This window comes from Pseudophryne corroboree, chromosome 2 (assembly GCF_028390025.1).
Source record: "Pseudophryne corroboree isolate aPseCor3 chromosome 2, aPseCor3.hap2, whole genome shotgun sequence".
Classification (NCBI taxonomy): domain Eukaryota; kingdom Metazoa; phylum Chordata; class Amphibia; order Anura; family Myobatrachidae; genus Pseudophryne; species Pseudophryne corroboree.
The window spans coordinates 500,947,675-501,091,853 of record NC_086445.1 but is presented as its reverse complement, the minus strand read 5'-3'; the positions used below and the strand labels follow the sequence as shown (position 1 = coordinate 501,091,853).

General features: G+C 43.0%; 1 protein-coding gene across 1 annotated transcript; it reads right to left on the bottom strand.

Annotated features, from left to right (window-relative positions):
- Positions 1-43,736: 43,736 nt before the first annotated feature.
- Positions 43,737-100,283, bottom strand: CA4 (carbonic anhydrase 4). The gene is made up of 8 exons (XM_063957168.1): positions 100,208-100,283; positions 83,547-83,591; positions 68,618-68,782; positions 66,160-66,308; positions 59,357-59,464; positions 57,779-57,845; positions 53,654-53,817; positions 43,737-45,301 (listed from the first exon to the last, which is right to left on the bottom strand). The coding sequence occupies exons 1-8, from the start codon at positions 100,269-100,271 to the stop codon at positions 45,122-45,124; spliced, it is 942 nt and encodes a 313-aa protein (XP_063813238.1). The 5' UTR covers positions 100,272-100,283; the 3' UTR covers positions 43,737-45,121.
- Positions 100,284-144,179: the final 43,896 nt, after the last annotated feature.

Below are 144,179 nucleotides of genomic sequence, written 5' to 3'. Positions count from 1 at the left end.
TGACTCCAGTGTCGACGAGGTTGAGACATATACACAATCCACTAGGAACATCCGTTACATGATCTCGGCAATGAAAAATGTGTTACGCATTTTCTGACATGTACCCAAGTACCACATAAAAGGGGTTTTATTTTTGGGGAGAAAAAGCAGCCAGTGTTTTGTTCCCCCATCAGATGAATGAATGAAGTGTGTAAAGAAGCGTGGTTTCCCCCGATAAGAAACTGGTAATTTCTAAAAAGTTACTGATGGCGTACCCTTTCCCGCCAGAGGATAGGTCACGTTGGGAGATATCCCTTAGGGTGGATAAGGCGCTCACACGTTTGTCAAAAAGTGGCACTGCCGTCTTAGGATACGGCCACCTTGAAGGAACCTGCTGATAAAAAGCAGGAGGCGATTCTGAAGTCTGTATTTACACACTCAGGTTATATACTGAAACCTGCAATTGCCTAAGCATAAATAGTGCTGCTGCAGCGTGGTCTGATACCCTGTCAGATAATATTAATACGCTAAGACAGGGATAATATTTTGCTAACATTGAGCATATTTAAGACGTTGTCTTATATATAAAGGATGCACAGAGGGATATTTGCCGGCTGGCATCCAGAATTAATGCAATGTCCATTCTGCCAGGAGGGTATTAGAAACCCGGCAGTGGACAGGTGATGCTGCCTGTAAAAGGCACATGGAGATTCTGCCTTATAAGGGTGAGGAATTGTTTGGGGATGGTCTCTGGGACCTCGTATCCACAGCAACAGCTGGAAATAAAAATTTTTTACCTCAGGTTTCCTCACAGCCTAAGAAAGCACCGTATTTTCAGGTACAGTCCTTTCGGCTTCAGAAAAGCAAGCGGGTCAAAGGCGCTTCCTTTCTGCACAGAGACCAGGGAAGAAGGAAAAAAGCTGCACCAGCAGCCAGTTCCCAGGATCAAAAATCTTCCCCCGCTTCCTCTGAGTCCACCGCATGACGCTGGGGCTCCACAGGTGGAGACAGGTGCGGTAGGGGCGCGTCTCGGGAACTTCAGGGACCAGTGGGCTTGCCCACAGGTGGATCTCTAGGTTCTGCAAATAGTATCACAGGGATACAGGCTGGAGTTCGAGGCGACTCCCCCTCGCCGTTACCTCACATCAGCCTTGCCTGCTGCCCTCGGAGAAAGGTAGTACTGGCGGCAATTCACAAGCTGTACTTCCAGCAGGTGAAATCAAGGTACCCCTCCTTCAACAAGGCCGGGGTTACTATTCCAAAATGTTGTGGTACCGAAACCAGACGGTTCGGTGAGACCCATTCTAAAATTGAAAGCCTTGAACACTTATATACGAAGGTTCAAGTTCAAAATGGAATCGCTCAGGGCGATTATTGCAAGCCTGGAGAATTTCATGGTATCACTGGACATCAAGGATGATTACCTACATGTCCCTATTTACCCTCTTCACCAGGAGTACCTCAATATTGTGGTACAGGATTGTCATTACCAATTCCAGACGTTGCCGTTGGTCTGTCCCCGGCACCGAGGTATTTACCAAGGTAATGGCCGAAATAATTATCCCGTACTTGGACGATCTCCTTATAAAGGCGAGGTCCAGGGAGCAGTTGTTCGTCGGAGTAGCACTATCTCGGGAAGTGCTACAACAGCACGGCTGGTTTCTGAATATTCCAAAGTCGCAGCTGGTTCTTACGACGCGTCTACTGTTCCTGGGTATGGTTCTGGACACAGAACAGGATAAAAAGGTTTTCTCCCGAAGGAGAAGTCCAAGGAGTTGCTGTCTCTAGACAGAGACCTCCTAATACGTATACAGGTGTCGGTGCATCAATGCACGCGAGCCCTGGGAAAGATGGTAGCTTCTTACAAAGAAATTCCATTCGCCAAGTCCCATGCAAGGATTTTCCAGTGGGATCTGTTGGACAAGTGGTCCGGGTCGTATCTTCAGATGCATCGGCGGATAACCCTTTATCCAAGGGTCAGGGTGTCGCTGTTGTGGTGGCTGCAGAGTGCTCATCTTCTAGGGGGCCGCAGATTCGGCATACAGAACTGGGTCCTGGTGACCACGGATGCCAGCCTTCGAGGCTGGGGGGCAGTCACACAGGGAAGGAACTTCCAAGGCTATGGAAAAGTCAGGAGACTTCCCTACACATAAATATTCTGGAACTGAGGGCCATTTACAATGCCCTAAGTCAGGCTAGACCCCTGCTTCAACACCGGCCGGTGCTGATCCAGTCAGACAACATCACGGCGGTCGCTCATGTAAACCGACAGGGCGGCACAAGAATCAGGATGGCGATGGCAGAAGCCACAAGGATTCTCCGATGGGCGGAAAATCATGTGTTAGCACTGTCAGCAGTGTTCATTCCCGGAGTGGACAACTGAGAAGCAGACTTTCTCAGAAGACACGACCTCCACCCGGGAGAGTGGGGACTTCATCCAGAAGTCTTCCAAATGATTGTACACCGTTGGGAAAGGCCACAGGTGGACATGATGGCGTCCCGCCTCAACTAAAAGTTACAAAGATATTGCGCCAGGTCAAGGACCCTCAGGCGATAGCTGTGGACGCTCTGGTAACACCGTGGGTGTACCAGTCGGTGTATGTGTTCCCTTCTCTGCCTCTCTTACCCAGGGTAATGAGAATAATAAGAAGGAGAGGAGTAAGAACTATACTCATTGTTCCGGGTTGGCCAAGAAGAGCTTGGTAACCAGAACTCCAAGAAATGATCTCAGAGGACCCATGGCCTCTGCCGCTCAGACAGGACCTGCTGCAGCAGGGGGCCTGTCTGTTCCAAGACGTACCGCGGCTGCGTTGACGGCATGGCGGTTGAACGCCGGATCCTGAAGGAAAAGGGAATTCCGGAGGAAGTTATCCCTATGCTATTTAAAGCTAGGAAAGAAGTGAACGCAAACCATTATCACCGCATATGGCGAAAATATGTTGCGTACTGTGAGGCCAGGAAGGCCCCAAAGGAGAAATTTCAGCTAGGTCGATTTCTGCACTTCCTACAGTCAGAGGTGACTGGGCCTAAAATTGGGTTCCATTAAGGTCCAGATTTCGGCTCGATCGATTTTCTTCCAAAATTGAACTGGCTCCACTGCCTGAAGTTCAGACTTTTGTTAAGGGAGTGCTGCATAGTCAGCCCCCGTTTGTGCCTCCAGTGGCACCGTGGGATCTCAACGTGGTGTTGGATTTCCTGAAGTCGCATTGGGTTGAGCCACTTAAATCCGTGGAGCTATAATACCTCACGTGGAAAGTGGTCATTCTGTGGGCCTTGGCGTCGGCCAGGCGTGTATCAGAATTGGCGGCTTTGTCATACAAAAGCCCTTATCTGTATTTTATATGGATAAGGCGGAATTGAGGACTCGTTCCCAATTCCTTCCTAAGGTGGTATCAGTTTTGCATGTGAACCAACCTATTGTGGTGCCTGCAGCTACTTGGGACTTGGAGGATTCCAAGTTACTGGATGTAGTCAGGGCCCTGAAAAGTATATGTTTCCAGGACAGCTGGAGTCAGGAAAACTGACTCGCTATTTCTCCTGTATTGCTCCTGCTTCTAAGCAGACGGTTGCTCGCTGGATCTGTAGCACGATTCAACTTGCACATTCTGCGGCTGGACTGCCGCACCCTAAATCTGTAAAAGCCCATTCCACGAGGAAAGGGGCTCTTCTTGGGCGGCTGCCCGAGGGGTCTCGGCTTTACAATTTTGCCGAGCTGTTACTTGGTCGGGTTCAAACACTTTTGCAAGAGTCTACAAGTTTGATACCCTGGCTGAGGAGGACCTAGAGTTTGCTCATTCGGTGCTGCAGAGTCATCCGCACTCTCCCGCCCGTTTGGGAGCTTTGGTATAATCCCCATGGTCCTTACGGAGTCCCAGCATCCACTTAGGACGTCAGAGAAAATAAGATTTTACTCACCGGTAAATCTATTTCTCGTAGTCCGTAGTGGATGCTGGGCACCCATCCCAAGTGCGGATTGTCTGCAATACTTGTATATAGTTATTGCCTAACTAAAGGGTTATTGTTGAGCCATCTGTTGAGAGGCTCAGTTATATTTCATACTGTTAACTGGGTATAGTATCACGAGTTATACGGTGTGATTGGTGTGGCTGGTATGAGTCTTACCCGGGATTCAAAATCCTTCCTTATTGTGTCAGCTCTTCCGGGTACAGTATCCTAACTGAGGTCTGGAGGAGGGTCTTAGTGGGAGGAGCCAGTGCACACCAGGTAGTCCTAAAGCTTTCTTTAGTTGTGCCCAGTCTCCTGCGGAGCCGCTAATCCCCATGGTCCTTACGGAGTCCCAGCATCCACTACGGACTACGAGAAATAGATTTACCGGTGAGTAAAATCTTATTTTACGTAATATTCAGGATTCTGCAGGGTTACTGGTGGATTCCATGAAAGACCTGTGTTCCATGGCTGCGAGGATCTCCTCCATGTCTGTCTCGGTTCTCAGGGGTCTCTGGCTGCGCAACTGGTCTGCGGACATGGAATCCAGGAAGTGTGTGGAGGGCCTACTGACAATACCTATTCTATACCTTGTATAAAACACTCTAAAAGGTTAAAGAACACAGTACGCAATTGGCGTATGGAATACCGTATGAGTACGCACGTAGCGTAACGAACGCTTAGCCGTGGACGAGACGCACGAGCGTCACGTTCGCTCACGGCTTAGAGCGTAAAGGCAAGCACGCTATAGGCTGCCGACTAACGTAATGATACGCTATCAGCGTAGCGGTCGCTCGAGACCACGAGGAGATCACAAGCGGCGCTGACGCTCACAGAGTTAAACCTTTAAATCAATACCATAAACAATGTACTTATACTGTAAACCCTTGTGCAGTGATAAGGTGTAAATGCAACACAGTGTAACCTTGTTAGTTAGAAAGCTGTATGAGCGATTCTTACGCTCTGAGAACCCCCTAGCAATATAATAAACACTCAAATACCGGTCTAAGGGTCTAACGCCTTTTAAGGAAATGAATGAACGTTCAATCGCAAAAAGAATAATACAATACAAGTTATACACTACCAAGATAACATAAAATACCTAACCGAATCACTACACATAAAATACAATAAAGATACAATTACATTTAAAGGAGGGGAAGGAGAGAGAGAATGGCTTATAACATTAAATAAGAGACAATATGGTTGCAGAGAACTTACGCACCAGGGGAAACAATCGCAAGCGCCTTTCTGGATATCCAGCTCCCGATTATCAGCAATGAGAACCGTTGAAGAGAGTAGAGAGCTGGCCCAGATCGGCTTGTCTTTATATACACTTACACACAGTACAGTCAATGGTCCCTACATTCTTATTGTTCATTGGACACAGGAATTCGTCTCTGCATTATAACAAAAGGTCATAGGTTGGTTCATACAGGTGGGCTGTGACTATTTCTAACTGCTCAGGTGGGAGGGAAACTGGGTTTCCCGCCGCATGGGTAATAAAGTGCAAATATAGTAAATGTCCATAAACTTCTTATGTCCATAACTATACGCACGAGCGAGTAATCCGCTTCAAACCAACACCGGAATATTGATAATTATATTCTCTTCCGATGGATACTAAACACCACTGTGTAACCCCTGTCTGACCCTTCGTATCAAACAAAGAGGAATCTCTTTGTCCCCGAACATGCTATATTAACTAAACTTTCAGATTCTATCAAAGGGACCATAATCTACAAAATACATTATATGACTAAAATATGTTACGATTGAGTCGCCCGCTAGACGCACATAAACTCTACCGTAAATGCGCATACCGTGCGCCTGCGGGTGCACGCAACTGAGAGTATGCGCACGCACGGGAGGGCTCATGCACACGCAGCAGGCACTCACATGAGGTGCATATATGGCAGTGTGTAGCGTGATATTTTTCTGACTTTGACAGTCCACCCTTTGGCAGTCACCAATAACTGCCACTCCCTAAAACAGTTCAAAAGAGAAAAATATATGTCATGTATAATACATTTCTATGATTGGGTAGGGGAGAAGAGGAGAAGGTGGGAAAACGGTATGACCTAGTGAGATAGCAGAAGCATGTGTGTATGAATCCATGTTTGGGGGGTCATGTATCATCGTGCCGTACGTGTTTTAAATCAAGCTTCGAGGTATTGCGAAGTATACATTTGAATTCCTTCTTACCCCGTATTAAGGGTCTGTGGATGGGCTGTCAAACTCTACCGAGCTCTTTTCGGCTTTTGGTTGCGACAAAATGGGGGAGCACATTTTAGTTGATGATACATGAACAGGGGGATATGTGAGTGCTGATATCTGTGCCTATATTCCCTATCGACTATGTGTGTCATTACCTGAAGGTTGTAGAGATGAAGATAAGAAGCAATTATGGTAAATGCAGTGATAAACTATGTGAGTTTAATATACATTTGCCGATTGAGGTCTTGTCTTGTGTCTTGTCTCGATGTACATGTTGACTGTAGTCTCCTTAGGCTTTTGCCAACAATGCAAGCAAAAAGCTTTCTCAATGTCCATAGACTTACAAAAAATGTTGGGCTAGCGTAAATTAAAGGTACTAGGGATATGGGGGGTCTATGGCATAGTCCATCAGTTGTCTGTGTAAAAGGTTGTCAAATTCTTCTTCCAAGCGGATGTCTTTGTACCTTGGAGGAAAACAAAGGAGAAACGGGTGAAAGAAACGGACCGTGGAATCACATTTTCATCACAACATTGTCTCTATCGTTGGGTCATAAACCAAATCAGTCGTTGTTATTACAGTATCTTCACTTCTTAAACTCATCACTCGAGCACTACGTTTACACTTTGTTAAAACCCGAACGCATCTAAATATCAGACCGATCAATATGATGATACCCAGAATACACAAAAGAAATTTCCCTACATCCATGATAATTCCTTGAGTCCATTCTCCTAAACCAGAGAACCAATTTCGTGGGTTCAACCATGACACCCAACTGGTCAGCTCATTACCCACAGCGGCAAGGGTGAGATTGTGTTTCCTTCGGAACTCCCATTTTAATTGCAAAATGTCATCCATCTTTTTGTCTATGACCTCGGCCGGGTCCTCGGTGCTGTTTGTAATATATGTGCAGCACTTTATTCCATACTGAGTCGCTAGGGTAACACAATACCCGCCTGTCACAGCTGTGAGATAATTGAGAATCATCCTATGCTGAACCAGTTCTGTTTTATAAGCTTGGAGCTCCCTTCCAGTATACCTGAATGTGTCATCATACATTTCAGTGATATTGTCTAATAAATTTGCAAGCGCTGATATATATTTATAATTTATCACTCCTCTGGCGGTACGAGTGATATCTAACGCGATTAGGAATTGAATCCCGGTGGATTCATGGATCAGGTCAGAGGCCGGATGCTCTGTTCTTTCTATCAGGTGCCGTTTAACGATGTGCTCGTAATGAGTGTGAGTATAAGGAGCTTGGGCACTGCGGTGAATATCCTTCATTTTAGTGTGGGATACGGTCATTACTTCAGGCAGTACTTTTCCAATATAACATAACCCTTCTGAGTTTGGGGCAAGCCACTTATACGCCTTCCTCCCGCATATGAAATATGCATCATCGGGGAGAACATATGGGACGGAGTAGGACATTACCATATTACACACTTTCCATATGAAATCTCCTAACCCTAATTCTCCCATCTGTTTAGTACACGTATCAGTTTGTACGATATGTGCACAGTATCCTGGTGATACCTCTCCAACTCTCATGGTCCTACTTCCTAGGGTATACCTATATCGGAAATATTTTCCGCTACCGGCTATGTGGCGTATAAGTTCTGTATCTGTAGGCATTCTATCAGCTCTGTATGAAAAGGTCATGGTTTGGTTATTCCATGACACCTCCCAATTTCCCGGCTTTCGGGGATTGGAAATGTTAAAACATACTAGGGATCTATCCACATGATATTGGTGGAGCTTCAAACTAGGAGGACTGGAGATATTAAACCTCCTGTCCACCGGCCTCCCACCACTTAGCTCAAGTACCTCCCCTATAGTTAAAGGGAAGGGCACTAATCCTGATTTGCTATGGCCTTGAGGTACTTGAGAGCATACCCAACAATCTGTCTGATTTAACACTTTACCCACTAAGGAGTGATAGTCACTCAATGGATGCCGGTCCATGTGGATATTAAAACTGGATTTGCATTTCTTGATACACCCATCCTCAACTACACTGTCACAGAGTCTACAGATACAGTTCTCTTCAGCTAACAATCCTTCACAATTTCTTCTATTGTCAATGCTACCAGATCGTTTTCTGATACTCTCCTTTACTCGGTGATTATGTTGTTCTTGGAAATCTACGCCTCCATCTCTGTCATCAGAACCCATTCCAGAACCTCTCTCGACCTCCATGGTACTCTCGCCGGAACAGACTGCTCTGGTCAACATCATGGTCAACAGGAAAATCCGGATCACAGTCTCTTGGGGCAAGTCCATCTTATAGGAGGAAATGGAGAAGAATGAGAAGGGGGAAAGAAACAATTGAGGGAGATGGGATGGGAAGTGGAGAAAAACAATAAAAGGGAACAGGGAATCGACAACTGCCTCCGATCTTATTATTCTCAATGCTCAGGTGCCGTCTCAGTCCTCTTGAAACAGACACTCCAGTGATACAACTTCCTCTACCGTCTGTTCCTTATCACGGGACCTCTCTGGATCAGCAACCTTCTTACAATGGGACGAATGAACCCAAGTCTCTCTCTCTGCAACCTTCAATGCTGTCGTGCTAATCAATAAGACTTGGTATGGTCCTTCCCATCTGTCAATAAGGCAACCTGAGCGTAGAAAATTCCGTATCATTACATAATCCCCAGGTTCAATGTCATGACAATTACTATCTGGCAGATCAGGAATCACTAACTTCAAATTATCATTCTGATTCTTTAGCTGTTTACTCATTTTAACCAAATACTTTACAGCCACTTCATTGTTACACTTCAAATCATCCTGAGGGTTAATCATGACATGCGGTTGTCGACCAAACAGAATTTCAAAAGGGGACAGATTAAGAGGGGACCTGGGAGTGGTTCTGATGCTGTATAATACAAGGGGCAAAGCTTCTGGCCATGTCAATCCTGTTTCCGCCATAACTTTGCTCAATTTATTTTTAATAGTGCTGTTCACTCTTTCTACTTTCGCACTCGCCTGGGGGCGGTACGGAGTGTGCAGCTTACTATCAATTCCCATCAACTTACACATTCCTTGAAAGACATCACCTGTAAAATGGGTACCCCTATCACTTTCAATTATTCTAGGGATACCATATCTACACACAAATTCCTGTACAATTTTCTTAGCAGTAAACATTGCGGTATTTGTGGCCGCAGGAAATGCTTCGACCCAATTTGAAAACATATCTATACAAACTAGTACATACTTCAAATTTCGACAAGGGGGTAATTGTATGAAATCAATCTGAATTACCTGAAAAGGACCGCCTGTGGGTGGGATATGAGATGGTTCTGTTGGTATTGCCTTTCCGATATTCTTCCTCAAGCAGGTGAGGCATGATATTGCTCTCTTTCCCGCATGGGAAGAAAATCCTGGGGCGCACCAATATGCTCTTACCAACTTGCACATCCCTTCCTTGCCTAGATGAGTCAGCCCATGTGCTGCTTCAGCCAAACTTGGAAGGTATGCTCTGGGTGCCACTGGTTTACCCTGTCCATCTGTCCAGAGTCCTGAGGACTCCTGGCCATATCCCTTTGCCCTCCAAACTGCCTTTTCCTGTGTGGAACACAAATTTAGCATTTCACACAATTTCTGTGTGTTGACGGTATTAAATACCATCAGTTGTGTGGTGTCTGTCTGTCTGGGGGTACATGCTGCTAACTTAGCAGCCTCGTCTGCTCGGCTGTTACCAAGTGATATTGGGTCTTGGCTATATGTATGTGCTTTACACTTGATAACAGCCACTCTGTCGGGTTCCTGTATCGCTGTTAGAAGCCTTTTGATGTGAGCTGCATGCGCTACCGGTGTACCAGCTGCCGTCATGAAATTTCTGAGGCGCCATAGGGCTCCGAAATCATGGATTACCCCGAAAGCGTATCTAGAATCGGTGTAGATATTGGCTGACTTGCCCTTAGCCAATTCACATGCTCTGGTCAGGGCAACCAGTTCAGCAACTTGGGCTGAGTGAGGTGGGCCTAGCGGTTCTGCTTCTATGGTGCCTTGGTCATCTACGACTGCGTATCCAGTACACAAGTCTCCCGAGTCCGTCTGTCTGTGACAACTACCATAAGTGTAGAAAGTAAGATCTACATCTTCCAGTGGGTTGTCACTGATGTCAGGCCTTGCCGTGAAATTTTGGGTCAAATACTCCATACAATCATGCATGTCATCTCCTATATTAAATCCTCCTTCCCCATCACTCTCATCCTCCACCCTTTGTGCCTGTCCAGGCACACCTGGGAGATATGTTGCAGGATTTAATGCACTGCATCTCTTTATGGTGATGTTTACGGGGGCCATTAATGCCAATTCCCATCTTGTAAACCGCGCTGATGAGACGTGCTTGGTTTGGGCAGAATTCAGCAAGGCTGACACTGCATGCGGTGTATGGATTGTGAGGTTGTGTCCTAGCACTACATCTTCGCTTTTTGTAACTAGCAATGCTATCGCTGCAACACTTCGCAAGCATGTGGGGAGGGATCGCGCTACCGTATCTAGCTGAGCGCTGTAGTATGCTACCGGCCTGCTGGCATCACCGTGCTTTTGGGTTAGGACGCCTGCCGCGCAACCAGCACTTTCTGTTCCGTACAGCTCAAAGGGTTTCCCATAGTCCGGCATACCTAATGCTGGTGCCTGCATTAGGCACTGTTTAAGTCTCTCAAATGCCATCTCGGATTCGTCTGTATGCGAAATCCGATCAGGTTTGTTTGATGAGACCATCTCCTGCAAAGGTAATGCTAGAATCGAAAAACCTGGGATCCAGTTACGGCAATACCCACACATTCCTAGAAATGTTCTGATCTGTTGCTGGGTTTGTGGCAGAGTCATGTCTCGAATTGCTTGAATTCTATCAGCGGTCAGGTGTCTCAGTCCTTGTGTCAGACAATGTCCCAGATATTTTACTTTAGTCTGGCATAATTGCAACTTGTCTTTGGAAACCTTGTGTCCTGTGTCTGAAAGATGAAACAGGAGCTGTTTCGTATCTTTCAGGGACGCTTGCAGTGAATCTGAACATAGTAGTAAATCATCCACATATTGGATCAATACTGATCCACTCTCTGGTTGGAAAGACTGTAAACAATCATGCAAAGCCTGTGAAAATATACTTGGGCTGTCTATGAAACCTTGTGGTAATCGAGTCCATGTGTATTGGACTCCTCTGTATGTGAATGCAAACAAATATTGGCTGTCAGGGTGTAGAGGTACCGAGAAGAAGGCGGAGCAGAGGTCAATAACAGTGAAAAATTTCGCAGTGGGAGGGATTTGCATAAGGATGACAGCTGGATTTGGCACTACGGGGAACTGACTCTCAACTATTTTATTAATCCCCCTTAGATCCTGCACTAGCCTGTAACCCCTCCCCCCACTCTTTTTCACAGGGAAGATGGGACTATTGGCAGTGCTGGATGTTCTTACCAGAATGCCCTGTTGTAGCAAGCGCTCTATTACGGGGTACACTCCTAACTCCACCTCTGGCTTCAGAGGGTATTGTGGGATTTTTGGAGCTATCCTCCCATCTTTTACTTGCACAACTACTGGAGCTACGTTTGCCATTAATCCAGTGTCTTGTCCATCTTTAGTCCAAAGTGACTCTGGTATTTGGGATGTCATTTCTTCTACCTGGGATGAACTCCTATTTATCATAACGGTCTGTGACATTAATTTTGATGGAGTCTAGCATGTCTCGTACTTCCTGAGCGTGATTCTCAGTTATGTCTAAGAATACACCTTCAGGAGTACAATAAATGACACACCCCATTTTACACAGTAAATCTCTTCCCAGGAGATTAGTCGGTGCCGATGCAGCCAGCAAAAAGGAATGCTTGGTATGCAAAGGCCCTATTGTAATCTCTGCTGGTTTGCTAACAGGGTAGTGTTGTACTACTCCCGTTACTCCCATGGCTGGAATTGTTTTACCAGTGGTTCTCATGCCCACTGTCGAATTTATCACTGATTTGGCCGCCCCCGTATCTACAAGGAAATTTAATGATTTACCAGCTACATCAATTGTGATCTCGGGTTCACCTCCAAGACTTGCAATCAATTTCACTGGCTGCAGATTACAGGTGTGGCCACACCCCTATTGGGTATGGTGACCTCCCTGAATCGCGCTGGCAGCAATTACTTGTGGTGGGGGTAGATGGGAACTATCAGAGATTTGCCAGTCTCTTCTTGGGGGATACCTTTTTGTTTCCCCTGCATGTGGCTCATAGCTCCGCCCCTTCAGTCCTTGATCCCAGTGTCTCGTATCAGTTCGTTGTCTATAGGGTTGATATGAATTTTGTATTTGTCTTGCTTTACAATCACGTGACATGTGTCCCTCTCTATGACAACTAAAACATTTTATACCTGTTGACTTACCCACAGGGGTCACAGTTCTGGGCGGAGTTGGCCGGGTAGTGAGGGCTTGTATGCTTACAGCCATTAACTTATCACTCTGTGACTCCCTGTGTCTGATGATATTTCGATCATGCCCAGCAGCAGCCTCTCCCAATGCATCCACCGACATACCTCTCCAATCAGGCCTAGTGGTTTGTATTCTATTCCTTAAAATCTCTTTTAGACCGTCCATTAATACTGAAACAGCTACTTCCCTGTGGTGTACATTTGTTTGTCATCTATACCAGTGTACCTAGCCATATCCTGCAGAGCCCGGTGAAAATACTCTGGTGTGGATTCACCTTCTTTTTGTTTTATGGTAAAGATTTTATTCCACTTTACAACTGCAGGAAAATATACCCCTAACTGTAAGTTGATCCTCTTTACATTATCCTGATTATACTCGTCTGTTAGTGGTACTTCCTCATCTAACTTGCAATCAGCGATAAACTTTAACGGATCAACACTGGGGGGTAAACATGCCCTCAAAACTGTCCTCCAATCTTTGTTATTTGGCTCTGCAGAATTTCCTAGTTCCCTAATATACTTTTGACATGCAACTAAGTCTTTCCTAGGATCAGGGAATTCAGACATCATTGACCTTAATTCCGTTCGGGAAAAGGGACAGTGCATGGCGATGTTCCTGACAGGAGTTGCTCCTGAAGTGTCAGTTTTCCCATTTGGCACTGCTATTACCCTAACAGGATTAAGTCCAATAACATCATTCTGAGTAGATTCTACAACATGTGGTGAAATGGTTTCAGCATAGTGTATGGTGCCGTACTTACCAGTCGATACGACCTCACCTGTCCCTCCGCTAGGGACCTTTGATGCTAATCTTACGGGTTGAGTCGTGCCTACTGCTGTTTCTGATATGGTGGCTGCTAGGGAGAGTGCTGATATTGTTGTGGGCTCATCCTCTTGGTCACAATCCTGGGGAAAGTTCAAAACAGGGTACAACTTGCACGGATTGGTGTTAGCATTAATTACTTTGGTTACATTATCCTTAACTTCTACACATTTAACATGACCCTGAGTGCCATTCTCTGCAACCAATTTCTCTCCAGGTATGTATGGTGGTGGGGCAGCAGTGGCTATCAGTTTCCTGATAGGGTTAGATCCAGTGGCTTGCGCCAACCCCCTTTGTATTTCACCTTCCTGTTGCCACAATGTTAAATAATCATAATGTCTAATACGCCTTTTTGAAGACTTAATCAGACAAACTCTTCTCCTTAAATTCTGTAACACTTCTGGGTTAAAACTACCTACCCGGGGAAACTTTTCCCCGTCATGCACAGTCATCCTCTCCCATTCATTGCACAACATTTCTGTGTGATGACCATATTTCTCACACATGATATACCTTGCCGACCCGATTGGTCGGTTTACCAAATCAACCTGAACCTGGGTTGATCGCCCCTTACCTGAACAAGTGGCCCCCATCTCTGCAGGCGTTGCTTTCACTACCTCTGACTTCCAATCAGAGTCTCCGGCAACCCTCACAGAAAACCAAAATGTTCGGGTTAAGGCTGCGGTGGGGGTTTTGCTCCGAAGTCCGCCCACTTAACTCCCGTCCACGCTGGCCAATACGGCGACCAAAGTTCCCAGAGGTTCCGTACCCAGCCTAGGGCACCTAAGTACGTCTACTTGCTCGGGCGTGTGGGAGTGTCTTACCCTCCCCAGCAAGTATCAGTCGCTGGAATGTCCCTGAGTGATCAGGCTACTTCCCTTAAAATAAAAAAAATTACACAAATCACGTTAACAATGTGCAAGTAGCGTTCTTTTGAATTTAAGACATGCTAATGCACACAATCACATGCGGTACAATCGTATCTGCACACAAGCGACTAATCTTATGTGCGGAACGATCAGTGGAATCGAAAATTTCTGCTGCGAATTCCTTCAGCGATGAGCTTCTTTGGCCTATATGGGTCTAGCACCAACCCTCTTCGGTTGTGCTTCTCTACTTCTAGTCTGCTGTACCTGAACCTCTTGTTCTGTGACCTCCTGGTCTGTGACCTCCTGGTCTGTTATGTACAGCAGACTCTACTGCTCATTAATGTGTCGAGTCTAACAAGGGACGCCTCCCAAGCCACCCCACGATATCACTCTCGCTGGTGTATCTCTTTCTACTGGCCTATGGTTCCCACCTCCGTAATGAGAGAAATCTTATATATACACACACTCTTACCACATGTACACTTTAATTTTTTTTTTTTTTTCTGCGCAGAAATCCTTTCATTCAGTAATAGTCTAACCCAGAAGAATTGCAACAGAGAAAGTCTTTTTCTTTTAACTTTTAAACTTTTGGATTCGAGATAAATTTGTGTTATTTTTCGCGTTATTTCCTTATCGCTTACTAAACAATACTATCGTGCGGTTTGTATCATGTGGGCGTATCCGTACGCTCCGTTGCGTAATACACGCTCCGTGCGTCGACCCTTGCTGCGTACGCCCTGCCCTTGTAAGGACACGTGTACACAGACCAAGTACGTCTACAGTTACACACACTACACGTTTATCAATGTGAATGATCTTTAACAGTAATCCTTCACTGACCACCACTCAAATCTCCCTTGTATTCTAGGCGAGATTGTGTGCGTGCCTTTTACAATTATTCCCTTAAATATTACTTTTAACTATTAATAACAACAAATGTCTCAACACGTTTATCACTAGTATGTGGCAATCAGGAGAATGAGGCACGAAAACAATACTAAACAAGAAATACAGATGTATATGCTTATTGCTTACGTTCGCAAAACAGAAACTAAACAGGTTTTAAAAGACAATAACGTACTGTTCCTACCTTTTTTGTTCCGGATTCCTTCAGCACTCTTTACTAAGCGAAGCAGACGCTTATCTGGTCAGCATCACGAGGAATATTACCTCCCGCCTTTTGCTGACCGATAATGTCTGCTGGAATTACCTAGTGCAGATATGTGAAGAGCGGGCGAGTCCCCAATTGACAATACCTATTCTATACCTTGTATAAAACACTCTAAAAAGGTTAAAGAACACAGAACGCAATTGGCGTATGGAATACCGTATGAGTACGCACGTAGCGTAACGAACGCTTAGCCGTGGACGAGACGCACGAGCGTCACGTTCGCTCACGGCTTAGAGCGTAAAGGCAAGCACGCTATAGGCTGCCGACTAACGTAATGATACGCTATCAGCGTAGCGGACGCTCGAGACCACGAGGAGATCACAAGCGGCGCTGACGCTCACAGAGTTAAACCTTTAAATCAATACCATAAACAATGTACTTATACTGTAAACCCTTGTGCAGTGATAAGGTGTAAATGCAACACAGTGTAACCTTGTTAGTTAGAAAGCTGTATGAGCGATTCTTACGCTCTGAGAACCCCCTAGCAATATAATAAACACTCAAATACCGGTCTAAGGGTCTAACGCCTTTTAAGGAAATGAATGAACGTTCAATCGCAAAAAGAATAATACAATACAAGTTATACACTACCAAGATAACATAAAATACCTAACCGAATCACTACACATAAAATACAATAAAGATACAATTACATTTAAAGGAGGGGAAGGAGAGAGAGAATGGCTTATAACATTAAATAAGAGACAATATGGTTGCAGAGAACTTACGCACCAGGGGAAACAATCGCAAGCGCCTTTCTGGATATCCAGCTCCCGATTATCAGCAATGAGAACCGTTGAAGAGAGTAGAGAGCTGGCCCAGATCGGCTTGTCTTTATATACACTTACACACAGTACAGTACAGTACAATGGTCCCTACATTCTTATTGTTCATTGGACACAGGAATTCATCTCTGCATTATAACAAAAGGTCATAGGTTGGTTCATACAGGTGGGCTGTGACTATTTCAAACTGCTCAGGTGGGAGGGAAACTGGGTTTCCCGCCGCATGGGTAATAAAGTGCAAATATAGTAAATGTCCATAAACTTCTTATGTCCATAACTATACGCACGAGCGAGTAATCCGCTTCAAACCAACACCGGAATATTGCTAATTATATTCTCTTCCGATGGATACTAAACACCACTGTGTAACCCCTGTCTGACCCTTCGTATCAAACAAAGAGGAATCTCTTTGTCCCCGAACATGCTATATTAACTAAACTTTCAGATTCTATCAAAGGGACCATAATCTACAAAATACATTATATGACTAAAATATGTTACGATTGAGTCGCCCGCTAGACGCACATAAACTCTACCGTAAATGCGCATACCGTGCGCCTGCGGGTGCACGCAACTGAGAGTATGCGCACGCACGGGAGGGCTCATGCACACGCAGCAGGCACTCGCATGAGGTGCATATATGGCAGTGTGTAGCGTGATATTTTTCTGACTTTGACACTACCATACAAAGGTCAGGCTATCTTTGGGGAGGCGCTGGATGCGTGGATTGCCACGGCTACCGCGGGTAAGTCTCCTTTTCTCCCCTCAGCTGCACCGGCTACGAAGAAGCCTTTTTCATCTTCCACGTCACAGTCCTTTCGGCCCACAAGGCCTAGAAAGAATAAGCCTTCGAACACCTTCTTCAAAGGTGGTCGTGCCAAGGGAAAGAATCCTGCTCCCGCAGGTTCCCAGACCCAGAAGTCCGCTTCTGATACCCCAAAGTCCCCCTGACGGTGGACAGCTAGGCCTGGAGGAAGGTCAGGTGGGGGCAAGACTCCGGCAGTTCAGCCACGTCTGGGTGTCGTCGGGTCTGGACCCCTGGGTTTTGGATATAGTGTCCAGAGGGTACAGACTGGAGTTTCAAGATCCCCCGCCTCACCGTTTCTTCAAGTCAGGCTTGCCAGCCCTGCTGGCGGACAGGACAATTCTTCTGGAGACCATCAAGAAATTGGTGATGTCAGAGGTCATTGTTCCAGTCCCACCTCAACAGTGGAACAAGGGTTATTATTCAAACCTTTTTGTGGTACCAAAACCGGATGGTTCGGTACGGCCTATTCTAAACTTAAAGTCTTTGAACCATTACCTCAGGGAGTTCAAATTCAAGATGGAATCTCTGAAAGCTGTCATCTCAGGACTGACAGAGGGTGAGTTCCTGGTGTCTCTGGACATCAAGGATGCTTACCTCCACATTCCCATTTGGGCACCGCATCAAGCATATCTCAGATTTGCACTGATGGACGATCACTATCAGTTCCAGGTGCTGCCGTTTGGCCTCTCTACGGCACCGAGGATCTTCACCAAGGTAATGGCGGAGATGATGGTTCTCCTCCGCAAACAGGGGGTGAACATAATTCCATATCTGGATGATCTCCTGATCAAGGCATCGTCCAGGGAGAGGTTGTTGCGGTCCATTGCGCTCATGACACAGCTGCTCAGGAAGCACGGTTGGATCCTGAACCTTCCAAAGTCTCATCTGGAGCCGACAAGGCGGCTGTCTTTCCTGGGAATGATCCTCGACACGGAAGTGCAGAGGGTATTTCTCCCGGTGGAAAAAGCGTTGGTGATTCAAACAATGGCCCGGGATGTCCTAAGACCTACCCGGGTATCGGTTATCAATGCATACGCCTTCTGGGGAAGATGGTTGCCGCCTACGAGGCTCTGTAGTATGGCAGGTTTCATGCTCGACCTTTTCAACTGGACCTCTTGGACCAGTGGTCGGGCTCTCACCTACACACGCACAAGAGGATTCGCCTGTCTCCGAAAGCCAGGATTTCACTCCTCTGGTGGCTGCAACTTCCACACCTTCTGGAAGGGCGAAGGTTAGGCATTCAAGACTGGATCCTTTTAACCACAGATGCAAGTCTAAGAGGTTGGGGAGCAGTCGCTCTGGGAGAAACCTTCCAGGGACGATGGTCGGATCAGGAGTCACTCCTCCCAATAAACATCCTGGAACTCAGGGCTGTGTACAATGCCCTTCTGCAGGCAGCACACCTTCTACAGCATCAGGCTGTTCAGGTGCAGTCAGACAATGTGACCACAGTCGCCTACATAAATCGTCAAGGAGGAACGAAGAGCAGGGCTGCCATGGCAGAGGTATCAAAAATCCTCAGCTGGGCAGAAAGGCACGCGGTGGCGATGTTGGCAGTCTTCATTCCGGGCGTAGACAACTGGGAAGCAGACTTCCTCAGCAGACACGATCTCTATCTAGGGGAGTTGGGCCTCCATCAAGAGGTGTTCGAGGAGGTAACCGGTTGGTGGGGGGTTCCCCACATAGACATGATGGCCTCACGCCTCAACAAGAAGCTACAGAGGTACTGTTCCAGGTCAAGAGACCCACAGGCAGTGGCGGTGGACGCACTGGTAACACCGTGGGTGTTCAAGTCAGTGTATGTGTTCCCTCCACTTCCTCTGATACCAAAGGTTCTTCAGCTCATGAGAAGAACAAAGGTTCTGGCAATCCTCATTGCTCCGGACTGGCTAAGGAGGACTTGGTTGGCTGCATCTTCTGCTGGAAGATCCACGGCCTTTACCTCTTCTGGAGGATCTGCTTCTGCAGGAGCCGTTCGCTTATCAAGATTTACGGTGGCTATGTTTGACGGCATGGCGGTTGAACGCCAGATCTTAGCTCGGAATGGTATTATAAGTGAGGTCATTCCTACCCTGATACAGGCCAGGAAGGGGGTAACGTCTAAACATTACCATTGCATTTGGAAGAAATATGTTTCTTGGTGTGAGGCCAAGAAGTTTCTGGCGGTGGAGTTTCAACTTGGATGTTTTCTCCTTTTCTTGCAAGCAGGGGTGGATATGGGACTGAGATTGGACTCCATCAAGGTCCAGATCTCTGCTTTTTCCATCTTCTTCCAAAAACAATTGGCTGTTCTTCCTGAGGTTCAGACCTTTTGAAAGGGGTTCTGCACATCCAGCCTCCCTTTGTAGTGCCTACTGCTCCATGGGATCTTGATGTGGTGTTGCAGTTCCTGCAATCTGCTTGGTTTGAGCCTCTGTAGGAGGCTGATCTCAAGTTTCTCACGTGGAAGCCAGTCACCTTGTTGGCCTTGGCTTCTGCACGACACATGTCGGAATTGGGGGCTTTATCTTTTGTAAAAGCCCCTATCTGAGCTTCCATGACACAGGGCGGAACTTAGGACTCGTCCACAGTTCCTGCCTAAGGTTGTGTCAGCTTTCCACATCAACCAACCTATTGTGGTGCCAGTGGCTACTGACTCCTCAAGTACTTTAAAGGCCTTGGATGTATTGAGGACTTTGAAGATTTACGTGAAGAGGACGGCTCGTCATAGGAAAAGTGACTCTCTGTTAGTCCTCTATGATCCAAAGAAAATTGGATGTCCTGCTTCTAAGCAGCCGATTTCCCGCTGGATCAGGTTCACTATCCAGCATGCTTATTCCATGGCAGGATTGCCGTGTCTGAAATCTGTAAAGGCCCACTCTACTCGTAAAGTGGGCTCTTCCTGGGCAGCTGCCCGGGGTGTCTCGGCGGCACAACTCTGCTGAGCAGCTACGTGGTCTGGGTCGAACACGTTTGCCAAGTTTTACAAGTTCGATACTTTGGCCTCTGATGACCTCAAGTTTGGTCAAGCAGTGTTGCAGGAGCCTCCGCGCTCTCCCTCCCATACTGGGAGCTTTGGTACATCCCCATGGTACTAATATGGACCCCAGCATCCTCTAGGACGTAAGAGAAAATAGGATTTTGGTTACCTACCGGTAAATCCTTTTCTCGTAGTCCGTAGAGGATGCTGGGCGCCCGCCCAGCGCTTCGTTTTCCTGCGTTGTTTTTTATGGTTCAGTGTTACCTGGTTCCTAGGTAAGTTCTGCGTTATTTACTGTTTCAGCTGTTGCCGAGTTGTTCCGGCATGTTGGCCGGATTCGCATGTTTGTGTGATTTGGTATGAATCTCGCCACTATCTGTGTAATGCCTTCTCTCGAAGTATGTTGTCTCCTCGGGCACAATTTCTAGACTGAGTCTGGTAGGAGGGGCATAGAGGGAGGAGCTAGCCCACACTATTAAACTCTTAAAGTGCCAATGGCTCCTGGTGGACCCGTCTATACCCCATGGTACTAATATGGACCCCAGCATCCTCTACAGTCTACGAGAAAAGGATTTACTGGTAGGTAACCGAAATCCTATTTTCCAACAGAAAAGCCTGCCCCAAAACTCACATCAATATGATGTCACTAATGGGCTGCAGTTACCTCCATGGTCCTCCTCCACCTGTGCCCCGTCCGTCCTGATACTCACACATGCTGTGACTGTCGGATGGTCCCAGTGGCTTCTTTTCCGGCACTGCATATGTGATGCCATGCTGTCACTGCCACTAAAGTTAAGAGCCACGAAGAAGTGCAGGGTCTGTGCATACTGAAGACAAGGTGAGAGGGGGCAGGAGGGACACAAAGAAGGGGTTCTGCTGCAGGGACACATAGAAAGGAGCTGCTGGAGGGACACGGGTGGTGAGCTGCTGGAGAGATGTGTATAAGGAGCACTACTGTAAGCACTATATGTATAAGGGGCACTTCAGTGGGCATTATGTATATAAGGGATATGTCTGTGGGCATTATGTGTAGAATGGGCACTTCTGTGGGCATTATGTGTAGAAGGGGCACTACTGTGGGCATTATGTGTAGAAGGGGCACTTATGTGGGCATTATTTGTAAAAACCACTACTGTGAACTAAAAGAAGATCTGTTTGCAATAATATGATGTGCATTTTGCTGGCGCCCAAAACTGCACTTTTCGCGATTGCGCCCAGCACTTTGGTCGGGTTTAGCTGCTTTACACGGCTATACCTAAGCTTTATGGGTGTGATCAGCGTGAAAAAAAACAATTGAATTGCACCCCGCAATCTCCCATGACTTTAGTCGGGAGATGGGGTGCGCAAAACAATTGAATACCACCCTAAGAATGAGTCACCTGATTCTGCAGTTTATTGACATAATACTTCAGCCCTACTGTGCTTCTACCTGACTATTATTTGATGAAAATACCTGCAGAAGAAAATTGGCCAGGGGCCAGAACTATCTAAATGGGTCCTGTCTAGTGGATATACGTTTAATTTGCCAGCTGTCTGGATCCCGGCGTTCAGGAGACCGATGCCAGAATCCCTACAGCTGGCAATGCCTGCAGCCAGAATACCAGCGAAACAGGGCTATTCCCACTCGTGGGTGTCCATGACACCCATGGAGTGGGAATAGTATCTGTGGTGAGCGCAGAAAGCCAACAAGCCCGCAAGTGGACTCTTGTGCTCTGCCACCGATAAATCCTACTGAACCCGTCTAGTGTACAGCCAGTGGAATTGTGACTAAAAAGTGCAATCAGTTAAAATACGGACATTCACAGATATGGCTAGAGAGCTAGAGGGCTGGGCCCACCTCATGCTCTCGTATGTGGGGAGAGCGAACCTTATTAATATGGTGACGTTCCCAAGATGGTAGTATATCTTGCAGGCTCTGCCTCTTCTTTTGTCCGAGAAGGACCTTGGTTCATTAAATGCTCTCTTTAGAAAATGTATTTTGAAAAGTAAGAGACTGCGAATAGGGCTGATAAAACTTCAGCAACTGGTCTCCAACGGGGGTATCAATTTCCCTAATATTTTACATTATAATCATGCGGCAGTATCGCGATACTTGCGTGACTGGTTAATTGGGAAGGACCTTTATGCTAACACTTCTCTGGAAGAACAGTTTTTAACGAACTGTAACTTGACGGGTTTGTTACACCTACATGACAACGAAGTAGATGACACTATACGCACTTACCCCTTGTTATGGACTACAAAACGTCTTTGGCACATACTCCGCCATAGACAAAACTTAAATTCTTATAGCACACTTTTCTCACTATTTTTACGCAACCCCGAGTTTCAGGGCGGGTTGGCGGCAGCACCTTATGATAGATTACAACTAGAGGGACTGTATAATGTGGGGGCGCTTTTGGATAGGGATGCTAGAGAACCATTATCGTATACACTAGCATCGGAAAGATTCCCAAGCTTCCAGAGATACCCATTTGCTTATATACAGGCTAAACATTATGCTATGTCAGTGGTTGGGAAATTATCTGACAATGACTGGAATAATACTTTGGATGTGCTGCTAGTATCAGATTTAACGATAAAGGGAGTGATCTCACACCATTATGCTTTTTTGAGGCAGGGTATTGACCATGACCATACTCTGTCGGGTATGTGCTCTTGGGTGCGCACCATCCCCTCCCTGACTTGTACGGGTTTGCTGAAGACACTCTGCTGGTCGAGAAAGACGATCCCGGCGATTCAGTATCAAGAAATGTTTTTGAACATCTTTCATAGGGCTTACTTTTTGCACCACAGACAACATTTGGCAGGGTTGATAACATCCGCATCTTGTCCTAGATGTCATGCTGATATAGCAGATATGTATCATTATTTTTGGAAATGCCCCATGCTGAGAATCTTCTGGCTCAAAGTCAGACGATATGCTCTTGATAATTTGGTGAACTATATACCCTTTACGGATAAATGGGCAATATTTGGTATGTTGCCGGATGTGCAACGTATTGAGAGAGGCTGTAAACGCCTGTTACTCATTATAAGTGCGACCACCCTCAAGGCAATTTTGCAGACATGGATTGAGGCAACTCCCCCCACCCTGAAATTATTTAAGGAAAAACTGCACCATGTGTTTAACATGGAGTCGATACTATATTGGAGAAGGAGAAGCGTACGGCAGGGTTCTTCGGAACCTGGGAAAGCTATATTGATGTTTTACCAATTGATTTACACACCAGAATCCATGACTCCTTGCGACTCACGCAATGGTATGCTATTCGTGAAATATCTGGAGACCCACCCGTTAATGTGGTACCCTGATTGCTCTATTTGAGCCCATTACCTTATTGAAGTGAAGGGGGGGGGGGGGGTTGGGGGGCACGGGAGGGGGCCGAATGGGAAGAATCTTTGAGTACATAGTCTGTTGGGAAAGGACATTGAAATTTATTTTTGTATACAAGATATGCCTGTTGCATATCGGAATATTGTGCTGATTTACTGTATTGATATGTACGTTTGGATAAATATTTGGCTAATATTAAGTGAGATGCTTTGCGTGGAACTTATTAGAAATAATTCTAATGTTGTCAAAGAAACCATATGTATTACGGAATTCTGAGTGTTTCAATAAAAGATTATTTAAAAAAAAAAATACGGACATTCATCGACAATGGATAACCCCTACACTCCCCAATTTCCATGCGTACAAGAAAACATGAATTACATGAGCATTGTAGTGTAACATAATAAGTGTAACATTATGTTGATTTGGAATAAACTAACTATTCAGTGATAATTATAAACTAGATTACATAACATTAAATTGTGAACCCAATTTGTTGCAATTGATACATTTTACAGCAGAACTTGAGCTCTTACATGGCCGTTCTTTATGCACAGTTACCATTTATTATGCACCAGTCCTGTGATTCCTCAATGTGCATGGGTGTGATTAGTTTTTCTGCCAGTGTTTGGATGTGCAGAGAAAGATAAATGTGTTTGCACTGTCCAAATAAGCAGTGCAATGATGTTCTGTGCTAAATGTTGACTATTTCTAATGTTGCAGACCGATACTAAAACAAAATGATATGGTAATAATCATATTTTGAGAGCGCAAGTATATTTTTTAAAACAATTTTAATACATAAAATTACGTCGTTAAATAAGTATATAGTGCAATCACACCTACTGAGGAACCCGCTAAGAGATAATTGCGGAGAAACGCTTCAAGGGAACCCTACAGAGCGTACCTGCTGTCATCCCTGCCATCCACAAATCACCCCTGCTGAACCACTTCATGCATCGGGACCGTGTCCTCCCTCTGGCTGTTGAATCATCCCGCCAGTGCGGCTTGGACTCCGCCTAGCAGCGCAGAACTGACGATCCGTGTTGCACACTGGGGTTACTCCAGGTATTTATATACAACCAAGGCAGATCACTGCAGCACTAATATTGCCAGCTGGCGTTAGACAGCATTGGGAGCTGTGAGTAACAGCGCCATTTTTCACCTGCAAAAGTGATTAAAAGCTCACATCCAAATGGAGTCCTATTAAATTTGGATCAGGACATTGATCTTATATCATTCCAAAATCTACTGGCGGTCGAACAGAATGGATTATATCCCATCAGCAGTGGGCAATGCTATGATTATAAAAGCATATAATACTATAAGGGCACTTAAACAACCTATATGAATTATGGATGTTTGTGTAATAAATTAATTTTAATTGTGATATTTAAAGTGACAGTGATTGCTCTATATACTTATGTAACTACATAATTTTATGAATTAAAACTGTTTTACAGAATATACTTCCGCTGTCAAAATATGATTATTACCAAATAATCTATTTATTATATATTTTTTTGGCTGGTAATTATCCAGATTACCGTTTGGGAGCTGCAAGCACAATTGATTGATCAGCAATACTAGGGAATATTATAATAATTTGTGTACGTAAGAAATTTGATATAATTGTTTGCGCCTGATATAAGGTATAAGTTGTCTATGAAAATATTCATTATATCTATTTACTAAAAAAAATTAGCATAACTGAAGAACACACAGCCATTTCCACTTCACAAAAAACTTCAACATTTGAACATTTGTAAGAAAGTGGCATTGAGGCCACATTTAGCTTTGATCAATGTTATCACCCCAGATCCTTTCAACTCCCCTGCGCCTCCTCTTCCACTTCCTGGACTACCTCCCTTTTCTCCTCCTCCTCCCAATGCAAAACACACAGAAAAACTTCCCACCATTCTTACTACACTGCCAACCACACCCAGCTCACACACAAGTAATACAGACAGGACTTACAGTAAATTAAAAAGAAAACAGCAACCAGTAATAATAATAACAACAACAACAACAGTAAAGAAATAAGCAACAAGATAGCACTAAAGCACTAGACCTCTTTCAGGAAGTTGTTAATTAACAATTACATTGATACAGGTGCATATTGGGAACTTAAAGTGGCCCTGGAAGTTAAATTGGCCCTGGAAAATTTCTGAAATTGGCAGCACCAAAATAGGTGAATTTGGCACATAAGTAGACAAGGTTAGAACACAATTATTCCTAGCAAAGTATATTCAACATTCAATGGGGTCGATTCTATTCGGCAACTAATGAATAGCGCCGGGAATTAGCTCCCGACGCTATTCAATTCAGCAACTAATTACCTGCAATTGTCGGGAATTCTTCTCTCATCCCCGGGGGATGAGAAGAGAAACCCGACAAAAGTGCTGCCTCGCGGCCGGCGCGAGGCTGATTCTGTCGGGAATCAGCCTTGCGCCGGGGAGTTAAGTCGGAGAATGCCCGTTCTCCCGACAATTCAACCTGTTTTGTCGGCGAGAACGGGCCATCGCCGACGTAACTAGTTGCTGAATTGAATAGCATCGGGAGCTAATTCCCGGCGCTATTCATTAGTTGCCGAATAGAATCGACCCCAATGGTAGGTGAAGCCACAACACTGACAGGCATTCTAGGGACCTTACAGCAACATAGTGGCTTGCTTTTTAATCGCCTAGATTGTACAATTATTCCTATTAGCATAGGCACTAGAACAGGAAAAAGGGAGAATAAGGGGGAGGCTTACCCCCTAAAAACATTTGGGAGGCACCAGTCAATGTACTGGGTCATGGGGTGCAGTGCGGCCACCATCTAGGGTTACCACGGTTAGATATAAAGAGAGAAAAAGAAAGAAAGAAAGAAAGAAAGAAAGAAAGAAAGAAAGAAAGAAAGAAAGAAAGAAAGAAAGAAAGAAAGATAGATATAGGCAGGTGGTATGAGTCCAGCTGACCCTTAAGGGGAGACAGTCAGTAATTTAAGGGCATAAAAACAAAATTATATCTTGGCCACCCCAACCTAAAAATGTTGTTGCACCCCTGCCTATTAGTACAGTAATGCCAGTGATGCAAACAAAAAGTACAGTCAGTGAGCAGGTGAGATATCCCGATAAATCAAAGTAAAAGACCTAAGGGTGGAGTACTTATCTAATTTCATTAGAAAATAAGCAATGGCAGAATAAATGTTTATACCTGTGGTAGGATATAAAAACATAGATTGATTTACAAAAACAATCATTGGAATTCAGAAACATTTGTCAAAATGAATCTGTGTCTAGAGCATGATAGCTGATAAATGCTGCGAGTCTTGACTCCCTATCTCTTTTTGTGTTGGATGTATAAATGAGGAATGTTTATACAGCTCATACATATAATTTCTGGCACACAAAAAGTTTCCACTTATCACATTGGATTCATCTACCAGTCAGTAACCAGAGCCCCCCTTCCCCACAAAGATACAGATGCATATAACATATTTTGCATATAGTATCTGCATATAATCTCTGTATGGTTGAGTATCACTCATCTGTTTCATCACAGAGGTTAAAGTCCTCCACATTCCATAATGACTGGTTTTTTTTTAATATGAGATTAGACACAGTATTTTAACACTAAACACTATTACAAATGATCACTTCCATGCAAAGTACTGTATAATCAGCTTGTGTGACTTCAAACATTGTTTGTTAACGACAACAAAATGAATCCTAGTTTTCATCATGTCACCCTCACCCAAGAAATGGAACAATAAAGATTTATAAATTTGGAGAATGTGATTTCAGGTAAACAAAGTAAGCTGTAAATCTGACCTAAAAATTATTATGTGGGAATGGTTTGCATGCAGTTGTGAAATGGATTGCGAAAATAAATTGCACCATGTTTACTTTTACATATAATTACATTAAAGTGAAGCCTGTTGAGTTAATTATGTCAAAGGTTTTCATGTAGAAATAACAGATATCTTGGCCCCCTTCATAGCCTATAGTGGTTTCCATATCGATGACTAACCCAGTTTTTGTCAAGTAGTAGAAATATTAATATAATATATAATATAGTTTACCAATGTATGTATGTATGTATGTATGTATGTATATACTGTATATTGTATATGCACGGTATTCCATACAGATTATTATATACCCTCCAACATTTTACACATAAAAATCGGTACAAATCAGCAAAGAGGCATGGCCATGGGTAAATGGGGCGTGGCCACGCCCCTTTTCCTATACTTTCAATGGAAGTTTGGAGAGCCAAAAATCGGTACAGACCATAAAAAAAAGGTTCTGTACCTGTTAAAAAGGTACAGCTGGAGGGTATGTTATTATGACCACCAGCTAATAGCCAGAGTAACCGCCGTGTGCAGCATAATATATAATATAGTTTACCAATGTATGTATGTATTTATATATATTGTATAAGCACGGTAACCGTTGTGCGCAGCATGGTCGGCAACTAGATGGGCCGTACTTTCGCTTTAGATACTCGTCTGGTAGCCCCCAGGTTCATTGTGATGGTGAGCTGCTCCAATGTAGTGTGCCGTTCGGCCCTCACCCCCGCCTTTGTCGCCGATGTTCACCTCTGACATCAATAACACATGGTGCTCCACAGTTTCCACATTGCATACTCGCAATGTTGCCATTTGTCCAGTCACGATACACCTTCACCACAGCAACTCGCAAACAGTTCACAAACTGTGCTGTTTCAGAAATATTGCCACCCTTGGCACGAAAGTCAATAATACTCTCTTTTTGCAACTTTTATAAATTGCCCCTTTTACTCATGACAGTATCGAGTTATATGTGTGCAGATGGCCTATCGCACACCACGTATACCCATCAAGCTAGCGCACGACACGTAACCTACAGATGTAGCCACACTCATCTATGCTGTAACGTGTACGCATTGCAGTACAGATGCATAAACGTGCGCAGGGGGGTGCCTGGTGCGCACAGGCACCCCCTAATGTCCGGCAATCCAATCTCACATGCCTGATGTGATGTGATGACATCATGCTGTTTGCACGCCCACCCGTCACACGCCTGCCTCTCTCCTTCTATGCCAACGCCAGCCACTGATGAGGAGCAGCATGCAGCCACTGATGAGGAGCAGCATGCAGCCAGCGTTCCTCTTAGGAAGACAAATTCAATATTGGCAGGAGATCAGCAGCAGCATTGACACGTAACGCGTTTTTCCATCAGCAGCAGTAACTAGTCTGCGACTGTCAGTGTCAGTGAGTGACTGCAGCTTGCATGGGAAAGAGAGGGGGCAGCCAGACCAGGCTGAGGAGGAGCAGTGTAATTGCAGTGAGTGCCATCAGGGGTGTTTGTTTGGTGCACACTACAACATCTGGCAATGCATCTGCATTATTAGGATTGGTACAAGGGTGGATATTTTATATTACGTTGACCGTCAATAGATGGTGCTAGACACACCCAAAAGGCGGTGCTAGACACACCCCTCCAACAGTGCACCCCTTAATAAAATGTGCTGCGCATGCCTATGTGCAGATGGCATGGCTATTGTACCCGTAAATGAAGGTGCATGCGTATGCACGCGCCCATTTATTCCTATGGGCGAACACCAGCTGCAACCAGTCACAGCATGGGGTTCTCATTGCCTTGCCGCGATGTGTATGCCCGTGCATACGCATCGTGGCAAAGATAAGAGTGGCTACATCTGTACATCATGGGCTACACGCTGCCTCTGTCAAATGTTGGAGGTGGTCATATTAATGTGACTCGACCGTGTATAATATATGGCACAGGATGCATTTATGCTTCATATACACCTTATACATATGGGATACGGTCGTTAGGTCGACAGTCGTTAGGCCGACCACTGAATGTCGACATGTGTTAGGTCGACATGGTCAATAGGTCGACAGGTCAAAAGGTCAACATGGGTTTTTCACTTTTTTATTCTTCTTTTTTTGTACTTTTTCATAATTGACAATCCACGTGGATTACAGTTGGTAACAGTAACCTTGCCTGAAGCATGCGAGGGACATGATGCACTAATTGGGGTTCCCCATCACTTTCCGAATAAAATTACACAAAAAAGTCCAAAAACCCATGTCGACCTTTTGACCTGTTGACCTAGTACATGTCGACCTAATGACTATGTCCACCTATTGCATACTTACCTACTTTGCTGCCCCCTCCTCCGGGAGGAGGCAGCGTTGTAGGTGCATGGGGGCGTGGCCAGCAGCAGAATGGGCGTTTAGAGGGCGTGGCCAACAAGATAGTGGACAGTCCGGAGGCGTGGCATCAGGATCATGTCATCGTGGCTCCGCCCCCCGCTATGCAGTGCCGAGAAAAGAGGCACTGCATAGCGGGGGGCTGAGCTACGTTGACGTGATTCAGTGCGAATCGCGTCATCAGACCCCCTCAGACCGCCCACTTGTTCTCTGCTGCTGGCGGCCGAGGAGGGTCGTGGAGGGGCAGCACAGAAAGCGGGAGGCTTGCCCACCTTTCTGGGGGACCGGGAGGGCCACCCGATTTTCGGAAGCCTCCCGGCCATTCCGGGAGGGTAGGCAAGTATTACCTATTGTCCCTGTCGACCTAATGCATGTCGACCGTCCATGGTCGACCCAATGACTGTCGACCTAAGTTGAGTCGACCCAACGACCTATACATACAGCCTGAAGGTCAATTTATACAATATTTTTAATAATTTTGTGCAAGAAACAAAGTTTGTCTACGTAGACAAAATTAATTTATGTTTCAAAATCAAATACACCTTCTACACCTAGCCTAAAGGTGATTTTATACAATATTTGTAATAATTGTGGGAATGAAACAACATTTGTGTACATTGAACCTTCAGAAATCAAAGGTTACACTATCTCAGTCATGCTAAAAAAAAATCTGTAATTTGGAATTCTAGATGCGGGAAGCTCAACCTTTATTACCCTTTTTGCTACACTCAGGATGCATAACTAACACCTTTTCTTGATTGAATGGCACAAATGTAATCACTGAGACCACTTATAATGGATTTATCCTTCTGAAGAAAGCGACACATTGACCCAAAATATATCAATACATTTTTAATTAGTTTAGATTAGAATTGATCCAGACAATTATTTCCAATATTGGGACTTTTTTGTGGCTTTCAACTTTGGTTGGCATAGAAATTCTCTGCATATATGGAGCCAGACAATTGAATTGCTGGAATAGTGAAACCTATATACCGGCTATAATTTAGTACAATTAGTCTAATCCTTTTTCAAAACATCTGATTTCACTGCCACTAAATCAGTCAGACTTTCTCCTGAAAGACTCATATAATTATGGTAACATTTATTATGGGAACAATTTTTTGTTATACTTAATCAGCCATTTTGATCTTGCTAGTTCTACATTGTTGTTAGAGATATTATTGATTTTAGGGCCTAATTCAGCATGCGGGGCGGGCCACGGCGGCTGAGTGATGTAACATGCAGCTGCTGCAAGCCTAAACATGGTGGTTAGCCAATAAAAATAATTATACTAAATTATATATACAAAACTATATATATATAGAATAGAATCAGACGCTGTATAGCAATTCATAGCCACACATATAATGCCATCTAAGGTATGATAGCAGCTCCTATATGGTACTCCTCTGGTATACCAACTTGGGCAAATAGAAAAACTACAATAATATAGAAGGAGCGCACCTTCTATATTATTGTAGTTTTTGTATGGTGGGTAGCCGACTGCCTTTGCAGCTAGACTACATAGGCAGGGGGCTACCCTTATCATGCATGCGTCAACTGCTGAGTGAAGCATTCGCATGTTTGTGGGGGGGAAGGACCCGACATGCGGGGAGGACTTGCCCTGTGAGGAGCGTCCCCCCGCATGCTAGTGTAGAGGGTTGTAGTTTTGCAATTTTTTGCACAACTACAACCCATGCTGAATTAGGCCCTTTATCTCCACACAAACTTCATAATTAAAAGTTTACTGAATTGCTTTTGTTTAATTACATATCTATATATATAAATGTGAAAGCCCTCACTCACTCGTTGACTAACTGACTCATCACTAATTGTCTTACTTCCCGATATGTTAGGAAGCTGAAATTTAACAAAGGTATTCTTCAGGTGGGAAATGGGAAAACTCCGCAATTAGAATTTTAACTACCCTAAGGGAATGAAAAGGGGGTTGACACAGTGACATCATTACCGATGCATGGCCTGCGTTGCTTGAACCATAAAGCCCAAATGGACAATCGGATCAAAATTTGGATTGCACCTCCAGTGGGTAGAATTTAATAAACTACAAAAATGGCCCTGTCACTTTTTACCGTATCTGCTACGGGTGTGGTTCATCAAATCGACAGTGTCTAGGTCGACAATGTTTAGATCGACCACTATAGGTCGAGAGTCACTAGGTCGACATGGATGGAAGGTCGACAGGGTTTCTAGGTCGACATGTGCTAGGTCGACAGGTCTAAAGGTCGACATGAGGATTATTATTTTTTGTAGTTATCTTCATAGAGTGACCGGGATCCCAAATTAGTGCACCGCGTCCCCTCGCATGGCTCGCTTCGCTCGCCATGCTTCTGGCATGGTGCCTTCGCTCCGCTACCGCTTCGCTCGGCACACTTTACCGTTCCAGTCGTAGTCCACGTGGATCGTTAAGTATGAAAAAAATCAAAAAAAGAAAAAAAATGTGAAAAACTCATGTCAACCTTTAGACCTGTCAACCTAGCACATGTCGACCTAGAAACCCTGTCGACCTTCCATCCATGTCGACCTAGTGACTGTCGACCTATAGTGGTCGACCTAAACATTGTCGACCTAGACACTGTCGATCTTCAGACCGGATCCCATCTGCTACGGGTGCTCCTCGGGTAACGCCAAGAACTCATGTGCCTTTCCTTTTCTTACTTACACTATCTTATACTCCTTACTCCCTTTGATAGCACCTAACACCGGGTTTTCTATACCTGTCCTATATTGTCTTGAACTGTAAGTGTTGTTTTCTTGTTTACTCATTTGATTATGTACTGTGTAATGGGCGCTGCGGATCCCTTGTGGCACCATATAAATAAAGGACAATAATTATAATGAATAAATATTTACTTACATTAAGAGGTCTCAAATTTACATGTCTATAGATTTACCAAATTTTGTACACTTGTTTATATTTACAACCGTGAAAATCAGAAACTACCACGCGAAGAACTGGTAGAACAGCTAGTATTTATTAATTTTCAAATACTCACATATCTGATCTTGTTGCAATCATGTCAAGGGAGAGTCAAGGAGAGTCTAGATCTCATAGCTATCACAGAATCATGATACTGTGCTGGGTAGATATTTCTTTCAGGTTTCAAAAATGACAGATTAGGAAAAAAAGGGGTATGGGACTCAGGGTCGACAGTGTCTAGATTGACGCACATTAGGTCGACACCTGTGGGTCGACAGTGAGTAGTTTGGCACAGGAAATAGGTGGACACGGCCATTAGGTCGGCATGGAAAAAGGTCAACATGAGTTTTTTATGTTTTTTTTGGTGTCGTTTTCTTCGTAAAGTGACCGGTAACCCCAATTAGTGCACCGTGTCCCCTCGCTTCGGGCAGGTTACCATTCCCAATTGTAGTCCACATGTATTGTAAAGTATGAAAAAGTAAAAAAAAAAATGTGAAAAACTCACATCGACCTTTTTCCAAGTCCGGATACCGAAAAAAAGTGAAGTATAATTGTTTTATATGCAAAAATTTGCATTATTACCAGTATTTTATATAGCGCACACAGGGGGTCATTCCGACCCGATTGCATGCTGCACTTTTTCGCAGCCATGCGATCTGGTCGGAACTGCGCATGCGCTGCGGCCGCAATGCACAGGCGCATGTTACCCAGCGACGCCTGTCGCTGGGCAACAACAATAACTACAAAGAAAGACTTCACATCGGCAAACGCAAGAAGATTGACAGGCAGGAGGCGTATCCGGGCGTCAACTGACCATTTTCGGGGAGTGGTAAGTCCAACGCAGGCATGTCGAGGCGTTTGGAGGGCCGATGTCTGACGTCAATTCCGGGACCTGACAGGCTGAAGTGATCGCAGTGGGTAAGTAAGTCCAGACCTACTCCTAAAATGCAGAAAATGTTTTTGCATAGCTCGGCTGCACAAGCGAACGCAGCCTTGCTATGCAAAAAAAAACCCCCAGCTACCGTGCGATTAACTCTGAATGAGGGCCACAGTGCTTTACATAAAATATTTGGCCATTCACATCAGCCCCTACCCCAAAGAACTTACGATCTATGTTCCCTTATTGGGAGCCAGTTAGCCTGCCAGTATGGTAGGAGACTGCAGTGCCTAGAGGAAACCCATGCAAGCACAAGGAAAATATACAAACTCCACACAGTTCGGGACATGGTGGGAGTTGAACCCCTGGACCACTATGAGGCAGTGATATTAACCATTACGCCATCCATCCTGCCACAAGAAATAAAGCCTACTTTGATTCATGGCAATATTAATAGGATTAAGAGTATTTTGGTAACCTAGGAACTGGTGAGATAGATCATTTTGTTATACTGTAGGAAAAATTGGCCAGATTGATAATACTTTACTGAGATGTCATTAAAAGATTAACAGGCTTATTCAGACCTGGACACAGCCTCACATTCGCACGCAGTGGCCGCATCCAGGTGGTCTGTGCAGGCGCACCGCCATTGTGCGCATGTGCGACCTTACACATTGCGGCTGCATCCAGGTAGGCTTTGTGACTGACAGCAGTGGCCATCGGGGATGTCGTCGCAGCATTATGGGGCGGGACATTCCGAATGGGGGCAGGTTGGGATAATTTCCAGGGTGGCTGCATGACATCACACGCTACCACTCTGAAAAAAAATGGCGGCACACTGCCTGACAGCGCAGCCAGGCTGCGCTGCCTGGGGTCAACCTTAGTTCCGATGCATCTGCAATCTAATTGCGGATGCATCAGGAGGCGGCCTCACATATGCTGGGCGGCCTTGCCCTGTGCGGTGCGGTGTGGCTCCCAGCATGTGAGGAGAAGAACGCAGATGTGGCTGCGTATGCAGCGATCTGCGTTCATCTCTGAATAAGGTCCTAAGCAATAATTAAGAGAGATATCAAAATGCCTAACGAAGACTGGAATCTACCGAATACTAAATCAACCATTAGTACTGACACAGTTCTGTGTTCTCAAACATGGAGACTGTAGATACAGATAAAAGTAACAGCAAGCTTGGCATATTTTATTTCTGTGTAGTACGGTTTTGCTTGAACCTCTATGGTGTCCAAGTAATACTTTACTATCCTAACATTCAGCTGAGTAGGATCCTCGCGGCTAATTGAATTGTCACCATCGTATGAAACACGTCTAGAGTGGAGAACTTGGGGGGTCATTCCGAGTTGATCGTAGCTGTGCAAAATTTTGCACAGCTACGATCACCTTTCCTGACATGCGGGGGGATGCCCAGCACGGTGCTAGTCCGCCCCGCATGTCAGTCCAGCCCCCCCTCGCAGAAGTGCAAAGGCATCGCACAGTGGCGATGCCTTTGCACTTCAGGAGTAACTCCCGGCCAGCGCAGCTTTAGCGAGCTGGCCGGGAGCTACTCCTCGCTCCCTGGCCCGCAGCGGCTGTGTATGATGTCACGCAGCCACTGCAGCCCCCCCCCCCCCCCCCGTTCGGTCCGGCCACGCCTGCAGTGGCCGGACCACACCAACGAAACGGCGGAAAAATGCCGCCGTTTCACCCCCTCCCGCCCCTCAATCGCCTCTGCCTGTCAATCAGGCAGAGGCGATCGCTATCCTGCCACGGGCGTCGGCCGTGCCGCATGCGCAGGCGCTCAAAGGCGCCAGCGCATGCGCAGCAGGGACCCGTTTGCTCTGCTGCGTGAAAACGCAGCAAGCAAACGGGTCGGAATGACCCCGTCGGTGTCTATTAACAATGGTCAGTGGAAAACTCTCTCTAGAGGCTTTATTTCCATTCACTTGGCATAAACAAAAAAACAAAATACTTCAATGTTTTTTGACATGTAGCCATCATCAACTCTTACAGGCCATGTTTGGAATAAATTAAATCCAACCTCCAATCATGGTCTAATCAGTTTATTTCCTGAATCGGTCAGGTGAACTCAGTGAAAATGAACGCACTCCCTTGGGTCCAATACCGTTTTCAAACCCTTCCGATATATATACCCCCTATATATTAAAATTTCCACAATTCTAAACCTTTAATTTTTTTTTTGGGTGGGGGCTAGCAAACACCATTGGGTTAAACTGAAACTATTGCTGCATCCCCTTCAGGGTGGAGGTCTGGATGTTCCCAATTTTAAGAGGTACTATATTGTGGCACAACTTGCCCACTGTGTACAATAATGTAATCTTAGTAGTGGGAAGGCCTGGGGTAATATTGAGGCTGACGAATTGAGTCTCTTTACCATCTCCTCCCTCCTCTGGTTCCTGAGGACTCATCTTCCCCAAACCATGGTATCCCATCCTATGGTTTCCCATTACCTATCTATTTGGAATTATGTTAATAGAAAATACAAATTGTCCCCTGTCGCATCTCCACTTGTTCTGCTATTCCATAATCCTGATTTCTCTCTGGGCATGAGCAGGTCATCTTTCTGTCTATAGAAAAAGGGGAATATTCTGTACCTCAACGATATTACCAGAGATACCAGTTTCCTCAGTTCTCCCAGATCCAGGCACATGCGTCACTCCTACCTAAAGATTTCTTCCAATATTTCCAGCTCAGACATTTTCACTCTAAGGTGGGATGTCTCCTTGTCAATAGGCCTCTCACCACTTTTGAGACTCTCTGCTTGAGGCGCTCCTCAGCCAAAGGTTTAATCTCTGATTTATACGCATTGCTTATTGAGGAGATGCCTCTCACTCAGGACTCCCACAAATCAGCCTGGGAGACAGATTTAGGAACCAGCCTGGAAACTGAGGAGTGGTTAGAGATTTGATATAACACTGCCTCCAGCTCAATTTGTGTCAAAATTAAGAAAATGTACACATATTATTGCATAGGTGGTACTATATACATTTCCGGTTGCAAGCAATGTACCCTGATATTTCAGGTAGATGTTGGAGGGGGTGTTCGGAGGAGTGCACCTGTATCCACATCTGGTGGTCTTGTCCAAAGATAACTGTATTCTGTCATAACCTCATTTCACAAGTGCTTAATATTTCTGTCCCTTACGGCCCTAAACATTTTCTACTTCCCCTGGGGCTCCCAGAGTTGTCCAGACACCAAAATAAGTTAATGTGCCATATTATCTCTGCCACAACATGCCAAATAGCAGCAGACTGGAAGGTGTCCTCCCTTCCATCTTTGCAATCTGTTCTTTCCCGAATTTGATATATCCATAAGATGGAATATATGACTAGCATACTTAATCACCCTGCCAAATTATTTGATAAGGTATGGGGTCCCTAGTTAGCTTGCCAAAATGCCTCATCCCCACATCTTTGGGAATGGTCCACTTTAGTCACCCCCTTTATTAGTTCCCGGCCTGAGGTCCCACCCCATGGGTTCTTTTTCTTACTCTTTTACCTCTATTCCCCTTCTTTTTCTGTCTCTTTTTCTGTTTCTTAACGGATTGCCACGCCGTTGCATTTGAGGACACTTTCCTAAAATTGGATCACTCATCAGCTTATATTCTATTAGACCTATTACTTGTCATGTATTTTCATTTTGTATGTGTGAACTCTGTATGTTGTGATTATTGTATCATACTGTGATCTACATAATAAAATTTATTAAAAAAAACAACAATTGTCGGTGGGTTTAATACACAGACAGCAGTGAAGCAGAAATGCATCAAACAAAGGTTTTAGATTTTAGAAAGACTGACTTTTTGTGTGTAGTAACTTTTAGAATACTGTAGGCATTTTTTTTTACACCGTGGAGATGTTTTGCAACCCCATATGGCCATGTACAAATATCCATGAGTAGGGGGCAAGAGAGGGGCAAGTTGTGGGGCTGTTAGCAGTGTTTCCATGCTGTTAGAATGGCAACACGCCCCCATCGAGTCTAACTGAATTCTTTACAGAAATTACTGAATGGATAGAAGTTTGGCTTAAGGACTGGCAACAAAGTTTTGTATTCAATAAAAGCTTGGTACAAACCTGTGCTTATGCTAATGCAGCAGGGACAAATGCAGGATTTCTATAAGTGACTTTCTAAATACTTTATTTTGGAAACAAAAAAAAATAAGTTGCTGTTGCAGGTGAACTCATTCATAAATCTGGGGTAAGGGTGTCTGCCCTTCCATAAGCATAATGGTACTGTATACCAAGCCACAGGGGCGCAAAGTTAATTTTAACAAAGAATCATGCCATGCCAAGTGTCCTTGCTGACTGGAATTTCTTAAGCATTATGAATGCTCTAATACAGTGATTCTCAAACTGTTTGCGTAGGCAGCCTGGGGTGCCTCGGGGTACTTGCAGAAGTGCCCTGAGTTGGTGGTCCAGGAACAATAAAAATTAATTTACGGTCAATGTAATAGACAAAACCAGTGCTTGTGGCTTCCAGTCATAAAATATGTGGACAAATAGAAGTGAATCCTGTCCCTCATCACATAACTGACCCTAAGGATGACATATAAACACAATTTACTGAAGTTAATATTTTTTTCTGGATTTCTCAATACGAAACTTTTGGCCTCTAGATGATGCAAAAAAAATTCTGATACTCTAGGCTGCTGTGATTCAAGAAATGTTTGGGAACCAATGCTCTAATACAGTGGTTCCAAAACTTTTTGGAATCACGGTGCACTAGAGCATCAGAATTTTTTCACGGCACCTCCAGGCCAAATGCTTCTTATTGAGAAATGTAGAAAGAAATATTAAATTAAGTAAATTGTGTTTATATGTCATCCATAAGTTCAATTGTGTGGTGAGAGACAAGATTTGCTTCTATTTGTCCACATATTTTATGATTGGCAGACACCAGCACTGGTTTTGCCTATTACATTGACCATAAATAATTTTAATTGGTCCTGGACCACCAATCCAAGGCACCCCTACAAGTGTCCCTGATGCACCCCAGGGTGCCTAGGCACACAGTTTGGGAACCACTGCTCTAATAGACAGCTTTTCTGTTAGAGATTTCACAACACTAGGAACACCAGGATCAGGAACTAGCTGGTAACATATTCAGAGAGTAGAGCAATGAATGAGGGGCTACAAGTTGCCACATGGATTGTACAAATTGTCTCAAAGGGCAAGGTTTGAAAATGTCCCCCCACAACCACCCCCTTTTTCCCCCTTAAAATGCAGAAAAAAGCAAGTGCTATTTCTCTCACTCAGTATTGGCTCTACCATTAAACAGCTGCCTAGGGCGACGTTATTTGAGGGGCGGCACTGAGTCTGCTTATTACAAATTTAAGGATTTTAAGGAATGTATTTGATAGTTCCTTTCTTTTTCTTTTTTTTAAAATAGTCAAACATTTCAGTGCTTTTATAATATTGTGAAAGTTGAAAAGAGTGTGAATTACACACTTTGAGAAATGTTCATTTGAGCAATTTCTTTCAAAAAACAGCAAAATGCAATGGGTTTTTTTAACAATCTTTAATAAGGATGGTGCAACAGCAACAGAGAAGAACCATGGCAAATCATGGTGGATACAAAGATAAATACAACATGAAAAAGGAGGCATATTACATTAAAAGAAAACAAATAAAATCCAAGTACAAGGATAAAAAACATCTCAGGTAGGCATGGTCGACAAGGGCCACTAACAATTAGAAGGCAGGAAGCAAAGCAATAGGAGTATAACCCAATAACTGTCTTGTTTCATACCACTGGTGGAGACATTTGTGCAACTGTGTTTTAAGGTAAGCCGATAGTGATTTGTTTGTTTTAGATAATTGTATTTGTAGAAGAATTAGTTAAAAACAATAACAATGTTCAGGATTTTTTTTATTCATATGGAAGTAAGTTATACCAGTGTCGCTCAACCATTTTTTGGATGGATCCCCCAAAATAAGTTGTTACATCTGTCCCCAAATGTAATATTCACAGTTGCTCTTCTAGTACAGAGAAGCTGTTTATTTTCCAAGGTTAATTATGCATGTTCTGAAGCTGGTTAATAAAGGATCCTTGTAATTAAGGCATTACGCTAAAAAGAACAAGTCTGTGGATGACTTTTTAAAAGCTCATGGTCTCTATTATTGTTCTGCATTTGTAGATACAACAGTAAGAAATCTAAGACAGGATACATCAGGGCCTGAATGTAATGAAGTCTGAGTTCAGCAGCCATGTGGGATGCCGGCCGAACTCTGACTTTTTTTTAAAGGGCCAATCATTTAGAAGGCCATGCCTTGTAAATGATTGCCCCTTTAAAAAAAAGGCTGAGTTCAGCTGGCATCTCACACGGCCGCTGAACTCTGGCTTCATTGCATTCCAGCCCAGAAGTTTTTTTCTAAATCTCATTATTGGTGTAATGATGCTGCATTAATTGAAATGACTCTGAATCATTATATCTGATGTACAGTAATTAGGGCCTATATGATCTATTATTGAGCTCCAGTTTATTTAGATGCCTTACTGAAAACGATGTCTGTATCATTCTTTAAACTTCTCCCCCATCCTTTTATCACCAATAGTTTCCAGACCATCTTATTCATTAAATACTGAGGAGTCTATGTACAATAACTGAGTTCTTCAAAAAGTGGTTATTATTTATGCAGCTCTCTAGGGAAATGGAGCAGCTGCCACTTTCCCAGAGATTTACTTACTGAGCATGCGCAAAATGCTGGGAAAATGGCTGCAGCACCATTTTCCTGGTGACTTGTGGAGAGGTCTTTCCGTGACATGGGACCCTGGAGAGGTATTGAAAAAATGGGTGCAGGGTGTGTGGTGTGCACTCATTACAAATACGCCCACTGTACTCATTACAGATACGCCACTGGTTTGCATTTTGTCCTCATGATTAAATGGATTTCGAACAAGCAGGGTTAAAGCCAGGAATTTGTAGTCCTCATAGCAACATTTTGAAGAGGTCCCTCCCCAGACACCTCTCTCCATAGTGGTTGTTCATTTTATACCCCATAGTAGTGTTTATTTTTTACCAAATAGTAGTGCTCTAGTTCATTTTATAGTCTGGACCTCAGGGACCTGGAGGACAACTATATGACATGGGTCCTGCACCCCCTAAGTCTCTCGGCCTCATAGCAATGGGACTGCCTGCACCCATCTACGTCCATGCTTCCAGGTGCTTAGGTTTGTTACTACAATCCAAAACATAGTGGTAGGTCTGACAGTATGGACGCTTGTTTGTCTTGTGGTATGGCATTTGACTGTAAGCTGAGGCCAGCGATGCATGTGATTGATTAAATATCCTCTATGAAGCACTATAGGACTATATGTTAGTCCTATACATGATAACAATTAAATATAGGACCCTTGTAAAATGCTTGGAATCAGTCATGTAGATATCTAACATCATATCTCACTGTTGGGAGTATCCTATTAGCAGCAGTACTTTACCATTGCTAATAGGTGCGCTAGGGGCTATCCAATTAGCCCCGATGCCGTCGTCCTTATCCTCTGATACTAGCACTTATCAGGGATTATGCTTTGCATGCCTGAGGCACACAAAGCATAACCCCCAATCAGGAGCCTCCGGAGCCTCTATAACACATATAACACATGGGATCAGGAACTTAACCCCGTCCCATGTGTTTTCGTCCAATCGCAGGTCATATTGCGCCCATTGAAAATGCCCACTAATTGGATACCGCCGTAATGACCATCTGTCATAAATCATGCTATCCGCCCATTTTTAGTGGGTCATTGGATATGTTATAATCACTTCTATTTCATTTTTATGTTTTTACTTATCAGCTCATATTATGCAGTATGAGATTTTTTTTCCAACCCTTTCAAAAAATCATAATAACACCATATCTTTAAAGGAATTTTTATTAGCTTGAAATAATTAACATACAATTTAATATTGATAAAATTAACAGTGATTCAATGTTAAATTCTTCAAGCTATAGCAAAAATAAATGCTTCATTTGATGTCAGTGACTACTGTATGTTGATATTAAAAAATGGCCAGTACCTAAATGTACTTTATAGAAAGTAAATTGAATTTTGGTTACTGTGATAATTCTGGACGTGCAAACATTGCAAACCATAAATAGTTTGCAATGTGTGCACTTCCAGAATGATCACAGCTATCTTCCCAAAGTATTACAACACAATAATGAAATTTGCATAGTCATACTGAGAATAACTCTGTATCTTTCAATTCCATTTGGTGAGTTAATTTTTTCCTGCTACCAGTTAATTGTAACGGATATATGAAAAGCAGTCCAGGTAGATTTTGCATCTTTTCAGACATTCTTTTATATATAATTACATTCTGGGTGCATGCAGCTTACACAGATCCTAAGTTTCTACCTACACATAGTGATGTGCATGGATGAAAACACTTCTACTAAGGAACACAACTTTTTTAGTTTTTGTCAATAGATACAAGCTCCTTTTGAAGTGATTACATATATGTATACATTATTGCAGTGCGAAGAACAAGTATTTTAGTAAGAAAACTTTATACAGTTTGATATTTAGAATGTCTACAGCAGAAGCCTGTTTCCCAGCTTCATCAGCAACAATTCAGATTTTCCCAATTAGCATATTATTATGTCTTACCCTCCAATGTAATGCTATTAGAACCCTCCAATGTAATGCTATTAGAACCCTCCAATGTAATGCTATTAGAACCCTCCAATGTAATGCTATTAGAACCCTCCAATGTAATGCTATTAGAACCCTCCAATGTAATGCTATTAGAACCCTCCAATGTAATGCTATTAGAACCCTCCAATGTAATGCTATTAGAACCCAACCTTATCAGTTATGTTATACTTCAATAATGAATGTAGTAATATCACAGAGGTAGATTTTAAACATCTTGATACTACTTAAATAATATGTAATCTTACATAAACAAAGAATAAATAAAGGTACATTACTCTCCAATATAATTTGTATTTTTTCCTGAATTTATTAAAGGTATTGTCAGATACAGTAACTTGTCATACAGTATCATATAATCATGTGTCAGTATCAGTAACAGCAATAATCATTGTATAATGAGATGCTAGGCACAGAAAGCTCTTATTAACTACAATTTAGTCTGCATTTTATTTTAATGTCATTATGATACAAATCTACATTTTTAGCTGCACTCCAATCTACCTTCATATGAATTCTGGCTTGTCAGATCTTACTGTTCCTTACAACGCTCAGTCACTCATAGTCTCAATGGGCGTGATTCATTACATACACTGTAAAGGCTGTGAGGAACTTTCACATCAGAAGGAATTAATGTCAGAAGTGATACTCTGACCTTTACAAGAGTACAATGAACACTGCCCTCTGACTTTAAGAAGGCTATCATTGACGTTAGCTAAGTCTCAGTAGAAGGACAATTACTATAGACAACTATGTCACTCTTTTTCCAAACTCCAAATCTGCCTCACATTTAGGTAATGTTGCTATGTAAACATAGTGACAATTAAGATGTGGTTATTATTTTACTTTGTTACCTGTGCTTATTTTGTTACCTGTGCACTTATATTTCCCTTTTAAGAAATGCATGTACTTGTCATTGTATTCATGTTACGTAAAAAACAAAAACCCAGTTACCAGTTAGTCTAATTGAAGATGTCTCTTCAGGATTACAGAGAGACAGTAGATATTTTTGATGTAATTTAGCCTTTCCATATAGTACTTACTCAATGCTTTACAAGCCTACTTTCTCTTACAAGATCATAAGCTCTAATTGTCCAATGTCACATGATCAAACACTGGGGGGCAGATTTATTAAAACATTTTAAAAACAAGACATGGATGTGCTGATGCTAGTAACCCGTCAGATTCTATAGAATGTATTGTATTTTCTTGTAAAAATGGTGGCCCAGCACCAACAGTGTTGCATTCGTGAAAAAGGCACAACATTTTTTTGGAAGAATCAAATACTATTAATAACTAAGCACCCCTCACAGATGCTGCACCCTTTTGTTGCCGAGTGATGCGCAAAGTTATTGAAGTAAACTACGGTGCTAGAACAGAGAAATATTGATATTTATTTATGAAAACTATTATACTGAACATACTGGACTTTTAGTCTGCAGAATACATATCTGTTCATAACAATGTTGCATTATTGCATTATGGGGTGTTTTCAGAGTTCTTAGCAAACCAAAAAAGGACACTAATGGGCAAAACCATGTTGGACTGCAGGTGGGTGTGCAGAGAGAGTTAGATTTGGGTGTGTTAAATTATTTCTATGCATGGTAAATACTGGCTGCTTTGTTTTTACACTGCAATTTAGATTTCAGTTTGAACACACCCCACCCAAATCTAAATCTCTCTGCACATGTTACACCTGCCCCCCCCCCCCCCCTCCCCCTGCAGTGCACATGGTTTTGCCTATTACTGTGCTTTTCTGGTTTGCTAACAACTCAGAATAACCCCCTAATTATGGTATTCACAGCTATAGAACTAAACTTTGCTATAAATTACACAGTAACAAACTTGCAGACATATATTTACTGTGGACATAGATAGTTTTCTCTTCCAATGGTCTTTTATCTTTACTAGAGTCACACTACTCATAAAAAACTTACCTATGCATCCATTGTTGGCCCAGGTGACTGACTCATTTATTTGTCATTTCTCAGTGATAAATTAGTCACATGATTTATCACTGACATCATCTCTGTTCAGTGGACACTTTCACCCGTACAACTTTAGGAATTTCAGCATAAATGTCACAATTAGGAATGAAAATCTGGTACTTGATAAATGATGTTATCACTTCCCCTTTTTAATAAATATATGCTCAAGTGTCTCTCTTCATTCTTGCTATGTTGTATGTTACCCTTCTATATACTGTAAACTGCGTCTCCCGTGACACCTTCTTCTGTTTTTTTTTTTTAATGTTAGATCATTATCTTAAAAAGATCATGCGGAATAATACGGATTTATTCAGGAGTATTCTATTCTCCAGGATGTGCGGCTGCACACTTGGCGATAGAATACAGTGCTCTAACATCACCAATGTTCCTGTGCTCCTCTATTGGGTATGAGGTAAAATTGGTGATATTAGTTGTGGCGCAGTGCCACTTTTCTAACCATTCTCCCCAGAAATGGAATACCCCCGTTTAAATGTATGATTTATCTTTTGTCTAAAGTGTTTAGCTATGGCAGTAAATTTACTGAAAATTAATTAATATTTTCTACTTAAAATTATATACAAAGTGAAATAATATAATTTTAGAAAATAGAAAACATTGTATATTACTGTCAATGTGATTATAAATAAACAATATACAATTGAATCCTATACATTTCTGTGTAGCTTTTTCTAATGTTGTATCTTACATAATTAAATAAACTCTTCAACCTTAATTTGTACATAGTAAAAAATGACATACTGTAACATGTTCATATATAATAATGTGTATACTGTATAACATATTTATTACAGTCTGTCACAGTGTGATTGTATTAATGGTTATTATAAAATGTGACACCAGGGGGGAGTGAGATTATGTCACAGTTTAATAAAAGCAATGTGAGGACTTGTACGTGTGGACATTTGAACCCGAACCTGAAAGAAGTTATGTTTATCAAGCAGTAAATTCAGTGCACAAAGCTATCCAGAGTATGGGTAGAGCACATGATTTGAGATTCCTTGAGTGTTTAATGTCCACAGCACATACGATCTGTTAACCATAGATGTTAATGTGCAATAGCTCAAAATCAAATTTGAATGCAGACTGAAATTCCCATAATGCATTGATTAGGATGCAGACACTGCATAAACTGCAATCAACGAGATCAGCAAATGTCTGCTGTGGGGCAATACCGCCTCTACACCGGAAGTAAAAACATTCCTGCTGCCTAGTTTCTGTGTTGGTCTGAAATTCTCAGCCATGGCGCCACCAGAAGGGTATTTAATCTTTTGGTAGAATTCTTTTATCTGTAGAGAAAAGAGATATAAAATAGTATTCTTCATATGTATCACAGTATCTAATTAAACTATCTTACAATTATATTACTCGCATGACATTATTTCCATAAAGTAATTTGTAAATATTAATAGCAAATACTTTTATGTAGAAAAGAGTTAAGCTAATTGGCATATTTTTTTTTCCTTGTGGTTCTTGCTCTGGCAAAAAGATAAACTCTACGTGTAGATTTTATAATAAAATCAGGACTTGAAAATAATGTTAAAGCAGATTATTTATCTTATATAATACCCTTTATGAGGTCTAAGAACACTGTACGCTAACTACGTATGAAGTACCGTAAGGGTACGCACGTTGCGTAACAATCGCTTAGCCGTGGTCGAGATGCTCAAGCGTTACGTTCGCTCACGGCCAAGAGATCACTGGCAGGCACGCTATTGGCTGCCGACTACCGTAATGATTCGCTATAGCGATGCGACCGCTCGAGACCACGAGGAGATCACCAGCGGCGCATACGCTCACAATGTAAAACCTTTATATCTAAACCATAAACAGTGTATTATGCAGTAAACCCTTTGTGTAGTGATATGGTGTAAATGCAACACAGTATAACCTTACTAGCTTAAAAGCAGTTTGAGCGTCACCGACGCTCTGAGAATACTTAACTCTATAAGAAATACACAGATACCTGGGCTTAGGGTCCAACGCCTAATATATATATATTTTGAATGATATACTTGCAAAAGAATTAATACAAATACAAATCATACACTACAATATAACATAGACTAACTAACCAGGTAACTACACAGTAAATACAATACAATTAAGTTTAAGAGAAAAATGAGAGAAAGAGAAGAGAGAGAAAGATATGGCCCATAATAACAAGAGAGAAACAGTATGATTACGGAGAAAAACTTACGCACAAAGGAAACGATCGCATGCGCCTCTGGACATCCAGCTCCCGATTTTCAGCAATGATAACCGTTGAAGAGTGAGAGCTGGATGTGATCGGCCTTTCTATTTATGCCCCACACACAATGCAATTCAATGGTCCCTACAATCTCATTGTTCATTGGACACAGGAATTCCTCCTCGCATTATAACAAAAGGTCATAGGTTGATTCATACAGGTGGGCTGTGACTATTTCCAACAGCTCAGGTGGGAGGGAAACTGGGTTTCCCGCCGCATGGGTAATAAAGTGCAAATAAAGTAAATGTTCATAAACTTCTTATGTCCATAACTATTCGCACGAGCGATTGATCTGCTTCAAACCAACACCGGAATATTTCTAATTAAATATTCTTCCGATGGATACTAAACACCACTGTATTACTCCTGTCTGACCCTTCGTATCAAACAAAGAGGGATTTCTCTGTTCATGAACATTCTATATTAACCAAACTTTCAGAATCTATCAAAGGGACCATGATCTAAAAAATACATTATATAGTGAAAATATGTAATGATTGAGTCGCACGCTACGATCACATAAACTCTACCGTAAATACGCATACTGTGCGCCTGCGGGTGCCCGCGACTGTGAGTATGCGCACGTACGGGAGAGCGTACGCACGCGCAGCACGGACCTGTGTGAGGTGCAAATATGGTAGTGTGCATAGAGATATTTTTCTGACTTTGACAATAATAATACATTTTTCATTTTATTTATGTGTTTGAAGGAAATGCATAAACTCTGTATTACTAATATGCCAACCCAACAAAGCATAACATAGAAAATATGTAGCAGCGTCTGAGTTTGCCATAGGTACGGGAGGCCAGTTGGACTTTTTTCAGAGCGGCAATCATGTATAATGAATGGTTTTGCCTTGTAAATGTTTGCCGCTTTAAAAAAATGGACGAGATCAGCTGACATCCTGCACCTAAGGCAAACTCGGACGCTGTTACACATGCCCCCATGTGTTTACTGAACATTCCCATCTCATTACTTCTTTCTGTAGTATAGGGTGTTATTGTCTATTGATCACCAGAGAATAACTACTAAGGGGGCACCATGTTTGAAAGAAAAGGTAGAAAAAGTCTGTCATCATTCATTTTACGTTGTATGTCAGTAATACAAATATTGAGTCCACACCAGTGTAGTAATGTAAGGAAAAATAGGTTAAATCTATATAAAACCTCTCCTAGTAGGGCAAATATGAGGAGGCACTGGGTTGGTGGTGCTCCCAGAGTTTTGTGAAGTACAAATTAATACTACTAGTGCACAAAGGCAAAAGGGGCAGAAAACTCTTTCTGGGCAACTTTACTAAATGAACTGAATTGAAAAAACAAACAACGGAACCCTTATAAGAAGGTATACTGTACGGTGCAGTGACGTACAGTCAGGGAAGGCAGGGAGGCAGAGCCTCCCCTGTCAGACTCTAGTATACTCCAGAAATTTTCACTATAAAATGATTAGCAACTATAAGGGAGGAAGGACATTTTCCCTCTTCCTGCCCTGAGCTAATCGGCTCAACACTTCCTTGTGCCCCTTTGCTGTGAGTACCGGGGTAATAATAACATTTTGTATTTTGGAGTCAAACCGTCAAACATGCCAGACAATTGCTGTGATTAGCATTAAACACCGTGGGCCTGATTCTGAAGCACAAGCTTTGCCGATGTTCACATTGAGCGAATATTTGCAACAATGCATGCGCAAAAATTTCTAAAAATGGAACATGTATCACACAGATTAGAGGGTAGATATGCACACAAAAAATGGTCTGTTCAGTGGGCGTGTTATGGGAATGTTTCGGGCATGTCAATGTAAGTGGCTGGGGGCCTAATTCATATCTGTACACAAATGCCTACACAGCTGCGATTTCTTAGGCTACGGACTTGCTAAACATTGCAAGTGTAGCTGCCACTCAGAAAAGAATATAGACTCCCACCAGAGCCATCTCAATGTCCTCAATATCTGTGTAAACATATGCAGTACCAATGCAATAATGAGGAACATCATCTCCCTGAGTGAGTCTATGGTTACGCAGACTGGCCGCAGCAGTAGCGACACTGACGTCATATTTTTCTGCGCACACAATTTCAGCTGAAGGCATGAAGGCAGATGCACATCCTGAAAATGGCCATGACATGACTGCATTTTGCCACCACTCCCCGTCACATCCTCCAAACAGTTTGTTCCTGTCAATCTCTCTGCATTTAAATTCTCCTTTGAGTGGCATCGCCAAGGTATCATGGCGCATACGTAGTGTGATCGCGGCATATGTGAAGTCTACCATTAAAGTGAACATTGGCATTGCGCACAAACATGAATTCGTCCCTGTGTACACAGATGCACAGCCAGAGCCGGCCTTAGGCATAGGCAAACTAGGCAAATGCCTAGGGCGTTTGGTATGCTTAGGGGCACCACCAGCTTCTGCTGATTAAAATGATATGCAGCATGCTTATATTCTGTGTGTGACTGTGGCTGTATCTGCATATGAAATGCTACGTTGCAGTGTATTCCTGGAAATCACTGTAATGTAGCATTTCGTATGCAGATACAGCCACAGTCGCACACACAATATAGGCATGCTTCATATAATTTTAATCAGCAGAAGCTGCTTGTGCATCCTAGCAACATAGTAATGCAAATAATATAATGCATTTTCATAAAAAAAGGCACCCGACATTAGCAGAGCTGCCAGCTGACTCATGCCAGGCATCTCCTGCAGAACTAGCGGCGGTACTAGGGGGCACCAGCCAAAATCTTGCCTAGGGCATCATATTGGTTAGGGCAAGCTCTGTGCACAGCCACAGGCTGCGACATTGCTCTTTGAAAATGTTTAGTGACATTGATTTTCAAAGGTTATAACAACTATTGACTGAAAGACAAAAGACCTGCCAGAAAATCATAGACCAGTAGGTAATGTATAACTTAAAGGGCATTGTTCCATACTTGCCTACCTGACCCTCTCCATGAGGGAGAAAATGCTCTGTTCCTGGACTTTCCTGGTAATGTATGATTGCCATCACCTGTGGTGAGCTAGTTAATTGATAAGAAAGGTGTTTCACCACAGGTGATAGCAATCATACATTACCAGGAAAGTCCAGGAACAGAGCATTTTCTCCCTCATGGAGAGGGTCAGGTAGGTAAGTATACATTGTTCTGGACTGAGGTTACTGGTCTAATTGAGTTAACAAAGTAAATATTCAATAGAAAGTAGAAAATTGGTGGTATGATAAGTTTGTGTTGTCTATCACAACCTACATTCTGCAAACTGAGTTTCTTTATTCATAATTACAAAATGGGTAGATCTTGCTACTCATTCCAGGTCAAGTTCACTTTTCATTGTGGTTACACACTGACTTTCAGCGTCACTGGGTCCTGTTATTGCAGATGGAAGATGATCTCATACACAGGCCTAAAATGCCGCTTTCACATCGCAATGCCGGGTCACACCTGTGAATTGGAAATGGGTCCTTTCCTGGTGCGAGGAATTGGAAATGGGTCCTTTCCTGGTGCGACCCAGCATTGGACCCTTTCAAATTGGCTACCCGTCCAGGTAATATGCCAGATCGGGTTGCCATGGTGGGTTGGGGGTGGATCTGGCACCGGGGGCGGGTGCAGAAGCGGCTCTGGGTGATGAGATCATCTCCACGCGCCTCTGCCTATGTTGTGAACGGGTCCCGGTTCACATCGACCCGGCAAACCATTCAGACGGCACCTGACCCGGTTATAACCCGGGAATAACCCTTCTTTGATTTACAGAGTCAGTCAACCCCGGGAATTCATCAGTGACCCCTTTCACACCGCACAGCGGCAATATACCGGGTTATTTGTGCGGTATGAAAGGGGTATAACAGTCATCTTAAAAACTGCATTTTGCAACATGACCAATAACACCGTTCAACAAAAAAATAAAAAATTCTATAGTCAAGGATATTTAATGAATTTAGGGTAATTTGAAGGTGCTGATTGGAAATATGCCATTGGTTTTCCCAGATTGGTTCTATTTTTTTAAATATTGCATATACCCTGAAATTGCATTTTTCCCATAAGTGCTTTAGACCTGCTTGTCTTAGTAGTTGTGGTTTCATCTTCATTGTGTACTTACTGCATCTGATACTTTTAGTTACTTGTTTCTTCGTTCACAAACATCTTTAAAGAGCAAAATTAGTTGTTTTTCCAGGCAAACATGAGTTCATCTTGAAGATCTTGCTTAAATTATCCTGATGTATTTTGTTACATTTGTGGCAAATACACATTCCTCAAGCAAAGAAAAGACATCACTGAATTTGTGAAGCAAGCCTATCTTGCATATCTTGGTATAAAGCTTGGTGATCAAGATAAGCCCTGGGCTCCCCACAAAGTCTGTAAAACTTGCATAGACAATCTTCACCAGTGGACATATGGAACCAAAAAAAGTTTGAACTTCGGTGTGCCTATGGTGTGGAGGGAACCCAAAAACCACTCTGATGGCTGCTATTTTTGTGCTGTCAATGTTAAAGGTTTCAATAAACACAAGAAACAGAAATGAGAATACCCTAATTTAGAAGCAGCGGTTTTTAAAGCAATAAATGTCAAAAGTTTACCATGTTTATATGTTGTTTCATCAAATAAATATTCATTTTGAGTGTCTTGAGTTTCTTTTGAAGTGATTTGTAGTAATTTCTGCATGCTAAGCTACACAGTTCTGCATATCCAAAACTTAATATGCGTTTTACTGTTTTTCATGGGGTACCCAATTATCTCAAAAAGTAGAGCCAATCTGGGAAAACCAATGTCATATGCAGAATCAGCGCCCTCAAATTACCCTAATAGGACTGAAAAATTCTTGACTATAGGCAAAGTGTTGACTAGTGTAATAACTAATGTTGGGCTCCATATACTGCAATATTGGGACAATTGCTCCAATATGGTTCCCAAGTGACAGGAAAATCCTAGTTTCAGACGTACATTGGATGCATTTACACCCAAACAGATTGTGAGCACAAGAGAAGATTTGTACCATTTGTTTTGATAGTAAAATACATTTTTTTTATTGGGTTGAGTTAAAGTTTTTTTTTTTTAAATCTGTAATACAGCAGGTATAATATTCTTTCTAGTATAGCAAGTGCCAAATCTGCATTATGGACAAATGCATTTGCTTTTTTTTCTGGGCATGTGTAATATAAATTTGGGGAATTTACTCTAAACAAAAGTATGGGAAGATGTGTCCTTTTTGTGCCATATGGTAGAATCAAGATGCAGTTCTTTTGCTGTGCATTTTTTCCTCAATTTTGATACTTTTTCCTTAATTTTGCCCCTTAGTTTACATATAGGGCAATATTCAATTGTTTTGTTTCTATGCCCTGATCGCGCCCATAAAGGTCGGGTTTAGCCACATAAAGCAGCTAAACCCGACCAAAGTGCTGAGCGCTATCACGAAAAGTGCAAGCTGAAATGCAGATGCCGGCAGCCATTTGTGCCCGAACTGAGCTACAATTGAATAGGTCTATTAGGCAAAATCTGCTGGTTGTCGGCGGCAGTGGCGGCTCCAGAGGTGGGGCTGCAGCACACTTCAAAATTCAAATAGGGGAGCCACACCAACTGCCACCAACTGCCATTCCAAACTGACTCACTGGCAGTTGGTGTGGCTCCCCTATTTGAATTTGGAATGTTCTGCAGCCCCACCTCTGGAGCCACCACTGGTCGGCACGCAGAACAATTGAATTCCACCCATAGTGTACTACAGTAGGTATTTAAAATTAGTCATTTTTGTTGCAAATTACTTTGTACTATAAAGTCATGGATAAAACATATTGACGCATGGTGCAGGTCACTCGTATCATAACTGTCTTTTTACCATAGATCAGAGGTTCCCAAACGCAGTCCTCAAGGCACCCCAATGGTCCAAGGTTTTAAATGTATCCATACTTGTCCACAGGTGACTTAATTAGCACCTAAGTCAATTTGATTTAACCATCTGTGCTGAGGATGTACCTAAATCCTGGACTGTTAGGGTGCCTTGAGGACCGCGTTTAGAAACCTCTGCCATAGACTGTATACTTTTCCCTCAATTTTGAGTCTCAGCTCACTTATAGTGTACTAGGTACTTAAGTTTAGTGCCTTGGGGGGGAAATGTAATAGGGTGTGAGAATCAGAAAGTGAGAGATTTTGGTAAAATTCTCCTGTTTTTTTTTTTTTTTTTAAAGTGGCAATCATTTACATAGCAAAACGAGGTTGATTTTGGCAAGTAAATGATTGCCACTTTAAAAAAATTTTTTTTTTAATTTTACCAAAATCTCTCACTTTCTGATTCTCACACCCTATTACATTTTCCCCTTGGTGTGGCTAGTGACCAGCAGCCCATAGCAAGCAATCAGCTTTAATATACCATTTATTAACCACCTAACAATTTTTACCTTCACAAAAAGCTCAGAAGTAGTCGGGGTTTTTTTTAATAAGTGAATTAGGTGAAGAACATGAATTTAACCCTATCCAAAATGATTTTAGTTAAAAAAAGAAGAAAAAAATAATATACAGTATATATATATATATATATATTTTTTTTAAATAGTTTTTTCAAACATCGGAACATCGATCAGGAACATCGTGACCATCAGAACACCATGATCATCTCGGTTTTAATTTTGAAAGCCGGGACAGACTCCAGGTACACAGGGGGGGCTTGGGGGGTTAATTTACACTTCCCCAGCTGCTGCTATTGTCTGCAGCCGCTGGAGGGGGAAGTCCTGCCATGCTGACTGATCAGCAGTGATTGGTAGCACGGCAATCAGTAGGGGAGAGTGCAGGGAGGCAGAGGGACATCCCGGTCCCTCTGACAGCAGCAGCGGAGGGAAGTTTCCCTTCCCTGCCGCTGCTAACACTGTTTATCTGACTGGTCGCATCCTGTGCGACCAGGTCAGATAGAACACTTGCAGGCATGGTCATGGGCATCTGATGCGACCATGCCAGGCAAGTGGTTAAGTACATTCAATAAAATTGTAGGTAACAGCTGATTGGTTTCTACGGGAAACTTCTCCATTGGTCCACTTCACCACTCACAACCCCATGGTGTGCTAAATGGGGCAATTTTACGCGATTTGAGGATAAGTGTACGTGCACCCTAACTCATAATGAGCAGGGGCGCAGAGTTTGGTAGGTGAGGATTACCTGAGCCACAAGCTGTAAAGCTGTGCCCCTCGTGTGGCCACACCCAGCCCCCAGCACACCAGGCCTGCTGGAGGTCTGATCATGAGTCACATATTTTGTGCATGGGATGATATTTTTGGTAATTTTGTAAGGCGATTTACAGTACACTTCAATTACAGCTTCTCAATGGTGATTTTTTTCTTTTGCATAATAATAGCTTCAAAGCTGTTACACAGTTCTGGGTCTTGAAAAGAATAGATAATTTCAATAAAAATAACATTGTACCTGATCTGGAGCCAGCTTAATTGTATTATTAAATACAGTCCAGGTGACTGTCTCATTACAAGAGGGAGTGGTGAGTGAGCCTTCATATCTATAGTAAAGCATTAGATTCTCCTTGTCTGGAATCAGGTCTTGCAGCTTTACACCAACTACAGTTGTGGTGTTGCCTAAGAATCAAAACAAGGTACAAGCATCATGTTAGGAAATTGTATAGAAATGAAACTAATTTGCAGATAAGGGGGTAAATGTAATAGGGTGTGAAAAGCCGGAGGTGCTGGAGTTTGTGTTAGAATGCCTGTATTTTTAAAGTGGCAATCATTTAAAAAGGCAAAACCAGGTTGGTTTTGCCTTGTAAATTTTGCCGCTTTAAAAATAGATATGGGTCGTTGGGTCGACACAACTTAGGTCGCCAATCATTTAGGCCGACCACTATTGGTCGACATGGTCATTAGGTCGATATGTACTAGGTCGACAGGTCAAAAGGTCGACATCATTTTTTTAACCTTTTTTGGTGTAGTTTTCTTCGTAAAGTGACAGGGAACCACAATTAGTGCACCGTGTCCCCTCGCATGGCTCGCTGCATTCGGCACAGGTTACCATTCTTAATTGTAGTCCACGTGGATTTTACAGTATGAAAAAGTTCAAAAATTGAAAAAAATGTGAAAAACTCATGTCGACCTTTTGAACTGTCGACCTAATGACCATGTTGACCTAGTGACCCTGTCGACCTAATGCATGTCGACCAATAGTGGTCGACTAAATAACTGTCGACCTAAGTGGTATCAACCTAATGACCATATCCCTTGAAAATACGGGATTTCTTGCTCAAACTCCCGCACCTCCGGCTTCCCACACCCTATTACATTTACCCCAAAAAGTCAAAATGAAAGCAATTTTTTTGCCATGTTTGACATTTTGTACAGAATACTAATTAGGACAGTAAGGTTTCTATTTATCAAAGCTTTATAAAACATTTTTATCCAAGATTGGGTTAGTTCCTATAAGGCTACCATTGGTGGTGGTCATCATCAAGTATCGCTGGGGTTCTCCTGTGAAGGCTTACCCATGCAAAATAAGGACAGCAGCAGTACAAGTATAGCTGCTGCTCTCCAATCACTGACAGTAACTGAAATTGAAGACAGGAAAATAATTCTTTATTGCAGAAATAAAGATTTATTTTTTAGATAAACAAAACAAAACAAAAAAAGTTACATTTTTTTTCTAGTGCACATGTGGAAAATAGCAAAGCCTATCATATAAACAGAGGAGACAAGGACTAGTTGGTGAAGCAATAAGGTTCTTGCATGATGATATTATCACTTAAGATTGAATTTTATGGATTTTTTTTGTATTTTGATGTGTGTGAAAAATCTGGCATGTTTTCAGTGTAGCAAAAAAAAAAAAAAAAAAGCTAATCCTGCATTTCTGTAATATTTAAAGTTTTGCCAACTTGGTTTGTCTTTTGGACCTTACGCGTTTCGCTGTCTGACAAAGCTGCCCCCTGAAGACAGCAAAATGCGTAAGAATTTACCTGCTGGATCTTGGGACACTTATCATCCATGACAATTTGGACGGTGGATTTCTAAACAAGCCTGAGACCCTTCCCACTACCATCCCACTGCTAATGGAGGACTAACCAATTTCCCACAACTGGTGCGCTGAGATCTTCACCTGCTGAGATATCGCCAGGGAATTTTGCATTGGCACCTCCAGGATTGGTAACTATTTGTGGAGAGACTTACATCTTTTGTGGCTTAGGATAACTGAGGTCCACCAACCACTGGATATTAAAACCATTCATGTCCTATATTAGATCCCATTTGGCTTTTCACAGCTAGCCATGGTTTTTTAAAATGCTCTTTATGTGCACAAATTAACTTTTAAATTGTTACAACAGGTATTATAATACATATTTTTATTTATTAAATTGTTGATTGATCCTTTCCACCTGTCTCTGCATAGATTTATTTTAGCGCTGTTACAGTACTTTCAGTACAATTGTGTTTTGGTTTGTCTTTTGGATTCTATGGCCTTCTCCTGCCCCTACCTTGGCCTGTTTTTGTATTACTATTTTGTCTGCTGTCTACACTGACCCAACATTGCCTAGTTGTTATAGCCTGGTACCAACCCTGACTCATGCATTGCCTAATCCAGTGGTTCTCAAACTGTGTGCCGTGGCACCCTGGGGTGCCTTAGGACACTTGCAGTGGTGCCTTGGATTGGTGGTCCAAGTCCAATTCAAAATATATATGGTCAATGAAATACTCAAAACCAGTGCTGGTGGCTGCCAATCATAAAATATGTGGACAAACAGAAGCAAATCTTGTCCCCCGCCACATAACTAAGAATGAAATATAAACTCAGTTTATTTCATTTAATATTTATTTCTACATTTCTCAGTAAGGGAAGCCATGAAAATAATTCAGATGCTCTTGGGTGCAATGATTCAAAAACGTTTGGGAACCACTGGCCTAATCATTATAGTTTGTTTTCTGGTAGACATGATCCAGCAGTGCCTAGTCATTATAGCTTCTCTGCTGCCAGCCCTGACCTTAGTTTGTATACAAAGTTGTTTGTTTGCTTTCAGCTCTGTTGCTTACTGGGACCTGCTTTCTTCCACCCTGAGCCTTTCTGACTTCATTAGTTCTGTGTCCAGTCACAACTACTCATCTCTTGGGCATTCTGCATAGCATCCTCTCCCTCCTAAAACCTAAGCAATAGCTTGTTATGATAACCTTTCCTTTTTTTATAGGTTAAGACCTGGGGGCACTTACGTATCTGTAAGAACATTTAGCATGAAGGGAAAGGTGGCTTGCTAAAGATGAGGACATCACAAAGTGGTAATAATGGTCTCATAACCTCTCTACAGGTATAGCCCTAACATTGGAGGGCCAACATCTGTCTTCATAGTAAGACTCTATTCATATTTGAGGTTTCAGTAGGGTTGCGCGGTGAGGTACAGTAAATGGTTCAGCAGGTACTGGCTAGTACCAGAGCCAGATTTACACACAATATATGAACCAAAGGGTACATATGGGCAGTATACACAGGTGCAGCAGTATATAGTGTTGGAAATTTGGTGAGCTTTGATCAGAGATGTGCGGAAGAGGTAGACAGGGTAGGCACTGCCTCACCTGCCATAGACTTTTTACTCCAGAGTTTTGACTATTAAAATGATTAGAATAAAACAAAGAGAATATATTTTCTAATATATTTTTTGTATGTTTCACATACTTTATATAATCAAAACTCTAACTGAATGACAGGAAAAGCCATGCCCCACCTGCCTCCCCTGACCACATGTCACTGGGTTCCAGTAATATCTTTACTCTGCCACCTTTGTCCATTGCACAGTTCATAGCTTTCTTTTAGATAATGTAGTGCTTGTGTACAGACCTCTGATAAGTGTTCATCCAGAGCGCGGTTTTCTCTTGTGTTCCAAATTGAACAAAACGAAATTTCATTATATTTCCCCTTGTACAGCGTTCTGCGTATATCACTGACATATATTTAGGCGGTATACACTGTTCAGCATTGAGATCAATAACTCTTTATACTATTTTGCTAATGGTTGTGTTCTGAAACACAAGAGGAAACTCTTATTTAGAAGAGCCCTCAGGGAATCAAGTGTGTTTAACCTGCACTACCTTGTGGGAAGGATGAGGTGGAGGGCTGCAATTTCAAATGTCAGAGTTACTGTTCTGTTTTTTCTTGTCAAAATCTCAAATTTCCCTGTACATTTTTTTTGGACAAATTTTTACTTAAAATGTCAGGTACATGAATAAAATGCTGAATGTAACATGAAAGCACTCATCCTTTCTTAACATGTATTGTATGATGTTTCTACTAATTGTGATGTTAAACTGTGATGCTTGTGCTCCCGGGTCCGAGCACACACTGAATCGGAACCTGTGAATGGTAGTGTATGTAGTATGACTTTACTCATTTGAATAGACTTTGAAGTAATTTCTTTTGAGTCATTTCACTGTAATCATGCCATTAAAAATAATATCAAACAATGATATTTGCTGTAAAGAAAGACTTTCATCACTTACAGTAACTGACTTACAAATATATATATATATATATATATATATATATATATATAGGAAATGTATAACACTGTACCTTTTCCGGAGATGTGACTTAAACCACTAATTAAACCATCATACTTTGAATTGTGTTCTGGAGACGCCTGAAAGAGAAAATATAATAATTTACAAATGTAAATGACAGTATAGGACAGAAATATAATCTGACATCATTCTCAGATTGCCGGTTTTATCCTTTAGCACACATCCTTATCTTATTCATGACAGGAGCGGAACTCCCAGAGACAGCTCCTCGCCTGCCTCTGGGCTCCAAGCCCTGAAGGGGCACCTGCATGTACAGCACCACCTGGGTGGTTCACAGCGAGATCACAGCGATATATATATATATATATATATATATATATATATATAAATACACACAAAGTGGTGCAGAGAAGGGGGGGGTACTTTTTACCCGGTGTCCGGGCCATTGGAGGGGACCACGATCCCGCTGACCTCTCCCTTCCCCATTGCCAACCACTGCACATCAGGTTGGGATAAAGGACTGGCTGCCACTGAAGCTGCCTCTCTCACCCAGTAAATGCCAGTGTGTGCTGGGCTGGAAGAGAGGCTGCTGCAGCGTGATGAAAGGAAAGGGAGCTATTGCGCCTTCCCTCCCGCCCACCGCCGCCTGCAAGTTATGTTTTTTTACTATTTTTAATACAGCGATCTGGCCACGCCCCCTCACTGGCTAGGCCCCCTCATTACCAGGGCCCTGCAAAGCTGTAGATAGATAGATAGATAGATAGATAGATAGATAGATAGATACTCATCAGTGGCGGTTCTTGCCACGGGCAAGCGGTACTTTTGCCCGGGGCGCCGCCTTCCGGAGGGCGCCGGCGCCATCCGGAGGGCGCCGCACCAGGGCAAGATCCGCCACTGTGCCCCCCGTAGTGCCCTGCTGTGCCCCCCCGCTTTGAAGGGAACCAGACGCGTAGCGTCTAGTTTCCCTTCATGGAGAGGACCTTAGTTGTGCGGTGCGCGATGACGTCATCGCGCACCGCACAGCAAAGGTCCTCTCCATGAAGGGAAACTAGACGCTACGGTCTAGTTTCCCTTCGTCTTGAGGATCTCTGCTGTGCGATGCGCGATGACGTCATCGCGCACCGCACAGCATAGTGGCACAGACACTAGGGGTCATAATTGACCTCTAGTGTCTATGCTGTTCTATGGGAGAGACGTAATAACGTCTCTCCCATAGATCGAAGAGAAGAGGGAAGAGGAGAAGAGCGGCGCCGCCGGCGGAGGGGGTCTGGATCAGGAACGGGGATGGTAAGTATAGTTTTTATTTATTTTTATTTTTTCTTTCAGCGAGCTGACCACGCCCCCAATCGAAGCCACGCCCCCCATATTTTGCCCGGGGCGCCACAGATCACAGAACCGGCCCTGATACTCATACACACATGCTCACATACTGTACATATTTGTGTTCCATTTTTTTTAAGTGTGGAGCACCAAACTCCAGATTGCCCCCAGGCAACTGATTTTACTGCCATTATAGACTTGAGTCTCATCATATGATAGTTTAGTGAAGTACTTTTCTTAGCTTGTATGTAATGTATCTTCTCTTATCAGCTTTTCTGACTTTTACACAATTGAAATTATGTTCACTTACTTCCAAGAAGAATCCAAGTACAGCAATAGCTCCACTCTCAGATGTACTGTCAGCGGCACTGCCACCAGATTCTGACTTGTCTGATTTCTTTGTGTGAACAATATGAAGCTGTACCACAGAAACAAAACTGTGTTGGTTAGATAGTGTACTACTGGGGGGGTGTTTTCATCTATAGAGACGATACACACTTTCTGAAAGCCCGTATTCTAATGGTCCACATGAATAAAACTCTGGAGTTGTATGCCAGGCTTTGTGTACAAATTAAAAAAACAAGGGAGAGAAAATAATTTGTGCCCAAGAGCCTTGTTATTGTAGGAATAATACAGTACAAACCACTATTTAATAATACATGTTACGTACAATAACTAAAGAATAATTGCGGTCACATGTAGTGGTGGTGCAGAAACTCATCAGTTACAAGGGGCACTCAGCTAGGTTGTCCCAACAGAAGGCCTGATTCAGGTTTGTAAGCAAAGCAAAAAAATCATACAACTGAGCAAAATTATGTGCACTGCAGGTGAGGCAGATGTAACATGTGCAGAGAGATTTAGATCTGGGTGAATTCTATTTTTTCTGAGCATGGTAAAAATACTGGCTGCTTTATTTTTACACTTCAATTTAGATTTCAGTTTGAACTCTCCCCACACAAATCTAACTCTCTCGCTCTCTGCATATGTTACATCTGCTCCATCAGGGGGTATATTTACTAAAGGTCGATTTTCAGTTTCAGTCCAATTTGAGGTGATTTGGTAGCACATTTGACAATCAGGTATTTGCTAAAGGCAAAACCGACTCAAAATCCCCAGAAATTCGACTTCACACACAAATAGAACTTCAAATAGATCATGGGTACTTTCCTGTAGAAATGAACAGGAAAAGCTCATTTACTAACAGTCGATTTGAAAATAGAACCTTAACAGAACCAAAAATCGACCAAAAAAAATCACAATTTTCAATAGAACTATTAGAAATAGAAACAGCTCTATTTGATTTTATATAATGTGGAATTGTCTGAGACTGCTATATGATGGAAAGAAACATGGTAGAGAAGCATGTGGGGCATAAACCATGACATTGAAAGGCACAGCAATGATTTTAAAAAATTGTGGATATGCAAATTAGCACAGGAATGAAGGTATTTGTGGGTAATACAGTGCATGTGACCTGTTTTGGCCAATAGGACTGCTTTTGTATAATTTTGTCTATTTTTGGGTAAATTTTTGATAAATTTTTGGTGAATAGAACACATTTAGAACTTCAAATAGAACTCGCATAAGTGATTTTAAGATGAAACTGAAAATCAACTTTTAGTAAATGAGCTAGTTGGACTAGAAACACTAGTCGACTTTGTGGGGATGCTGGTTCAATTCTGGTCGATTTTAAATAAACCCAAAATTTACTTTTGGTAAATATGCCCCCTGCAGTGCAGCATTGTTTTGCTCAGTTGTGTGATTTAGTGCTTTGCTAACAAACCTGAATCAGGCCCAGAGACTGGATTATTGATAATATGTATAAAACATAACCCTTCAATTATTAAATATAAAAATATATATTCTAGTTATCAACAAAACATAATACAAAAGCGTACGTATAATAAACACATATGATATATAATAATAGGGGAAGTGTTCCCGGTAAGGTAGAGGCCAGTCCCGTCTGATGGCTGAAGATACAGCAAAAAAACATGCCAGAGAAATTGTGAGGTATGTGAAACAGGGATATATCAATGGGGGGAAAAAATGACCCAATGAAAATAGAAATAAATAATATAATGAATAGAAATAATAATATAATAATAATAATAATAATAACGTTTAAGGAAAGGGGATGTACTGTACAGATGTAGCCATGCTTATCATGGCTATATCTTACTGCGATTGCGCCTTATTAGGCGTGACCACTTTCACGTCTCAACCGCGCATGCCCTATTCACCTAGCCAAGCCGAGAGCGCTCGTTTAGTGCACATGTAGTCACAATGAGTGTGGCTACATCTGTATAGCAAAATTGGTAATCAGTGAATGTGCATAGCACATACTGTAGATAGAAACCTAGGTCACATCTGTAATCAGTAGGGGATCGTAAACTCAGCCCACTGAGGAAAATGTAATCCTTATGTGAGACAAGTTTCTGTGCAAGGGAGGTATTCAATTAGCGGCGAAATCTCAGTAAATTACCGCGATTGCCATTTTCACTATTTTTGCTTCTTTTTCAACGTGAAAACTGACTATTCACATGCAAATTAGCAAAAATGGGATTGGCGCGAAAATTGATACTAAAAGTGAAAAGTGAAAAATGGGTAAATGTGTTCGTACCCCCAAAAAGCTAAACTAAGATCGTATAACTGTATAAAAGTTTATTAATGATTTTTAAAAGGTAAAAAAATTATAGAAAGCATTTTTTCAGGAAAAAGAAGTGCTAAAATTAAACTTGGGGTACATAAAAATGGGTATAAGTAGTATATAGTTGAGTGACTTTTTAAAAAATGGGAACAGACCGATTACTCCCATCTGCAAGTCTAAAAACACTTGTCCCACTCATAAAGCACCCCAATATACCTATCCCATACTGTACCCCAATTTCCATCATTTTGCACGTTTACACTCCAAAAATGACGTCATTATTGGCCAACTAAAAATAATTAAAAACTAAGTGCCTAATTAATCATTCAGGGGGTTGTTCCAGGGGTTCAGAACCAAATCCGAAACATTTTTAAAATTAAATAGGGATTTTCCCCAGGTTTATCACCTACTCACATATGGTGAATTGAAGTTCGCAGTAAAATTACTGCAAAAATGTTTTCGTGGACAATTGAAAAGGCATTTGGCAAATTTTAACGTGATTTGCAGTAATTTCAAATCTTTTTACTGCGATAACTCGTTTTCGATGGTAATTGGATTCCCCCTACGTGTTTTCTGTGAAAACTAAAAGAACAAGGTTATGTTATACATGAAAGCTATTTCATTATATTTAGCTATAAATAGTGGAGGTAAAGCAATGTGATAGTACTTGCTGTGTCCCATGGCAGGAGGAAAGATCTGTCCGATATCAAAGGCCATCTTTTGCCCACCACCCTACTAGGAAGTGGCTTTAACCACCACTTTCAGTGGGTTGTTGTCCAGTGTAAGTTCAGTGCACAGTCTTCACAGTGCATTTGTCACTTAGCTCTGCTAGTGTGGTACCCACTTCAGAGAAGGGGCATGGTTGAACGCATTGGTGACATGGGAGAAGGAATATCACCGGGGGGCATGGGCAAACTGTTAAGGTGGGTACACACTGGAAGATATATCTGCAGATCAATTGATCTGCAGATATATCTATGGACGAATCGGGCAGTGTGCTGTGCATACACACTGCCCGATCCGTTGGGTACTGACGTCATGAACTGGGCAGGCGTGTACACATGCCCACCAAGTTCAGCTGTCAATCACCGCCGGCCGCCGCAGCATGTGTACAGGCGGTCAGCCGACCGCCGTACACACACAGCGACGCACCAATATATCAGTAGATATATTGGCCGTCGGCTGTGCTGCGGGGCCGACGCGATACGTCTGTGAACGACGGAGTTCACAGATGTATCGGCCATACACACTGACCGACGGACCCGCGATATATCGCACATTCACGAGAACGGCCGATATATCGGCCAGTGTATACGGGCCTTTACACTTGGTAACAGAGCCTATGACCAGTAACTGACAGTTCAGGGCTGGAGCCACCTCAGAGCTGAGAAGCTGTGGCAGGGGGGGTGGGAAAGGAGGGTAGGCCATTGCAGAAGCCACAATACCCATTGAACCGGGAAAGTGAAAAGAGAGCCATGAAAGACCCCATAATGTAAAGCAAGAGACTACCAAGAAGTGCAATATCCCAAAATAAGATAGATGGGAAGAGTATTTTAATAGCCGGTCACCATACCTAAGGAGGGGTCACTGTGAGGGGTTGGTATCGTGTGACCGATGGTCGGGAAACCGCCGGTCACCATAACGACGGTGGGATCCCGGCATGTAGATGCCCGGCAGGGTGGGGGGAGAACAGCAAAGCCCCTTGCGGGCTCGCTGCATTCACCACAGGTTCTATTGCCACTCTATGGGTGTCATGGACAACCAAGAGTGGGAATAGTCAATGTTAGTCGACATGCCGACTGTTGGGATTGTGAGGGGGGCAGGATGTGGCCATCGTTATTGTGACCAGTGGTCTCCTGACCGCTGGTAATATAACTAAATCCCAGACAGTGAGGCACTGCCACATACTTTATACAGTCAAAACGCACCGCACGTCACTGACTTATTGACACTTTGATATTAAGGGGGTATTCAATTAGGTCTGTTTTTTTCACCTAGGCCAAAGATGGCACTTTTTGCTATTTTTTAGGAAGAATGGGGATTCGCCCTATTTAATAGCAGGGCAATTTATGGCCTAGGCGAAAAATTCAGCAGGAGTAAAAAATGTGTATTGGCAAAGCCACATGTTTTCACATCTGCTCCTGTGAAAATGTGGGCCATTTTCGCAGATTTTAAGGCATTTTTGACCAATGCCTTTTCACAAAAAAAGGTGAAAAGACATTGTCGAAAATGCTTAAAAAACAGGTGAAAATGGCCTGCAATTGAATAGGTAGGGGGGGAATTCAATAGCTCCAAGATTACCGGAGCTAATTGAATACCCCCCTAAATCTGCATGTGCAGAGACTTTTTGCACACTTAGGACCCTATTCAGTAAGGATTTCATGCTGGGGGCCACCCATCAGAGGGCAAGGCCACCCAGCATGCTAACTGCTGCCCCCTCTCTGCGACCACGACGAAATTGCAGTCGCAAAAATTGCAGAGGCCTCCTGTCAGCACAGCCTGGCTGCGACAGCAGGAGGCCTGCCGCCATCTTTTTGATCGGAGTGGATGTGTGTGACGTCACCCAGCCGACCCAATCACACCCATGCTATGTCCCCCATTTGCCCCACCACTCCTCCATTTCCTGAAGCCGCCCCTGCAATGCTCTATCTCCACCTAGGAAACGGAGCGTTGCAGCACCCCTCCCGCCCCACAAACGCCTCTGCCTGATTGACAGGCAGGGGCGTTCGCATTTACTGCAGGCACATGCCCAGGACAGGCCCTGAGCATGCGCCCACATCATTACTGTAATTTTTACGGTTGGATCGCCAATTGAGATCCAACCTGAATGAGCTCCTTAGTGCCCACTCCCATGAGCTAACCCTGTGCAAATGAAAATGATAAAGAAAAGTTGTGCTACCACCACAGGCACCTCACATTTACGTGCCTGGGTGACGGGGTGTTACACTGACAATACTAATGATTTCACCTTGCACAACCAAAATCACTGTAAACATTGTTTCTATTTTATGATGTATGTACTATTATTCAGATTTGACAAATTTCAATTAAAGATATAAATCTCAAGACAAGGGGAGAATCATGTACCTATAATCTTGAACCAGCCATTATAGGTCCATTTTTTCCCACTAATAGCTGACACTGATTATGAGCTTTTCAAGTTATGGATATATAGGAAATGCCTTCAAACGCCTGGAATTATGTGGTTCTGGACATCTCGCCAACAGAAAATTCAACTGTGAAGATTTCTATACCCAACTACAGCATGGCACTTCCACGGCCAGGATGGACAGGAGCTCTAAAACAGCCCTGGCATTCTAGTGAGCGCATGACAAGGGGGTGGGGCCTCACAACCCGCCACCGTGTCTTTGTATGGCGGGAAGCTGAGCAGAACGCTGGGATATGAAGCTGCTTGGCCAGTCTCTGGCTGTGTGCCATGCGTCCATGCAGAGCTGCTCAGCTAAGTTTTTAGGCTGGAGCGGCCCATCAGGCCATCAGTGTCCACTTCTCACAGCTCGCCCTCATCAGTGTCCACCTCTCACAGCCCCCCTTCAGTGTCCACCTCTTACAGACCCCCTTCAGTGTTCACTTCTCACAGCCCTCCCTTCAGTGTCCATCCCTCTCACCCCTCCTTCAGTGTCCATTTCTTAAAGCCCCCCTTCAGTGTCTACCTCTCCTACCTTCCCCGCACCCACACGGCAGCGCAAGCAAACTTACCTACTTCACTTCGGTCTGGTTTTATAATTTTCTATGGCTGGCTCTTCTTGATTGAGGGCAGCTTGCTTAGGTCTCCTATAGTAGTGCACAGCCACATATAACATGAGATGTCATAATGCGCAGCCAGGGACGGGGAGCATTCTCTCTGCTTTCCTCCTCTGTGTCTCCCGCAGTCAGCCGTGTACATACAGAATGTGGCTACGCGTGGCCCTGGAGCACAAAAACTGTACCCGCCTGCGGGGCAGATGGCACCTCCATGTCCCCCAGCCCAACCTGCCACTGCTAGGGCCCAAACCTCCTTGAATTCACAGAGCAGTATTTCAGTGGCTCCCTTTGTCAGCAGATGCCTAGTCACCTCTTTGGGCATAGAAGGTGGAATAGACGTGACATCACATAAATTTGGAACTTTTTAACATATTCTAACACAGACCATAAAGCCTTGAATAACTCAAACTATATGTTCAAATGTCTGGAGGGGTGTGTATCGGGTTACCGGCATCCGGGATCTCGGCGCTCAGCATCCCAATGCCGGCAGGAATAGTCCATGTTGGTCGGCATGCCGATCGTCGGGATTGTGAGGGGGCGGGATGTATAGGGAGTTAATGTGACCAGAGGTCTTCTGACATAACTACATCCCGTCTGGAGCACCTGTATTGTTCATGACTGAAAGTGTGCATTCCAGTGTTGCTTTATAATATACTGAGCTACTGTATGCCAACATTGCATAATGTGAGAGGAAATCCTACCTCTATTGGATATCTTTCTCCATCTATGCTGTGCTCAGATCCATCCATATCCACACTGCCCCAGTGAAAGTGAAGCTGTGTAGCCATGTAAGTACCTGTAAGTCCTCCTCCAGAGATTGTCATTTCATTTTCCGGTAGTTCTAGCTCGACTGAAAATAAAAAATAACATTATTTAATTATGAATATTAGAACTCAGACACAAAATGCCTGTTGAAAGCATGCATTCCCTGCAATTAATATAGCAAATATTTGCGAACATAACATTTAATATTAATATATAATATAAGCAGGTTTTTGTTATCACAAAGGAATGTGTGTTGTTCACTGTTCTGCGAATCAGAAAACAACAACCACCCTTACCATTGTACTAGTGTACTGGGATAAAAGCATTTCTTAAAGAATGTAGTGTTTGGACAATGGAGAGGTCACTAACCAATCAATGTAATCACTAGCACGTGTCCTACAGGAAGGTCAACTGAATAATTTGTGGTAGAGGTAAAAGTCACTCTACATAGTGACATATAATAGATTGTAAATAGGGGAAACAGTCAGGATGCCAGCAGTCGGAATCCCAGTATTGGAATCCCGACATGCTGCCTAAATGCTGACGCCGGAACACCAACATCAGTCGATATGCAGAGCCCGGAATCCTGACACCCAGCATCCCCATTGTAAGTATGCTCCCCAGTGTAGTGTTCGCTCGTGGGGGGAGGGGGGGCAGGGTTAGGGGTGTATTGGGGGGAGGGTAAATATACTCCCTGTCAGTATTATCTCCAGTATTCTGATCGCCGGCATCATTAATTAGTACCCCCCTCCCCCTCCCTCAGCACCCCTGGGCAAAGGTAATTGTGTCTGTGGCTTGTAAGGGCGTTGTCTTACCTGTAAGCCTCTCATACATAAACAGAGCTTGACAGGAGCTACAAATTTGGATCATTAATCACCATGAGCACTTGAGAAAGTGAGGCAGGACGTGACTGGAGAGGAAATATAGCAGCCAGAGCTCATGTTCCATCTTGCATCCAGTGGCATATCTAGAATGGGTACAGGGTGTGCAGTGGGGGGGTCCACTACACACATTGTACACCCATTTCTTCAATACTTACCTCTCCAGAGTTCGACAGCAAAAGCAGTGCTGCCCAAATCACCAGCTATTTTCCCAGCACGTACACAGTAGGAAAATGGCCGTCAAGCCATTTTCTGGAGACCAGAGCATGTGCAGTAGACTATGCCATAGAGAGGACAGAGACGCAATTGGGCTACTGGGAACACCATAAACAATGTAAACAAAGCTATGACATTCAATGGATGTGGATGACAATCCTTTATTCATCCATACTGTTCAAAAAGGGTGAAAAAGATGATTTTTAAAGCATTATTTCTAATAGTGATTGAGATGGTATAGCTATAGTCCATCTTACATGCAGCTGGACAGATCTGAGTGCTAGGTGCTGCTTGCCAAGCTCTGCCATAATAAGTGGGACACAGCTGAGTAAGCTGTACAGTAGCTGTGCAAAGCTCAGTTGGTTTCATGACAATGGTAGACTGAAATGTCAGCCTCAGAAAACCAGATGATGTGTTTTATTTCAACCATAAAGAGCAAAAATGTGGATCAGTAACTTATATTAATTTATTACAAGCACTTAGGAGATGAAAGTTTAAAAAATAATGTGTGATGCTCCTTATCAGCTTTACACAGTATATAAAGGAATTTACTGTAAGCAGTTTCTGTAAACATCAATGTCTAAATGCTAATGACACTGCTATAAGTTTTTAAACTTTTACGCCCATATGCAGCGCATTGCGCTTGTGGAAAGCTATCTTGGTGTGTCTTTGGGCCTAATTCAGAGTTGATCGCAGCAGCAAATTTGTTAGCAGTTGGGCAAAACCATGTGCACTGCAGGGGGGGGGCAGATATAACATGTGCAGAGAGAGTTAGATTTGGGTGGGGTGTGTACAAACTGAAATCTAAATTGCAGTGTAAAAATAAAGCAGACAGTATTTACCCTGCACAGAAACAACATAACCCACCCAAATCTAACTCTCTTTGCAAATGTTATATATGCTACACCTGCAGTGCACATGGTTTTGCCCAACTGCTAACAAATTTGCTGCTGCGATCAACTCTGAATTACCCCCTTTAGACGGTCCATCAGTGTACTATTGGTCACACCAGCAAAACTGAGAAGGGCTGAGAGGTGCCTTTGTCAGGGGCCACCAGAGACGTTTCTCCACATAGCGAAGGAGAACACAGTGAGAATGAAGCTGTTCTGCGGACTGCGGTAGTTTATAATCATAACATAAACATGACTCTAAAAATCGGCAGAGATTACTCTCTTACTAATGTCAAATACAGCCCCTATGAATGTAAGTGTGTTACTGTTGTGTGACTGGCAGAAGGACCTGCAGTCTGTACATCTGTATGTGCTATCTTATTTAATGATTATAGCATGAAACTTACCTGAATGACCATTATTTTTGAATGGACAGTCTTTTGCATTATTATATCCATTGAAAGAAAATGGGGTCAGGTTTGGCTCATAATGGGCATTTTTTGTTACAATGTTGATTGGGGACTGATTGGTTCCTCCACAGAGCGTTTCTACCTCTTTCCACTGTCGTGGTACTAGGGACAAGAGACACAAGAAGAGACAAGATTACTCTGTATGGATTGAGTTAGAAAACAGTTCTCAAACATCCTTTATATAAACATCAAAATATTAAATACAGTCCCTTCTCCTTTATTGAATAAATGTAATTCTGCTTTTATTTAATATGTTTGGAAAGGCAAAAAACCTAGATTAGCAAGAAGAATTTTATCTTACCCAAATCAGATGGGGGCCTGGCTTACCCAGACCTACACAAGTATCAATTGGCTTCTTTAATCTTTCAAATTGGAGCTTGGTTTGATTCTATAAACCGTAAAACGTGGGTCATATTGGAGCGAGATATGACTTCCCCATTTCCTTTGACAGACTGCTTATGGCTTCCCCCTTCCATAAATGTACATTCCTTGACCAGGTCGACTTCGGTGTTAACCACACGTAAAGTATGGATGGAATTTATTTCTGGGAAGTTAGAACTTACTTTCTCTATCTCCCATCTCTCACTAGCCGGTCTAGCACTACTTATTCCGAACCTCTCCCTTTCCTCCTGGTCGAATAATGGGGCAAACACATTAGGCATGCTTGCGTCTTCCTGTACTCTTCTCTCATTCACTCAGATTCAAGGAAATTATTCTTTGTCTTCCAAAGAATTCTACAAATATTTACAGCTAAGACGCTGGTTGTTCAGTATCACTCAACCACCACATACTATTTCACCTATTCCAAAATATATATTGGATAAGCTTCTCAAAATAGGAAGTAAAGGTAGCTTATATTGGTGGTACTCTCTCCTAATCACTCCAACTACAGTTACAAAGGTACCCTCTATACTAAAATGGGAAGCAGTCCTATCATGTTCCATTTTGGAAAAAGACTGGCAATTAATATTTAGAACCTGTTTTAAACTTTCTAGGTGTATTTCCCACTCGTAACACTCTTATAAATTGCTCCACAGACTTTACATGATACCTACCTTATTACACCTCATTAAACCATCTTACTCTAATCTTTCCTGGTGCAACTGTGGTAATGTAGGCTCTCTTATACACATATTTTGGTCTTGCCCAGTGATCTCTAACCTCTGGACCCAGGTTTTTGTTTTTATTTCTAACGTATTGCATATTCCTATTTCCACTCACCCACTGCTAGCACTACTTCATGTTTACCGTGGTGATCTCCCATACAATGATCACTATATTATGGGACACTTTACTAGCCTTACACTGGCGTACCCCAACTGACCCGACTCTACATCATATTGAAAAAAATGTTCAATCCCACTGCGAATTCGAAATTGCAGGAGCCTCCTATACATCCTCGGCCTCGAACCCGCATATACATTGGTTTAGTTGGACTGACTATTGGATTTCTAAAACTTAGAATCTCCTCGCACTTTTTCTTTCCAATATATTGAGTACCTATGTGTTTGAGCTATGGGGATCAGCAGTGGTATGAGTGATCTTACTCTGTGTTGGGCTTTCTGTTTTCTGTTTCCAGGCTGGACAGACGTCTCACTTTTCAGGTATTGTTGCTTATTCTATCCCGTATAACTAATTTTTAGAACACTACTGTTTATGGTGTGTTTATTCACTGAGTGTTTGATGTTCTTATAATTGTATAGCTGTACTGCTATTGCCTATTTTCCCTTCTATATGTTCACTTTTTTTATTTCTGTACCCTTTCCCTATCCCACAACTTTAAATTTCAATAAAAATTAATTGGATTTTTTTTTTAAATACATGGGATAATGTATGCTACACTGTAAATTATATGGATTTTAGTCATTCCAGAGGAGATCTGTAACTATAATATGAGACTGTAACCTGGGTGATTTCATACAGGTTACAGAAATCTAAGGAACCTTTCTAATATTCTGTATTTAATAATTACTAGGGATGAAATGTTCCATGTAAAGCACAAGGTGACCAAAGTGATGGCACCTGAACTTACTATTTGGGCAAACGTTATACACAGGAAACATACGTATACTGACTGTCTTGCGCTGCAGTCTTGTGATGTCTTAAATGATGATGATGACACACACTAATGTCACATATATCTTTAAAATATTTATCACAATGCTTTCCATTATGCTTCCTGTAGCATATGACTCTCTGCTGCAGTGACAGTGTTTGTGCCCGCAGGAAAAACATTGTACACAACACTGAAATACTAACAGGAGAACATTGGGTTTGATTGATACCATTTACTGGGATATATCATTATATGCCTCCAAACTTATTACTTCTGTTTCTGGATTGTTCGCGACTGTCCATCAAGATCCCATACTTAGGGATCAATCCAATTGCTTGTGAAGGGTGCGATAAGCCGTTGCCATGGCATTTCCATGTTGGCAACAGAACCTAATGTCGCACCCTTTGCGTGCTGGTTTCAGCCCAAACACTCACAAAATAGCTAGGAGCCCGATGGGGCAGTGAGTACGTTTGGGCGAGTTCCAGCCGCAGTAAAGTGTGATTGCAACCGCGAAGACTCACACACGCGAGATCATCGCGGCTAATTGGATTGACCCCCATAGTGTCTAGTCTCAAATAATTATATATTTTTCTTCCAAAATTTTTTTTCCCTTGAAATAAAGTTCACCTACAGTAGCTTGATCTGAACCTGAATATCCATGACAAGCTGATGTTGAAATGATTTGTCTTTTGTATCTATTTTAAAAAAAATTAAAAAAGTTTAAAACTTACTAACATTTTATTTTTACAGAATCTAGTGTGCGCCAGGCAGGGGGGCCCATCTGGAAAATGCCAGAAGGGCTGACGGGCCGATCCGGCCACACAAAGAGATCAGGCTGGAGGAAAAGGGCAGCCTCCTGGTACTCTGCTCGGCTGCATGGCTCTCATAGACAGGGGCTGGCCAAGCAACTCTGCCTCCCCGCTCTCGGCTCGGGTGTACTACGTTATGCCAGCGCTTGGGATCCTGGCGCCCAGCATACCAGCGCCGGGATCCCGAAAGCTGGCATGCAGGCAGCCGGGTGAGCGCAAAAGAGACCCTTGTGGGCTCACTGCGCTCGCTACGCTGCGGGCACGGTGCGCGCTAAGTGCGCCACGCTATTTGTCCTCCCTCCTGGGGTGTTGTGTACACCCCAAGAGGGAGAATAGTTGTCGGTATGGCGGCTGTCGGGATCCCGGCACCGGTATGCTGAGCGCCCGGATCCCGACAGCCGGCATATCAAATGCCTCCTCTCTGCTCGACTGCCCAGTATAGGGAGACTGGGTATTCTATAGTACAATAGTAATACAGTTACATAGTAACATAGTTAGTGAGGATGAAAAGAGGCAAAATGCCCATCGGGTTCAACCTGTATCCGTATTAAGCAGTGCATATTATAATGCACCAGCCAAAATAATGGTTTTGTACCTATTGACAACTATATTTCGTATCACTCCCATATACATAATGTCAATATACAGTATTAAATGCTATAACCTTGGATACCTTTTTCAGCTAGAAAACAGTCCAATCCATTTTTAAATGCATTTAAAGTGTCCGCCATTATTATTTTCTCTGGCAGGGAGTTCCAAATCCATATTGCCCTGACGGTGAAGAACTCTTTCCTACGTTGTGTACGGAATTTTTTCTAGAGATGAGCGCCTGAAATTTTTCGGGTTTTGTGTTTTGGTTTTGGGTTCGGTTCCGCGGCCGTGTTTTGGGTTCGAACGCGTTTTGGCAAAACCTCACCGAATTTTTTTTGTCGGATTCGGGTGTGTTTTGGATTCGGGTGTTTTTTTCAAAAAACACTAAAAAACAGCTTAAATCATAGAATTTGGGGGTCATTTTGATCCCAAAGTATTATTAACCTCAAAAACCATAATTTACACTCATTTTCAGTCTATTCTGAATACCTCACACCTCACAATATTATTTTTAGTCCTAAAATTTGCACCGAGGTCGCTGTGTGAGTAAGATAAGCGACCCTAGTGGCCGACACAAACACCGGGCCCATCTAGGAGTGGCACTGCAGTGTCACGCAGGATGGCCCTTCCAAAAAACCCTCCCCAAACAGCACATGACGCAAAGAAAAAAAGAGGCGCAATGAGGTAGCTGTGTGAGTAAGATTAGCGACCCTAGTGGCCGACACAAACACCGGGCCCATCTAGGAGTGGCACTGCAGTGTCACGCAGGATGTCCCTTCCAAAAAACCCTCCCAAAACAGCACATGACGCAAAGAAAAAAAGAGGCGCAATGAGGTAGCTGACTGTGTGAGTAAGATTAGCGACCCTAGTGGCCGACACAAACACCGGGCCCATTTAGGAGTGGCACTGCAGTGTCACGCAGGATGTCCCTTCCAAAAAACCCTCCCCAATCAGCACATGATGCAAAGAAAAAGAAAAGAAAAAAGAGGTGCAAGATGGAATTGTCCTTGGGCCCTCCCACCCACCCTTATGTTGTATAAACAGGACATGCACACTTTAACCAACCCATCATTTCAGTGACAGGGTCTGCCACACGACTGTGACTGATATGACGGGTTGGTTTGGACCCCCCCAAAAAAGAAGCAATTAATCTCTCCTTGCACAAACTGGCTCTACAGAGGCAAGATGCCCACCTCATCTTCACCCTCCGATATATCACCGTGTACATCCCCCTCCTCACAGATTATCAATTCGTCCCCACTGGAATCCACCATCTCAGCTCCCTGTGTACTTTGTGGAGGCAATTGCTGCTGGTCAATGTCTCCGCGGAGGAATTGATTATAATTCATTTTAATGAACATCATCTTCTCCACATTTTCTGGATGTAACCTCGTACGCCGATTGCTGACAAGGTGAGCGGCGGCACTAAACACTCTTTCGGAGTACACACTTGTGGGAGGGCAACTTAGGTAGAATAAAGCCAGTTTGTGCAAGGGCCTCCAAATTGCCTCTTTTTCCTGCCAGTATAAGTACGGACTGTGTGACGTGCCTACTTGGATGCGGTCACTCATATAATCCTCCACCATTCTATCAATGTTGAGAGAATCATATGCAGTGACAGTAGACGACATGTCCGTAATCGTTGTCAGGTCCTTCAGTCCGGACCAGATGTCAGCATCAGCAGTCGCTCCAGACTGCCCTGCATCACCGCCAGCGGGTGGGCTCGGAATTCTGAGCCTTTTCCTCGCACCCCCAGTTGCGGGAGAATGTGAAGGAGGAGATGTTGACAGGTCGCGTTCCGCTTGACTTGACAATTTTGTCACCAGCAGGTCTTTCAACCCCAGCAGACTTGTGTCTGCCGGAAAGAGAGATCCAAGGTAGGCTTTAAATCTAGGATCGAGCACGGTGGCCAAAATGTAGTGCTCTGATTTCAACAGATTGACCACCCGTGAATCCTTGTTAAGCGAATTAAGGGCTCCATCCACAAGTCCCACATGCCTAGCGGAATCGCTCCGTGTTAGCTCCTCCTTCAATGTCTCCAGCTTCTTCTGCAAAAGCCTGATGAGGGGAATGACCTGACTCAGGCTGGCAGTGTCTGAACTGACTGCACGTGTGGCAAGTTCAAAGGGCATCAGAACCTTGCACAACGTTGAAATCATTCTCCACTGCGCTTGAGACAGGTGCATTCCACCTACTATATCGTGCTCAATTGTATAGGCTTGAATGGCCTTTTGCTGCTCCTCCAACCTCTGAAGCATATAGAGGGTTGAATTCCACCTCGTTACCACTTCTTGCTTCAGATGATGGCAGGGCAGGTTCAGTAGTTTTTGGTGGTGCTCCAGTCTTCTGTACGTGGTGCCTGTACGCCGAAAGTGTCCCGCAATTCTTCTGGCCACCGACAGCATCTCTTGCACGCCCCTGTCATTTTTTAAAAAATTCTGCACCACCAAATTCAAGGTATGTGCAAAACATGGGACGTGCTGGAATTTGCCCATATTTAATGCACACACAATATTGCTGGCGTTGTCCGATGCCACAAATCCACAGGAGAGTCCAATTGGGGTAAGCCATTCCGCGATGATCTTCCTCAGTTGCCGTAAGAGGTTTTCAGCTGTGTGCGTATTCTGGAAACCGGTGATACAAAGCGTAGCCTGCCTAGGAAAGAGTTGGCGTTTGCGAGATGCTGCTACTGGTGCCGCCGCTGCTGTTCTTGCGGCGGGAGTCCATACATCTACCCAGTGGGCTGTCACAGTCATATAGTCCTGACCCTGCCCTGCTCCACTTGTCCACATGTCCGTGGTTAAGTGGACATTGGGTACAGCTGCATTTTTTAGGACACTGGTGACTCTTTTTCTGAGGTCTGTGTACATTTTCGGTATCGCCTGCCTAGAGAAATGGAACCTAGATGGTATTTGGTACCGGGGACACAGTACCTCCAACAAGTCTCTAGTTGGCTCTGCAGTAATGATGGATACCGGAACCACGTTTCTCACCACCCAGGATGCCAAGGCCTCAGTTATCCGCTTTGCAGTAGGATGACTGCTGTGATATTTCATCTTCCTCGCAAAGGACTGTTGAACAGTCAATTGCTTACTGGAAGTAGTACAAGTGGGCTTACGACTTCCCCTCTGGGATGACCATCGACTCCCAGCGGCAACAACAGCAGCGCCAGCAGCAGTAGGCGTTACACGCAAGGATGCATCGGAGGAATCCCAGGCAGGAGAGGACTCGTCAGAATTGCCAGTGACATGGCCTGCAGGACTATTGGCATTCCTGGGGAAGGAGGAAATTGACACTGAGGGAGTTGGTGGGGTGGTTTGCGTGAGCTTGGTTACAAGAGGAAGGGATTTACTGGTCAGTGGACTGCTTCCGCTGTCACCCAAAGTTTTTGAACTTGTCACTGACTTATTATGAATGCGCTGCAGGTGACGTATAAGGGAGGATGTTCCGAGGTGGTTAACGTCCTTACCCCTACTTATTACAGCTTGACAAAGGGAACACACGGCTTGACACCTGTTGTCCGCATTTCTGGTGAAATACCTCCACACCGAAGAGCTGATTTTTTTGGTATTTTCACCTGGCATGTCAACGGCCATATTCCTCCCACGGACAACAGGTGTCTCCCCGGGTGCCTGACTTAAACAAACCACCTCACCATCAGAATCCTCCTGGTCAATTTCCTCCCCAGCGCCAGCAACACCCATATCCTCCTCATCCTGGTGTACTTCAACACTGACATCTTCAATCTGACTATCAGGAACTGGACTGCGGGTGCTCCTTCCAGCACTTGCAGGGGGCGTGCAAATGGTGGAAGGCGCATGCTCTTCACGTCCAGTGTTGGGAAGGTCAGGCATCGCAACCGACACAATTGGACTCTCCTTGTGGATTTGGGATTTCGAAGAATGCACAGTTCTTTGCTGTGCTGCTTTTGCCAGCTTGAGTCTTTTCATTTTTCTAGCGAGAGGCTGAGTGCTTCCATCCTCATGTGAAGCTGAACCACTAGCCATGAACATAGGCCAGGGCCTCAGCCGTTCCTTGCCACTCCGTGTCGTAAATGGCATATTGGCAAGTTTACGCTTCTCCTCCGACAATTTTATTTTAGGTTTTGGAGTCCTTTTTTTTCTGATATTTGGTGTTTTGGATTTGACATGCTCTGTACTATGACATTGGGCATCGGCCTTGGCAGACGACGTTGCTGGCATTTCATCGTCTCGGCCATGACTAGTGGCAGCAGCTTCAGCACGAGGTGGAAGTGGATCTTGATCTTTCCCTAATTTTGGAACCTCAACATTTTTGTTCTCCATATTTTAATAGGCACAACTAAAAGGCACCTCAGGTAAACAATGGAGATGGATACTAGTATACAATTATGGACTGCCTGCCGAGTGCAGACACAGAGGTAGCCACAGCCGTGAACTACCGCACTGTACTGTGTCTGCTGCTAATATATAGACTGGTTGATAAAGAGATAGTATACTCGTAACTAGTATGTATGTATAAAGAAAGAAAAAAAAACCACGGTTAGGTGGTATATACAATTATGGACGGGCTGCCGAGTGCCGACACAGAGGTAGCCACAGCCGTGAACTACCGCACTGTACTGTGTCTGCTGCTAATATAGACTGGTTGATAAAGAGATAGTATACTCGTAACTAGTATGTATGTATAAAGAAAGAAAAAAAAAACCACGGTTAGGTGGTATATACAATTATGGACGGGCTGCCGAGTGCCGACACAGAGGTAGCCACAGCCGTGAACTACCGCACTGTACTGTGTCTGCTGCTAATATATAGACTGGTTGATAAAGAGATAGTATACTCGTAACTAGTATGTATGTATAAAGAAAGAAAAAAAAACCACGGTTAGGTGGTATATACAATTATGGACGGGCTGCCGAGTGCCGACACAGAGGTAGCCACAGCCGTGAACTACCGCACTGTACTGTGTCTGCTGCTAATATATAGACTGGTTGATAAAGAGATAGTATACTCGTAACTAGTATGTATGTATAAAGAAAGAAAAAAAAACCACGGTTAGGTGGTATATACAATTATGGACGGGCTGCCGAGTGCCGACACAGAGGTAGCCACAGCCGTGAACTACCGCACTGTACTGTGTCTGCTGCTAATATATAGACTGGTTGATAAAGAGATAGTATACTCGTAACTAGTATGTATGTATAAAGAAAGAAAAAAAAAACACGGTTAGGTGGTATATACAATTATGGACGGGCTGCCGAGTGCCGACACAGAGGTAGCCACAGCCGTGAACTACCGCACTGTACTGTGTCTGCTGCTAATATATAGACTGGTTGATAAAGAGATAGTATACTCGTAACTAGTATGTATGTATAAAGAAAGAAAAAAAAACCACGGTTAGGTGGTATATACAATTATGGACGGGCTGCCGAGTGCCGACACAGAGGTAGCCACAGCCGTGAACTACCGCACTGTACTGTGTCTGCTGCTAATATATAGACTGGTTGATAAAGAGATAGTATACTCGTAACTAGTATGTATGTATAAAGAAAGAAAAAAAAACCACGGTTAGGTGGTATATACAATTATGGACGGGCTGCCGAGTGCCGACACAGAGGTAGCCACAGCCGTGAACTACCGCACTGTACTGTGTCTGCTGCTAATATATAGACTGGTTGATAAAGAGATAGTATACTCGTAACTAGTATGTATGTATAAAGAAAGAAAAAAAAACCACGGTTAGGTGGTATATACAATTATGGACGGGCTGCCGAGTGCCGACACAGAGGTAGCCACAGCCGTGAACTACCGCACTGTACTGTGTCTGCTGCTAATATATAGACTGGTTGATAAAGAGATAGTATACTCGTAACTAGTATGTATGTATAAAGAAAGAAAAAAAAACCACGGTTAGGTGGTATATACAATTATGGACGGGCTGCCGAGTGCCGACACAGAGGTAGCCACAGCCGTGAACTACCGCACTGTACTGTGTCTGCTGCTAATATAGACTGGTTGATAAAGAGATAGTATACTCGTAACTAGTATGTATGTATAAAGAAAGAAAAAAAAAACCACGGTTAGGTGGTATATACAATTATGGACGGGCTGCCGAGTGCCGACACAGAGGTAGCCACAGCCGTGAACTACCGCACTGTACTGTGTCTGCTGCTAATATATAGACTGGTTGATAAAGAGATAGTATACTCGTAACTAGTATGTATGTATAAAGAAAGAAAAAAAAACCACGGTTAGGTGGTATATACAATTATGGACGGGCTGCCGAGTGCCGACACAGAGGTAGCCACAGCCGTGAACTACCGCACTGTACTGTGTCTGCTGCTAATATATAGACTGGTTGATAAAGAGATAGTATACTCGTAACTAGTATGTATGTATAAAGAAAGAAAAAAAAACCACGGTTAGGTGGTATATACAATTATGGACGGGCTGCCGAGTGCCGACACAGAGGTAGCCACAGCCGTGAACTACCGCACTGTACTGTGTCTGCTGCTAATATATAGACTGGTTGATAAAGAGATAGTATACTCGTAACTAGTATGTATGTATAAAGAAAGAAAAAAAAACCACGGTTAGGTGGTATATACAATTATGGACGGGCTGCCGAGTGCCGACACAGAGGTAGCCACAGCCGTGAACTACCGCACTGTACTGTGTCTGCTGCTAATATATAGACTGGTTGATAAAGAGATAGTATACTCGTAACTAGTATGTATGTATAAAGAAAGAAAAAAAAACCACGGTTAGGTGGTATATACAATTATGGACGGGCTGCCGAGTGCCGACACAGAGGTAGCCACAGCCGTGAACTACCGCACTGTACTGTGTCTGCTGCTAATATATAGACTGGTTGATAAAGAGATAGTATACTCGTAACTAGTATGTATGTATAAAGAAAGAAAAAAAAACCACGGTTAGGTGGTATATACAATTATGGACGGGCTGCCGAGTGCCGACACAGAGGTAGCCACAGCCGTGAACTACCGCACTGTACTGTGTCTGCTGCTAATATATAGACTGGTTGATAAAGAGATAGTATACTCGTAACTAGTATGTATGTATAAAGAAAGAAAAAAAAACCACGGTTAGGTGGTATATACAATTATGGACGGGCTGCCGAGTGCCGACACAGAGGTAGCCACAGCCGTGAACTACCGCACTGTACTGTGTCTGCTGCTAATATATAGACTGGTTGATAAAGAGATAGTATACTCGTAACTAGTATGTATGTATAAAGAAAGAAAAAAAAACCACGGTTAGGTGGTATATACAATTATGGACGGGCTGCCGAGTGCCGACACAGAGGTAGCCACAGCCGTGAACTACCGCACTGTACTGTGTCTGCTGCTAATATAGACTGGTTGATAAAGAGATAGTATACTCGTAACTAGTATGTATGTATAAAGAAAGAAAAAAAAAACCACGGTTAGGTGGTATATACAATTATGGACGGGCTGCCGAGTGCCGACACAGAGGTAGCCACAGCCGTGAACTACCGCACTGTACTGTGTCTGCTGCTAATATAGACTGGTTGATAAAGAGATAGTATACTCGTAACTAGTATGACTATAAAGAAAGAAAAAAAAACCACGGTTAGGTGGTATATACAATTATGGACGGGCTGCCGAGTGCCGACACAGAGGTAGCCACAGCCGTGAACTACCGCACTGTACTGTGTCTGCTGCTAATATAGACTGGTTGATAAAGAGATAGTATACTACTAATATTATATATACTGGTGGTCAGGTCACTGGTCACTAGTCACACTGGCAGTGGCACTCCTGCAGCAAAAGTGTGCACTGTTTAATTTTAATATAATATTATGTACTCCTGGCTCCTGCTATAACCTATAACTGGCACTGCAGTGCTCCCCAGTCTCCCCCACAATTATAAGCTGTGTGAGCTGAGCACAGTCAGATATATATATACATTGATGCAGCACACTGGGCTGAGCAGTGCACACAGATATGGTATGTGACTGAGTCACTGTGTGTATCGTTTTTTTCAGGCAGAGAACGGATATATTAAATAAAACAAACAACTGCACTGTCTGGTGGTCACTGTGGTCGTCAGTCACTAAACTCTGCACTCTCTTCTACAGTATCACAGCCTCAGGTCAATCTCTCTCTCTCTCTCTCAACCCTAATCTAAATGGAGAGGACGCCAGCCACGTCCTCTCCCTATCAATCTCAATGCACGTGTGAAAATGGCGGCGACGCGCGGCTCCTTATATAGAATCCGAGTCTCGCGATAGAATCCGAGCCTCGCGAGAATCCGACAGCGTCATGATGACGTTCGGGCGCGCTCGGGTTAACCGAGCAAGGCGGGAAGATCCGAGTCGCTCGGACCCGTGAAAAAAAACATGAAGTTCGGGCGGGTTCGGATTCAGAGAAACCGAACCCGCTCATCTCTAATTTTTTCTCCTCTAGCCTCAGCGAGTACCCATGTGTCGGTGAAGAACCCTTTCCTACGTTGTGTACGAATTTTTTCTTCTCTAGCCTCAGTGAGTGCCCACGTGTCCTATACATAGTTTTATTAATAAAAAAATCCCCTGGTAACTCTTTGTATTGACCCTTTACATATTTGAAGATATTAATAATGTCTCCTCTTAGTCTCCTCTTTTCAAGGGAATACAAATTTAACCCGTGTCTCCAACCCTTTAATTAGTTTAGTAGCGCGCCTTTGAACTCTTTCGAGCTCCCTGATATATTTTTTATAATATGGTGCCCAAAATTGAACACAATATTCCAGATGCGGACGTACCAATGATTTATAAAGAGGTAGGATTACATCCTCATCCCTTGACTCAATACCCCGTTTAATGCACGCAAGTACTTTACTTGCCTTCTTTGCTGCATTTTGACATTGTGTACTGTTATTAAGCCTATTATCGATGAGCACCCCCAAATATTTTTCCCACTACTGCTACCCCTATATTTTCCCCATTAAGAGTGTAGGATGCAAGTTTGTTTCTAATCCCAAAGTGCATAACTTTGCATTTTTCAATATTGAATCTCATTCCCCATTTAGACGCCCAAGTTTCAAGTTTAAGTAAGTTATTCTGTAGAGACTCCACATCGATTTCTGAATTAATTACCTTACACAGTTTAGTATCATCTGCAAAGATTGACACTGTGCTTCCCAGGCCTATTCCTAGATCATTAATAAATATATTGAACAGTAGCGGGCCAATTACGGACCCTCGTGGTATTCCGCTGACTACTGGTGCCCAGTTGGAGAACATCCCATTAACCACTACTCGTTGTAAACTGTTATCCAGCCAATTTCCTATCCATGTACAAATAGTCTTTCCTAGTCCAAGTTCCCTTAATTTGAGGATCAATCTCCTGTGAGGCACTGTATCGAAGGCTTTTGAAAAATGTAAAAAGACCACATCCCCTGCTTTACCCTGGTCGAGATTATCACTCACTTCCTCGTAGTAGCTAATTACTGTAAGTTAGTTTGATACGATCTGTCCCTCACAAACCCATGCTGACTCTTGCTAATAAACTTAGTATTCCACAGATAATCCTCTATGCTATCCCTCAAAATTCCTTTCAATATTTTACCCACTATAGAGGTAGAGGTTATGCTAACTGGTCGATAGTTCCCAGGATGATTTTTAGATCTCTTTTGTAAATAGTGGCACTGCCTCAGCTATACGCCAATCCCTCTGTACCATACCTGATCTAATTGAACTATAGAAAATCAAGTAAAAGGGTTTTGCTAGCTGAGCACTAAACTCCATAATAAACCTCGGGTGAAAGCCACCTGTCCCGGTGATTTATTAATCTTTATGTTGCTTAGTCTCTCCAGGACTAATTCCTCACTTAAACAAGTATCTAGCCACGAATCATTATCGTCACTGTCGTTATGCACTACTGTCACCGTATGATCCTCCCTGGTAAATAGTACTGATGAAAAAAAATTGTTCAGTATATCCGCTTTTATTTTGTCATCGTTTATCAAGGCTCCCAGTTCATCTTTTAATGGACCTACATTCTCCTTTTTTAACCTTTTACTGTTTATGTATTTATAAAACTTTTCAGGATTGGCTTTACTCTCTATAGCTATTTGCTTTTCGTTTACAATTTAAGCTGCTCTAATTACTGTATCTAATTACAGTAAAACAGTAACAGTAGAGACAAATGGTTCCTATAAATAATTTCCACCTTTTCATCATAAATAATTTTTTTCTACTACTGCCTCATTCTGGGAAATGTAATGAGGCTGTATAACATAGTATTTGTGTGGAAGGTATTAAATAAATCCTATTTTGTGTCTGGCTTATGATATCTCTTAGTATACTTTTGTAACAACAAATATTACTCATATTATGGCATACATAGTGATTGCATTAAAAGTTTGTAATTTCCAGTGTTTCCAGTTTTACTGAATATTTAAGAGATTACTCTTGGATAGATATGATTTGTGTGCAGGATTTGTATCATACTAATCTTCAGAGTTTATTCGTGTCTCTAGAGTAAGGTAAAACGTACTGCATCTTAGCACAAATTTAAATCTTTTCCCCCATTTTAGTTTTAGTTTTGTGATATATAACATAGAGGTTCAGTGAGGCGTGTTAGTCTTCTAATCGATATTTAAAGCTGCAACGTGCTATTGGAGCGCCCAACAGACATCTGCAACTGCGATCACTCATATTTTCATATTAGCGCAGCATGGAAAAGTTCCTGCCTATACACTGAATTATTACAATGGGTTTATAACCACAGTGGTAGTCTTTCCTAAATATGGTTGATGCAAAGGTGTTTTTACTATATTATTATTATTATTATTATTATTATTATTATTATTATTATTATTTTTATTATTAACATTACTATAAACTTGTATATAGTATCAACATTTTCATTTGAGGTTTTGCAGAGACATTTTAGCCATGCACATCAGACCTGCAACCATTTAAGCCACTTAAGCTATCAGTATGTTTTTGGACTGTTGGAGGAAATTTGAGCACCTGAATATGGGGATGATATACAAACTCCACACAGATAGTGCAGCACAGCCTTAACTTGCTTTATTGATAATCTTGACCTAAAGGCCAGTACTCACGGCCCGATGCTGGAGAGATGTGTGTTGAGCGAACCGCTCAGCACACATCTCTCCCGGCACTCAGCACAGCGCGATCTGTGCTGAGCGTGCGGGGGGAGACGGGGGGGCCGCTCACTTCACCCAGCGGGTGAAGTGAGTGACCCGCTAGATTGGCCTGCATGCAGGCCAATCTAGCAGCAGCGATAGCGATGCGCAGGGCTGCGCATCGCTATCGCTGTTAGGGTTACACACGGAGCGATCTTGCTAAAAATCTAAGCAATCTAGTCAGATTGCTTAGATTATCGCTCTGTGTGTACCCCCCTTAAGATTACACTTAAACATAAATCACAGTTGATTACCTGTACAAGGATTATTGATTGATTTTTGAATGTCATAGCACCAATCTGAAAGAGACGAAAAGTGACCATTGTTATATAATAATGGCTTTTAAAATACATGAATATCCTTACAAAGACCTAATGAACAAATTGGGTTGAAATTGGCAAATGGATAAATGAAAAAGGACAGGCTGCATGGTCCAAGAGGTTCTTATCTTCCGTCAAATTCTATGTTTCCATGTGTATATGTAAAATAAGAACAGCCAATGGCTTTTAGTGTACAGCACTCCATTTTCTATCTGAATACAAGGAAATAAGACAGTGCTGGCTACTGACTTAAAAGTAAAAGAAAGTAAATGATTGTTAAAAGAATAAAGCTAATTTATTTGTTAAATGTACTAAACACAAATGCACATTGGATAACAAAGGGCTGCTTAAATAAATACAATCCACATCAATATACTATAGACTAGAGATACATAAGGGACCTAAGAAGCTCTCTCTCTCTCTCTATAGCAAACAAGAAGGCAATGCTTTAAACACATTCTGTTCCTTATTTTTTTTAACTAATTTTCCTAATCCTAAAATAAAATATAATGCAATAAAAATATATAAAATAGTTTGGAAAGTAGAAGAAACCCCTAAACAAAAATAAGTGAATAAGGTAGCATACTAAAATGCTGTGGATTATATGTAAAGATATTTCCAAACACATAAATAATAACTTACATTCCTACTAGTGTTTCATAAGGTCTGGTAGGCAAAGTCATGTAATCAGCTGAGAAATATAATTTCATTTTTTTGTATAGCATTATACCCCTATTTAGGCGCTGTGGTTATATTCATTGATATTGTTATAAGATAGCATTGAATGCAGGTGGTGGTTATTGGGTAAATCAAGTTACTGTTTAGCTACACCTCAGACTGATGCTGCTAGCCACTTGCTACCAAGAGTTTAACCATAGATGGAAAGTCATAGGCTCATTTGTCTTAATAAGAGGATGTTTATACTTAGATTAAATTATTTTAGCGCATTGGGGGATACTAGGAACCGATTGGTAACCATCTATGGTCTAGTCCTGAACCTCCATGATTTTCAGAGTTGAGTCTTTCTGAGATAGAGTGCACCTTTGTCATTAATAAGTCAAGCTGTTCTGGGGACAAATTGGGTGGGGGATCCTACCTATATAGAGGTGCCTAAAAAAGTGCCCACTGAATGTACTTTCTTAATGTTGACTGTTGGGCAGCTTTTTTCTCTCTCATTATCTTTTCTTTATGGCAAATGCAGCATACTTGACATTATTGAGTATGATTTCACAAGACCACTTGCCCAATATTCTAACATAGCACATCTTTGCTTAAAGACTCATCTGTGGGAGTGCTCAAATCTCCCTTTCTCAGTGTGTGGATGTGTTTTGTTTAAGCTTACAGCAAGCAGCAGGAAAGTGCTTATCTCTTTCCAGCTTCTCACATTCTAAAATAGACTATTTACAAAAAGTTAAGCTTGAAACACTATATCCTGGCAAGTACTCAACAGTTTGTTACAGAAGAGGAACCTGCTTTATTTCTTTCAGAAATAGCACAAAACTTCTTTACCATGAAAACAGATATTGTTCTTGAGCTTAATACAATCTGTTTTAGTAAGCATTCATTTACAAATTACAGTGTTATTCTAACTGAGAAATGTTTTGCAGATAGGGACTTTTTAAAGTGAGTGAATACAGTAAAATATTATGATAAACTATTATTTCAACTGGAACAGAAGTACAGAAAATACAAATAGGCAGCATATTTTGCATTTGGAATGCAGATGATACCTGTATTTATAATGTGAGCTAAAATAACTTTGTGGGTACAATATGCAATGTAGTGTTAGCCTAACAGGTCAGAAATGATCTTCATTGCAGCTTATCAATTTCATTTTCATATTATGTCCATTTAGTTATTATTCACATAGGGCAGGATGTACTAAAGGAAAAATGTGTGGGGGGGTTTTATCGCATTTTCAAATGTACTAACACCATTCCGCATGCTTATTGATGCAGAGGGTAATGCCAGATTTTTCTGGCATAACCTTATAGAAGCATATGGGCTTCTTACCGCCTCCGTCGCCCAGCGCAGCTCAAGCCGACCCCCCATACCTGTGTGCAGGCAGCCTCCCATCACAGTCCCAGATCCCAACCTTATCCTCCTCCAGCAACACAGCCAGCTGTACTTCCGGCTGCAGGGAGGAGGAGGAATAGTCTGGGATTTGCTGCAGATGCCACCTCCTGGGGCTGGGATCTATCCATCTATTTATATATATTTATATAACCGACATTTTGGAGGTTGCACTCATCGAACTTGGTAATGTAAATAACGATTACTGCACCCACCACAAGTACTGTACTTGTGGTGGGTGCAGTGATCATTATTTACATTACCAAGGCCATTGTGAGTGTTGCTGAGAGTGCCTGGCTATGCTGCATTTGTGTATATATATATATATACATATACAAACAGCAGATCCGGCACTCCAATACCAACCACAGTTACTTGCTCCGGTGCCCTCTTACAGGAGTAAGCCCCCCCACGAATACAGTGTCCAAATGGAAGCGGCACTCGGAGTCTCCATAAGCTGTGCAAAGCAGCAATAATGCTTTATTGATCAACGTTTTGGGGTTTCCCCCTTCTTCCTGATGAAGGGGGAAACCCCGAAACGTTGATCAATAAAGCATTATTGCTGCTTTGCACAGCTTATGGAGACTCTGAGTGCCGCATCCATTTGGACACTATATATATATATATATATATATATATATACACACACACACACAGATGGAGCCGCACTCATCTGTTGCGGCTCCATCGCAGGCGTGCACTCCCTAGGAAAAGTGAGTGTCAACACTAGGGCACTGTAATGCATTATAATGTGAACTGGGGACACTGTATGTCATAATGTGGATTGGGGATACTGTGTTGCATAATGTGTACAGGCAGCCCTACAATGTGACATCATGTGAATTGAAATTACTTTGTTGCACAAATGTGCACTGGCAGCCCTACATAATGTGAACTAAGGCACTACTATGGTTTATAAAATGAACTAGGCCATTACTATGGGGCATAACATTAACAACTGCTGAGGAGAGGTGTCTCTCTAGAAGCATTGGGACAGGGGCCCATTCAAAATGCAACTATGGAGCACACAGAGTACTGGGTGGCAAATGTGAAAAGGATCACATGCTCCAGATAAAGTACCACCCCCGTCCTTTATTTCTTACACAAGCAGACAGCACAAGGATACTTTCAGCAAGCAGAATACAGGTCACAGCATCAGTTTTACAATATTCTAGCAAAGTTAATACAGAAATCCAACAGCAAAGTAAGTACAGAAATCCGTATCTCATACCCCAGCCTATCGTCTGGGCAGCTAGTCCACCGTCAGTAGCATTATCCCTTTGCACTGACACATTTTTAAAGCTAGCTAACAGTGTTACTAATCAGCCTAACTGTGATTCTGGTCTAAACTTAAAAGACCTGGACTGGATTCAGTCACAATCCTGCTGTTCCGCCTTTAAACCAGGTGAATTCACGCTGTCATTACCATAGTATAAATTACCATATTAATCTTCAGGTTGGGGCAGATTACATTTACATGCTCAGTTTTCACTGGAGAATGCTCAATATCAGGGAGGTCCAGGGTGACAGTGGAAAAACATATTAACTATGGTAACATCAGCAGTGGGTTTTTATTGAATGAATGTGTACACTGTAGGCAAATATAAATTTTACAATGATACATTGAGTAGGCTATTCAGAAGTAGAATTGCAATTACATGCACTTTGGGCTTAATTTATTAGACTAAGCGTTTAATAAAATAGGTGTATAATGACACAGCCAGTAGTACAAGTGTCCAACAACGGTAAAAGAGTATGGTTAAGCTTTCAATAGAACTTGAGTACATTGGACCAGTAAGCAGCCAGGTGAATAGTGTAAAAATCACTAGAAAAGGCATGGCTTTCAGTAACATTAAAATTCAAATTTTTGAGGAGATCCTGAGCTATTCACGTAAGAGATTGAAAATCAATCTCTTAAAACTTTAAACTGGCGGCATTTCATGAACATTAATTGCAGCTACAGTATCTTGGCAAATGCAAGAAGGTTATTCAGAAAGCTGCATCATTTCATGTTGGTATTTGTACTTTGTCCACTTTACAACCTCCATTGTAAGTTAGTTAGTTGCATTAAACCAATATAACCTTGTTCTATTTTTATTAATGGTGATTTGACGGCTAGCGATTAGATATGACAGGCTCACTCTAGATAAGCCTTGCATGTATTCTTACCTTGGGGAAAGTTAGCCAATTTATCACAGCAACGTAGGATCATTGTATAAAACAAGATGTGAAAAACAAAGCAAATATTGTTGCTTGTAAAAAAGAAACATTCTTGTAAACAATAAGCTGTACACATAACTTTTATACCCCTTTCACATCGCACTAAAAACCCGGTATCGACACGGCATATTGCCGTGTCGAAACGGGTCAGTGTGCGATGTGAAACGTTCTTTTCAGAATTAGCGGGTCACCTGACCCGGTAATTCAACCCGGTAAAAAAGAAGGGTTCTTACCGGGTTGATTACCGGGTCAGGTGCAGTGTGAATGGGAGCCGTTCCGATGCGACACGGCTCCCATTCACAGCATAGGCAGAGGCGGCGCAGGAGATGAGCTCTTCTCCCGGCGGCGCCTCCACCCCCGCCCCTGCTGCTGCTGCGCCCTCCGCTACTATGGCAACCGACCCGGTATATTGCCGGGTCGGAAAGCCAGCAACGGAGCGCAAATGCCGGATCCCACCCGGTAAGTACACGTTTCTCTTACCGGGTAGGATCCGGCATTTCCGATCTGTAACCAGCATTAATTCTGCCGATGTACCTATACATTTCATTTTTTTCTTTTAATTGATTTAGTTTGAAACATCACAACATATTATATTTCCACAATCACTGTGCCTGTAATTTCAGAAACAAGATGACAAAAGTTAATTTACACGAATCCCAGTTTACGAAGATCTCAAAGAGAAATTAAGTTTTTGTCCTTTTTTCCTTGCATCAAAATATATAGTAGTGATCGGAAATCTATGTTCTGAAAACAAAATCTTTATTTAATTTTTTAGTATGTGTTATGTGTTAGCAGAGCCACTGTGTAATTTAAAAAAGCAACGTCTCACTGCGATATATCATGCTGTATATACTTTATGACTCTGCCACTGACTCTTTGATGTATAAACAATACTACACACCAGATCCTATATACGGGGTGTTTTTCTTGTAACTATGACCAGGGGCAGCAACTTCTCCTACTTGCTGAATGTATGAATCTAAGCACTAAATCAGCAAGCAGGTCCAGAGAGACCAAAGAGCAGCTGCCAGCAAGAAGAGACAAGTGTCTTAATATGGGGTGGGAGAATGTGTGCTTAGAAAGCTCAGTTATGTCTCCTACTGGTTATCTTATGCGTGAATATAGGAGTTTGGAATGTTTATCCTTTCCTGACCAGGTATTTTATTTATATGAAATAAACATGTTTGATAAAGAAAGTTTGTCTATTAAGGGGGGTACACACAGAGAGATCCGTGCTTAAATTCTAAGCAATCTGACTAGATAACTTAGAAAGAAAGCACGGATCTCTCCGTGCGTATGCCCATAGCGATATCGATGCACGGCCCCACGCACCGCTATCGCTGACTCTAGATCGGCATGCATGCATGCCAAATCTAGTCAGGTCACTCATTTCACCACTGGGTGAAATGAATGCCCCCGTCCCCCCTCCTCGCTCAGCACACATCATGCTGTATGCTGAGCGGGGGGAGAGATTGTGCTGAGCGGTCCCCCGTGTGCACAGGGCTTAAGACTCTATTCCTAAACCTATACTATAGACCCGTGTTTCATAAACTTGATCTTCAGGGACCCCAAACAGTGCAAGTTTTACAGTTCTCCTTAGTATGACAATTGATATAATTAGTACCACCTGTGGATCTTTTAAAATGTGTCCGCCACCAACTAGGAGGTACTGTATAGAATACCTTAGTGTCTATAATCTATACAAATAAATCTTTATGATAACCACTTGTTGCTACTGTATTATTACAGATAATAGGAGTCACAACTCATTTAATTTAAATGTCCCAATTTTTTAGCACCATTTTCTGGAAATTTTTCAGGGTTAACAAGGACAATGCTTCTCCCTACTGTGTTATATATAAAATAATTTGAAAGGATTTTGTCTAGCCAAAAAATAAATAAATAAATAACAGCACCTGAAGCAAACAATCCTGTGTTTCTCTATTTGTACCTTCCCACATGCTTTTTTTGCCCTGGGGATAAATGTTATTTGATGTAATTTGATTTATTCTGTTTGATTGCCACCGTGTTTTTTATCCACTACTACTACTACTACACAACTGACCTCCATTCTTTTAGGGAAAGCATAGTGTATTATTAAAGATCCATATAGCATGTGAGTATATATTTAAAATGTCTGCAGCAAGGCTGGATGCTGTGCCTTGATAGCTATAAAAATTAAAGTATTTTGTTTGATGAATTAATAGTATATATACACAGTATATTTATATATCAGTTCCTCAATTAGAAGTAGAAAGGATAATGTGCCTCAGTTAGTGTTGCCTGAAAAGGCAGATCAGGGGCGTTCAACTGGAACTAAGCCTCAGGTGGAGATAAAGTACCAGCCAATCACATATTAACTGTAATTTTTCAAACCCAGCCAGTGACATGGCAGCTAGGAGCCGATTGGCTCGTACTTTATCTCCATCCACTTTATCTCAATCCAAGGCTTAGTAAATAGACCCCTAAATCACTGCCATACCTTGGTACTGACGAGGAGAATGCAGACATTTGTAAATGTTAAGGGTTGATTCAATTTGGAGCAAGAAGGGTGTCACCTTGTCCTGATCCCCCCCCACCCACACCTTCCCCCGACTCAATGTATTTAGTACAGTACAACCAGTGGCGGTTCTTGCCATGGGCAAGCGGTACTTTTGCCCGGGGCGCCGCCTTCCGGAGGGCGCCGGCGCCATCCGGAGGGCGCCGCACCAGGGCAAGATCCGCCACTGTGCCCCCCGCAGTGCCCTGCTGTGCCCCCCCGCTTTGAAGGGAACCAGACGCGTAGCGTCTAGTTTCCCTTCATTGAGAAGACCTTAGTTGTGCGCTGCACGATGACGTCATCGCGCACCGCACAGCAAAGGTCCTCTCCATGAAGGGAAACTAGACGCTACGGTCTAGTTTCCCTTCATGTAGAGGATCTTTGCTGTGCGATGCGCGATGACGTCATCGCGCACCGCACAGCATAGTGGCACAGACACTAGGGGTCATAATTGACCTCTAGTGTCTATGCTGTTCTATGGGAGAGACGTAATAACGTCTCTCCCATAGATCGAAGAGAGGAGAGGAGAGGAGAAGAGCGGCGCCGCCGGCGGAGGGGGTCTGCAGCGGTCTGGATCAGGAACGGGGATGGTAAGTATACTTTTTTTTAATTTAATTTTTTCTTTCAGCGTCGTGACCACGCCCCAATTTGAAGCCACACCCCTATATTTTGCCCGGGGCGCCACAAAGCTAAGAACCGGCCCTGAGTACAACTCACTATGGTGCTGTGAGTACAAATCTGTGAGTTCTTACCTACCGTAAATGCGGCATATAGCACTTACTCAGGGGCGAATCAACTTGCGGCTAATTGAATTGACCTACTAAAATACCAGTCACTATGGTGAAGCATGTCTTGATGCAGCAGGTATCTCACACACTACAGTATTTTGAACTGTATGTATGGGTCACAAAACTGCACTGAACTTTAAATAAAGGCCAATGGGGTCATTCTAAGTTGATCGCTCGCTAGCAGTTTTTAGCAGCAGTGCAAACGCATAGTCGCCGCCCACTGGGGAGTGTATTTTTGCTTTGCAGAAGTGCGAACGCCTGTGCAGCAGAGCACCAGCAAAAACATTTTGTGCAAAAGAAGATCAGCCCTGAACTTACTCTTCGTGTGTGTTGATTCTAACATTGGAGGGTTGGCTTTTGACGTCACACACCTGCCCAGCGTTCGCTCAGCCACGCCTGCGTTTTCCCTGGCACACCTGCGTTTTTCTAAGCACTCCCTGAAAACGGTCAGTTGACACCCTTCCTTTCAATCTTCTTGCGGCCGCCAGTGCGAATGAAAACGTCGCTAGAACCTGTGCAAAACCACAAATTACTTTGGGGGTCATTCTGACCCGATCGCTCACTGCAGTTTGTCGCAGTGCAGCGATCGGGTCGGAATTGCGCAAGCGCTGGTGCCGCAGTGCGCTGGCACATGGCAGTTGTCGCTGCCTAGTGATCACCTCTGAAACAGAGGCGGTCGCTGGGCGGGAGGGGGCTGAACGGCCCCCTCCCGCATTAAGCCGCCGTTTAGGAGTCGCGGTCCGTCCAACGCAGGCGTGGCCGGACAGTTGGGGGGGCGGGCCGCGGCGGGTGCGTGACGTCTCACACAGCCACTGCAGCCGGTGGCAGCGACAAACAACTCCCGGCCAGCCACAGAAGCTGCGCTAGCCGGGAGTTACTCCTGAAATACAAAGGCATCGCCGCAGTGCGATGCTTTTGTATTTGTGCGTGGGGGGGGGGGGGGCGGGACTGACATGCGGGGAGGACTAGCCCTGTGCTGGGCATCCCCCCGCATGTCAGGGAAGATGATCGTAGCTGTGCTAAATTTAGCACAGCTACGATCAACTAGGAATGACCCCCTTTGTACCCGTACATCACGTATGCGCATTGTGGTGCATACGTATGCGCAGAAATGCCGATTTTTAGCCTGATCGCTGTGCTGCAAACAACGGCAGGTAGCGATCAACTCGGAATGACCCCCAATGTGTTGTTATGGATTGTTAGCAGGCGCTGTAAGCATAATTTATTTATTTCTTACATTGCATCATATTGATATAAGGCATTGCAGTCTTCTCTTTATGTTGTTTATGGTTACAATGCTTATCACCTATGTTACCTTGGGTTGTACTTCCTACACTCCTCGGGAGGCGTTGATTCTACAGTATTACTGTCTTTGAAGGTATTACATACTAAGGGGGGTATATTTATCAAAGCTCCGAGAGAGATTAAATTGTGAGAGATAATTTATTAGCCAATCAGCTTCTACCTTACATTTTACAGGATATGTTTTAAAAATAATAGGAGTTGATTGGTTGGTACTTTATCTCTCGTAATTTTATCACTTGTAAAACAATGATAAATACCCCTAAAAGTTCTACATGCAACTGAAGCGATGTTAACACCTTACTTGATACTTCCCTAAGTCTATCTAGTCATAGCAATGCCATGTGCCCAGATATCATTGCTGGAGATCAGCTACAATGGCAATAGATGTTGCAGCATTAACCTAAATTGTATGAATTAAGAAAATAAACATTTGCTTGAAGAATGCAGATATTTTCTGCACGCATAAAAAAAGTAACTATCTGCCACATCAGCACGGGATGTAGTCATCATGTCGGCATTCACGATCCCAACGGGCAGGATGCCGGAGTCGTAATCCCGACACCTGTCAAAATGCCGGCGCCGGCATCCTGACCGCCGGGATCGCAAATGTAAGTGTCCCTGTAAGTGTCGCAAATGTAAGTTGTTAGTGTTAGTCTGCAGGGGGAGGATTAGGGTCAGGCTGCGGGGGGAGGGTTAGATTAAGGCTGCATGGTGGTAGGGTAGGTTTAGGCTGCGGTGAGGGAGGGATAGGGTTATAGGGAGGATTAGAATTATGCTTCCTTTACTGCAGAACTCCTTTCCGGATTACGAACGCTCGGTATGCTGGGGTGTGTATTTCCACCGCCAGCATCTTATCTTCCTGTCTCCTGTACCCAACCTTTTGTTTACAAATTCTGGTTTTTGGCCTACAGAATTTTCCTTTAATGTCCCCAGTCTTATCCCAATCACATTTTATTCTACCAGATATATTAGTTTCACAAAATGCATATACAGTACATGGCTTCATTTACAGTTGGATATCTTTTCTTCCATCACAAATACTGTAGTGTCCAACTTTGAATGAGGTCCTAATTAGTACCCATGGAATGGTGATGCTAAAATGGAACTCGAAGATTGTATCACCGGAAAGTAACATCACTACAAAATGATCTCTTTCATGCAAAACTCTACTTATCAGTGAGTAAAAATTATGTTCACATTATTTTGAGGCACATTTTGTATATCAAGTGTAGCAGGAGATCTGTCTATTACATACATTACATAAAATTTTTGAATGAACAAAACTGTACCAAATTATAGAAGAACAGTTTAAAATATAGATCTGAATGTGGAGCAAGTCAGGAATAACATTTAGAACCAAGTTGGGTTTGCCTTTAAGCTAATTGCAGCTATAAATCTAATGACTATCTCACTGAAATCGTACCAACTCCCGCAAATCAGAGGCTATATCTTTTGGCCCTGAGAGTGGTCACAACTTTCACAATTTATAGACTTTAGCCAGTGACAATTATCAGTTATTTGTCATAAACAGTATAGCTGGCAGATAGCACAGCCAGGAGAGTAACCAATAGTTCCTATGTAAAGCTGGAGTCAGATGTCACACATAACCAATGAGACATTTCAGAAGATATATGTGCGCAGTCAAGGTCACAGGGCTGTTGTTTTGACTTAACGTTTATTACAGATGTATTTAACTAGATAAGAACTTACATTCATCTTTTGGACATAACAAGCAATAAATCAGAAGCAGTGGTGGAATGAAAGAGTGTAGAGAGTGGTGGGCCCAGGAAAAACACCATGCATTGCACCCCTTTTCCCCCTCATAATCCCAATAGGAGCAGAGCGCCAAAGGCACATGCCCAATAAATGTGGCGTAGCCACACAAAAGCACCTCTCTGCTGAGACTTTTTATACAAGAGAGGGCAGACAGCCAGGAAGGTTGAATATTCCCTGATTCTACAAATAACAGTCACTGCTTATCCTTGTAAACTTACTACAGTAACTACCAGTAGTTTAGGAGGTCTGTCAGCTTTCAGTATTAGGTGTTCATACTTGCCTATTCCACAGGAGGGAGCAGGCAAAAACTTGTCAAGTTATGTGTCAGTATTATAACTAATTACCATTATTTATTTTTATCTTATTATCACTAACAGACAGTGGGGTTGATCCAATAAGCTGTGAAGGGTGCGATGTGCCATAGCCGCAACGAGCCCCAATTTGAACAAAATTGCTCGGACCTCCATGGGGTGGCGACCACTTTTGAGCAAATTCAGGCTGCTGTAAAGTGCAGCCGCTGCCATGATGACTCGCCCCTGTGAGATCATCGTGGCTAATTGGATTGTCCCCAGGGTTGTCACCAACCAGTGCCGTAAAAGGGCAACTATGCACCCCAGTGTCAACCCCCCACCCCGTGATATCATGGCGTCACACAGCAAGCATGTGGGGAGCTGCAGCGGAGCAGGTAGGATGTTTTGAATTTGAATAGGGGCAAGCCCTGCAGCTATCCTTTCACTATGCTGCTGAGCCATTGAGGTAGTGACCATGCCGACACCAGTCGCACATTCGTCATCACGTCACTGACTAATACTGACCACACACGTTATCAGTATTGATGTCACTGTTGGATCCTGGCTGTGGTTATCTTGTGAATGCACTAAAATACTACACACTGACAAAAGTGTTCTCATTCACCTCATTCTTGCTGAAATTGATCAAAATAGCAGCATTTGGCACGCCATGGAATTTGTGACATTGCCACGCCGTGCATATTTTTCCTTAAATAAGCATCTTAATTGCATAGCTAATGGGATAAAAGTATAATGTAAGGATACATAGAGTACTTAGACTGGTAGGACTTAAGTACTTTTGGGAGCAAATGTGTGCTTCCTATTTTAACTCTTGAGCAGGGGTTAAAGTGAGCTGGCTCACCTAACCCGGCTCACCTAACCCAGAATGTGTGCCCGGAGCTGCAGGGAGATGCCGGGCGCCCGCTGAGATTGTATTACCAGCGGGTGCCCGGCTCCCTCCACACAGAGGCAGCTGGAGGTAGGAGCTCACTCTTGAGCTCCAGCTTCCGGCTCTGTCAGTGTGTGGCTCTGCGCTATGGGAGAGATGTCATGATGTCTCTCCAATAGTTCTGAGGAGCGGGCACCAGACGGAGGCGGAGGGCAGCAGTCAGACACAGGAACAGGGCTTGGTGAGTATTTTATTTATATTTTTTTTATATGTGTGTGGGTGTAAGCACTGCTTCTACAGGGTGCTAAACTACAGGGGACATAAGTACATGGGGGCTAAGTACTAGGGGCTAAACTACAGGGGGCTAAACTACTGGGGGCGTAACTACATGGGGGCTAACTACAGGTGGCTAAACTACAGGGGGCTACTCTACTGAGGGCATAACTACTGGGAGCATAACTATTGGGGGCTGAACTACAGCGGCTGAAGTACAGGGGGCATAACTACATGGGGGCTAACTAATGGGGGCTAAACTACAGGGGGCTAAACTAATGTGGGCATAACTACAGGGGGCTAAACTACAGGGGGCTAAACTACAAGGGGCTAAACTACTGGAAGCAAAACTACTGCGGCTAAACTACTGGGGCAATACTACATGGGGGCATAACTACTGGGGGCAATACTACATAGGGGCATAACTACAGGGGGCAATACTAAATGGGGGCATAACTAAAGGGCATTACTACTGGGGGCACTGCTACACAGGGGAATACTTCAGGGGCATCACTACTGGCGACATAACTACTGGGGGCAATACTACACTGGGGCAATACTGCACAGGGGCATTACCATTAGGGACATTACAACTGGGGGCACTACTAATGAGGGCATTGTATAGGGGGTACTTCATAAGGGGCATTACTCCTGGTGACATAAGGGGCACTACTACTGGGGGCTCTGCATAAGGGGCACCACTACTATGGATGCTACATAAGGGGCACTACCAATGTGGGCAGTACCACTACAGTGGACATTGCATAAGGGGCACTACTACTGTGGGCATTGTATAAGGGTCGCTACTGCTGTGGGCATTATGTGTATTAGGGGTGCTACTACTGTGGGCTTTGTGTATAAGGAGCACTAATGTGCGTCATAACATGAATAAGGGACACTACTATGTGGTGTAATGTGAATAAGATTGTGCTATTGTGCGGCATAATTTGAATTGGGGATACTATTGCGTGAACACGCACCTTTCTTTTTGAGATCACGCCCTTTTTTGCGCCCTTTATTACATAGGCACTGGGGTGCGAGGGGGTGTGTGTGGGGGGGAGTTCCACCACCTCTCTAGGGCCACTTTAAGCACTGCTCTTGAGCATAGGCGGCTTTTGTGTGCACTAGGATTTACCTACTCTTGCTGTCTTGGCAGGACATGTACTTTTGTGTGCAGCTAAGTCACAAATATAGATACAGAAGGCACCATGCCACTTGCCGCTTCTCGTTATGCTCACTGCTTCTGTACATACTTTAAACCAATGCTCGTGTGAAACAGCAATTATCTAGAACGAATGATACACTGTGTCTTCATGCACAGCTACAATGAGCACAATTTCAGAAAAAGTAGACCTTGCTAAGCGTGGTAGAGCGCCAACGTCTCACGCTATTTGGTGCAAATATGCAGGGTGAATGAGGACAAATCAGTATGCAGTAAATGACCCTGCTACTTTTTATTGTGCATACACTTTAAAACTTATTAAGTATCTTTTCATAATGCCGAATGTGATGCATTTTGCACTTATGATCCCTTCTGCTTAGGGAGGCTGAGGGGAAATTGTACTTAAGGGTGTGTTCTCATAAAATGTGCCTAGCTGACCACAAGACAGATAGTATATGTTAGAAGGTGAATCACATGCGAGTTCTCAAACCCTAGTCTAAGATGAAAACTGATTCTGGCTATCTGCGGCAGCTTCTTACTGGCTGAATGTGACAAAATCGCTCCCACTTATATTATTATTATCTTCACATGCGGCTGCTGTAATCCATTCACATTATTATGCTGATACTGTATTTGCAATGAAGCAGACTCCTATTTTATCTTTTAAATGGAAGAAGAACAGCACTCTTCCAGAGGGAAGAAAACAGGAAATAATGCTGCAAAGCAACATCTGCTGGCGTAATTCAGGCGCATACACTACAGTCCTTTCCATGAGTAAAGCAGGTACAAATGCTATCCCTTTCTGAGCAGGGCACATCTTATGACATGGTCAGCTCTGCAAGCTAAGTAAATCTGTACATCTCCCAATAAGGCCTAATACACTATGTAGACAAAAGTGATTGGTCACTGACAGCAAATAAATCAACAAGATTTTATTGACGTCAGCACTTTGTAGTTCCCCCACGTGCAGTGATTACTGCAGACACCTTTCTTGGCAAACTGTCCACAAGTTCCTAGACAGCAGCAGGCGGTATGTTTTACATTTCCGTATTAAGTACAGTGACCAACTGCAAGACTGAAGAAGGGTGAGTTGGTCTAGAGCGCACCAGTCACTCCAATTCATCCCAGAGGGGCTAATGGGCTTAAGATTTGGACTCTGAACTGGCCAGTCCATCTAGGTTACTGAATTTTCTGTATACCATTCCATCGTCACCCTGGAACATGACATCGCGCAGCCTACGATGATCCTCTTTTCAAAGTTGGTTAGTTCCTTCCGGAAAATGATCTAATCAATGCCTTTCTACCTGTTGTATACCTTCACGAACACGTCTGCTGCAGGAGCACACCATTTTGCTTGCGTGGGGTTTCTACATAGATTATGTGTGGTCAAACTGGGCATTGACCCTGTCACTTGGTGGTCCGGCCAAGCTTCGGTATCGGTTTGTTATTGGCAAGCTTTAGCTGACCTACCCTGATCTACAGCATGACGGTAAATCAAAATAGTGATCTATTTAACACTATGAGGACTGCCACTGTAGGTCACAGTATTGACTAGTATCTGTACGAGTCAAACACTCAAAAAGGCAAACAACATTTGTTGAACATTTAAAAAATACAAACACAGTGAAAAAATACTTGGAACTTAACAGACGTAACATCGACAGGCACTGTCCAAATAGCACCCTATGTGTAGACACCCCCCCCCCCAAAAAAAAAAAAAAAAAACTAAACAAAAAACAAACAAACATATGTTTTTAATGATAATTTCCCTTTAAGGGGTGTATTTATCAAAGCTCAGAAAGAGAGAAAAAATGTAAGAGATAAAGTACTAATCAGCTTCTTACATGTTACAGGCTGCGTTTAAAAAATGACAGTTATAAGCTGATTGGTTGGTGCTTTATCTCTCACAATCTTATCTCTCTTCAAGCTTTGATAAATACGTAAGTGTTTGGGACATTTTTCAAATGTTCTGTTCTGAAATGAATTGTTGAAATAAATATCTAAGTTGGTTTTTCCCATTGTCTATGTGTTGTCTAATTTTGGTGGCCATTATTTTGTACTACACGATATTGGCATCTACAGAGCAGAGTTTGATCTAGCCACTCACTATCACCAGGTTATAATCTGTACCACTAACTACCTAGTGTAATTACACTGGTACTGGGTATACTGTTCATATAGTTTGGTATTCCAAAACACTTTTTCTTAAACATTGTCCATTCCTAAGAAATGGATCACATTTATATATTTTATATATGTAAAATAGTCAAATCCACAGTTTTCCTCAAATATTAAAATTAAATTGCAATGTATATAAAAAAAATGAAGGAAGCAGCTGCTCGCTAGAATATACTATTTCATTACTAGGGGATACAATAAAGATAATACAGGTAATACTTTATTGTGTCCTTGATTCATTAATCATTTGTAAAAATAAAGAATGAGGTCCTTTTCTTGTGATATTTCTCTGATTACTCTGGGTGCACTATAACGAGGTAAAATTTCTAAATAATATCATGAAGGCAAAACTGTTTATAATGATCAAAATATCATTCAAATATAAAATAATCTAAAATAAAACCCTTTATTATGTACATAGAAAACATATTATTAATCACTTTGATCAAAATAGTGTAAAAATTACAGTGAAGCAAATGAGGTGCATCTAGTGCAGGGGTTGTCAAACTCGGTCCTCAGGACCCCACACAGTGCATGTTTTGCAGGTAACCCAGCAAGTGCACAGGTGTATTAATTACTCTCAGACACATTTTAAAAGGTCCACATGTGGAGTTAATTATTTCACTTGCGATTCTGTGAGGAGACCTGCAAAACATGCACTGTGTGGGGTCCTGAGGACCGAGTTTGAGAACCTGTGATCTAGTGTGATAAGAGAGTGTGATAAGAGCATTCCTAGGTGATAGAACTTCTTTCAAGTTCTGCAAATCAGACGGGTGGACAGGTACCAATATGTCCCAGGTCTCTCTGATTTATACATAGCTTATAAGATTTATTTTCTAATACATAATAACATTTATTTTATTTTTTTATATATTTACCTTATTGGAAGCTGCCAAAAGCAACAAATATTTAGTTCAACAGATAAGATGCAATTCAGCGTTTTTTCCTTGCAGTCTAAAGGTGAAACTGATACATTATATATGAGTCCCTGTTATGTGCATGGATTTATCCTCTTGCTGTCCTCATTTGCACATAGAAAACAGTGATGTACAAAGCATTTTGCAAAGAGCCAAGGATGCAGGGAAATATAGACCTCTCTTACCTGTGTCAGATGCCAATGTGATAACATGCAGGGTGAAGACAAAATACAAGTAGGAGAATGACATCTTTACCTCACTGTGATCACATCTCTGCTGAGACTTTTTATACAGGAGAGGGCAAACAGCCAGGAAGGTGAGCTCCTCCTCATTCCTCCCCCTGCTGAATATTCCCTTATTCTACCAATAAATGTCACTGCTTATCCTTGTAAACTTAGTACAGTGGCTGCAAGTACTGTATATTCATCACTAGCAGATAGAAGGAAGTAATATGCAAGTCAAGATATGGTGACATTTGCAGAGTGGTTTATTGTGAGAAGCTATCAATATGCCCAATGTAATGAGAATGTGATCTGTAAATATCACAATCCTGTTTGAAAATATATACATATACCAATGACAAAGTGAGGTCATAATTATTAAATGTACCATTCTTATATCTCAATTATAAAACTTGCGAAGAAGACATACCTATCTGATACATTATAAAATACAGCCCTTTATACGAGAAGTGTGTAATATGTTTCAAGATGTGCAATGCATAGGTAGAGTAGGCACAATCTGACTGTCTGGTTGTGAACAGTAATCTCTTACTAAAGTTCTTGTGTAATGTTAAGGCACAGAACCACATATCACACTAAAGAAGTCAGCATGTCTACTTCCTTCACAAACTCGTTTTGAAGTTCAACAGAGGCCACTGGAGACCATGATCTTCTATGACTACAAGAGTGGTCCGCGCAGCAGGAGAGTTTTGAGCGGGGTTAATGTGGGCCGGAACGGGGCGGAACTGTGTTCCATCACTTCTAATTGAAGGCAAACGCCCGGCCACCAACAACTAAAGCATCAGGGTCCTGGGCTGCAGTGTTAAGTTGGCAGCCAATCCCAGCTCGCGGACCGACTGCAGTGCCAATCGAAAGAAGGGGTGGCATTTTCCAAATCTGGCGTGAGCCAATTACGGCTCGTGAACAGCCAGCCAATAAGAATCTGCAAGCCGTGATTGGTGCGTAATTGGCGCAGGTGAGACGGGGGAGCGAGAGGGTCAGGGGGTGAGATGGAGGAGTGACAGGAGCAGGGGGTGAGACGAGGGGAGCGAGTGGAGCAGGGGGTGAGACGAGGGGAGCGAGTGGAGCAGGGGGTGAGATGGGGGTGACAGGAGCAGGGGGTGAGATGAGCAGGGGATGAGATGGGGGAATGAGAAGAGCAGGAAGTGAGATTGGGGAGTGAAAGGTGCAGGTATGAGATAGAAGCAAAGGCTGAGAAGGTAGCAAGTAGTGAGAGGTGAAGGGGGTAAGTTAAGGTGAGAAAGATTCAGGTGATCAGACACAAAAGGAGAGTATATAGGGAGTAAGGGTTACCTAGAATGAAGATATGGACACATGAAGAGAGTGACAAAGGAAACAAGAAAGCAGAAGGGACACATGGAAGACATAGTAGAAGTGAGCAAAGGTTCTTAAATATATCCTGCTACATTGTGCATTGCATGTGAAACACATTATCAAAATCCCTATTGCTTCAGGGGGGCACTACTGTGGGTATTGTGTGTAAAGGGTACTAGTATGTGGGGCAGTGTGAATAAGATTTTGCTACTGTAAGGCGTAAATTTAATTGGGAGTAATATTGTGTAGCCACACCCCTTCACTGTGAGGCCACACCCCTTTTTGTGCCACACTCTCTGCGCTCACTGATCCTTTACAATGTATGTGACATGGGGCACAAACTTATAGTTTCCAGAGGAGGCGCTGATCACCCTTTCACCAGCCCTGGCTCCAACTAATGGGGAAAGGGGGGGGGGGGGTATGTTTGGCAGGGGAGATGAGTTCTGCCACACCAGGGTGACCGTGGCCCAGTTAGAGAAGGAGATAAGCATCTTATCAGGATCATCCGTTTAAAACTCCATGGAATACTTGGCCTGAGCAAGGTTTCTGCATTCTGGGTGCTCAGCTGACTCGAGGGAAGAAGGAGGCTCGGGTGACTTGGTTTCACAACATGCTGGCCAAGTTTGATGGTTGTCACTCAAACTCTGTCTGGGAGATCATTAGTGTCGATGAATCCTGGATCTACAGTACAAACAACAGTCGGTCCAGTGGACCGCAGTTGGAGGTGCACTGCCACCATAGAATTATTGACGTGAGTGCAGCGTGGCCAAGCATTTGTTGGCTGTTTTTGTGGCCAAGACTGGTCATGTAACTACAGTATCACTCTTGCAGCAGTGCACCCTCATTGAGGATTGGTAAGCCAACCAATGCCTGCCACAAGCGCTGGAAGCCATCCAGTTGCTGTCCAAGAATTTGTGCCTGTGGTGCCCTTCTCCATCAGGACAATGCACCTGCCCACAAGTCAATGAAAGTAATGGAATTTCTGGCCCATGAACATATCCAGGGGCTTGGTTATCTGCCACAGAGTCCAAACCTGCAACTTTTTTTTCATGTTCCCACAAATCAAGCACAAGATATGTGGGATTCGTTTTGAGACACCGAAATGCCTATAACGTCACCATAAAATGATCTCTGAAAATGTTTAGTCTACTTGTAGAGCAGATAGTATGGCAGGATGTCTCCAGTTCTGCAAGAGTTGCAAATGTACCTGCTTTACTTTAGGAGTGAAAAGTAGTTTGCATCTATTTTACGCCACAATATGAATATTTACCAAGCAGGTGTTGTATTCTGCGCATCAGGATGCCGCTGTCGGTCTGCTGGCTGACGGCATCCCAAGCGATGGGCACCCAATACCATCCCATCTGGACATTAGCTAATAAAGTTGCATTTACCATAAAAAAGAAAATTATCAGAAAATGAATATACTAATTAAGGACATGATTCAGGACCCTGATCACGGGCGGTCACACTGCAATTTCAATGTGATCGCTAAAAATAGGGTATCCTCCTGCCGACGCAGCCTGAATTAGCCCCTAAATTCAAAACAAGCTCTCTCTTAACTTCTCCCTAAAAAAATCAAATAGGAATCTGCCGTATTGCTAAGGACAGATTACAAATAGTGTAATAATTAAAATAATGTGAATAGATCCCACTTAAATAGTGATAGTAGTAGTGGGAGGGATTCAGATGCATTTAGCCATTCAGAAACAGCAGCTGATTGTCATCACCAGTTCTCATTTTGAGCTGAGCAAGACTTCTAATGAATCTTTCTTGTGGTCAGCATTAGCCATATTTTATATCAACATACCCTCACTGTACTTCAGCTGTGCTTGCATGTTCCTTTCACCACACCTGTAGCCTCCTTAAGTACAAGGAATCAAACGTGTTATTTTTGTACCAGTCACTATAAGGGTAGATGTGTAAGAATTCTAAAAATGCAATTAGCAGGGGAAAAAAACATCAATTGTGTTTGTATTCAACACTACATAAGCCCCAATGTGGTCATACACTTGCACTGGCAACAAATATCATAAAATTCACTGACCTATTTTATAAATTGACTCCAGGGGGTATATTTACTAAAGTGTGGGTTTATAGAAGTGAAGATGTTGCCCATAGCAATCAATTGGATTCTACTTTTCACGTATCTAGCACCTTTTAGAAGATATAGATAGAATAGATTCTGATTGGTTGCCATGGGCAACATCTCCTTTTCTGTAAACCTGCAATTTAGTAAATATACCCCCAAAGGTACTGGCCACAGAATCTAAAGGTCATTATTTATATATATTTTTACTAATTTCATGTCACTTGTTCTTGTAAAGTACAGTTTTTCATGTGTGTCCAATAGCAGTTTAGCTGCTGTATATGAAACAGAAATGTCCTTCCTCATCAGTGTCCCAGCTAATGTCATACCATGTACAGTCCTTGCTACCATGTGGAGAACTGAGATCTCACACAGATACAGCATTTACGTTACTCCGTTTTTATTTTTCCCAGCTCATCTCCATTGAGCTCCAATCACTCTGGGATTTAACCCCCCCCCCTCCTCCCCCTTCCCCCCCCCCCCACCTTTCCCCCATACTCATTGTCTTGGAGAAGATGGGAGTGCTTAATTATATAAATAGTAAATACCACGTGCTCTGATACAGCTGTTCCTCTATTAAAGTACACATAAATCTTCCACCTAGAAATATCGTAATGATGATTTTTATGTTGCCTAAAAAAATAAACACTGTAAATACTGACAAATTATGTCATATGGTATAAGAAGTATTCTTAAACTGATTATTAAAAGCCACCAGTGATACTGCCCCAAAAATAAACATGATCTAATGCATTTATTGACCAATTTCACTTTCACACAAGACAATATACCACATTCCTCTTTGGAAAAAAAAACTAGCTATGTGATGTAGGTTTTGAAGTCAGACATAAATGTTGTTTATTAGATTGCTGCTTAAAAGCATTTGTGTGACAAACAAAAATGAAAGAAAGTTCCTGAAAAATAATTGATAATTGAAAAAGTCATGAATCTGAATGAATGGGTTATCTAGTGGTGGTGGTGGTGGTGGTGGTGGTCAGAGCCGGCCCTAGCCAATTTGATGCCCTAGGCAAAATTTTGTCTGGTGCCCCCTAGCTCCGCCGCTAGTTCTGCATCTGTACCTGCAACGCTCAGGTAGTGGGGCCCACCGGGGGGTTACCCTGTGGGCCAGTTCAACTCTGCACAATGCCACACAGTAATGACCATAATACATATAATTCCACACAGTAAAGGAACCTTACACATATGCCCCACATTAGTAATGCCCATAATACACATAATGCCACACAGTAATGCACCTTACACATATGCCCCACATTAGTAATGCCCATAATACACATATACTGCCACAGATACTGCCACACTTGCTGGTTATACAAAAAGATCAGTATCAAACATGTAGAAACTGTGAATTCTCTTCACTATTCAGTGTGTTTGCTGGTGTCTGTTACTCCCGTTAACTGCATGCACTTTACTTTATACTGTGGGAGCTAAATGCTCTGCCCTCCAGTCTGATGTGTCCAAAAGTCACGCTGCACTGATGTTTCATATAGAAATAGCACAACGCAACTTACTGACCACGTTACAGTGCTAGATGGCAGGGGAATTTGACGGTATGGACTGACTAGGAAATAAAGTGTGGGGAGAACACTGCCCATGTTATGTCCCTGCAGACACCTGGGGTTTGCACAGGGATAAGGGACACACACAGGATGGCAGGGTCCTCCTCCCCCATGTGCACAAGCAGTATAGGTGATGTCAGGTTTCTGTGAAGCAGTCTTCCAAAATACACATGTGTTATCATAAGAAGCCATCCAGTAATAACCTTATATAGTCAGTAAAAATGTCACAGGTCCAGGAATTGCATTTACTGGGCTTCTGCTGTCTGTCTGAGGTCTCACAAGTCAGGGGCATTCAAGCATGTCAGAGGAAGTTTAAGGCACAGTGTGCATTTTTTTTGACAAATGTAAACAGCAGTGTATACAAGTACTGATTGAATACATTTGGAAAGTAACAGTTAGTTTGCGGACTGTCCCTCTCAGCATGAGATGCTGCAGGGACATGCTTGGATGCCCCTAGACATGCTTGAATGCCCTAGGCAAATGCCTAGCCTGCCTATAGCTAAGGCCGGCTCTGGTGGTGGTGGTGGGGGTTCAATGTTTTGAGCTATTGACAATTAATTTATTGTAGTGTATTTGTCTTCTTGAATCCCTCCTGCTGTACATTACTAAAGATGCTTCTAAGACAACTGCATCAAATAATAATTTCATGCCAGGGGCATAAGTCCCAGAGGTAGTGGAAATGCCTGCCTCCGGGTTCCAAGCCCTGAAGGGGCACCTGCATGTACAGCAGTATTTGTGTGGCTCACAGAGGGATCCCAGTGTGATCGTTGCTCTTCCAACGGAGCTCTGGAATGCATCTGCTGTTGCTGCAGAGTTAATCGGTTCTGTCCCAAGAGTCCTGCTAACATCTGCAATAGGGGACAAGACAGCTTCTGCCTGGTACCGCTCAGCCTGTGTTGCAGCAAGCAACGGTGCACCAGGCGCTGCTGCTGGACAGTGAGATGGGACCCACCGGTGAACACTGATACTGCATATGGCTGAATCTCGTGAGTCTGACCCAGACCCACTGGCCGTTGTCACATGGCATAGCTGGAGACCTTCCAGTTCACTGCAGGAGGGCCGCTACTATTTTTGTGATTGTAGCGGCTGCGTGTGACGTCATACAACCGATCATGCCCCCATCCACCGTTTGACTGCCGCCGCCCCTGTTTTTAATTTGCATTTTCAGCAAAGCGCCTGCAGTAAATGCGGGCACATACGCAGGATGGTCCTGCGCATGCGCCTGCAGGGCGATCGTAAAAATTCCGGTTGGATCACTATTTGCGATTCAACCTGAATTAGCCCCTGTAGACCAGCTTAGAGTGCTGGTCTACATTTCATGTTACTTGTTCTTGTAAATTATTTCATGTGTGTCCAATAGCAATTTAGCTGCTGTATATGAAACAGAAATGTCCTTCTTCATCAATGTCCCTTCTAATGTCATACCATGTACAGTCTTTGCTGCCATTTGGAGAACTGAGGAGATCTCACAAAGATACAGCATTTACGTTACTCTGTTTTTATTTTTCCCAGTTCCTCTCCATTGAGCTCCAACTATCCTGGGATTTAACCCCCACCCCCCTCCCCCCTCCCCTTCCATACTCATTGTCTTGGAGAAGATGGGGGTGTTTAATTATTTAAATTAACTTCAGCCCTGTATTCTTCATGCCACGTGCTCTGATACAGCTGTTCCTCTATTAAAGTACACATAAGTCTTCCACCTAGAAATATTGTAATGATGATTTTTATGTTGCCTAAATAAATAAACACTGTAAATACTGACAAATTATACAGATGGCATATGGTTTAAGAAGTATTCGTAAATAGATAATATAAAGCCACCAGTGATACTTCCCCAAAAAATTAAACATGATCTAATGAATTTATTGACCAATTTCACTTTCACATACAGTAAGACAATATACCACATTCCTCTTTGAAAAAAAACTAGCTATGTGATGTAGGTTTTGATGTCAGGCATAGATGTTGAAAAAAAAAAACCAAATTCCTCTTTATTAGATTGTTGCTTGAAGGCATTTGTGTGACAAACCAAAAGGAAAGTAAGTTCCTGAAAAATAATAATTGAAATAGTCATGTATCTGAATGAAGCCACCCTTCCTGAATGCAGAGATGGCTGTGACATGGTGCAGAGGTCTTTAACGGTCATTATGTGACCGAAGTCGACAGACAGGATAAGTTGAGAATTCTATCATCATTACTGCAATAACATAGATGCTGGACTGTTGTGGCATTATGCAATGCTTATATATGAACAATGTGGATGTTTATATATTTGGATTGAGCCATCTTTTTATGGTTTTTAAAGTGCCCAACTGGTGGTGAATAAATATGAACTTTGTGTCAAATTTTCATCACGTCTTACAGAAGTAAGCTTACATGTAAGCGTCCATCACCATAAATCCTGCATATCACGTTGGGTGCCTTGAAAAAGAGGTGGAAGCTTGAACTTTCCAGTTTTGGGACTATATCCACATTTCCATTCCCTGTATTACACAGTGGTGAAAGATCTGGTCTCAATGCAGTATTATACTATGTTGCATTTTTTTCTTTTTCATATTGAATGAACTACATCGGTCCACTGTGGCAAAACTGAATTTTCTGGACATTGAGCGCAAAAGTGAGATCGTACTTTTTTCTTTTTCTACAAGGTTGTATAGATTGGTGTTCTATTTAGTACTTTCCTGTGCAGCTCATTTGCGGCGCCCAGAGAGGAATTATTTTCTTATTGCTTTGAACTGATTGCCCTTTTCCCAAGCCCATCAAAATGATGGAACAGCATAACAGTAAACAGTAATATCAGCGCCGGGGGCTTTGTGCGCTCAAAAGGAGCAACACTCCGACAGTACGGATGGTGTAATGGTTAGCATTACTGCCTCACAGCACTGAGGTCATGGGTTCAATTCCCACCATGGCCCTAACTGTGTGGAGTTTGTATATTCTCCCCGTACTTACGTGGGTTTCCTCCGGGTGCTCCGGTTTCCTCCCACAATACAAAAAATATACAGGTAGGTTAATTGGCTCCCAACAAAATTAACCCTAATGTGAATGTATGTGCATGCACATGTGATAGGGAATATAGATTGTAAGCTCCACTGTGGCAGGGACTGATGTGAATGGCCAAATATTCTCTGTAAAGTGCTGCGGAATATGTGTGCACTATATAAATAACTGGTAATAAATAATAATAACACTGAATTGTTCCCATAAATGTACTTGTAGATTACTTTGCTCTCACACTTCTCTCCAGTTCATCCTAAACCAGCTTGATGGGGTTTAAATTCGGAGTCTGTGCTGGCCACTCCATGATTTTAAGCCTACCATCTTGTTATTTTCATGAAAGTTAATTTTGACATGTTTTGGCTCATCATCTTGCTGTAGGATGAATCCTTGACCAACTACTAGGCTTAAACACGCCTTTACATACTGTGCTTTATACTATCACCTTGTCCCTTAATTCTTTCCTTAGCTGTATTGCCTGCCTGATTTTCCTCTCTTGGTTGCTCTTTCTCTGCCTACCCCTCTGTCTGGTGCTTCACTGGCTCTTTGTCAAATTCAGAATCAAATTCAATCTTCTCTCTCTAACCTACAAGACCCTCAGCCACTCCTCTCCTGCCTAAATCTCCAGTTTCATATAATTATGCAATTGAACACTTTATTTATGGGGATGCGTTTGGCATCCCGGCGGACGGAATACCGAAATTACTCAAGAGAAAGGCGCTGGAAAACCGACAACCCACATCCTGAAGGTAAGTATCAGGATACAGGTTGGGGCCCAGTGGGGTGGGGTTAAGGATTAGACACTAGGGGGGTTAGGGTTAAGCACTAGGGGGGTGGTTAGCCATAGTCACCACGCCCAAAGGGTTAGCCATATCCGCCAGCCCAGGTGGGTTAGGGTTAGGGTAGGGGACAGGGAGGGGTAGAATACTTACCCCATCCGGTGTTGGGATCGTCAGTGTCCGGATGCCGCTGTCAATCATGTGACCGCCGGCATCCTGACTGCCGGGATAACATACCCAACTCGTATTTATGTAGTCATGAAATTATGAGTCAATATGTTGTAATTTGTTATTTTATATTCTTAGTACTGCGCTAAGGATCCCTTATACAAAATGATAAATAGAAAGAAATTATATTCACAATATAACACGTTACAGTATATCAATAATGTGTAAAAGCTCCAAAACTAACTGCTTACAGGATGCTTATTTATATAACAATAAATATGAGAAAGCCCCCCCCCCCCCTAAATAAATGTTAAAGCAGCATATACAAATTGTATTAGCCTCAGTGAATTAGTAACAAAATTTCCCTTGATTTCGTACCAGATTTTATATTAGTATTCCTGAGTATCTTAAAATTAGCAGGAAAAGTAGCATAAATCAGTATAATACAGTCGTATCAGTCTCGGCATGGTGTAAGTCCATGTTTTATTAGAATAAATGTAGTTGTTACAAACAGGTTCTGTTAACCTAAGTTCTCCACTGTCAGCAGTCTTGAAGCAGGTACCTGTGTAAAAGGAGACAATAAAGGTCCTCAGCTTGTGTGCAGAGAACACAATGCCGAATAAGTTAGCATCCAATAAATCAGCAATACAAAGGAGTTGTTTAAAGTAAACATTTCAATCATCCAAAATGGACATGGTGGATTATTTTTTATTAATATATTAATAATTATATATATATATATATATATATATATATATACCAAGCGTTGGGTCCACACTCACGTCTTAAGATTTTCTGCTGGGGTGCCGTCCAAAACTGGAGACTTATTTATAATTTCATACCATACTACTCTGTCTGGTATGAAATTATAAATTAAAACTCTGCTTTAATGAAGACTGGTGAGTGCTCCCACTTTTTTGCTGTATATATATATATATATATATATATATATATATACAGGTTGAGTATCCCATATCCAAATATTCCGAAATACGGAATATTCCGAAATACGGACTTTTTTGAGTGAGAGTGAGATAGTGAAACCTTTGTTTTCTGATGGCTCAATGTACATAAACTTTGTTTAATACACAAAGTTATTAAAAATATTGTATTAAATGACCTTCAGGCTGTGTGTATAAGGTGTATGTGAAACATAAATGAATTGTGTGAATGTACACACACTTTGTTTAATGCATAAAGTTATAAAAAATATTAGCTAAAATGACCTTCAGGCTGTGTGTATAAGGTGTATATGTAACATATATGTATTCTGTGCATAGATTTAGGTCCCATTACCATGATATCTCATTATGGTATGCAATTATTCCAAAATACGGAAAAATCCGATATCCAAAATACCTCTGGTCCCAAGCATTTTGGATAAGGGATACTCAACCTGTATATATATTAATCTAAATAGATAATGAAATCTGTTTCACCATTATACATTGGGATTTGCAGTTGTGACATGGTGGGTCCAAGTTGAAAGGAGATAACCTATTTGTTACACATGTGGGGCATGTTTGGTTAAGGAAGGATTGTCTAAAATTGGACAACACATTTAAAGCATTAATGAAGAGAAAATGTACTGGCTGTACTTAATTAGGGCGTGGACCAAAGTGATAGTTATTGTTCTATGGTTGGTATCCTTTTAGCGATAATGTGATCTGTGATCACGGCTAATGTTATTGCACCAATCTCCCCAAAAATCGCACCTATCCTATTCCAAAATGGTGATAATGGGATTTGCGCAATAATTTTACCTGACAAAGCCAGAGATAAGTATAGGAAAAAATGTGGAAATCTGCCTGTACCTCCAAAAAACCCAACTAATATAGGAAAAGATTATAGAAGTCTATTAGTGGCCATAATAAAACTATTTGGGGTAATTAAATTGGGTCAAATGGCTGTTATGTAAATGCATTTTTAAGAAAATAAAAAGCAAGATAAGAGCTCTCATTAAATTTGGGGTACATAAAAATGGGTATGAGTATATATTTGGGTCATTTTAGGGGACTTTTAATAAAAAGTGGAAACAGACCGACTACTCCCACCTGCAAGCCTAAAAACACTTGTCCCACTTATAAAGTACTCCAATATACATGTCCCATACTTTGTACCCCAATTTCCATCACTTTGCATTTTATTTACCCAAAAAATGACATTGGGCAATTAAAAATAATTAAAATCTTCAAAGTGCCTAATTAGTCATTGAGAGAAGGGGGTGGGCAGGGGTTGTGAACCAAATCCCAATATTCTTAACTTAAAATAGGGTATTTTTGCACTACTTATCACCTGCTCATAGATTAAGAGGAATTTGCGATAAAGACTATGGAGACTTATTGCCGATAAATTATCACAACTAAGTGGATACCAATTTATCGCAAATGCAATAAAATATTGCAAAACTGCATTATCGCGGCTAATTGGATAACACCCTGTGTATTGCTGGCGATTCCGCATTTCTTCCTCAGCTATAGTGGTTTTTATTTACAAAATATGTCTGTTTACTGTAATAACATGTTCTCTTTATAGTTTGTATATGTATATACTGGAAGGAAAGTTATCTCCTCCATGTTTATAATAGACCTTTCTGAAACCCAACTTATGTACTACAGTTGTTGTTGGATGCTATGTTACTTTTAGATCAACCTACAAACTAGTGTAATAAATGAAAGATTAAAGATTCAGGTACATGTAGCCAACTCCATAAATGTCAAAATATCTAGGACAAGCAAGAGATAAAGTTTTATCTCACTCTAAATAAATCAATAAAAGTATACATAGGGAAGTAAAATAGTTGTAAAGCACTTTAATCATATGATGCCTCATTAAATCATCACGATATAGAAAGCAACACTGATTCTGAGAATCTCTTTATAAATCTTTATTTTTGTCACATAGTTTTTAAATAAAACTTGCAGGAAAAAAAGGCCTTCCACTAGTTTCATAGAAACCATGGCCTTTATAGTATTATAGATTAGATTACGTACCTTGTAGAAATATGTTGCATACATTTACTGTATATTTAATTTATAGATGATTGCAACATAACATAACATGCAATTTGACAGCAGATAAGAAACTTTGGACCAACTAAGGGGCTAATTTAATAGCCTGCGGGCTGCAGGCTGTACGGGAATTCTGGCAAGTCTGTCCGTATTTTTAAAGGAGCAATCATTTAAAAATGCAAATCTAACATGGTTTTGCCTTTTAACCACTTAACTGACTATTTATTTCGCCGAAAACCGTTCCGAAATTGTCGGTATTTTTAATGAGTGAATTAGGTGAAGAACATGACTTTAACCCTATCCCAAATGATTTTAGTTAAAAAAGAAAGGAAAACAAATATATTTTTTAATTTTTTTTAAATATTTTTCAAACATCGAAACATCGAACGAGAACATCGCGAACATCGAAACATCGGGAACATCGCGACCATCACGGGTTTCATTTTGAAAGCCGGGACAGCCTGCAGGTATAAGGGGGGGGTCTGGGGGTGGCTTGGGAGGGTTCATTTACTCTCCCCAGTGACTGCCATTGTCTGCAGCCACTGGAGGGCGGTAATCCTGCTGTGCTGACCGATCAGCAGTGATCGGCAGCACAGCAGACACAGGGGGTGAGTGCAGGGAGGCAGAGGGAAGTTTATCTTTCCTGCCGCTGCTAACACTATCCGACTGGTCGCAATGCGCCGGCCCTAGGCATAGATAAACTAGGCAATTGCCTAGGGCATCTGGTATGCCTAGGGGCATAAGCAGCTCCTGCTGATTAAAATGATATGCGGCATGCCTATATTCTGTGTGTAGCATTTCGTATGCAGATACAGCCACAGTCTCACACGGTATATAGGCATGCCGCATATCATTTTAATCAGGAGAAGCTGCTTGTGCATCCTAGCCACACAGCAATGCAAATAAGATTCATTTTCATAAAAAAATAGGCACCCGACGTTAGCAGAGCTGCCAGTTGACTCGCGCCAGGCATCTCCTGCTGCATGGTGTATGGAGGCAAGATTTATGAGGACACATCTGTATCCAAGCAGAGGCAGAGGTCACAGTGTTAGCGGCTGTGTGAGTGCTGTGTGTGTGTGAGTGGGTTGGTTGTGCAATAGTGTTCAGCATATGTGTAAGGGTCATTGGGGGTAATTCCAAGTTGATCGCAGCAGGATTTTTGATAGCAATTGGGCAAAACCATGTGCACTGCAGGGGAGGCAGATATAACATTTGCAGAGAGAGTTAGATTTGGGTGGGTTATTTTATTTCTGTGCAGGGTAAATACTGGCTGCTTTATTTTTACACTGCAAATTAGATTGCAGATTGAACACACCACACCCAAATCTAACTCTCTCTGCACATGTTATATCTGCCTCCCCTTCAGTGCACATGGTTTTGCCCAATTGCTAACAGAATTCCTGCTGCGATCAACTTGGAATTACCCCCATTATGCGTTTCATGTTTATAAATGCATTAATAATGTGCTTTAAATGTGTAAAGGGCACCACGTGTGTCATTATGTGTATAAGGGCATTAATAATGTTTGACATATGTGTAAGGGGCACTATGTGTGAGGGGTGATGGTGCTGGGAAAGGGATGCAGGGTCAGAGGCGGAACTAGCATTGGTGCTAGGGGGCACCAGCCAAAATCTTGCCTAGGGCATCATATTGGGTAGGGCCGGCTCTGGGTCGCATCCTGTGCGACCAGGTCAGATAGAGCACTTGCAGGCATGGTTGCATCTGATGCGACCATGCCAGGCAAGTGGTTAAATGATTGCTGCTTTAAAAATATATGCAGACTTGCCAGAATTCCTGCACATACTGCAGCTTGCAGGCTATTATATAAGCCGCCTAGTCTGCCCCTTTTTCTTTTATACCTTTGGTACCTTCAAATGGGTCTGGGACTGAGGGTCGACAGCACAAAGGTCGGCACACCTTAGGTCGACACCAATTGGTCGACACACCTTAGGTCGACATGGACAAAAGGTCGACATGGAAAAAAGGTCGACAGGAACAAGGTCGACATGGAAAAAGGTCGACATGAGTTTTTTATGTTTTTTTGGCGTCGTTTTCTTCGTAGAGTGACCGGGAACCCCAATTAGTGCACCGCGTCCCCTCGCATGGCTCGCTTCGCTCGCCATGCTTCGGGCATGGTGCCTTCGCTCCGCTACCGCTTCGCTCGGCACACTTTACCGTTCCAATCGTAGTCCACGTGGATCGTTAAGTATGAAAAGGTTCAAAAAATGAAAAAAAATCGTGAAAAACTCATGTCGACCTTTTTCCATGTCGACCTTGTTCCTGTCGACCTTTTGTCCATGTCGACATTTTGTCCATGTCGACCTAAAGTGTGTCGACCAATTGGCGGCGACCTAAGGTGTGTCGACCTTTGTGCTGTCGACCTGGAGTCCGGATACCCCTTCAAATTTATGTAATCCCTAGTTCTTTGTAAGGATATTCCTATACCTATCTCAAGTGTGTTTAAATTGCTCTACTGTCTTAGCCTCTACCACCTCTGATGGGAGATCTATCCATACAACCATTTTCTTTGGTCTTGACCAGCAATGGACAATATTGGGCCTCAGTGCAGAGGTGTCACTGGGTGTAGTGACACCCGGTGCGCACCCCTGATCTCCCAGCGTGCTCGTGGCAAAAAAATGGGCATGACCTTATATAGAGGGGGCGTGGCCTTGTGTGTGTGTGTGTGTGGGGGGGGTAACTTCTACACTTTATCGCTCTCACACTAAATCAGTGTTCATGGTGAGGCCGGTCTCACAATCAGAAGATAGGCCCATTCACAGTATTGGCCCTCATTCCGAGTTGTTCGCTCGCTAGCAGATTTTAGCAGCATTGCACACGCTAGGCCGCTGCCCTCTGGGAGTGTATCTTAGCTTAGCAGAATAGTGAACGAAAGATTAGCAGAATTGCGAATAAAAAATTCTTAGCAGTTTCTGAGTAGCTCAAGACTTACTCCTACACTGCGATCAGCTCAGCCCTGGTTTGACGTCACACATACGCCCTGCGTTCGGCCAGCCACTCCCCCGTTTCTCCAGACACTCCCGTGTTTTATCCCGGCACGTCTGCGTTTTTCCACACACTCCCAGAAAACGGTCAGTTTTCGCCCAGAAACACCCACTTCCTGTCAATCACACTCCGATCACTTCAACAATGAAAATTCTTTGTTCGGTCGTGAGTAAATCTACTAAGTTTTGTGCTAAAATACTTAGCGCATGCGCACTGCGTACCATGCGCATGCGCATTTTCACCTTAATCGCTCCATTGCGAAAATCGTCAACGAGCGAACAACTCGGAATGACCCCCATAGTGCAGAATCAAGGTACAAAACAAACGTACTGTGCAGGCAGAATTGGGTACATAAGCACTGTCAGTAGCTGGTGTATGTAATAGAGACTGAGCAACTGATACACGAGCATGGGAACGCTACTGTGAACATTGGGCCTAATTCAGACCTGATCACAGCACCAAATTTGTTAGCAAACTGGCAAACCATGGGGGTAATTCCAAGTTGATCGCAGCCTCAAGTTTGTTAGCAATTGGGCAAAACCATGTGCACTGCAGGGGAGGCAGATATAACATGTGCAGAGAGAGTTAGATTTGGGTGTGGTGTATTCAATCTGCAATCTAATTTGCAGTGTAAAAATAAAGCAGCCAGTATTTACCCTGCACAGAAACAAAATAAAACACCCAAATCCAACTCTTTCTGCACATGTTATATCTGCCTCCCCTGCAGTGCACATGGTTTTGCCCAACTGCTAAACAAAATCCTGCTGCGATCAACTTGGAATTACCCCCCATGGGCCTAATTCAGAGTTGATTGCAGCAGCAAATATGTTAGCAGTTGGGCAAAACCATGTGCACTGCAGGGGGGGGGGGGGGGGGGGGGGCAGATATAACATGTGCAGAGAGAGTTAGATTTGGGTGGGGTATGTTCAAACTGAAATCTTAATTTCCGTGTAAACATAAAGCAGCCAGTATTTACCCTGCACAGAAACAAAATAACCCACCCAAATCTAACTCTCTCTGCAAATGTTATATCTGCCACACCTGCAGTGCACATGGGGGGTCATTCCGAGTTGATCGCAGCTACTGTAGCAACTTTTTGCTGCTGCTGCGATCAACTAGTAGTTGTGGGAGTGTATTTTAGCTTAACAGGGCTGCGATCGCTTGTGCAGCCCTGCTAAGCTAAAATATTTTCAAGCAGAAGTAGACCAGCCCTATACCTACTTACCCTGTGCGACGATCTGTGCGATGCTGGAGCCGGCTTTGACGTCAGACATCCGCCCTCTGTTCTGCTGGACATGCCTGTGTTTTCTTCTCCACTCCCCGAAAACGGTCTGCAACGGTCCGGATCCGCCCAAGTCCGCCTTCTTCTGTCAATCTTCTTTGCGGTCGGCACTGCGACCGCTTCCATCGTAGGACGCAATGTCACCGGGCAACGTCACGCACGCGCATTGTGGCCACCGCACATGTGCATTCCGGACCCGTTCATACCACGATGATAAACCGCTGCATGCGAATGGGTCGGAATGACCCCCATGGTTTTGCCCAACTGCTAACAAATTTGCTGCTGTGATCAACTCTGAATAACCCCCTATGTGCAGTGCAGGAGGGGCAGATATAACATGTGCAGAAAGAGTTAGATTTGGGTGGGTTATATTGTTTCTGTGCAGAGTAAATACTGGCTGCTTTACTTTTACACTATTTAGAATTCAGTTTACACACCCCACCCAAATCTAACTCTCTCTGCACATGTTATATCTGCCCCCCTCCCCCCCCCCCTGCAGTGCACATGGTTTTGCCCATTTGCTAACAAATTTGCTTGTGCAATCAGGTCTGAATTAGGCCCATTGTAAGAAGTATGGCACTCCTGCTGAAGGCTGCTACTTAAAGGAGCTTGCACTAATAATGTCCAGTATGAGACCAGCCCCGTAAAAGACAAGTAACCATAAGCTGCTAAAATGCATAGAAACAAAATAAAAATGCCTATAGGAAGACACAGCATAAACAATCACCAAAACAGAATACATCTTTACTGTTCATGTTTAACTTCTGTGTGCAAGTCCTTTCTTACTCTGTAAGCAAATGTGCCACAAGTGCAGGCAGGGCAGCCATCGGGGGGGACTGTGGGGATTGGTGTCACTGGACCTTACAGAGAGGGGGCCCCACCCATGGCTCCTACAGCCAATACCTGTAGAACTGCACCAGTCTGTAAATCAACAGCAGGCTAATGTGCAGGGACTACTTCTTAAAACAAGCCTTATCTGTGCATCAGCCCTCTGTGAAGTGTTCTTGTAGGTCCACAACACTCCACTCCACCTATATGTAACGTCACATAGTGTTTTGGGGAGGGCGGGGGGTGTCTATTTTGTCAGTCCCAGGCCCCACAATTTCTGATGGCAGCCCTGAGTGCAGGCAGGAGCGGTGATAGCTCTGTGGGGGCAGCTAGGTGCACTATCTCCTCGGATGCTACATAGTACATCCCCACCCTATTTCCCAATGCTTTTTACTTTGGCAAGCAAAGAGGGAAGGTAGCTGCTTCTGACAGACTGGGAATGTATCACTGGTAAGTGATATCATGGGACTGATCTAACAACGTACTGTAAATGTACCGTAACACTGTGAACTTCCATCAGAAAGGTAACTATGCAGAGAGGATAGGCCTGTTGGTTTTCATCTGTAAAAATTTTGTTTTGATGTCCCTGTAAAAGAATGCGATTGTAATAAATACTGTAATAATGTCACAGAGTTTACAAGGAAGTCAAATCGAGATGGTACTGTAAATGACATGAATGGATGCCTTTTTATGTTTTTAAAAAACAAAAATAACATATTACGTATGTAAATAATACAATCAAAGGAAATTAAAATCAAGATTAGTATGCCAATAAACATTCAAACTGTTACACATAAACAATGGGAAAATAAGAGTTATTGTTTACGAGAAGCAGGGGATATAGTATTGCCAGTGCAGGAGATCATTTTATCAAATGTCTGTATTGATTTCACAGTATATAAATTAAAAATAAACAATTTGCATCATGGGAATCATTAACAACTGTGCTCATAAATAGTTTTGTAATTAAATAGTAGTCACTAAGCAAGAACACTAGAGTCACATGTTTACTTAAGTTGTATAGCAATAATTTACAGTGTACAATATATTGAATAAATCATTCTTGGAATATGCTCTGGGTGTGGATCAATGGATTGATAGTGTTATGGTCGATAGTCAGGTCGACACCAAATGGTTGACATGCATTAGGCCGACAGGAACGAAAGGTCAACAGTGCTTAAGGTCGATAGGTTCAAAAGGTCATCTTGTATATTTTATGTTATGTGACCACCAACAGTACCCTCGCAGGCTTGCTTTACTTGCCACGTATCGGGCAGGTTATTATTCCCAATAGATGTCCACATGGTTAGTACTGTAAATCAAATAAATGTGAAAAAACATGTGAAAAAAAATGCGTCGACCATTGCCATGTAGACCTTTGTACCTGTCGACCTTTCATCTGTTCAATGTTTGCATCTGTTGACCTAATGTATGTCGACAATATTGTATCAACTTATTGACTGTCAACTAATACACAGTGGTGGACATTCCATGAGGCACTTGCCTGAGGAGCGGCACACTAGAGTGTTGAGTCCAGGTTATTCTGGGTTGTTTTTTTTGGTACAACTTATATTTTTAAATATTTTATTTTGCAACTGACGGAGTAAGACATTGGGCAGCAAATTGTGGTCTGGGAGGTGGTAGTGGGGAGAGGTTTAGGCTGCTTTAACGGTCTCAAGGCATCCTGACTGAACCCAAAATGAACGGGGCGGTGATGTGATGGTTAGGGCGGCCAATTATGTACCTAGGGGCTGTCTGACCACTAAATCCACCCCTGCCAATACACTGTCGATTTATCATCCCGATATCTATGCTTTGTATGATACGCAATTATCCAATGCTGATCTGAGCACGTTGCATTATTCACCGAACAAGTCACTCTCTATTATTATTATTAATTATTACTACTTCATTGTCCTTTATCATTTTTTACTACACTATTTAGAGCTATCTGGAGTTTCCGTTGCACAGAAAATTCTATCCAGGACTACTAGTAGTGGACTAATGTCACAATTTTATACCGCAAATATACTTATGTATTTGAAGTGTAATTGAATATCAATTATGTTAAGTTGATTGTCCAATATTTAATCTGCATTTATACATTTTCTGCCAAGCTATTATTAAGTATTGGTTAACATAAAGCAGGGTTCAGCAACCCTTTTGCTATCTGTATACGGGTGTGGTATGAGTGGCCGGCGGCCGGGATCCCGGGGGCCAGCATACCGGCACCGGGATCCTGACCGTTGGCATACCGACAGCTGGGCGAGCGCTAATGAGCCCCTTGTGGGCTCACTGTGCTTGCCACGTTGTGGGCACGGTGGCATGCAACGTGCACCACGCTATTTATTCTCCCTCCAGGGGGGTCTTGGACCCCCAAGAGGGAGAATATGTGTCAGTATGCCGGCGGTCAGGATCCCGGCGCCGGTATGCTGGTCACCGGGATCCCGGCCGGCAGCATACTGAAGACCACCCCTGTATACAGTCTCAGTGAGCCAATGCTTTATTTTTATTTACAGCATATGTATGATTAAGGATCAACAAATATACATAACATATATTTGTAAGTGTATCAAATATGTAATACATTTTTAATACTTTAACTTTAAAGTGGGGAATGGGGTAGGGAGAAAGGTAGGCTCAAACAATGGCAGCAAGGCAAAGGTGTATCTATAATGGGTGCAGGGTGTGCAGTGCACACTAGTCCCTGGGTCCATGGGGGCCCACACTGCACACCCGTTTTTTCAATACTTCCCCTTTGGAGCCCAGCATCGGCAGCATCGCTTCACAAATCACCGGGGCGTGGCAGCCATTTTCCTGGCATTTCACTCATGCACAGTAGGAAAATTATTGTGAAAATGGATGTCGCACAATTCTTACAGAAAGATTTTCAAAATGCTACCAAAATGTTCTAAATGAAGGATCCATTTTTAATCATTTTGTAGATAAAAGTATGTAATATAAACCTAAGTTTCAAGCATTAAAACGTGAGACTAAAAGTTATACTGCATATGTAACACAATACAAATAAATACAAATATATTAAAGTCAGAGATGAATCATATATGATTTTTCTATAAGAAACAAATTTGTTGTGAATTTTTTTCCCCATGAGAATGATTGTATACATCAGGTTGAGGCAATTGTATGTCCAGTGGTCATACATATTACATTTACAAGCATTTCAGACAATTTTTTTTAATTTCTGGTAGAGAGTAACCTAATAAATACATTGGGGCAGATGTATTAACCTGGAGAAGGCATAAGGAAGTGATAAACCAGTGATATGTGCAAGGTGATAAACGAACCAGCCAATGAGCTCCAATGTGTAAATTAACAGTTAGGAGCTGATTGGCTGGTGCACTTATCACCTAGCACATATCATTGGTTTATCACTTCCTTATGCCTTCTCCAGGTTAATACATCAGCATTATTCTAAATAGTTGACTAAACTTCCTTCAAAATTTTCTAAATAAACCTTTTTCGAAATTGTTTGCATTCCAGAAAAGAGCAGCATATGCGATCTGTATTACCTCTATCTTCACATCCTCTGAAGCAGACATTTGGAATATGATATGCTTAGAAATAACATAATTAGTCTGGTGACTAATACCAGAAACTATTTTTTATGTGATTGTCTGTTCATTGAGGCTAATGTGTGAAGTTCCTTGAATCCTCAAGAACCTCGAGGGGTGCCAAACTCTACACACAGTAGATGAGTTTTAGAGTCATCATTTTTGAAACTTGTGTTGACTGATGATATTGCTCCTATTTGGAATTCATTGTTTATTGGTAAAATTCAGAACGAGTATGAAGGTGTTTTACAATAATAAACTGAAAAGCACAAATTGAGGTGAATTAAATCATTTTAACATCAGTATTGTCTAATTATATATATTTTTTTATATTAAATAGTTATTTCTTGTTTATCCATCTCTTGATGATTGTAAACTAAATTGCCACCTATATGTCATATTCAGAGTTTTATGCATGTCCATTTTCCTAATAGATCTTGCAATTTTTTAGGGTTATAGGCATCTCAGCTGCATATTCTCTACTTGTAGCTGAACGAATGTAACTCAGCGGCAATTAGGTGTTCACATGTAGGTTCCAAGGGCAATGTTGTGGGGATGTATGCAGAATTGCAGGATATTCCGAGTAGTAGGTATGCAGAGATCTGTCTCTTTTCACATGGATCTCTTGCACCAAGTTTAAGGCTCGGCCAAATATGTGCCGATAGTGATGACAGCTACTTTCACAAGTGGTATATAGAGGTGGTATTGATGAAGTTACTTCTAAAGACAGGCAAAGATCTGCATTCACTTTTGAACATCCTCATCTGCGGCTGACTTGCTTCCAACTCTGAACCAGGCTGTATATATATACTGTATTAATTCCAAATAGGATTTTTCAGCAATTATGTTGTTAGCGAATTGGTGGTTGAGCTACATTTGCATTAGTACAAATATACAGTAATACAAATAGATATTTCTGAGAGTGATAAGGGGGGTACACACGGGGAGATGTGTGCTGAGCGATCTAGCAAAGACCGCTCAGCACATATTTCCCCGCTCCGATGTGTTCTGAGCGAAGGGGTGGTGCTTATTTCACCCAGCGATTTACAATCTAGAACTGATGATATTGACGCACGGGGCCACGCATTGCTATAGCTATGGGGCATACACACAGAGAGATCCGTGCTTAATTTATTTTTTCAAATAGTTTATTGACAGGAGATAACAGCAAGGTAAGCAATACACGTATACAGTATAGACACACATAACAAAAGCAGGGCGAGCCTGCAATACATTACATCGGTAACAGAAATAATGGTGATCATATGAAAGATAAGAGCATGTACAAGACGATAGTCAGTAAACAGAGAATACAGACAGTAAGCAAAAATAACAGCTTAGGTAGGGAAAGATGGACCTCTTGTCTGGGATGTTTCAAACCGGGACACCAGAGTCTAACACTTCTAAGTTGTACCATTTAGTAGATTGGAAGCATTTCCTCAAGGCCTCTCTAACCAACGGGGATAAAGTATGAACATATGGGACCATGTGTCAAAATGTTTTCCAGTCAACTTTTCTTTTTGAAGCGCAGCATTGGTCCAATCTAAATAAAATAAATATGAGATTCTAGGGTGTAGCAGTGAAATGGGAACAGGGTCCGTGGAAATTCATTGGGAGAGTATCGTTTTTTTTGCAGCTGCAGCCAGTTTAACAAGTAAAACATGGTTTCTTTAGACAATGTATTGGGGGAGATGTAGAGTAAATGCCCCCAAACACCCAGGTTTTATCAATAGTGAATATAATTTTTAGGTCATTTGTAATATATATTTGAAGTGCGTGCCACAAGGCCTGCACCTTCGGGCAGGACCACAAGCAATGAACAATGTCCGCTTCCGGTGTACCACATTTAAAACAATCAGAAGTAGGGGCATCCCCAATGAGGAACTTCAGTTTTGGTGTAAAGTAGGCTCTATGTAAGATTTTCTGCTGCATCTCCGTGTACGAGGTTGAGACCAGTATTTTATATAGAGTCATAGTAGCGTCTAGGAAGGACTTCAGTGTGAGGTCAGGAAACTCTAGTTTCCATCACAGTAAACCGACAGTACCAGAGGCCAGATTAAGTAAGGGTCATGAAGAGGTGTGTATGAAATCGGTGGAGAAATGGCCACCCAGGTCATGGCGTAGTGCCCCATCCAAGGTATTAATCTTATCCATTTCAGATAGGATGGACACAATTCTTTGTACATAACTACTTGCTTGCAAAAAGGGGAATAGGGGAATCAACAAAGAAATCTTTCCTTTATCTGTGAATGCATGAGCAGGACTAAATTGTATTTGAGTAAAAGTGATGGACGTACTTAGGGCCCCCTTTATACCATGTATGAAATATCAGACAAGTGTTGTGCGGTTCAAAGTTGGGATTACCCCAAAGGGGTAAAAATAGAGAGGAATGCCGTGACAATTCCAGCTTAGAGCGTACTGCCCTCCACACCATACAGTTAGACGATAATAAGACATTATCTTTTATAGTGTTAGGCATGGAGTGTGGTACAGTGTAATAGCAATACTAGATCCCAATATAGTGTAAAGGTTTGTTCTAGGTGTCGGTTAGCATAGACATTACATCCAGTAATCCAATACAAAGCTATTCTATAGTTTGCTGCCAGCGCGTAACTGCGTAGACACGGAAAGTTTAGACCCCGCAGAGTTTTTGGTTGTTGCAATTTAAACAGCGAAACTCTTGGCCATTTACCTGTCCAAATAAATATGTCCAATGCTTTATTTAGATGGGTTAATGTACTTTTGGGTGTGATTGACGGGAGCATTTGCAACACATATAAGAAACGTGGAAAGCTAATCATTTTGTATAAATGGCAACAGCCAGTGGCGTAACTAGGGTCCGCAGCCACTGCGAGCACTTGGGGGAGCTGCGGGGCACCCTTGCCGCCAAGGGCTGCGGGGCACCCTTGCTGCCACTGATCTCTGCTGTGAAGGAGGGACACGGAGGGCACAGCACACGCCTCTGCTGTGTCCCTCCTGCGTCTCCGGCTTGTCTATTAAATGAATTGCCCATTCGTGAGCTCTGATTGGCTCACGAATCGGCACTTCATTTAACAGACATGCCGGAGACACAGGAGGGACACAGGAGAGGCGCGCGCTGTGCCCTCCGTGTCCCTCCTTCACAAAACAGCAGGGGAGCGGGGGGGAGTTGTACCTGGCACTGGGAGAGGGGGAGCATATTAGGCACTTGGGGGGGCATATGTGGCACTGGGGGAGCATATTTGGCACTGTGGGGGGTATATGTGTACCTGGCACTGGTGGGGGGGCATATTTGGCATTGGGGGCATGTGTGTACCTGGCACTGTGGTATAATGTCTCAGGGTCATTGCAGTGTGTGGCATAATGTATCACGGACATTGCGGTGTGTGTCATAATGTGTCAGGCATTACGGTGTGTGGTATACTATATCATGGGCATTGTGGTATGTGGTATAATGTCTCAGGGTCATTGCAGTGTGTGTCATAATGTGTCACATGCATTGTATGTGCTATAATGTATCAGGGGCATTGCAGTGTGTAGCATAATGTATAACGGGCATTGCGATTCCTGTCATAATGTGTCACAGGCATTACGGTGTGTGGCATAATGTGTGGGGGGCATTATGGTGTGTGCATATTGTGTCATATGCATTATTGTGTGTGGTATAATGTCTAAGGCCATTGCAGTATGTGGAATAATGTATAATGGGCATTACTATAAAGAGGAAAAATGACAAATAATGTAAGGGGCATGAATCAGGATTATTTTTCTTTCCTGTGGTGGCTAACGTGTGGGCATGCAGGTTGCAAAACTGGGGTATAAGGTAGTCTTTTCCTGCAATGCCATGCCCCTTTATGCAAAGCCACGCCCATTTCAACAAAGCCACGCCTTTGGCGCACACGGATTCATTGCTTTACTAGTGCCAATTATGGGGTGGGCACCAGAGAATTTTTTGGCTTGGGGGGGAAAAAATTCTAGTTACGCCACTGGCAACAGCCAGTGTATTTTGAAACAAAAGATGTTCCCGCACCAGAGTTTAATAAGTGTGTATTGATACAGGGAATATTATTAACATTGTCGTTTATGTTGTCAAAATTTATATTCCAGCATAACGCACATATGGTGCTGCTGGTTGATTAAATGTGCATATACAAGTTTTGAAAGAAGAAAGGTAAATGAACTTTAGTAGCAGCACTCGTTCCCCTCCACATGAGAAATTAATTCTTCTTTAATAGAAATAACATGTTCAAACTTTATTTATAGTCTTAAAACATACAGAAGAGATTACAATACCCATATGTGATGTAAATATCTTTAATATTATCACATATGATGTATCATGTGTCCCTTTGTTTAAAGAGGAACATGTGAAGTGAAGTATAAAATCAGAGAGAAATAGAATAACGTGTAGAGAAAAAAAATAGTGAATAGAGTTTTTTAAAAGAAAATGCTGATGCGCTGTCTTTATTTTGCGAATAAGTGTATACCTGTGATTTACAAGGTTATTTTCTAGTTATTTCAGACAACCACTGGCTGTTATTGCCTGTGGTGTCTATAAAGGGCTACAGGTGTTACAATGTTGTAACTCTACTGACAAGAAAAGTCACAGTGTAGTTTTTATTGCTGTGTAATGAGGATACCTAAAGCAACACTGCATGTTCCCAAATGACAATTTAGTTGTCTATTGATACATGACTATAGAGCTATTTTTGCATTTGATACAACCACTGGCTGTTCTTGCCTGTGATGTCTCTAAAGAGTGACTAATGTTGCAGTAATGTAACTTCACTGACAAAAGGGTCACAATATAGCTTTTGTTGCTACTGTATATGATGGAAATACCCAAAAGAGCACTACATATATCCAAATGACGATTTAGCTGTCTATTAGTAAATGAATGTAGGGCTAATATTACCTTGAATAGCATCAATGTATATTCACATATTCTGTGACAGCTTATTTTTAGGTACTGGATTACACTAATTGCCACTGTTAGAATATATAATTACTGACAAACATCCTTTTCCCTCTCTTAAGGTGATATTCCCAGCAATATACTTAGTAATGCTGTGAGGGTTAAATAATGACACTAGACAGAACTTAGATATATGTGTTGACATTATGGCAAACAATGCTGTCTTGATTCTCTATTTAAAGAAGCACCCATAGTGTCACAAATTTGTGATTACCAGATCTAAACACTGCCACTGTTTATTATCTCCCCAGCGATACGTATTATAGGTTAGATACGTTGTAACAATAGAGTATTACTTGTAGGTTCTTCCTACAATAGTGAGGGTGTAATATTTACTGTTTACACATAAAGTAATGTAGGTATTCAGATCAATATTGCAACGTGAATATATACCTATTGTATATCGCTGGATGAAGATATAAATATTGATGGGATGGACTTTTTTATCTTCAAAGACTTGTGATAATACAGCTCCCACTGCTTCCGTAGATGCGTCTACCTCCAATAGAAAGGGATGGTTCAAATCTGGCTGTCAAATAATGGGAGCTGACACAAAGGTTTGCTTCAAATCGGAGAAGGCTTTGATTGCTTCAGAAGGATTTGCTCCCTTGCGAGTCAGGGCTCTGATGGGAGCGGCCAACGTACAGTAATTCTTAATGAATTTCCTATAAAAATTAGCAAAGCCAAGGAATTGATGAATCCCCTTGAGAGTCATAGGTGTGGACCAGTCTCGGGTAAATATATCTTTACAGGATCCATACATAGCTCTGATCCGGAAATGATATAAACAAGGAATGGTATAGAAGATACTTCAATTGTACACTTCTCCAACTTACAATATAGTCGATTTTTCCTCAGTTAGGTCAGTACCTCTTTTACTTGGAGACGGTGAGACTTCAGATCCTTGGAGAATATTAAGATATCATCCAAGTACCCTACTAAACACTTGTAGAGAAGATCTCGAAAAAGTTCATTCACATAGCTTTGGAAAACTGCTGGAGCATTACAAAGACCAAAAGGCATTACAAGTTATTCGTAATGCCCATCCCGGGTATTTAAGGCAGTTTTCCATTCGTCCCCTGCACGGATACGAATTAAATTGTAGGCTCCATGAAGATCTAATTTCAAAAACACAGTAGCTCCCTTTACCCGGTCAAATAATTCTGGAATTAATGGCAATGGGTACCTGTTCTTCACAGTGATCTCTTTAAGCCCGCGATAATCTATGCAAGGTCGTAAGCCACCATCTTTTTTCTTAACAAAGAAGAACGGCTCCTGCAGGTGAAGAAGATGGTCTAATAAATCCTTTGGATAAATTCTCTTGTATATAATCAGACATAGCTTGAGTCTCCAGAATGGACAGCGGATAAATTAGCCCCCTAGGAGGAGTTTTGCCCGGCACCAAATCGATTGGGCAGTCCCATTCATGATGAGGGGGTAAGGAGTCCGCCGCTTGTTTACTGAAGACATCCACAAAAGATTGATAGACTGAATGTAACTCACGAAGACTGACTGACCGGAGGGGTTTAACTGAAGCTAAACAGTCCTTGGTACAAGATTCACCCCACAAATTTTTTTCCATGGTTTGCCAGTTGAATTGTGGATTATGTTTCTGCAGCCAAGGTAATCCAAGTATCACATCATGAGAGACTTTGGGAATCACAAGGAAGGAAATATATTCGGAATGGAGCACACCAACTTTCATCTTGAGACATACCGTTCGATGAGTAATTATGCCATCTGGAATTCGACTTCCATCGACTGATGTAACAGAAACTATTACTTCCAGAGGCACGATTTGAAATTTAGATCTTATGACAAAGGCTGAGGTGAGGAAGTTCTCGGCTGCACCGGAATCTAGGAGAGCAGGAACTTTAACTGCAGAACTCGGAACTTCTAAACGAATAGGCAAAGTTGGCTCCTTCCCGTAATGTGATTCCAAGGTAACTCCTAGCTTAACCTCTCTTGAATAAGCTAGGAGCAAGAGTTTCCCGGCTGGAGTTTGCAAGACTTAATGAAATGTTCGGAGGAGCTTTGGAGGTCTTGGATTTTTCTAAACATCACTCTCTGTAGCAAGTTTATTGAAGATGGAAATTAATTCATCCACCTTAGTTGGCACATCACGAATGGTTAAATCATCCTTGATCCTTTCTGAGAATCCATTCCAAAAGGGCGCGACCAGGGCCTCCTCATTCCAGTTTAACTCTGAAGACAACGTGCCAAACTGAATAATATATTGACTAACAGGACGTAAACCTTCACATAGACGGAGAATCTCCAAAGATGCAGAGGTAGTTCTACCTGGTTCATCGAAGATTTTCCAGAAGGATGATACAAACTCTTTATAATTAGAGAGAATAGGATCTCCCCTCTCCCACAGTGGTGACACCCACTCCAAGGCCTGACCGGACAGGAGGGCAATAATATATGCGATCTTAGAACGGGCTGATGGAAAACTAACAGGCAATAGTTCAAACTGGATCTCGCATTGGTTCAGAAATCCTCTGCAAATCTGTGGGTGTCCCGTCAAACTTACTTGGTGAAGGTAACTTCAGACGATACATAGGCACCGTCACTGGAGAAACCGTTGCAGAAGCTGAGACCACCGGAGCTGGAACTTGAACTTGTGATGTCTTTATAGCCATATGAAGAGCCTCCAAACGATCTGCCATAGTTTGCATAAACTGAACTATTTGTGTCTGTATGGACTCCTGATTTACCAGACAGGAAAGAATGTTTGCCGTAGCACCGACTCCTGCAAATTGGTCACTCAACGGATCCATGGGGCCAGTGCTTACTGTCAAGGCCGACTGTTTTTGTTAATCCGTTAACCCTGAACCAACGAAGGTGTAGGTGCTAGAGTATGGTGAAAACAGAGAGGACGAAGGAAGTTCCATTTCATATATTTATTAAGAGACAACGATTCCAATAATGAATTAAATGACAATCATTAGTCACCGTATGTAAACTGACTCACTGCAATGAATGGCATAATGATAAACAGGAATGGTTTTATAGATGCATTGAAGAAATGTTCATGCAACTGAGTTTAAACAGGCTTGAGAATGAATGAAGAATTGTCCAAATGAAGCAATGATTGGTGCCAAACTATAAGTAGTGTTAACTGGATATTGTAGACATAAATGAATAACTGTAAAGACTTGTACTGAAGCTTAAAGGTTAAACTGGAAGGCTGTGAAGAATTGTCCTTGAATAAAGCAACAATGAAGATACAATACTGAAAAGAATACTTGCAGGCTGTGAAGATAATACTTGAAGAACTGTGAAGCTGCAGCAGACGACAATGGTGAAGAATGAGTTAAACTGGATGATGAGAGAACGAGGATCAGGATTAGGTAGAAACTTCCACAGGCTGTGTGATTACAGCAGACAGTCACTGAACAGGGTAACCTCTCACAGAACTCCAGGAATACACTTATTGCCACTTGGAGAGTGATTGACAGCATAGCAGGGAGCTGGTAGATTTCTTGTGGTGAAGGCTGCAGGAAGACCCCTGGGAGCGGAGGCGATCCCAGGACCACTGGAACCACACAGGATATCACGGAGTGAGCACAGCGCTAGGGCATAGAGTAGATACAACAAAGCACTGGGTCAGAGTAACATAATACCAGCCTACTTAAAGGCAGCACAAGCATGGGATTGGCTAACACAGGTGTTTCACAAGTGCTCTCAGGTGCTCATTTGGTCTCCAACATGGCCGCCTCCTATACTGCAGACACACAGCGGCGCCTTCGGCCATTCGGTCCCCACACTCCCGGCTCCCAGAACCTGCATCACTTCTGCCACTGACCACACCGCGTCCCCACAGCTGCACAGCACCGCGAGCAAACCGCACCAGCAACGGACGGACCCCAGAACCCGCAGTGGTGAGTGATCGGTTCGTGACACAGATGCTGAAAATGTAAGTTCCAAATGGGCTAATTTAATGCCATGCCATCTATCTTCTTTCAGAAAATGCCTACAAAGGAGGTCTAAAGCCAGGTTGGACAAAAGCGGGGATAGGGGGTATCCCTGTCTAGTGCTACGATGTAGAGTGAAGTGACGGGTATCGTGGGCATTAATTGTCAAAAAGGCTAATGGCTGTTGACATATGGTGTGAAACACGTGCAAAAAGTCAAGACCAAATTCCTGGTACTGAAGAATCCTACTTAAATGAGCCCAGGAGACCCTATCAAAGGCCTTATCAGCATCGCAGCTAAGGTCTATGGTTCCCGTCTCCAGAGAGTTGTGTGTTTTGATCATGGCTGCCAATAATGGGCGGACGTTGTGGACTGAATGTCTGTTACCCAGAAAACCTGTTTGAGCTGGGTGCAACAGTTTAAGCAGAACCAGCTGAAGAGGGGAAACAATACTTTTTGTAAAAATCTGTCCTGGTTCAAAAGGGATATTGGTCTATAAGAGGAAACTAATGTGGGGTCTTTATTTGGTTTAGGAAGGACAACTGCCCTGGCGCTGTTAAAGTCAAGTTGGGCCGGGCTCCACTAGCCAGAGAGATAATGCCACAGCCGGGGGACACTTTTATATAGGTCCCTGCAGCCGTGACCCCTGTGGATCCCTTAAATCAAGGTTTCCCCCTCCTCCATGCACACAAGGACCAGGGGTGAAGCCCGAGGCTGTCCCCCCATCCCTGGGCAGTGGATGGAGGGCTGATAGCCTTTGTGTAAAAACAGAATATTGTCTTTTATGGTAGAACTACAAGTCCTAGCAAGCCTCCTCCGCAAGCTGGTACCTGGAGAACCACAAGTACCAGCATGCAGGGAAATAATGGGCCCGCTGGTACCTGCAGTGCTACAACAAAAGAAATACCCAAATAAAAACAGAACACACACACTTTGAAAGTAAAACTTTAATCAACATACATGCACACTTACACACTCACACATACTTACCTAGTGTCCCACGGTGCACCTTGGTCCCCTTGTCAATGTAGAATCCAATTGGAAAGCTTTAAAGAAAAGGCCAAAATACTCACTTATTTTCCAGTGATGATCGGTCCTCTTCGTTCCATGTAGCATCCAGGGGGATAAAAATAAATAAATAAAACCGAACCCACCGGATTGTCTGGGTCCACCCGACACATCTAAGGAGGGATAAAGGACTACATTCAAATCTACCCCCCCCCCCCCCCCCCCCCCACAATTAAAGAGCCTTCCATCAAACCTTGCAGGTTAACAAAAAGTTCTGAAAAAAATAACATGTTTGGCCCTGTAGGGGCATAAATGCACACTAAGGTGAACCTTTCCTGTTCAATATCTACCTTCAAAAAATAGAAACCTCCCCTCAGGATCTATCCATTCGTACTTAATCTCATATTGCAATGATCTATTAAACAGAAGTAATGCTCCTAGAGTTTTCGTTGTATAAGATGCACATCTGTAATCAGCAATAGAATTATCCCGTACTTTATTGGGGTCTGTCAGACACCACTGTGTCTCTTGTAGAAACACCACATCAGGACTAAACTTTTTAAGATGAAGTTATGGTTTTGTCTGTAGAGACATCAGTAGCAAGTGTCCCCTACATTATCCAATACCCAGTCTGGTAGAACGTGGAAGGGGAAGCCACAATAATATTTCCATCCACCTGTCTCAGCAAGCAGGGGAGGGTCTAAAGAAAATCACCAAAGTAAAATACGTTGTACCACAATACATGTAACTGCTACAACAATATATAACAGTCACCACCTGTCTAAATTTTTAAAAATTTTGGGAACCCAGTATGACGGTCCTAAAAACCGTCGTAATATGAACAAAACACTATCAAGATTATAGAAAAAAGAAACTTTGAGAAAAAACAGGAAAGATGGGTGAGTATTTCCTCTCCACCCTGGTATCGAGGATATAACAGGGGCAGGCCCCTGCAACAATAGCAACAGTAAAAACAGAAAAATCAAACATAACATTGTGTTACACATTAGAAAAAGGGAAGGGAGGCAACAATCTTGGCAATACTTATCAATCTACGAATAGTCAATTGGCATCATCCATGCGCGAGCCAGATGAGGACGAAGTCAGGGAACTTAGAAAGTTTTGGGAAGCACCGAGGGTTTCAAAGTAGTGCAGTTTGCCAGCATGGAAGATCCTCAGCTTTGCGGGATAAAGGAGTGCTAATCGGATGTCCTTAGAGTAAAGTTCCTTGCAGACCGGGGAAAACTCCCGTCGCCATGAAGAAACTTGAAAGGAAAAGTCCTGGAAGAGGAGTAATTTGGTTGTTGGATTTGCTGTAAGCCTTCATAATTTTCACCTTCTCCAGATAGTTCAGAAGGTTGAAGATTACTGGTCTTGGGCAGTGTTGAGAAGATTGTTTTTCAAGGCCGATGCAATGAGCCCTTTCTAACATGTAGGACATGGAAATTTAAGATTGACCCAGAGTGTCAGGGAGCCATTGAGAAACCAGATCTTGAAGATCTTTGGGTCGAACTATCTCTGGAAGGCCAATAAGGCGCAGATTATTTCACTGATTGCGATTTTCAAAATCTTCAATTTTATCATTGAGAGCCATAAGATTGGCGTCATGTGTCTGAAGTTATGATTTAGCCTCAAGCTGGTCATCCTACAGAGTGTAGATGCAGTCCTCCACTTCCTTGAGACGTTTGGTGTGTTGCGTTATTTGAGCAGCAGCCGAGTTGATGGCCTCCATTAACGGGGCCAGCTTTGTATCCAAAAGAGGTGAAAAAATGTCTGAGATTCCTTTGGCTCTCTGAACAAATTAAGCACTGAATGTATCAGCTACAACCAGGGTATCCATGGAGTTTACCCGGCCAGGTGAGACAGGGGAAAGTGAGTGATCCAATAGGTTTTGATGTGGCTTTATTTCTATTCTGGGAACCTTTAGTTGCTCTGGGCGTTTTTGCCACATACTGCTCCATGGTCAATTCCCAGTAGCAGAGGGACTGTAGTATAGTAATAGTGTGACACAAAGCAGGGGGGAAATATCAGAAAATGTTTTCACTGAAGAAGGCACCACTGGTACTGCAAGGTGTGCCACTGGAAGGTATAGCTGTGCTTTACTCAGGGAGAGAGGAGTAGAGCCAGCCACAGCGTGAAGCAGGTAGTGGCCAGCGTGATACCCACTAGTGTAGTGTGAGCCCTCCCACAGCCAGAGCTCAGACGTGGTCGGAATCCAAGATGGCTGCTGTCTTCTACCGCACACAGTGTGTGCTGACTCCGGCCGTGATTAAAGTGCAGTGGCAAGCCGGGAAGCAGCGCCGCTTTGCCCCGCGATGTCTCCAGACCCCACAGATGGAAGCGACGGGGCCCTGGTCCTGTTGCAGATGGTGATAAGGGGTAATTTCAGTAGCCAGGACGGAGAGCTCTCTTAAGATGCGGCCAGTCAGTTTGGCCTGCCCACCGGAAGCCCCCCGTGCTTAATTTCTAAGCAATCTGGTCAGATTGCTTAGAAATTTAGAAATTAAGCATACATCTCTCCGTGTGTACTCCCCTATAGGCACTATTTACTCAAAACAGATCTGATATGGAATTGCAGTTTAAAAAAGAGGATTCTAAGTATACACCAAATTCACTCATTATTTGTTATGTTCTATTATTTTAGTATTTGTTTAATATAGCCAACAAATAATAGTAGATGAAATTGGGGGCTCCTACTGTAGTTCTCCTCAATATTTATGCCTATATATTGTCAAGCCAACATCCTTCTCAAGATCCATCTCCTTGTTCCTATTTTCAGTAACCCCTCCTTTACACTGGGCTTTGACTCCTCTTTATCCACACCCTGGCTGGCTGACAGTACGTCAGTGGCGTAACTAGGGGCCTGCGAGCGTTTGGGGGTGTCCTAGCTGCCACCACTGAGTTCTGCTGGGAAGGAGGGACACGGAGGGCACAGCACGCGCCTCTCCTGTGTGTCCCTCCTGGGTCTCCGGGTGGCAGCGGCGTGTCTGTTAAATGAAGTGCCTGGCACTTCATTTAACAGACACGCCACTGCCGCCGGAGATGCGGGAGGGACACACAGGAGAGGCGCTTGCTTTGCCTTCCTTGTCCCTCCTTCTCGAATCACACAGCAGCGGGGAAGCACGGAGGGGGGGGGGGGTACCTGGCATATTTAGCACTGGGGGGCGGTGGACCTGGCACTGGGGGAGCATATTTAGCACTGGGGGGGTGCACCTGGCACTGGGGGAGCATATTTAGCACTGGGGATGGGCATATTTGGCACTTGGGGGAGGGCATATTTGGCACTGGGGGGCATGTTTGGTACTGGGGGAGTATATTTGGCACTGGGGGGGGGTATATGTGTACCTGACACTGGGGGGCGGGCATATTTGGCACTGGGGGTATATGTGTACCTGGCACTGGGGGGGCATATTTGGTGCTGGGGGCATATGTGTACCTGGCACTGTGGGGGAATATCTGGCACTGGGGGCATATGTGGCACTGGGAGCACAGCCCTAGCAACAAGCATTACCCCCTGGTTACAAGCACAACACCCAGCTCATAAAATCCCTGGCAACAAGCATTACCCCCTAGCAACGAACATGACACCCAGTGCATGAAACCCCTGGCTACGAATATTACCACCTGGCAACAAGCTTGAAACCCAGCACATGATACCACTGGCAACAAGCATAATACCTACCGCATGAAACCCCTGGCAACGAGCATGACACCCTGGGCATGAAAACCCCTGGCACAGCGCGCGTCTCTCCTCTGTCCCTCCTGTGTCTCCGGCAGGTCTATTGAATGAAGTGCCTGTTCGTGAGCTCTGATTGGCTCACGAACCGGCACTTCATTTAACACACACGCCAGAGACGCAGGAGGGACACAGGAGAGGCGCGCGCTGTGCCCTCCGTGTCCCTCCTTACAGCAGTGGGGGAGCGGGGAGTGGGGAGGGGAGCTGTACCTGGCACTGCGGGAGGGGGAGCATATTTGGCATTGGGGGCATGTGTGTACCTGGCACTGTGGGGGAATATCTGGCACTGGGGCAAATGTTGCACTGGGAACACAGCCCTAGCAACAAGCATTACCCCCTAGCAACGAGCATGACACCCAGTGCATGAAACCCCTGGCAACGAGCATGACAATGACACCCAGTGCATGAAACCCCTGGCAACGAGCATGACACCCAGTGTATGAAACCCCTGGCAATGAGCATGACACCCTGAGCATGAAAACCCCTGGCACCGTGCATGGAACCAAGAGCATGAAACCCCTACTACTCTATGAAGAAGCTCCAGGGACGAGCGAAACACGTCAGAGGAAAGAGGGACATTTGATGACAGCACCATTTATTGTGGTTATCACCTAACAGTTACTGCACAACGCCGGACGCCAGCGATATTCCATCAGCAGATTTATTTGGGACTGCAGCGGCATCATACACGCTGGGGCCCGGAGACGTCCGGAGCCTCCTAGCCGCACCTGACCGGCAGCGCAGTACATTTCCAGCTGGATCCGTCTATGAACTAAGACGGAGGGTGAGAACTTTACCATATAGTTAGCCTGATTAGGCAATCAGGAAGTGTTATTATTATCTACACAAAGGAATTGCTTGAGACTTTGTAACAACAAGTGGTTAGTTTAATGACACAAGGAGTCGTTTGATACTTTGTAACAACGCGGTGATCACTACATCTGACAATTTGTGGATACTTTTGGCATAACAAATAACAAATATATCCCCTATTTCACATACTGTGGATATTGTTTATGCATGAGAGCTGATCCATATCTTCATATGATTTTATGTGCACACAGAAAGCCGGCTATTGGAAATAGGAGTTAATTAGATCTGTTAATCTGTATATTCATATGATAGTTTTTTACTAATTTTTATGTGGTGAGAATATATAATTCTACCTATTAATTGGAGATTCATGTGATTAATTTAATCTGGAATAAAAGGGTGTTTTTTATGTATACATGTGAATTCACTTTATTTAGAGTCTGGAAGGATTTTAAATAGCGCAGAGTGTTTCTTCTTTATATTGTTTAGCTGGTTCTCCTTCTTTAAAGGAGAACTGTCGATTTAAGCCTACACAAGCATAATTAACATTCAGCAGCTGATTAATATTTGTATATCTATTAACCATTAAGGTTTGTTTGAAAATAAATATAAAATTTAATATTAGCACCGTGAGACATCTTTGTATAAAGCATGAAACCCCTGGCAACGAGCAGGTAATTCCCAGTATAATGTATACTGGGAATTACTATAAGGAGGAAAAATGACAAATAATGAATCAGGATTATTTTTCTTTCCTGTGGTGGCCAACGTCTGGGCGTGCAGGGTGCAAAACTGGAGTATAAGGTAGTCTTTTCCTGCAATGCCACGCCCATTTCAACAAAGCCACGCCCCTTTTGAGGCACGCGCAAGTTCATCCATTTACTAGTGGCAATTATGGGGATTGCCGAAGAATTTTTTGGCTTGGAGGAGAAAAATTTCTAGTTACGCCACTGCTTAGAGGATTAGCTGAATCAAAATACTGCACATATATTAACTATGTATATAATGTGTATTTTATATTGCTACGTTTTAATTGTTAAATTAGCGCTGTTTGTATATCACTATAAGAAAATATCTTCAAATATTGATTGAAGACTTAAACATTCAATTAACCATCACAGGACAATGTAAGCTGAGCCGAATTTCCACTTGTTGGATGTACCTTACTCACCGACGCTCAGAGAGCCCATGCTCTGTATTTGAAGTCAAATGGAATATTGTTATACTTCTTTATTGACTGAAATCTTTTATGTACATTTGCAGTTCCTCAATAAACTATTGTTTAAAAAAATATACATTTTATATGTTGTACTGTGTAACCTCTTTGCAGGGTAAAAGGGTAGACCAGTTGTTGGTTCCCTGAAAACACGAGCAGCTGGTATTGAGGGCGGCTCACACAAATTTATGGGGTAGCCATCTAGGGGAGAAGAAAACTCTCCAGCATATCCAGCAACGGTTCATCTGTCCAGGCATTCATGCCGCAGTAAAAAAAAATACTGTCAGGAATGCCCAGTGTGCCAAAAGATCGCACCACAGCAAGAATTTAGGGCACCCTTGGTTCCCCTGCCTATCATTTCCGTGCCTTTTGAACAAATTGGAATAGATCTGGCAGGGCCAGTGTAAAAATCTGCTCATAGGCATCAGTATATACAGTATTGGTGGTGGTGGCTTATGCCATCAGGTACCTGGAGGCCATTCCACTATGGAACATAAAGTCGGTACTATTGCCCTGGAGTTGTTGATGCTGATGGGCCAAGGTACCCCTTTTGTGTCTAGGTTAATGAAAGACTAGTGCCGTCTGTTAAAGGTAGATAGAATTACCACTTCGGTTTATCACTCTCAGACAGACGGGTAGATCGAACGCTTTAACCAAACCCTTAAGCAGATGATAAAAAGGGTGGTGTCACAGGAGAAGCAGGATTGGGACCTAGTCTTACCTTATCTAATGTTTGCAGTTCGAGAGGTACTCCAAACCTCTATGGGGTTTAGCCCCTTCGAGCTCCTCTATGGTAGACAGCCGAGAGGTAAACTAGATCTGTTAAAAGAAGGGTTTGAGCAGCAATAGTCTCAAGAGACTGACATTGTACAGTTTTTGTCCCAATTGTATGTCTGTCTAAGGCAAATTGAGCCACTTCTTAAGAAAACACTGTTATGACATTACTGCTGTCAACCGGACTTTTAATCCAGCCGACAAGGTACTGGTACTTGTGCCTACAACTGAAAGTAAACTGTTGCCCAGTGGCTAGGCCCTTATGGGATCATAGAGGTAGTGGGACCTATGAACTATAAGGTCCGGCAGGAGGGTAGAAGAAAAAGAGGTATGAGTCTACCATGTGAATTTGTTGACGCCTTGGAAAGAATGTGCCAGACAGCCCTCTTTAGTGGGTTATGGAAACCCCAGAATGTCAGGTGCCCATTGAAGTCCCCTTGAGTCCTAGCCAAATACAAGAAGTAGTAAACTTAGTATCATGGTACCAGGATGTGTTTGCTGCCCTCTTGGTGAAAACCCAAATCATACAGCAGGATATTGTTGCTCCACCCGGGGTGGTGATAAAACACAGGCCATATCGCATATATGAGGGCAAATGGGCAGCAGTAAAATGGGATGTGAAAGAGATACTGCACTTAGGGGTCATAGAGGAATCAGTGTATGGAATAATCCAATTGTTTTAGTGACAAAGCCTTTGGGAGCTTTCAGGTTCTGTAATGACTTCAGAAAATTAAATAAAGTTTCTTAGTTTGATTCCTATCCTATGCCCTGTGTTGACGAACTGGCAAAAAATTTTGCAACAAGTCAGTATCTTACCATGCTAGATTTAACAAAGGGGTACTGGCAAATTTTTCTGACGGAAGCTGCCAAAGCAAAGACAGCATTCTCTACCCCAGAGGCTTTGTTCCAGTATAAAGTGCTGTCCTTTGGTTTGCATGGCACTCCTGCAACTTTCCACAGATCTAAGAATACATTGCTCCAGCTGCACAGGGAATACACAGCAGGGTATTTATATGACATTGTCATTTTTATCTCTGACTGGAAGTCGCACCTTCCAAAGGTGGAGGCAGTGATACAGTCTCTACGGGCAAACGGGTTCACAGCTTCCCCTGTGTCTCTTAGTCTCTCCTTCTGTGTCTTTTAGCCTCCTCCTCTGTGTCTATCAGCCTCCCGCTCTGTGTCTCTCAACTTTCCCCTCTTTGTTTCTCAGCCTCCCCCTCATTATCTCTCAGTCTCTCCCTCAGTGTTTATCAGCCTTCCCTTCTGTGTTAATCAGCCTCCCCCTCTGTGTCTCTCAGCCTCCTTCTCTGTGTCTGACAGGCTCACCCTAACTTCGTGTCTCTCAGCATCATCCTTAGTCTGTGTACCTCAGTGTCACCCTACTTTGTGTATCTAAGCCTCTCCCTGTGTCAGTCAGTCTTCCCATCTGTGTCCCTCAGCCTCCCCTTCTGTGTCTCTCAGCCTCACCCTCACTCTGTGTCACTCAGCCTCATCCTCACTCTGTGTACCTCAGTTTCACCCTACTTGGTGTCCCTAAGCCTATCTCTCTGTCACTCTGCATCCCCCTATGTGTCTCAGCATCATTACCCCCCTTATCTCTCAGATGGGCCCCATCATCCTCTTTCTCCCCAGCCCATGTCTTCATCTCCAGCTCCCCCAACCCCAAACCATGTCTCCCCAGCTCAGCCCACACTTACCTCCTGCTGCATGATGAGGATGCTGAATGCGGCTTCATCTTCGTGGTCAGCTCAGCTTTTCTTCAGTGTCCAATCACACAACGTCATGACATCATGTTGTTGTGTCTGCCCAATAAAAAGTGATTGTGCCATCCACTTGCGGATGTCCTGGCTCTGCCATCTTCTCTCTGAGGCTCATTCAGATATGATTGGAGTTGCTATCACTGCTGCTTTCTTGGAAGCAGCAGTTATTGCGCTGTATGGTGATTCAGCAGGAGGCGTCTATTACAAGTAGATGCCTCCCGTTGCAGTAGTGATCCAAGCTGCATCCTAGGATGCAGCATTAGATCTCTCTCCCAACATTGTAGGCATACAGCACCTATGATGCCACAAAAGACGCCTGTCATAGAGGCCAGATCCCTGACCAGTGGTGCCGAGAGGGGGGAGGATGGATACTAATTACGGGTTGGGTATGTGTTACCGGCAGCCGGGATCTCGGCGGTCAGCATCCTGATGCTTTTATACTCTAATTTTTTCATATTTTTTGTCATGTGACATTTTTACTATATAATATTGGATGCCATATGTAGATACATATATGTGTGTGACTGCATGTAAGAAATGTGTTTTAATATGGAAATTGTAGTCCATTTTTTATATGCAAACTACTTTTATTCAGAGACAAAATCTACAAAAGAAGGGGGACATTTACTAAGCAGTGATAAGAGCGGAGAAGTGAGCCAGTGGAGAAGTTGCCCCGTCAACCAATCAGCTGCTCCGTACAATTGTATAGTATGCAAATTATAGATGTTACTTCAGTGCTGATTGGTTGCTATGGGCAACTTCTCCACTGGCTCACTTCTCCACTCTTATCACTGCTTAGTAAATGTCGCCCTTAAAGTATAATTAAAAAAAAAGACACGTGTGTTTTCAGTCAATATATATACCTGGTACTTTTGTGCACAATTAGTGACTTTTTTTTTTAATACCCTGAAATTTGACCTGTTTTTATGTCAGACATGAAAATCGATCAAACTGTGTCCTGCCTGTGGTGGTAGGGGTACAACATACCATCTACTGATTTCTTAATTATAGACTGTACTGCCATACTTGCACCACTGTAAAACCTTACACAATACAATATCAATTGTAACAGTGATTTGTAAAGGCTCACAAAGAATGTTTATATAGGGTACCGAGCAGACTTGATAACTGATGATCCTTTTCTGTGGCTAATCATGTGGGGATTATATGAAATATAGGCCATTTTTCCATGTCCTCTCTGTGTTGCACCTGTCTAAGGACCAGACCTGAAGTTTGCAGATATACTGATATTTTCCACTAATTAGTTAAGTTATGGTAACAAAATAGCTGGATCTATTTCCTATCGGTCATTCAGATAATCAAATTATAAAGATCCAATAGTTTTGTGGGTGTACAAAGACATGGATTATAGTGTTTCCTGTTCATGTAATTGTACACAGGCCAATACAGTCATCAGCATTAGGGTGATGTTGCATCAGCCCATGATATCGCTGCAACATAGGTTAGCCGACCTGGGACAACAGCCAACCCCAGTGATGTCTTCCAATGACAAAGTTAAACCTAGAACCAAGCACATTGAAGGGAAGCACAATTTCTTGAGAAATCTACAAAATTGACTTAAGCTGTGCATCAACTACACACCTATGCAATTATTGGGCCCAATAAGATGATATTAGTACATTGGTGTGTATGCAGGACTGTTAGCTGATAAATGACTTAAAACGCTCTTGCAAGGGTCAGGATTTTTACCCTTGAAGATAGCAGACACTGAGCTAAAAGTAGCCCAGTGTGTACAGGGTGCACAATGATCCGATAATTGATCCGAGGATCAACGTGTTTATCGGATCTGCAAAATGTGTACCCAGCTTTACAGTACTGTCCATCACAGGACATGACTGCAGAAATTTCTACAAAGTCTCTACCTGAAGAAAGACTTAAGCTACTAAGGTAAATAAGTTGAGAAGGGGTGTTGAAGTACTGTATAACAACACCTACAAGTTTTCTTCTTCTTGAGAAACTATACTGGGGGGGGAGGCAGTTAATGATTGACATGCTGCTGGCGTTTGGGGGTTGTGATGGGGCGACGACAATCAGTGTGGCGGCCTCATTTTCTAAGCTTGTTGAAGCCTGTGGCTGTGTTCTTGGACACAGCTTCACTGACTTCGGGCATCCTTTGGTCATCCTGACAGGAAGAAGAATGATGGAGTGACAGGGCAGGAGTACAAAGATGCAGCAGTGTGTGCGTGATATCTGTTCATCTCAGGGATGTTATCATTAACTAAGAGCTCATAAACGTAGGGAATCTGTGTATTAACTATTTACTGGATGGGATAAGTATTACATATGTAAGCGATAATTAAAAATAGAAAATACATTCTTTAACAAAAAAATATGACATTATCTATAATTTTAAGGCAGGGATCCAGAAGCAGCAAAAGCAATAGAAAAGAGGGCCAGATTTTGAACTGGGAGTAAATCAGTAAAATAAAATAAAAAGTAACGTTGCACTGCAGGTTGGGCATATATAAAATGTGCAGAGAGAGTCAGATGTCAGAGTGGCATGTCCAAACTCAAATATAAATTTCAGTGTAAAAAAAAAAAAAGCTGTCCTGCATTTGCGGGCTACAGTACATGCAAAAGCAGACAGTATTCAGTTTGCATGCAATACAAAATATAGTAGAGGCGGGCTGGCAGGGCTATTGCCCAGGGCGCAGTCACCCCACCAGCGATGGCTGTTAGATTACTGCCTGCCAATAGCCAGAGGAGACTAGGTCCCAGCAGCTCTCCACGGAGGAGAGACCTCCACCAGGCACATTCTGTGCATGTGTGGTTCACCACAGAATCTTCATCCATGTCACACCAAAAAGGAAGAGAAGCATAAATAGGAACATACATGAGGATGTTGTGGAAGAAGGTAAGTTAGAGGCTTGCCAGGAAGAGGGTTGATGAGGTGACACAGGAGGCTGGAGTGACAGGAGGAGGGATGACAGAGTCACAGGGCAGAAGGCTGGAGTATCAGAAGGCTGAAGGTTTTCACAGTGACAGGGAGCAGGAGGATGGAGTGACACAGGAGAGACAAGACTAAGAAGGCAGGAGAGACAAGACTAAGAAGGCTGGAGAGACATGAGACAGGAGCCTGGAAAGCCAGGAGACTGGAGTGACAGAGGACAGGAGGCTGTAGTAACAGGAAGCAGTAGCCAGAAAAGACAGGAGGCTAGAGTGAGAGGCGGCAAGCCTGGAAAGACAGGAGGCTTCAGCAAAAGGGAACAGGAGGCTGGGCTGACAGGGGGTAGGAGGCTAGAAGGGGTGTAGTATGGTATGCCGGCGGTCGGGCTCCCGGCGACCAGCATACCAGCGCTGCTGCACGCTGCGGGCACGGTGGCGCACACTATTTTATTCTCTCCCCAGGGGGGCCGTGGACCCCCACGAGAGAGAATAAGTGTCGGTATGCCGGCTGTCGGGATTCCGGCGCCGGTATACTGAGTGCCGGGATCCCGACAGCCGGCATACTGAAGACCACCCGGCTAGAAGGACAGGAAGCCAGAGTGACAGGTGACTGAAATGACAGGGTGCTGGATACTGGAGAGACATAGGGTAGGAGGCTTGAGAGACAAGAGGCAGAAGGCTGGAGGGACATGGGGCAATAGGTTGGAAAGACAGGCAGCTGAAGAGACATGGGGCCAGAAGCTGGAGAGACAGGAGGCCGGAAAGACAGGGGGCTGGAGTGACAGGAGGCTGGAGTGACAGGAGGTTGGAGTGATAGGGGGCAGGAGGCTAGAATGACAGGTTGCAGGAGTGAGACAGGCCAGGAGGTGACAAGGGGCATGAGGGGACACCGGCTACAAGTCTGGTTGTATCTCTGTTCTATGATAATGACATTGGTTCTTTTCCTACACAAACAGGCATCTTCAGTACGGTGTGATCTACATGAATAGTGAATACCGACTGAAGACACTGTCTGCTCAGCGAATATCAATTTCACCAGAGGTTCCCCATTAGAGAGAAACCACCATATAGGTAAGGTGTATTTCTATATTCCCCCCAAAAAAATTTAAGTGTGGCACCAAAGAGACTTTACAGCAGCCATTGATGGTTGGCAATTTGGTTAATTCTGCATTTAAAAAAGCCCTGTTTTGCTGATTCCAATAATTTTTTGTCCATGATTGGCAAATCGGGGCATTCCAACAGGAAATCCATCAGGAAATGAGTGCACCCAAATGCGAGAATGCAATGTCAAATGTATTTTGCTGCATCTACACTTAGAAATGCATAATCTCCATTGTAGGCATGTACAAGCACTATTTCAGTAAAATATTGTAATCTGTACTGTATATGCACAAATTGGAAAGCATTGCACGGTGACCGCATATGTTGGGGAGACGGGTAAGTATGCATAATGCCATTTTGAGGAGCATTATGTTTTGATCAAAAACTGCAAAAAGCAGAGCTTTCCATTGTTAGATTAACTGACACTGCACTCCTTATATCTCCTCATAAACTCATATCTGAGTTTGGGGAAGCAAAAAATTAAGGGACTGCAAGAGAGGTTATTGATTCTCTTGGACAGGGGTGGCCAACCAGTCAGAGACAAAGAGCCAAGAAATCTTGTTAGGTACATCAAAGAGCCGACTTCGTGCCGAAGGCGCACTTGCAAAAATGGGGTGTGACCTTGTGCCTGCTAGGCCACGCCCTTGGTATAAAATACATTGAAAAAGCCAGATCCAACATAAAATACAATGAAAAAGCCACTTCTACATCAAATATTTGAAAAAGCCAGATCCACATAAAATATATTGAAAAGCCAGATTCACATAATACACTTCAGTTCCCCATGTGTCACTCCAGCCAGCACCCGCCTGTGTCACTCCAGCCAGCACCCGCCTGTGTTACTCCAGCCAGCACCCGCCTGTGTCACTCCAGCCAGCACCCGTCTGTGTCACTCCAACCAGCACCCGCCTGTGTCACTCCAGCCAGCACCCACCTGTGTCACTCCAGCCAGCACCCGCCTGTGTTACTCCAGCCAGCACCTGCCTGTGTCACTCCAGCCAGCACCTGCCTGTGTCACTCCAGCCAGCACCTGCCTGTGTCACTCCAGCCAGCACCCACCTGTGTCACTCCAGCCAGCACCCGCCTGTGTCACTCCAGCCAGC

Bases quoted from the DNA above. Each gene is read 5' to 3' on its own strand.
- CA4 (XM_063957168.1), bottom strand. From the start codon at position 100,271: ATGTCATTCTCCTACTTGTATTTTGTCTTCACCCTGCATGTTATCACA. The intron at 68,783-83,546 runs GTAATCAACTGT...TCTTGTCCCTAG, and splicing joins AATCAATAATCCTTGTACAG to TACCACGACAGTGGAAAGAG. The intron at 45,302-53,653 runs GTACAATGTTAT...TTTTCTCTACAG, and splicing joins TTAAGCTGGCTCCAGATCAG to ATAAAAGAATTCTACCAAAA.